Raw genomic sequence first — 144,179 nt, 5'->3', positions numbered from 1 at the left:
TTTTAGGGCAAAAATTGTAGGAGCAGTGTCCAAAAATGTGTTTTGCAAGAATCGGCCTCATGGTGGCGCTAGAAGAGGGCCATGTGAGAAATGAGGGGTGGGGTGTCCGCGTTGCTTTGGCAAACAAATAGGTACCAGCCCCGGCTCTCTCGGACGCTCCTAGCCCGAGTTACGGCATTTTATGTGAGCTGCAGTGGAGGGGGTCCTCCACTGGGGGCGTCACCACTTTTGCATCCGTTCTGGAGCACCAGGAGTGGGTGGTCCCCGGGAATTCCCTGTGAGCAGCCCCGTTGGGGTGGTCATTTGGTCATTTTTGCACATTTGGTCATTTTTTACACTTGGGGGTCCCCCAGGGACCTGGGGCAGGGACCTGGGGGTCCCTGGAGCTCCGGGAGTCCTTGGAGGTTGTAGTTTGGCAGGTAAGGAGTGTGTGTGCAAAATGTGGCATGGATGGGGGCAACGGTTGTGGAGATATGAGCAGGGCAAAAGTGTGACGTGGGACGTGTGACTCACAGAGGGCTTTTTTTTACACCTGGGGGTCCCCCAGGGACCTGGGGGTCTCTGGAGCTCCGGGGGTCCTTGGAGGTTGTAGTTTGGCAGGTAAGGAGTGTGTGTGCAAAATTTGGCATGGATGGGGGCAACGGTTGTGGATATATGAGCAGGGCAAAAGTGTGACGTGTGACTGACTGACGCACGGACAGCCGGTGGAGGTTTTGGTAGTAAATGCGACCTACGGTCGCAACAAGAAACGGAGGGAGAGAGAACTTTACTCCGTTTGGTCCGGTTTGACTCCCAGTACGTAACACTCCGGATGATTTATCTCCGTATACGGACGCTTATGGACAGCACCCAACTGGATGGACTGAACGGACTGAACGGACTGAAGATGTATCCGTAGCAAGAAGTACCCACGGCCACCGTTGTCAAACATAGGCGCAGTAGTGAGGAAAATTACTTTTCCTCTGCTCTATGACAGCGGTTCTCAAACTATGTGTCCCAAACGTCGCAACTCGCAACAGGACGGCTTGACACACGCGCACGCGCGCGCAGTCACACACACACCGCCTATCCTCTTCCAACAGATGCCAACAAGACAAATTATATGCGGGTGTGTTTTGTTATAAACACTCCGGGTCCTGATCCATATGTGGTTAAATCTGTACCCTCGCGGAGTTTTACATTCACCGCGAATCCGCGAAACAACTTTGCCGACAGACAGCAGAAGCTGCAGTCCAGACTGTTACCACTTATAACATCACGTCGTCGGGTCGCCTCTCCTCCAAAAGCGAGATGGGTGCAGTGCACTGTGTTTTGTTATTATCAGTCCGGGTGGTTAAATCTGTAACCTCGCGGAGTTGCATTTACCGCGATAATGTTGCCCAGACAGCAGCTGCAGAACCAGTCCAGACTGTTAAAAAACATCACGTCGGTCGTCGGGTCAAGAAATTCTGTGGTTCTACATATTTTGGCTAAAAATGCTTCGGTTTTTACACGTGTGTGCTGTGTAGAAGATCCCCTCCATGTGGCGCGTGGCCCCAACGGGAGCAGAATTGTCAATTGGAGAATTGGAGAGGAGAGCGCGTCGGCACGTAAATAACGCATAGAGGAACTATGTATGTCGACATAACTACCGCACGTACTGTCTCACCCAAAAACGTACACAAAATCAACCATACGTAACTATAAATGGCCCTTTAAACGTATTTGTTTCTTTTTTTTTCTTTTTAGATTTGGTTTTGGGCTTTTTATGCCTTTATTGGATAGTACAGTAGACTGACAGGAAACGGGGGGAGAGATGGGGAGAGACATGCGGCAAAGGTCGTCCAGATCGGGAATCGAATCGGCGACGCCGCCAGGCATCAATGCCTATATGGTATGCGTTTAGACCAGTAGGCCACCGGACGCCTCAAACGCATTTGTTTCTGATCTTTTTGGTCATGTCTTATGTGTCAGATTTTTCATATTCTATCATAGTTGGCTAAGGTTGACATCTAAAGTTTGCAGTCTGTTTTGAAAAAAAAAAAGCCTCAAATCTTTAACACTGTCAGCGTCCGATTGCAGTGAAACTTGCAAGCCCACTATCTTGAGGAACAAATGCAAACCTTTTTCATTGCGCAACATTCCTGACCTAGACCTGTGCTCCGAAGAGCTCTTTTCTATTTCTGTTTTGCTATAACAATAATCAAAATGTGTGTGGGTGATGTTTAAAACTAAATGTAACCTTGGAACCTCAATGTTTTTGAATTCAAACAAATACAACAACAGGAGCAGATCCAAAATGTAGCCAAGGCTATAAGTGGATCATCAAAGACACTAACCACACCAGCCACAATCTGTTCATGCTGTTCAAGCAAGCGATACCACAACATCAAATGTCAAACTAGAAGCAGTGCTCTTCCGAGCACAGGTCTCCACCAGGTCAGGCATGTAATGTGTTTTACATAAGTCGGCCTCCTGATGGCGCTATAAAAGGCTGATGTAAAAAATGCAGGGAAAAGGTTTTACCTTGGCCTCTAAGGAGTGCGCATACAAAGTTTGACACTAATCGGTGGAGTTATAGGTGAAAACATGAATCGGCCTGTTATAGCGCCACCATGAGGCTGATTTGATTTTTCTTAAGTGGCATTTATTCCTCTGCCTATTGGGAATGTGCATGCACAATTTCACCAAAATCGCACACTGCGTTCAGGATTTCAGGCATTTTATTCAAAACTGACCAATCCTGCAAACTTTGAAAGCCAGTTTTAGCCAATCAGGATGGAATATGGAAAATCTGACACATCCATGTCGATCACATGACTGTAGAGATACTGTCTACTGATTTACGTGATTTTTGGACAAAATCTGTAGGAGTACTGGCAAAAGTTAGTTTTGCAAAAGTCGGCCTCCTGGTGGCGCTAGAACAGGCCCATGTGAAATATTTGGGGCAGAGGTTCTGAATTGGTGTCGAGGGAGTGTGTGTGCACAGTTTGGCAGCGACCGGGCCAACGGCGCCGGAGATTAGCTGGTAACGGACAAACGGACGGACGGACGGACGGACGGACGGACGGACGGACGGAGGGGAAAACATACTCTCCCTCAGCCTTCGGCTGGTGGAGACAATGAACAGGGGACCATTTCTACAGCCAGACCATCAGGCTGCTGAATAGGAGCTGAGCTCTGTCGCAATGTCAGTCATAGCTATACAGGCAGTTACACCGGCAATATCACTTTATGGGCATTTGACTGGGGAAACAGTCCATTGCTGTCACACTGGAACTATCACGTTATGTTTGACTGTGAATATACTCCATTCCTACTACACATTTCACACTATATATCTATCCGCTGATAGGTTGTTTTGATATTAGATTTCTTTTTCTTTTTAAAAGAACAAAGAAAATACATTTTACATTTTACAATTGCCATTGCGACGCTTTTACATGTCTTCAAAATACAAGGCCAGAGTAAGGGCCATGAATGTTTGACAAACATTAGGACAAGTGACCTTGCCATCTCCATCTTCATCTTCAACCGCTTATCCGGAATCGGGTCGCGGGGGTAACAGTTCCAACTGAGACCTCCAGATTTCCTTATCCTGAGCAACTTCCTCCACTCCCTCAGGGAGTATACAGAGGCGTTCCCAAGCCAGTTTGGAGATATAATCCTGACCTTGCCATGAGAACAAATAACAATTTCATAGATAAAGTAAACAACATACCTATCATCTGAACTAGGCCATAAAAGGCAAGTGCAGACTTGCAGAACCCAAGGACTGTTCTCATTCTTGCCATTAGGTAGACAGGACAGCATCATCACAGCCAAAACACATTTTAAGGATCTTGTCTTTTACAACCAGCAAATAATTCAGTGGGACTTTATGACTTATCCACTGAGTGCTGTCATCAAATTAAGAAATGGGGCCATCTGCAAAACAAACAAAAAACTTTATTGAAAAATAAATGAAAAATATGTTTTTCTTATTTCCACATAATAACTCAAAGGTATAATAATGACATAGTTCAATGTTGAAAATGGGTGGTTCTCCCCTTAACACAAAGGACACATGATCCCAAAACACGTAAAACCTATCCTTTATTCCCTTAAAGTAGGCCTTGCAGCCTTGACGAAAAAGTATAGGAATTTATGCCAATAATAATAATACCACCATGTTGTTGCTGTCAGGCAGAAACATTGTATACCTGTATTTATGTGATTTTTCATAAATAAAGGAGTCATACTTTGTTGTATGACAGTGTCGTGCAAGGTAGCGACCTACAAGATTTTAAATCTGAGATTTTCAGTATAAAGAAGTACTAAAATTAACATTTTCGAAAATAAAAAATAAATGTCAAATAAAATAAAATAAAAATTAGGCGAACACCCATATTGCTTCTTTGTTTCATGTGTTCAATGTTGAGACTTAGGCTCTGGTTCAGTTAATGTTTGCACTGCAGAGGACGCACGTCCCCCAGAAATGGACAAAATCTGCCAATCTGCCAACAATACACAATAAACAGAGAGTGTCCCAATACAATCAGTATTAGTATTGTATTGTATTGTATTGTATTGTATTGTATTGTATTGTATTGTATTGTATTGGAATGTTAGGCCTACCAGTTTATATTTTAACCGGTGTAAAGTATTTACTATTTATAATAGCTTGTGGTGAGACTAAATGTAACATTTGATCTGCTGGAACGCAGATTATTTTCCCCATTTCGTAAGTAATAAGTAACAGTTTGAACTATAAGGTTTCTGCACAACAGTGATATTATTCTAAATAACTAAACAGCAGGTCCTTTGCCATATCAGTACTTTTGAAATTATCCTAATTATTGTTTAATTATTTGGGAGCTGTGCAGTAAATCCTTCATTCTAATTTAACGCTGAGAGTGTACAAATGCAACCAAATGAAGAGTTGCAGGTCCATTCGGTTCCATTTGCTCACTGGTTTTACTGTGTGATGTTTAGTGTTAATGAATTGGATATTTCTTCTGTTTGAACTCACATACCAGAGCCTCTGTGCACAAACTATTGAGATGCACATGCAAGACCATTGCAACCACAATGTAGGCGTGGAGCCAGTGGCATGTTCACTATACCATAATAATACATGGTTAGAGAATGCCTTTTAATTGAGAAAGATAAAACACTGAGAGAACAGTTTCATGCATGCTCAAGCGCAGCATTTAGATTTGGTTATTGCTTTGAGGTTTAGAACAGACAATGCAGTTGAAAGCCGTAGTGAAATCAGGGCACATGGTAGTCTTAATTATGGATTTAATTAACTAATAATTAACTCAGCCATGAATTAACTAATGGCATGCACTCTAGGGGGTAAATCTGTTCAGAAATAGTGACATGTAATTCTCATGGACATTACATTTAATGTTTGTGAACTTGAATAGTATTTGCCCAAAGGCAGCAACTGGAGAACTAAGGATGCTTTCACAACATGAACCTCATCAATACCCACATTTCAGGTACCAGTACCACCATAAGATGAGGTCCACTGCTAAAATAAATCAATGGCCACTTGACAGCATGGTATTAAATTTCAGTGGCCATAGAGGTTATGGGTGTCCCTGAGGCTGCCAGGATATGAAAAACAGGAATCTCTACTAGTAGTGTAATATTGAACTATTTATTTCATCAGTACACTTTCTGGTTCATGAATGTCAGTTTAAAGAAGTGTTTAACTTTTCAAGGATTAGCATAGATTTTCAACACAATCTCAAGAAGACAAGGGTGGTAAAGATAGACAACAACATGCAGAAGTGAATTCGTTCTCTGAATAATTTTCATTCAATATGTTTAGGCCTCCGAGAAGTGATAGTAAATCTCCCTCACCTTTATGTGCCCTTGATTGGATAGGCCTTTACTCTCGTGGATTTATTCATTGTATCCTTTAGTCGAGAAAGATAAAGCACTCTACATCTCTCAGTGGTGACAGAAGAATTTCTTATACAAACTCAAGACATTCAGTGCTTCCAGTCTGGTATTGGTGTTGCTTAAGAGATTAGCCTCAAAATGTTACACTATTGTAGTACAAACGATCAGAAAGGCATTCCGAGATTTAGTGTGAATTTAGTGTAAGTGATAGTCTGTTATTGTCTTTGTGAATTGGCATAGTCTTGCAGGAATGGAGTTCTTATTAAAATATTTTTGAATAGCCAGCTCTTATCAAATGAACGCAGTAATAGAGACATAACGTTTTTGCAGGCTATTGCCCATCAGAGGGCCTGTTTTACAAAGTATAATCATTGATTCAATACATGTCATTCTCTGCACTAAAGATAGAAGCGCTTCACCTATTTTAAACCTTATCTTCGTATAATTGGTCCTCACTAATTAACTGTTCATTATAACATGGTACTTTTCTTCTTTTTAATGTACAATAGCTTCTAATTCAGTGTACCATCTTCCCAGAAAGATATAGGCTAATTTCTTTTAGATTGGAATCTCAATTAATGATGTCATTGGGCTTCTAAACTGTCCATAGCCCACCTCGGAGACACAGCGCGAGTACATATTTTGCAGATGGTCATTTTTAAGGTGTTAAATGGGCTTGCTCCTCCTTCACTGAAACAGTTCATAGAGTGAAGGGAAAGTGGTGAGGGGACTGCACTGCACCCTTCAGACTTGATGTGTTTGGTACAGTCTGTTAGAGTCTGCCACTGGAAAATAGTCTCCTTATAGCAGTAAGAGAGACCACCAACTATTTGACCTTCAAATTCAACATTAAGAGATGGCTTAAAAGCAAACCAAACTTGGAATCATGGGTAATTGTCGGCGCTATTCATCACTGGTGTCATTTCTCATATTTAACTGTAATTGTTCTGTCTCCTATATTATGTTTTGTCTTGTACTGTATTGATATGTCTGTTTTTGAATGGATAGTTATATCACCACTTTTAACAGCCTGCTCAGGGACTATACAGATGGAACTCTGGCTCATTTGGATGTGAAAATGTACATGTTGATTATTTGTGCATAAATAAACATTGTGCCAATAATGAGCATCAATGACGACCAATAATACGAAGATATGGTTGAAAATGGTTGGTTGTGCTCCTTTCATGTAGGCCTAAACGTTATGCCCTCATATCTGCAATTGTTAACATATAATTTTATTTTAACATAATATGTTAACATATAGGTTAGATTGAATATATATTACCATATTCTATTTTTAACTAAACTTTGGATGCCCCTACAGCATCAAGTGTCTGGTGATGATAAATTAGGGTTAAAGCAGCACTATACAACAATGTAGCAAATTATGCCAGAAATGCCAGTCAAGGTGAAGACTCTCCAATCACAGCGTGTCCTCCTCGCCGGACATGCTTGCAGAGACTCTTGGGTAATGAAGTCAAAGATGTTGGCTGCCATGTTAGTTGTGGCCACTGATACCCCAAACTAGCACTGCATGCATTGGATTTTAAAGCTGAGTGATGCCGTACACCATATGATATACAGTACGTATGGCTATTATATATATTCAGAACATTAGTGTCATCGTCTCAATGTTTAAACGGGCCTGAATTGGATATTCATGCATGGGTCCCAGCATTGCTTCCAATGGCCCAATAAGAACTGTAATGAACTGAAACAATGCAAGCCAATTTATTCATTTTTTCATCCCAATTTCAATAATTTGTAGATATCTTTACATTGTTATCCAATTATCTTGTACTTAATATACATTCGCAATCAAATCTATATATAATTTAATATTTGTTCACAGGAGACAGCATGAATTTGAGTAGGTACTGGTATCTAGGTAATAAATATGTCATGGTAAGAGATGAGTCTGTAGGCTCATACTGACCTCTAGTGGAGAAAATATGAATCTATAGTAATCAGTAAAGATCACAAGGCACAATAAAGGCATGAATTGATTTTTCAGTGATGCTTAATTCAAAAATTCAAATCTTGACAAAATTATATTTTAAATAATAATAATAATAATGATTTGTATCCCCATTCCACCATACATATCAGCTGACTGGACTATTGTTTGACATCCGACTACCGGTTTTGCATTGACTTTACCAAATTAACTTAAATAACGTTTCCTTTGTGGTTATCTTTGATTGTCTAAGCCAGGCCGAAGGCCAGGCAGAGACTATGTTTTGCAGGGTGCAAAACACAGTCCCTGTCTGTCTGTTTGTCTGTCTGTCTGTCTCCCACTGAGCACGCCGTCTAAAAGTGGTCTAATAGACGTATAGATTTGGAAATGTATTAGTGGTCTAAACTTAGACTAGACGACTAATAGACTTCTAATAGTCGTCTAAATGTAGACGGTCTACATTTAGACGACTATTAGAAGTCTATTAGTCGTCTAGTCTAAGTTTAGACCACTAATACATTTCCAAATCTATACGTCTATTAGACCACTTTTAGACGGCGTGCTCAGTGGGCTGTCTGTCTGTCTGTCTGTCTGTCTGTCTGCCTGTGCGAACAGTTGTCCCGATCTGTGAAACTGTGCACACACTCCCTGGATGCCAGAGCAGAACCTCTGCCCCACCAAAATCACATGTTAGACCTGTTATAGATAGCGCCACCAGGAGAGCGCCACCAGGAGGCCGACTTTTGCAAAATAACTTTTTTGTTATTTCTCCTACCGATTTTGTCCAAACATCACGCAAATCGGTACACAGTATCTCTATAGTCATTAAACCAAACGGGTCTGTCAGATTTGTCATATTCCATCCTGATTGGCTTGGCTTCCAAGGTTTGCAGGACTCAATTCATGAACACAGTGTGCGATTGGCGTGAAACGCAAATTGCCACTAGGCCAAGAAATGCCACCCTACATTTGTGGCCTATAACAGGCCGATTTGCATTTTTTACCTATAACTGGACCCATCAGCGTGAAACGTTTGCAAGCAAAGATCTGTCCTGCATTTTTCACATCTGCCTTTTATAGCGCCACCAGGAGACCGATTTGTGCAAAATACATTTCTTGATATTACTCCTACAGATTTTATCCAATCATCACGCAAATCGTTACACATTATCTTGTCATGTGATCAACACAGAGCTGTCGAACATTCATTCCGAACATTGCTGGCCTACAATAACCTACCTGACCTGGTGGAGACCTGTGCTCCGAGGAGCACTTTTTCTAGTACTACTTAAAGGAAGCAAAATATTGACCTCTAAAAGATTGGATGTGTAGGCTGTTAATAGAACCATCTTACCCCTTGATTTCACGAAGCGTATAAGGTGGTGGTTAGCCTACTATACCCACTGCCGTAATATTAATATTGTAATTTAAGTTGGGAGCAGAGTCATTTCCCATAGCATAACTCCCCAAGCACAGCTGCTTTAAAGGTTTCATTTTCAGATTTGAATTTCTCTTCTGTTCTACATCTCATCTGTTGGTTTCTCACTAATCTCACTAACCTCTTTTATGTTTGCCATACATTGGTTTGTATGCATGCAATTGCAAACAATGACTTATTGTGACCCAACGACATAGTGCTGTAACAGAACAGAGCTTAATAGTTTCATTAGTTTTCCTCTATATAACTGAACTGGTTGTAATTTCATCACAGTTATCATGTGTGCTATTACCGTATATTGTATATATTGTGTTTATAATAGAATAAAGAGAATAAAGCCACCATGTTTCCAATTGCAAATTACCAAAGGGAATAAGAAAATAAGCTCTCCAGCAAACAACAGCTTAACATATTAGCATGTTTTGTTCAACAATATCATCTCTACAGATCAACACATTTGATGATTTCTGAGCCTCACCACATATGTTTGACAATTGAGACATTCATTGGTATGATTTATATCATAGAATAAACCATAAAGCTCTCTTATAGGTTTAGGTTAACAACAGACTATATTTCCTGCCTAAATCCTAAACCCTATATGTTAAAAAGCATTGAAATTAGGCAAGGGAACCCACTGCTATAAATTAACTGACCTCCGGGTTTTAGGACAGGCCTACAAACTGCACCACGTAGAAAACTGCTGCCCAAACGATGGGTCGGGACCCACATTTGTGGGTCGGGCAAACATCTAATTTCTCTTTTGGTACTAAAAGGTTTGGGAACCCCTGTTCTAGAAGGACTCCATCTCTCTTACCCCCCACAGCCCACACATGCACGAGTGAATGTGCATGCACGCACAAACACACACACGCACGCATGCCGTGCATCCCCCCCCTCACTCTCATCAATCATCGAGTATGTGTTTGCCATTATTTCCCTGGCCTCTTTTAAGATCATGCATGTCTAGAAAATCCGTAGAGATGGACAATACTATGAGGCAGCTCACTCTGAGGTGATTGTATGTTCTGTACAATGTTTTTCTTTGGTTTTGTTATTTTTCCCCAAAGTGAACATTAATTCATTATACAATGGCCTTGTTTTACACCATGTGTGCATGCACCAGTACAAAAAGATTCGGTACACAAAGATTCTGACACCACTGCCACCTGTGCTGGGTAGTCAGAGGGGCATTGCAAAAGTACCGTATGTGATAGATTGATGTTGGTGTAGGTACATTACATTATGACATTTATGAGACTAGTGTTTGAGGAGGGTTAGTCATGACATGCTGTTGCCTGAGGGGGTAATACTGCCACATTCACATGATTTATTGTTACAATGGTCATTCATTCTAGCTGGGGCTAAAGCAATAAATATTCATTTAAATTATATCATTTAGACATGTATTCCATGTGTTTGTTTGATGACAGATAAGGTGACATGATGAAGACAATCTAAAAATATCCTATTTTCAAGTCAAGTGACCTCATTTCATGAAAAAAAGTAAACTCCATTTATAGATTTCAGGGAACGCATTGCAGCTGCGACCTTCCATACTTTTGAACACACAATCTGGATAAAGTAGTGCATTCTCCTTCTGCAACATGACAATACAACTGTAAGAAAGATGAAAAGATATTGAAAAGACAGATAAATTGAGTAGCAACTTGTGTGTGTATGTATGTATGTATGTATGTATGTATGTATGTATGTATGTATGTATGTATGTACCGGTATGTATGTATGTATGTATGTATGTATGTATGTATGTATGTATATATGTATTATATGTATTATATGTAATGTATATATATATATATGTGTGTGTGTGTGTGTGTGTGTGTGTGTGTGTGTGTGTGTGTGTGTGTGTGTGTGTGCGTGCGTGCGTGCGTGCGTGCGTGCGTGCGTGCGTGCGTGCGTGCGTGCGTGCGTGCGTGCGTGTTTATGCATGTACTGTATGTACCGGTATATATTAAAATAACACATCCAAATACATAAAATACACCAGAAAACGTTAATGTGCATAATAACAATTATCTCATTATGCCTATTTAGTTTAAAGAGACATGCATTATTTTTATGGGCATTGCTTACATTATGACATGGGGGTGACCCATGTAAATGATTTGTAAGCAAACCCTCACATGAATCCCTGTCGAGTTCCCCTGGCACCCAAGCAACATACCATTAGTGAGATGGTTAACATTGTGACCACATGAGATAATAGGTGTGACTTAGTTGGGCACGCTACAGTGTGCATGCAAACCTCTTTGTCCGGCCTAAGCCACAGGTGGTGCAAACTCCTGTTTACATGCTTGATTAATAGGCCTGAGAGATAGACGAGTCAGCATTGGCAAACTATATTCATAAGCACTTCCCCTTGGCTTTTGCATATATTTCTTCCATTATCAGCTTGACCTGCTCCAAGAGTGCTGCAAAATTGGACAACCTTGCACTCTGACCTCCAGATTTGCATATTTGCTGTGCTTAATGTATGTATTTGCATTTATATTGAACTTTCGGCTTTGAGTACAATTTAAAATATTAAAATGTCAGAAAAGTAAAAAAAGGTATTTGATTGACGATTTAGAGCCTACTTTTCGGGCATCTTCCCCTCGTATTCCGTGTAAGGATAACATTGTAGAAACAAACCCTGTTTAAAAGGATGTTAAAGGACAGAAGACACTGTAAAAAACATAGCATGTAATGTTGGGGCCCTTTATGACAGCAAGATGTAGGTCCCTCTGTGGGACATATTCCTTCAGTCATGGCATAGCCATTCCTCTGCCGCATTTAGAAAACGTATCTCATGGTTACCTCATGCATCTTGTGACAGTATGACAGGGTTGTCCACTACCCATACATCATCTAAAGAACAGGTAGGCCAAAACGTAATGCTTCTAATACAGACACAAATGGTGTCTGTATTAGAAATAAAACCATATGGTAACTGCTTCATGTTTTCAAGTGGTGGTGATTAAGTTGTCTCCACTGACATAATGATGAGTGAAACTATTGATGAAACCACTGCAGAAGTCACAATGCACACTTGCAGGTTTGTCACACATGCAGGTTCCTTGTTTGGAAATATGAAGCAATCTACAATTAGATTAGATATCCAGTTGCAATGGAGACTGCTGCTGAACTATAGCAATATGCATGACAGGACTTTAACAATTAATCCAATGTAAGTGAATGCAGTACACATTTTTGCCATAATTGCAGAGAAATGTTGAGAACGTGATGGCACACTATGGTAACCGTTGATTCAGAGAGTAATATTTTAGACTCTCTAGGCCTAAATATCATTGGCCATAAGATGATGTTCTCTAGCCAATGGTAATTATGAATCCTAACTTTCCCTTTGAGTTGGCCCAATGGCCATTTCTTCGAGACCTTAGGCTGTATACGATATTTTAAGTCAACGACAATGTTATTGAATTGAAGTTCACAGAATTGTAGTGTCGTAGAAAAGTATTGTAGTGTGACAATTTCAAATCCCACCATTGAGTATGATGATTGAAAGGAATCAGTTAAAAAACAAGCGTGCCAGGAGCCCTGTTGTTCTCCTGGCCTTCACAAGGGGTAGGAAAGTGGGACTGAGTTACTAGGGCCCAAGGTGGTGGAGGGGCCTTAATTATGTTATACTTCAGCTATTGAAAAATAGCAGATATACAAGCTCACAGCGTGGCACTGAGTGCCGCGCTGCGAGCTTGTAGATCTGCTATTTTTGAAAAGTCTTGAAAATGTGTGCAAATCTTTGAATATATGTATTTTTTAAGCGAACATTTGTAACTCAAATTTTGCTTCTGGGGGGTCCCTGGAATGAAATATTTTGAGATGGGGGTCCGTGGCCAAATACATATCTTTTTCGGGGTCCTTCACATGAAAAGGTTTGAGCTCCACTGACATCGAAACATAGATTTTTCAAAAAACCTTAGAAGGATTTGAAATATTCAAAGATTTTCATGATTTATCAAAAATAGCAGATCTACAAGCTCGCAGCGCGGCACTCGGTGTCGTGCTGTGAGCTTGTATATCTGCTATTTTTCAATAGTTAAAGCACAGGGGCCCCACAGTGAATCCTTGTACCCGGGGCCCAGAATTTGGTGCGACAACACCTGCTCCTGGCTGAGGTGATGAAAGCTGAATTAGTCGTGAGTTGTGGTAGAGGTGCCGTCATGCACATGCCTGTCCCCATCGAAGCATTGAAAGGGTGACATCACCATCAATAAGTGGTTCATCGATGACCAGGGGAGGGCTATGCCATATAAAAAGGAAGAAGACTTTCTCAAAGTGCTCGCACAAAAGTCTGATCTACAAGACTGACTCCATTTCTACATCCAAGCGATATTATTCTCAACACAACCATCTGCAACTTTGTGGAAGTAAGGACTACCAGGTAATCTGGTAAGAATATACAGTAGTATATCCTATATATATATATATATATATATATATATATATATATATATATATATATATATATATATTGTTTTGTGTGTGGAAATCTTTGTAAATGAATATAGTTTGACAAGATGTACTGGATTATAAAAACACAGATTAGTTTCTAACATCCTCCTTTATTTTGCAGCTGATCAACATGTTTTGTGCAAGATACTGGAGAACCGCGGTCCTTGTTATAGTCTTGCTGTCCAGTTTTCAAACAGAGGCAAAACCAGTGAGGTAAATTCCCTTTTAAATTTGTGAAACATATCATACAGTACACTGCAAAATACTTTTGATGTATCCGTTCATTTATTGTACATTCTCATTGTTAAATTCATATGAATGATTTAAAATTTAAACTATCATAAATAATAGACGAGCTTCAGTTGTATAGTAGTATATTGAGAGTGAAATATTTTGTTTGTTTGTCCCAGTGCATTAAATGTTTTGTCTATTTGGCTTATAGGAAGAGGTCAATCAGTGAGGTGCAGCTGATGCACAATGTTCGGGAACACAAGCAAGTGGGGGAAAGACAAGAGTGGCTTCAAGAAAAGTTAAAGGACATAACTGTCTCACATGTAAAATCACAACACGAACAATCAAGGAAGATCAGAGACCTGTTTCCCTTTGATCGTTCAGGACCTGACATTTAGAGCTTGAACACAACCACGGTTATCTGCCATATATGTCTTACACACCAGAGAAGCTGCTAAACAAACCTGTGATGAGATAAGCTGTTTTTCTTTATTGAATATTTCTTTGTCTCATTTTTGTTAATGTATTTTATTTATTTATGTATTTATTAACATTTGTATTTACTTTTCTATTGACTTTTTAATTTGTAATTTATTTAATCTCTTTCTTATTGTTTTGTGTTTCTTTTATACATTTGGCAATTTATATTTTTTTACATTGTTGTTTGGTCATAAGCCAACACAAGCCAAAAGCAAGAAGTACCTTTTGCTCTTTTGCACTGACTACAGATAAGGCCCAGCAAAGTCATGTCATCATTGTCATGATGTCTGTGTCCATTTTTGTAAGTATCACCCATGTTGTACTGTGTAATGTTTTTAAATAGGGACCAATTTTATGAATGAATCATATCATTATTGTTTAATACCGCAATTTGAAAAGGAAAGGGGAACAAATAAACTCTTATTTTTTTAATTACAGCGTTGACGCATTATTTACCAATATTAATAGTTGTCAAAGGTATTTCTTTACTGAATAATCAATGTAATTAAATTAGTATTTATTATTATTATATAGGCAAACGTTTTCAAAATGCAAAAATTGATCTACAAGCTCACAGCAGTTATGGAGCTTGTAGATCAGCTATTTTTACTATTCGTTGTACGATTTGATTAATTATTGCTATAGCAATAATGTATACCTAGTATAATAATAATTCTTATTTTCATAATTATTATTATTAATAATAATAATCCCAAAAGAAGAAAGGATGCCGGTTCTAGCCCTGCATGAATATATGATGGCCATATACATGACCGTCATGTTTCCACCTTAACCTGGCTTCTAGCGAGGTGGACAAAGAGCAACGGTTTGAGCTACAAACTCAAACGTCAGATTTCAAAAATAAAGTTCTTACCCAAGTCTCATTTCGGTCAGAAATTATGCCGTTCAACCAGAATCAAAAGCCGCTCCCGGTTTAATAAAAAGCATTTTTATCCGACAGATTTATGCTTTCCATCCTGGTTTCCCAGAGCCCTCTAGTGGAGAGTCGGGAGATGACGGAGATGAAGCAACTGTCCCACTAGAGGGGGGAAATCAGGGAACAAGGGAATACAAGGGAAAACAGAAAACAAAAATCTGTCGGATAAAAATGCCTTTTATTAAACAATCCGGAAGCGGCATGTAATTCTGGTTGAACGGCATCATTTCTGACCGAAATGAGACTTGGGTAAGCACTTTATTTTTTTAAATCTGACGGTTGTAGCTCAAACAGTTGCTCTTTGTCCACCTCGCTATAAAGCCAGGTGAGGTGGACTGGAAACATGACGGTCATGTATATCATTATGTAGTGTAGCCCGGTTCATACTTCGTTGCACAACGGTGTCGCGCGCCAAAAATAGACGATCTACAAGCTCACAACGCGTCGCTAATGCGACCGATTGTGAGCTTGTAGATAGGCTATTTTCGACATCCGGGGATTCCGGAAAGAAGTTACTAGCCAGGTTAATACAACTATCTATCGCGAGATAAGCAGAGAACCAGCTGCAGCTACACACACAAACACTAATGTCCTTTTTTGGACAAAACTGAAAGGAAGCGTCCTGCCGCCCACAGACAAGTGCGTACACACTTTCTATTGCTCCAGTTTATTTTAGCCTATAAGTTATTGTAGTCATTTTTGTCTGTTTGCTTGAACGGTTGTTTTGTTGGACGTCAGCTGGGTAGTGAGTGGGCGTTTAGCTAGCCTAGCTAACATTAGCCGAGTGTTTAGCAAGTTGTTTTAACATCGGAGTGAGTCGTGTTTACGTGTTGAGTTTTGTGTTGGTCTATAATAAATAACGTTAAAGTAGATGAGAACAGACTGTTAACTTACTTCACGGTTTTGTACAAGGCTTCAGCAGTTAGCTAACATGACTCCGTAAGGCTGTGATGTTACTGTAGCTGGTTTGGCTTTACAACGAAGCTGATAGCACCACGTTAGTTAACTCTAAATGTATATTTTCTCTTTGGATGTTCTTTGTCATTAATGTTTGCTACCCAATCAAACCACCTGGTTGTGATCTATATTGAACTTGATAGTTGCCAATGCCATGAACTTTGCCACGAATGTAAGAGTGTTTTGATATGAAATAGTGCTTGAAAGGATTAAGTGACGTTGTTGACAGTGGTGAGTGGTGACAGATGTAGTAATTAAGAAAAAAGTAGCAATAATACCACAAATGTAATTTGATTTAATTAAAGAAGCAATTGTAAAAGTACTCATTATGCTGAATGCCCATTTCAGAAATCATGTTCTTATTGGACCATAATTATTGTTACCAATTCATAATCTAATTTATATTTATGCAATTCAATAATGGCTTTCAGATATACAAGCTCACAATTCTTAGACCGCGACACATTGTGAACTTTAATGTAGATCTGCCATTTTATTACAAATTTGATAAATCTACATCTGCAAAGTGTACTAGTGCAGTTACTGCAGTACTTGAGTAAAAGTAGGCTACTAGTTAGTTCACATCAGTCACTGCTTGTTGATGTTGGTGGTAGATGATGAAGGGTGAAAGATCCAGACTGGACTGATGGCAGCACGTCTACAGTCATATGACAGCAACTCCAGTGACACTGAGAACTGGACTGAACACAACACGACCAGCCGACCTCGCAAACTCTGCAAGCATTTGAGGTGAGCCAACTGAACATATGATCTCTGCATGCAGAAGGCTTGGACTAGTAGTAACTAGTCTGGGATCACTTCACTTTACGGGGTTTGATCCGGTCGGGAGCGGAAACCAATTTACGTCATGTTGTAGTCCTAGACGGACTACACTTTGGCCGGAACTATCAACCGGATTCAGTTTTAACCCAAAATATTCCCCTGCACCCAAGGACATAGTTTTAGGGCCTACCTAATAAACACCTTGATGCGGCGTAGTTCTTCTTTCGAAAAATTCGTTTGGTATGTGCATCTTTTAGTCCAACTCGTAGCGACTGGCAAGACTACACTAAGCTTCTCGAGCATTTTAATAGTGGAAACAAACGAGGGGAACTAAATCAAAGCGACCAGAATAAACATTATGAAAATAATTATTTGCAGAGCAATGTTTATTCATTCAGAACAGTAGTACTAGCCCCAGGAATAAGGCCAAAATCTGAATTTCAGTGTTGAACCTGTATCTTAACTAGGGATGGGGCTTGTTAATTTGTATTGATAATGAGCACCTTATCGGTCATGAGATGTTACATTCTGAACAGTGGTACACACAGTATATTTTTTTTATTGGCGAGTCATGAGTGACTGACTTTGTGGCTCTGCCTCTGGTCCATATAGCTTTAGGAGTTCTCCTTAGTGCTATGTCAGTAATGATCCAGTGCGCCCGTAGGAAACGCTGCGCGCCTTGTCTGTTGTAAAAATGAAAAAATACCGTTTCGCTACTCACCAAAACAAAGACAGCTTTTGGGAGTTGAAAGCCTACTTTCCTTAGTGAAAGTCAGAACCCCCCACCTCACGTCTAAAATACACTTTTTGGCCAGAAAAGAAAATATGCTATTTTTTATATTATATTTTTTATATTATATTATGAATAGTAGTGTAATAATGTATTGATTGCCTGTTCGCCTCTGGGCTCGACAAGCCAAAGCTTGATACTGGGATTCAATAAACTTATTATCGAGTTTTGAATGGGCTCAGGTTTCGAGCTCCATCCCTAGTCTTTACACCAACTATTTTTACTACTGAGTGGCAATTTTTGAAGCGGTGAAAGCCGCTTCCAATGAGTGGCTTTGTGCGTGTCACGCCCATATATGGTAATTTCAGTCCAGAATAAACATTTTTTTCAAAAACAAAATGTGTGTTTCATGTCCATATATGGTCATTTCAGTCCAGAATGAACAGGTTTTTTCAAAAACAAAATGTCTGTCACCTCATGTCCATATATGGTCATTTCAGTCCAGAATGAACAGGTTTTATCTGTCCCGTACGTCCAGAATATCAGTCCAGAATGAATAGGGTTTTTCAAAAACAAAATGTGTGTCCCATGTCCATATATGGTCATTTCAGTCCAGAGTGAACAGGTTTTATCTGTCCCGTACGTCCAGAATATATGTGTAGTGTCCGTCCCGGTCTGATGATTGGATACTTTGAGGATTGGTCAAGCTTCACATGACAATTCGGCCCTCCAGATAAAAATCATTCATTCATTCGATCAGAATATAAAGAATGTATAGATCACAGAGTTCATAACTCTAGAACACATAGAATAACAGTTCACCGCTTCACTTCGAACCGAGGTTTGATTTTTCAAGAACTGGGCTGATATCAATGCATGCTTATTTTAATTGTTAGGTTTGGCAGGCAGCTCAATGCATCAACACACAGCTCAATGCACCAACACACAGAATGCCTGATGAATACCTGTTGTGCTGAAATGGGTATGCTGTGCATATATAAAGGCACTATAAATTCTTAATACTTTTCTAACAATTTATGGTTGATTTGTGAAGGTAGTAAAAAACACGAAGAGTTTTCAGGTACAAGAACCCACATGCATTCTCACATAGTGCCGTATTTATTAGGAGCAAAAATAAACATTGTTTTGGGCCCCAGGGCCCTTTCTAGAAGTTGTTTTGAGCCCCTGGGGCCCAAAACAACTTATTTTTGGTGCTCCTAATAAATATACCTGACAAAAGTACCTCTGGCCCGAAACCCATATCTTTTGTGAGTATTCAAACTTGTAACGATTTTCTGAAGGTTCCACAATCATTTCAAGGAATAGTCTACCGTTTTCCTAATGAACAACAGATTGTATGCTTGGTGACAGTTATACCTAGTTGCGCACCTTGTCATGCACCAAAATTCACACCCATTGTGAAGTGAGCGGTGCTATTTATGAATTAGTTTCATTAAGCGTCCCACGAAGCTTGGCCAAAGTGACCCTGGGCGCCCGGACAGACACAGGACAAATGGACAAAGCAAGATGTAGGAGCGGTTAGCTCCTTACAGGAGCACCGCTCGAAAATGGCTGATCTACAAGCTCATGACATGAGAAAACATAAGCTTATGTGATTACAGTTACAGTACATATTCGTATACATAGAAGTACAAATAGAGAATAGACTGGAGCACAGTATAATGCCAACCCTCTCATCTGAAAGATACTCTCTCTTTTTGGAGCTGTGTGGAGCTCCCTATACGTGGCCGTGTGTGTGGGTCTGTCTGTCTGTCTGTCTGTTTGTCTGTTTGTCTGTCTGTCTGTCTCCGGGTATGTAGCCTGCAGTAACCTTTTGTGACCACACGAGGGCGCTGTTGTTCAGGCCAGGCCACACACACACACACACACACACACACACACACACACACACACACACACACACACAGCTCCACTTCGAACAGAGGTTCGATTTTTTTTTTTTAAATACCTATCTTATCCCACGGGGGAACTTCAGTGTTCAGCTTCACCCAGCTGAGTGCTGCCCACAGAGGAAAGCAGTTTGGGGTTAGGTGTCTTGCTCAGGAACATTTCGACACATGTCTGAGAGCTGTAATCGTACCTGGGACCTCCGTAGTCCTGCTCACTAACCATTCAGCTATGGCCGTTTGCATGATGTCCATCCCTGGATGGATATGTAGTACCTCTACAAAAGTGGGTGTGCCAATAGGGGTGACTTCATTGCTGTTGAGCAGAACAATGAAATGAAAATCGAAATGCTCAGTGGGGCTGGCTCTCAGTATGAATGTTAATTATATCCACAGTCAATATTGAGTATGTCCTGCACTGTGGTGCATTCTTCTCCTAAACAGTGCTCAGGCCCGTGCATCTCGAGTGGAGGAAGACCAGGGGAATATGAGCTTGCATGGTGCCAGCGGGGGCTGTGACCGCTCACGTGATCGCCGGCGCTCCAGTGACCGTTCTCGGGACTCCTCACACGAAAGAGAAGGCCAGCTCACTCCCTGCATTCGGAATGTCACCTCACCCACCCGCCAATACAACAGCGGTGAGAAAGTGTGCTGAATGAATGCTGGGAAAAACAACTACGATGATAAGATGATACTGTAGCTTATTGAGCAAGAACATGGACACATTAAAGGAATTTGGCTTGGTAGGATCCTCTCTCCATTTTCACAATGTCGCAGTCACACGGTAGTAAGAAATATGATGTTTTACATTGGAAGTTGTAGGTGAAATGTGTCCTCCTAAACAATATGGTTTTGCTTGTTTGTGTCCAGACCGTGACAGTGGCCCACCGTCCAGAGCTAGCAGCCCACGGCCTCAGAGACTCTCTCCCAGCGGTTCCAGCAGCAGTGGCGTGGTCAGCAGTCGGAACAGCAGCCTGTCCAGTTCAGAGGGCACTACCTTCAAGAGCTTAGCGGTTGGAGAGATGGTTTTTGTATACGATAATGCTAAGGACACAGTAGTAGGAGGGAGCGCTGCTGTTGGAACCCGAAGTATTAGGACCTCAGGCTCAGAGAGGATCACTCTCATTGTTGACAACACACGCTTTGTGGTAGACCCTTCCATCTTCACTGCGCAACCCAACACTATGCTGGGGAGGTACAGTGCACTTAAAAACCATCATTCTTCTTCTTCTTCTTCATTCATTGATATTGTAGGTACTATAGCAGAAAACATTGCAGAATAAAATGGCGTAACTTGTACTGTACCCTGCTACACCTTTAACAGAATGTTTGGATCTGGAAGAGAACATAATTTCACACGGCCCAATGAGAAAGGGGAATATGAGGTCGCCGAGGGCATCAGCTCCACAGTATTCCGTGCCATTTTGGTCAGTCCCACACAATACTGCCTTCTATCTTATTACCACTGATCATTATTTATTTGTTTACTAGGGGAACTCAAGATTAGAATGCATGTTGACAATCTTAGCCTTTGTGCATAAGAGATTAAATCACAAATAAGAGGCAAGGTGGCCCATTCTAAGATTATTTAATCACTTAAAGGAGTAGTTAACCCAAAAAATGACTTATCAATAACACCCCATGAAGCCTTGAATTCATGGATTTATTTTTTACACATTCCTAAGCCAATAATTTGATGACGGCTGAGTTTCCGGTAGGAGACTGAAAAGAGACTTGGTAGTTGTATTAACCACCGGCATACTCAATTTGTATGCTTTTTATTTTGCGAGTACAAAAATGCCCTGTTAAACATTGGCCATTCATCAACAAAAGAATATGTTAGTTTATCAAAATGTGAATGATTGATATGTCACAGTACTTAGAGATTTGAGTAACTCTTACAAGGATATAAGTACTGAAAATTATATTTTATATACAAAATTGATACCATTAAATTAGATTGAAAGATAATGCGCAAGTGTAGGTTTAAGCTAACAATTTCATGTGTATACTTTGAGTAATATTTGTAACTTTGTGCAATTGGTAGGATTACTACAAATCTGGAATGATCCGCTGCCCTGATGGAATCTCCATACCGGAATTGCGGGAGGCATGTGACTATCTGTGCATCTCATTTGACTACGGCACCATCAAGTGTAGAGACCTTAGTGAGTATCCCTTCTGCATCACTTTGTTTTCAATGAACGTCATTTTATTTAAAAAGACAAAATTGCTTATGAGACATAAGTCATTTTGTAGAATGGTTGCTTGTCCATGTTGCACTTAAGGCTCAAATATTGTGTTCCACCCAACAACTATTTTTAGTTGTCTTTCTACCCAGTCAAGTTTTATTTGCAGCCAACAGTTTAGGCCACTGAAAGTCCCTGTAGGTGCAGTCAGGTCTTAGAATGCAATGACAGTCGAGGTGTAGTGTAGACATCGTTGTTGCACAAACTTTACAGCAAATCTTCTTTACATGGCTTGTACATCATCATATTAAACAGGTGGGTGATTAAAAGACAGCCACAGTCGGTGAGCAGTGTTTACAAGTGTGTGATTAAAAGACAGTCACATTCAGTGAGCAATGTGTACAAATGTGTGAATAAGCCACATTCAGTGAACAATGTTTACTAAAGAGCCATCTTGGCATGAAAATGCACTAAACAAAACATGTAATGACAATGCAAATTTGGCAGCCTCCTGGCTATGGTTTAGATTTAGATCATTTTGCGGTCCTGATATAATCTGTTCTTTTATCAGGTGCCCTGATGCATGAGCTGTCTAATGATGGTGCACGTCAGCAATTTGAGTTTTACCTTGAAGAGATGGTTCTACCTCTGATGGTGGCTAGTGCCCAGAGTGGAGAAAGGGAGTGTCACATTGTAGTGCTTACTGATGATGATGTGGTGGACTGGGATGAAGAGTATCCACCACAGATGGGTGAAGAGTACTCACAGAGTAAGTATTCTTTTTTGTATTCTATGCCCTGAAGTGCTGAAGTTTTAATGTCCTGCTGCAACATTTTCTTTATCTCTTTTGCAGTCATATACAGCACAAAACTGTACAGGTTCTTCAAGTATATTGAAAATCGTGATGTTGCTAAATCAGTCTTGAAGGAGAGGGGACTGAAGAAAATAAGATTGGGCATTGAAGGTGAGTTGCACCATTCAATAACCATACTTTTATGGTCCCTGGACAGTCTACTTATGTAGTTCCTGTTTAAATGTTAAAGGCCTTAACCAACAATACTCAGTGGATTGATGAAAATGCACAACAAATCTCAGAATGTTCGATAAGTCACGCTGAACTTTAAATTATTTCCTGGTGGCTATTGCTATAGGCTACTGTAATGATCAGAATTATGTTTAAAGCTTGTTTACATCATCTTAACTATTCTCTAAACTAGACTGTGGTGGTCGCACAGTGGAATTATTGTTCCTCTCCCTGATCACACATCGTATGTCCTCTCTGCAGGCTACCCCACCTACAAAGAGAAAGTCAAAAAGCGTCCCGGAGGTCGTCCAGAGGTCATTTATAACTATGTCCAGAGGCCCTTCATTCGCATGTCTTGGGAGAAGGAAGAGGGCAAGAGTCGTCATGTGGACTTCCAGTGTGTCAAGTCCAAGTCTATCACCAACCTGGCGGCGGCAGCTGCTGACATCCCCCAAGATCAGCTGGTGGTGATGCACCCCGGCCCCCAGGTGGACGAACTGGACAACCTGCCCAACCAACCCCCCACTGGGAATCACTACAGCAACAATTATAGCAATGAGCCTGACCCTGACGCCCCCTCCCCTGCTCTTTGAGAACAGACTACAGCTTGATCCATACAAAGTTGAGCTTGGTGTCATGTGCAGAAGAATGGCAGATCTACACGTAACTACGTCTAGATCAGGCTTACTCTTCCAATGCCTCTGCCCATTTACTTTTCCCACTTATTCCCCACTCCCAGCATGCTGCAGCATGGAGCGCCAGGGGCAGCATAACCATATTGCCTTGACACCTCCTTTGCAGCCTTAGAGCCTCAACAACCTGGTCGACTATACAGTATAATAAAGGACACAAGACTGGTAAAGGAAGATTTCTCTCGGTTTTCCTTTTTTCTTCTTTTTTTACTTGACAAAAGGAATTTATTTTTCTGTTCGTTATTTGAATTAAGCTGAGAAAACACAATTTGTTATTAATATTATTATTATTATTATTAACAAAGAATGTTGTTCATATTTTGGTGAGATTTGGCTGTGCACTCTTTGTGGTGTTGCAGTGTCTTTTCTCCCTTGGTTTTTATTTACCGTAACTTGTAAGACTGGACATGATTCTGGTAGGCCTAACTAGTGAATTGTGATCCTTTGAGAGTAACATCAGATATTTCTGGCCATAGAGTAAAGCCTCTGCTATTGCATTTGCTATCAACATTCGGTGTCGTGATTTCCAATCAAACTCCCCTGAGATTCATTCGTAACGGGGGAGATAGTCATTTGCCGGGTCTGATGCAGTGTGTAGCTTTTCTCATAGCCAAGTACTTGAGGAGAAAACAGGATGTTGTGGTCAGAATTGCTTGACATCAGTTTGTAATGAAAAATCCTAAAATAAAGAGACATAAATGATGTCTTCTTGTGGTTTGTTTAATCATTAATCTAAAACCTCATATCAGTTAATTTACAGAAATGCTTGCAATAACTGCAGTTTTAAAGATGGGGTGATATTTATTTTGGTTAAACAACTTTTTTTGTTAAGGTTAAAGCACTATTTTCTGATGGTAGTCATTGCTATAGATTGATTGTTCAGTGACAGGAGTCCCCCCCATCTCTCGAGCACTTCAATAAACAGAAAATACATTTTTAGATGGGTGGCAAACTTCTACCAATAAGAAGAGGGTAGTACCCATTAATCATCTTAATTTTTATAATGTTCCAGTTCCAATTTTGTCTGCCCATTTCTTTGAGTCATCAATTTCACTTGTTTAATCTGTATCCTGTCTGACTTCTCTCTCCTGATGGGATAAAATTGGTATCCTGAAAATCTATTTTTCTATTGCTGGAGTATTATCGATAGAAATGAGTACTATCACAATACAGAGCTATTTGACATTTATTTTAACCAAAGAACATCACTTACTCTACCTTTAATGATCTTGTCTGTATACTATGTTAAAATTGCCATGTGTGTCGCTATCATAATGCAATAACATCCGGATTTGGACAAATCCGGTTACAAACATAACAGCCGGATTTCATTGGCCAAGCTTCGTGTGACACAGTGCTGTGATCTGGGCTACTAGATGTGAAGACTGCTTCATAGCCTGAACATAAGTGTACAGGTATCTATAATGCTATGTATGTTTCTGCTAAGTTGTAGTGCACACACGTTTTATTTTCCATTTAAATGACCAATACAACATTGTGACCTGTCATGAACTCATTATGACAATGACATGCTTTTCCAATGCTGGCTTTATTCAACTCCCATGAGAACTCCCATGAGGTCATGCTGCATTCAGCCCAGTAGGCGGCGGTGGTTCATCAGTCACACACAAAACTCCATAACACTACAGATAGAAGGTTCAAACTTCAACACACATTTATCGCAGAGATGGAAATGAGCTATCTCTTGAGTATGTGGGGATGGCTGATTTTTCCTGTGTCCATTTGGTCACACCCAGCTCATTTGTTTGACTCAGACCACATGTGACTGTTTGAATCAGCCATCACTCTGACCACAGTGTTGTTTTCACCTTTACCACTTGTACTCCACTGACTAATATAATCCACACCTCTCATATTCTCGTTCATAAAACCAAATAGAACAGTAAGTGTCCACTTGGTTCCATTTGAGTCACAGACCTGCAAGGGTCCATTTGGACCCGTCCCGTGGTGATTCCCAGACAACACATTTAAAAACTGGCGTTTACCCTGAGCAAGATCTAGACTCTCCCTAGCCCCTATCGGGACCCTGTTTACCTTTTTTGTATTTGGGATTCTTGGGAAGGCGCCTTCGAAAAGGGGCTAGGATGTCCCAAAGAAGTTTTTGCCAATGACCAGTGATAGGGGAGCAGTGGAGGTCACAAGTAAGACATGCCTTCAAGAAAGTGGCAGTGGAACCCTGTGCACTAGAAGGTAGGAGCAGTTGACTATGAGAAGATGGTATGTTGTATTGAAGTTTTTTTCCAATATTGTCCCATCATCCATTCCACATCAGTGGATATAAAAAATATATATATATGTCTAGGACCCTAGGCTCTAATTGATGTGTATTTTTGAACTCCCATAAGAGAAGATGTGTGTTGTTAATGAAGTCCAAAATTATTCCAAATCTTTTCACAATTCAAGATTTTCACATCTAAAAAAATAGCAGATCTACAAGCTGACAACTTATTGCGATAAGTACAAAACAGGGTTAAAGTGAGTACCTAATTCTCCACATATGCGCTTTGTTTCCACTCATCTTCTGAGGGGCCATCTGACAGTATTCCCCTGAATGAGCAGTAGTGCCCTGGCTTTCCTCAAAGCATGCTCTCAGACAGGGCCTACAATAAATACTGTCCAAATATAGATAATGCAGTGAATGCTCCACCAATACACTTATTGTATTATTAGGTTAGGCCTAGAAGGCTTCTGGCTTTGAATCCTCCATTGACCATGCTATGTCCCGCTTGAATGCAATATATTATTAGCTTGAATATCAGACATATTTGATGTAGATTTGGTGGGTTAGTGATAGCAAAACCCATATTCTCAGATGTATTCTTCAGTGGCTTCTATTGATGAGACTGCCTCTATCTTGTTAACCCTCATGAGCTCCTGTTTTCACTTGTTATCATACAGTAATAACTATCAAATACTGTAAATCCTCTCTATCATATTAATTATCTGTAAGAATAAAGAAAACTTGTCATTTTTCATCCAAGCGTATTTAATGAATGTTCAAAGCTGAACTGTTTTGTTTGATCCAGGATTAGCACTCCTCTGTTGAGAAAGTGCAATGCAAAAAACAAAGATGGTAAGTTAACTAACTCATTGCTGCACTTTCCTCCCAAATATTACTTTTCAAGCGCCTGTCACTTTTATTGGTTCCATCCATCCATCCATGCTGATGATCTGAGGCGTCCATGCAGTTATTATTTAATCACAAGCCCTTGTTAATACTTTTCATTGGTTAAAGGTACGGTTAGTGATATTCTTTAGTTAAACCAAATGCCTTTTGTTCAAAGGTTAATGCACTACATTCTGATGTAGCAACCATTGCTATATGTAGATAGTGTTTGTTCAGTAACAGGAGTCTCCCTGTCTCCCTGTCCCTACAAGAAAAAATACATTTTCATAGGAGACACATCAGGAGAGAGTACCCATTTATTAGCTTCATTTTGATTGATTGGTTGATTGATTGATTGATTGATTGATTGATCAATAGGCCTACATACGATGTGTGTGCATTGACAGGCTATGCAAAGGTCCTCCACTGTAGGAAGAAACGTAGGCATATGATCATAAGTCATAAGTTTGTTTGTTTTTAGACTTTTTACTTAAACACTGCTTCAATGTAGGCACGTATTAACATCTACTGTTCCCTGATTGACCAATGGCAACAACAATAATAATAGGTTTCAGAGAGGTCTCAATCTAACAAAAGTGTGAATCAGTAATCACTAATTTACACTAGTCTACTACCAAGACGCCTAAGGGCGACCTCGTGCAGAGGGCGAGGTCGCGTAGGAGGGAATTTGCACAGGATTGGAATTCATTATTAATTAATAAATATCGGACCAGTTACTCATATATGGAGATCTCTGATACCCATATATGGAGATCCATGTATATGGATATATGGGCATATTGGTTGGTTCTACAAAAATGTTTTGTTTTATACAACTGAACATTGTGCAAGTACAGTAACGGCAGGGGAAGCAGCTAAGAACATAGGCAAAAATCTGAGCTATCCGTGTGAAGTTGGAGTCTGTAGAACCAACCGTGTGCTGTGCAACCCCAGACATGCTTACTCGGTTACTCATTTTGTGAAATTCATATGTCTGACATCATACATACAATCCCTTTTATGCCCATATATGGAGATCCCTGTCTGTAGACAAGGGCAGAATGTGATGTCACGGATATCCAGGGTTTGATCTTTGATGAGGTGATGTCACAACGATGTGATGTTACAATGTCAACAATGTGACAACAGCTATAGACTATAGACATTGAGGAGTTACAGAAGGACGGAAGGACGTTTAGACAAGACGTGATGGTTTTCATAGTTAACTGCAACCCACGTTCGCAATAAATTAAGCCTCTGTTTTGAATTTATGCAAAAACAAACATTTTTGCATTTTTCTAGTTGATTTTAATATTCTTGTTTGTTTTTAAGATATGTTGTTACTGTATTGTTGCATATTGTACCGTATAGGGCAGGCTATATGTGTAGGCCTATAGAGTGACAACTGCCAGACATTTGCTGGATCAAAACAAAACAAAAATGTCTTCAACAATAATTGTACTTCTCATCACAGGCTGGCAGTAGAGTGCATCAGAAAGCAGTTGACATTGATTTTCCTGTTACAGAGTAGTTCATATTTGTGATTACTATGTGGTTTTAAACAAAAATAAACAAAATGTACAGAGTCATTCTGAATCTGAGTCGTTCCAAATGAGTCATGTGCACATAAGCATTTCTTAGGTATAGTCCGGTTAATTTGGTAAGATGACAGAGGTTTTATTATTATCATGAAACGGTTACGTTTATGAATGTTCTGTCGGAGAGATTCCAACACATTTATTTGATAGTTTGACTATCAATTAAACTACACTTACAGTATGCATTTTGATCTATACTTAGAAATCAATGATTTAAGTCTTTAGTCCATACACACGAACAAAAGGGTAAGCTGAAAGAAATATTGTGCTCATCTACCATGACCATTTAAGACTGTCTAATAAACTCATTAGACAGTTGGTTGGTGGATGATATTCTGAACTTTGAACGTGAATGTGACATCATTAGTCTAGCTTATGCCCCTGGTTCCTACCCTTTTCTGATTGACGGCCTCATAAGAGAGTTAGGCCAAATTGAGCTGTTCTTTTTGGCAAGCGACACTCTCGCACAACAGAGTATAAATTAATAGCTTTATCCATCATCAGCCATGATTCAGCATGCCTCTGAAGGCAAGGCAAAATTAGCTTTGAGGGCTTTCTTCCCAAATGGTTTAGGAAGACCCATGTTGATGGATTACCTGAAATGCCTTAATGTTAGAATGCATTCTCTATTTTAAGCTCCTCTCTACCGCTCTGTCCCATGTCCACACCCATACCCTAAACCACACACACTCACTTGCACGCGCACACAAACACAGACGGTGCATGTGTGAACGTGCAATATCTGGCAAGTGAAGCAGTAGGATGTGTTTACACTGTAGATGAAACGATAACGAAGTATGGATGCTGGATCCAAAAATACCTAGGAAAATGGAGACAGAAAAGTCTGTACACTAAATAGCACTCCTTAAAATAGTGACATTTTGAGCAGTGAAGCATTCTGAAGTCTGAGGAAGCTTGTAAACATTACAATTATTGTAGATTAAAATCCTTTTAATGGGAGGTATTTGACTTTTCTGTCTAACTTTTACACTTCAAAATCTGCATCAGTTCAACATCAGGAAAGGCATGAAAACATATCTATAATCTAAAAAGCTTTCGTATTTTATTGCATGCAGGCTTTATTCCAGACAGCACAGTGTTGTAGAGAGACAGAAGAGTGGGAGTTGATGTATGTTACTTATAATTCAATAATGTGCATACATGATGATGGGAAATTGTCTTTTTAAATTACCCTTAAAAGAAGACTCTCTCTCTCTCTCTCTCTCTCTCTCTCTCTTGCTATCTCAACAGCTGGGACATGACAGGCTCTTGTATCTTCTAATTTAATATTTTCTCAGCCATATTGGTGTGAACAGGGAACATAATACCATACCTAACTGTTGGCTATTTTACCCATCTGCTCTTTTTATGAGATAATGTTTCATTCTACCACTCTCCTGCAAGGGTGAAATCCAATTAAAATGTGGAGCTTCTGTCAATATAAGATTAGATATCCTAGAAATACCCTATTGAAATAACATTAGTACATTCCCTCACCCCAAAAGAAATGTGCAGATCACATCTACTAGCTCACTATTTACTATTTAGGCATTTAGCTGACTCTCATAATCCAGAGTGAGCTTGAGCTTGAAGATCTGCAATTGTTTAGATTGTTTAAAACAATCTTACCTAGAATGACATTTCCAAAATAGTCATGACAGGGTTAAAGTGGTTAAAGAAAGGTACATATGTTTCAGTCACTCAACAATCTTCATGTGATCCAAGAGTAGGCAAACTGTTGTTAGAGGCAGTCATTGTTGTCAATAAAATAATTGCAGCGCTGCACAACATGTAACCAGAGAAGAGACAGGAGCAGGGAAGGTCAAGTGTTAAATTTTGACAATGGTAATCTGAGACATACTCTCCTGTCTAGAATGGTCGTCTTTGCAGAGAATGAGTTGACAAGTCAAACATGTTGAGCATTCAGGATGTCCTTTCTCTTCTCTATAAGGTTGTTTTCATGAAAAGAAGAGAATGCCTTTTGGCCAAGCCTCTAGAGGGACAGACACAAAGATGTCTCTGTGTGCAAGTTTATTTGGTAACACCCAAATCTGAATAAAGGCTTGGCATAGTGTTGCATCAAATTAACCAAAAAATAATTCCCATAGTGTTGATGTAGTTGACGTCACTCTCGGCATCATGTTTCAAGTGGACCCAATTAAAATGCATTATTATTTAAATACAAAGCCTTTTTTTATTCCCTTGGCATTCAGAACGTCTCCTTTATTCCGTTTTGATTGAATTTCTGATATCCCTATCCCTAAGACCAGAAAATTATGACATTTCTCTTTTGTGTGTTTGTGTGTGCCTATAGTCTACATACAGTATACATGCACATGCATGCATGTATGTATGTATGTACGTGCATGCATGTGTGCGCTGAACAAGCAGGCTCCCAGCCAACAGGAATTTTCAAGGGGTTTCTCCAGAGCCCTGAGTTGGTATTGCGAGAGCATTTGCAGTGCTTGAGAGTTGGCCTGGTTCAGACCCTGAATCGCTACACCCCTTTAAAATGTTGTTTTAAGTGAAACGAAATGCAATTCAGGCTGAGTGTCAGGCTACTTGAGAGTGTCTCAAAGACTTAACCGTGTCATTTGTTACAAATAAATATTGTTGGCTTTTAAACCAGGCAGCAAGCATGTCGTCTTGAAAATTAAGCCATTGAGGAAGTTGATTAACTCTTTTAGTGCTAAAACCAAACAATTTCGGTTCTTTTTTTCAATCCAATCCAATATTTTTTTTGCTATTTTACTTACCCTGAGCTGCTAGTAGCGACGTGGGTGGTCCTGGCTCGTCCATCGCTTTCCAAAGAGCCATGCTACATGTTGCGACGATTTATTCCATTGAAAATGGTTTAGAATAAAGTTTAGAGCCCCCCCCAAAAAAACTCTATTTTTGCAAGACGTATCTGAGGTACCAAAACCAAAAAATGTCGGTTTCTATGAATTAAATAATCGGAGGCCTCAACGAAGCCCCGGTCTAAATCTTGATCCAAGCCGCCTACCGAGCTCTCTTTCCACCGGCCCGTAATCGGGTAACGCCGCCGAAACGCGCCGCCCAATCCAATACATAGTCACATCTTTAGAGCTCATTTTCTCTGAACTGTGTTCTTAGTGCAGCGGGAAAGTTTTTTTTGCGGCTAAATAGCCTCCGATCGGGCTTCTAAAAAAATAAATAGCCGATAGCTAACTGTTAGCTCTCGGCCTCCATTTCACGTTCATAACACTGTTTGCAGAAAAAACACAAGCCACTTCTTCGTGGTTAACCGTATGTTACTATGAAGCCTTATGGAGGAATGGCTGGCACTCTAGCGGCACCTTGTGGCCCCTGGCAGTCATCGTGTTAACATGCTGCAGTTCTCATTAATGCCTTGAGGGTGCTGCTATTTGCCCCCTGCTGACTGCAGAATTACCATGCCATTGATTACAATGGGGATTCGACTGGACACTTGATATTATTACCTTAGTGAACATCGTCATAAATACTTTATGCGTTCAGTCGCTATAGTTTAAAGTCTTCATTCAATTATTATGAAATGTGTTTTTGTAAATGATCCAATAAATGTTTAAATTGATGATGAAGTAGGGTATGCTTCTAGGGCTTCTGACTGTGTCTTGGGTGCAATTGTGGCATTGCAGAATTGTTTAAAATGTGCAATACAGCCATTTGCTTATCATATAGAATGACATTAAAAGTCAATCTCTTTTGTGATTTAGGAAAACCTTCAGTAACCTATTTACAGTAACTTTGCCCCATCTTCTGAGGTTGTTTGCACCTTTATGACACATTGATTGTATCTCATCAACCCAAAGACAAACATTCATTCAGGGGAACCCCCGCTTCAGTTTGTGAAAAGGTCATTGTTGAATTACTCCTGATATTATCTTTGCTTAATCTCTACTAGCATGGCTGCCAGGGCAGGTATTGTCTGGCTGCAGTGAGTCATCACCAGACTCTTATTTTGGGAATATCAAAGGACATGTTGGAATTTTAAGAGTCTGTAGATGAATCCAATGGAAGCACTTTAAAGCTGCACAATTTAACTTTCCTGTTCTACCCTGAATTTGAACCCCAGTCTCCTGCACAAGTGCTTAAAATGACTTAATAGAGCCTGCCTACTTGCCTTGACCTTAAGGTCAAAATGTGTGTTGAACCAGATTGTGTCCAATAGGATTGTGTCAAAGGCCGTGTCAAACCAGACACAGGATCTAAAAGTCTCAGTAGAAGAGCAGGGAGGCCACCCTAATTGTATGAATTATATTGTATTAACATATTCTACCATACGGAATCTGCAGCTCCAGCCTCTTGAAGATCCCATAATCAGGGATTAATCTCTCTCTTTGATTGACATATATACAGGTATATACCTGTAAAGTACGGGGTGTCACTTCCACTCTATAGTGTATAACCATGAGACAACCTGTTGCTGCCGACAACCTCAGCTGGAGTGAGGCTTTTCTTTTGACAATCAATTGATGATGAAATTAATCTCACGGTTAGATGTGTTAACAGCGTACAGCTTTCAGATACATACACACAGTGTAATATTCCTTATTTTATTTTGGTGCCTGAATTTCATGGATGAGGAAAAGGAATGGTCATAACTGGTGGGATACACTCCTTACACCCCTTTGGCAAAATGTGAAAACCACAAGTATGCAGCAATGAATGAGTAAGATTTGTCTCAATTATTATGTCTAGTTTCAGATCAGATAAGACATACACTTCATCAGGTTTCCTAAAGTAGACAATAACATAGCTTATGGATAATGTATACATAACCTACTGTACGATGTGAACCATGTGCAGCAATGAATGAGTACGATTTGTTTCAATTATTATGACTAGTTTCAAAAGAGATGATACTGTACAATTAACAGTTTTTCATCATAGCCACGATGGTTTCCTAAGAGATGATACTGTACAATTAATAGTTTTTCATCATAGCCACGATGGTTTCCTAAAGTAGACAATAACATAGCTTATGGTAATTGTCTCCAACAGCTGAAGGCAGGGGGAGAGTATGTTTTCGCCCTTGCCCGTCCGTGCGTGCGTGCGTGCGTGCGTCCGTCCGTCCTTCGAGTTTGTTAACAGCTAATCTCCGGCGCCGTTGGCCCGGTCGCTGCCAAAATGAGCACACACACTCCCTGGATGCCAATTCAGAACCTCTGCCCCACATTTTTCAAATGGCCCTGTTCTAGCGCTACCATGAGGCCGATGTTTGCAAAACACATTTCTGTACACTACTCTTAGAGATTTTGTCTAAAAATCCTACAAATCGGTTGGCAGTATCTCGACAGTCATGTGATCAACACGGATCTGTCTGATTTTCCATATTCCATCCTGATTGGCTAAGATTGTCTTCCAAATTTTGTAGGATTGGGCCGTTTTAAACAAAATGCCTCAAATCACAAACGCAGAGTGCAATTATCACGAAATCGCGCGCACACTTTCCCACTAGGCCGAGGAAGAAATGCCACTTCAAAGTTTTTAAATGAGCCTCATGGTGGCGCTATTACAGGCCGTTTTGTGGTTTTACCTTTAAGTCCACCGATAAGTTTCAAACTTTGTAAGCGCAGTCCCTAGAGGCTAAGGAAAAACCCTTTCCTTGCATTTTTCACATCAGCCTTTTATAGCGCCACCAGAAGGCCGACTTATGTAAGACACATTTTTGGATATTACTCCTTCAGATTTTACCCAAATTTAACACAAATCAGTACCCAGTATCTCTACAGTCATATGATCAAGACAGATCTGTCCCATATTAAATATTCCATCCTGATTGGCTAAGAACACAGTGTGCAATTGTAATGAAATTGTGCACGCACATTCGCAAAAGGCCAAGGAAGAAATGACACTACAAAATGTTCAAATCAGCCTCATGGTGGCGCCATGAAAGGTCTAAGATTGGTGAAGAACTCATGCCACCCTTTTTACATTGGCCTATTATAGCACCACCAGGACGACTGGCCTGGTGGAGACCTGTGCTCGGAAGAGCACTGCTTCTAGTTTATACTTTGTTGTAAAATGATTATTTGTCTACAATAGTCCTTAAATGTAATCGGAAATCACTTGTGTCAGTGAGGTTTTTAACTGAAGCAAAGAATAAAGTAAAGGTCCAGTGTTGATTCCGAGAAGCTATAGAAAACAGTAAACTTAGCCTATAACCTTACCTCCCCCTGACCCTTCTATTGTAAATACCATCTATCTGTCTGTCATTCAATGATATATGAGTTAAAAAAGGACCTCAATGTAAATAAGCCATGTGCTTTCATAATGTGTATCCTTTTAGTTGAACCAGTGAACTGTACTGTCATGAAACTGTACCTTTTCCTATACAAACTTCTAATAAATACTTCAGTCAATCAAATCAATCAGCAAACATGCACATTTAATTTAGGTTGCCAGGTAAAGCAAGAGCAGAATTTGTTATTTGAACTTGAAGATTTTCAACCAACAGCAAATCAAATTCAAAACCTTTTTTCTTTTCTTTTTTTAAAGCTTGTAGACTGTCTATTTCAGATATTTGTCATATGACAAATACAACAGGTAGTACCGATGAAGCAATCTGATTGGTTGAAATAGCTCTCTACCTGTGCAAATAATGAGCACTACTGCACGGTCTCATCAAACAAAGATATCAGCTGTGCTGGTTGCGAAAGAGCTGATGCTCCCTCTCCCCACACTATGCTAGGCGGCTAGTCTAGCAGTTTTCATGTGAAGTTCAGGGACATAGTAGCTAAATGTGGCATTACAAAATTACAAATTCCTATTGAATATCTTAATTACAATGAAATGAAGTTGACGTGTTTTTTTTAAAGGGCAACAGTTGTATAATCGCAATATTACATTTACACGAGAGGGTCTGCCTTATCGTGGTTATTTGCACTTCAGCCCTGCCTATGGAACTCACCTTCGGCTTCCTGCAGCAAGGCTGGCATGCAAATAACCACGATAATGAACACCCTCTCTTGTTATATTGCTTAAGTATAAAGGGCTTAGTGATAATAGTTCTGCTCTCTGGTTTTTGGCATTAAAACATTGTAGCTCCTACACAAATTGTTTTAATTATGCAATGCGATGTCTTCTTTTGTATTTGCTCAGTGGATGGCCCTGATGGCAGCTCATATATTTCTTAACCATACAAGATAGATTCAGAACATGAGCACTAGAATGGGAATTAAATAATGTAACCTTTTCTCTATTAAGTAATACCGTATGTACATACCATAACGTAGCCATCCATCAACATTGTTTGGTTTGAAAGAGCTTCCTCGTCAGATTTTGCAACAGGTAGCCTACTGTAGATTGTGTCGAGTCCATCAAAGAACAGGTGTGTAATTACAGTCATATACTGCCAAAGGGCTTAAATTCAACCTTTCTTTTTTAACGTCTATTTGCTTTATGTTTTTTCTCTTACTCTCATGGGCATATAAGTATTCACTGGCTACAGTATACGTCATTGCTTTTGAATTGCTATCCCCTTTGTCTTTCTGAAAATGCAGGATTTGGGTCAAGATGGCTGTCATTAATCAACTTCCATTGCCAAATACAATACATCCTATACCATTTTATTCAGTTGTTAATAACCAAGTGTAATTTGACATGTAACAGTTCCAGTTTGCTATACATCCCTCCCTTTAGCTATAATTGCTGAATGCCACAAGCTTAAGCATGGTTAAAATTACACCCCCGCGCGTGCCCACGCGCGCGCGCGCGCGCGCACACACACACAGTCACACACACACACACACACACACACACACAGTCACACACACACACACACAGTCACACACACACACACACACACACACACAAACACACACACACACACACACACACACACACACACACACGCATGCACGCAGATCACTCTGCCTATTAATGCAAGCAATAAGGAACTAACATTAATCTAGACTTCGTTCCTAGGCCTTATTTGTTTGACAACTTCAATGTGTGCAATGGATGTGTTGTTTAATTTCAAGGGACCCCAGTTTGATATGCAATAGGTCACAGACCTGCACGCATTTTATTACAAGTTTTGTCTCTGGGACCACATGGTCCACATGGTAATATCCTCAGTGTTAATTGTAGGCCTACTCAGTTTACAAATGGAACCAAATGGTTTGTTTCCATTTGTACACTCTCAGAGCTACACACCCGTAATAGCCCTTTTGGTTCCTAACTATCAATCATTTAGATGGGGTCTCCTGGGGGTCCCCAGACACCTTGTTGAGAGTCAGTGTTTTAAGGAAAGATCACTGGGTGAAACTTTGGATGTCAAAGGTCTCAAAAACATCAGCCATCCTGCATACCTGCAAGACGGCTGGTACAAGTGAAGTATAAACCACTGTGCTCCGCTATCGCCTCCTTTTCTCTTCCCGTTAAAATGAGAAAATCTAAATATTTATATTTTAATGATGAATATGTTTTGATGTTAGCTCACTGCTCTATGTAGGGAGTATCATTCCAACATGGTGATATCAGATAACTAAAGAACACAGTATTACTAGCCTGACAACATGGTAGAATGTTTACTTTAATGCAATCTTTGTTGCCTTTATAGTTTATAGTTATAGTATAGTTTCGTTTTAGGAAGCTATGTTTTGAAGGTGATTAATTAATCTAGTCTAACCTTATAAAATAAATTACCGGAATCCTTTCCAATCAACAACTATGAAGGATCCCCAAAATGATATGTATTTGGCCGCGGACTCCCCATCTCAATAGTTCCAGGGACCCCCCAGAAGCAACATTTTAGTTACAAATGTTCGCTTAAAAAATACATATTCAAAGATTTGCACAAACTTTCACTGCTGTGAGCTTGTATATCTGCTATTTTTCAATAGCTAAAGTATAAAATAATTAAGGCCCCTCCACCGTGGGCCCTAGTAACTCAGTCCCCCCCCCCCCCCCCCCCCTTGTGATGCCCCTGCTAGCCGCTGTTGTAGTCTGGCGGCTGGCCTTCAAACATGCCCAGTGCAGCCGTGTTTACATGGCTGTGAAAGAGCCTTCAGTCCCCAACAGTGATCGTGCCCTTAACACTTTCAGTGCCAGGGCGTCATATGACGTCCGACACGACCTTGGCAATGATGCCAGAAAATAATATTGGCGTCATATGACGCCAGATGCTTTTTTTTCATATTACAGTAGTACAGTGTTGGATCTATGCGGTAACCAAGATACAGCCCTTTTGGACGATGGGACGGTCGTCATGCATGACAATTCAGTGGCGTCAGTTCAGAACAAGCTAAGGTATGGCAACATGACTGGTGTCTGGTGAAGACACCAGTCATGTTGCCATACCTTAGCAACAGGCACGATGAAAAGTACATTTTTATTATTTCCCCCTGTCAAGGTATGGCAGCTGCATACCCCTGCCATACCCAATTGACGCCCCTGCATGACATCACACGCTTATGTGACCAAATTCAAGCATGCTGATTGGCCGGTTCCCCCCAGAAACAAGGGTCTCAAAGACGAGTTCAGTGACTTTTACCGTCCGGACACACAGCAATCAGAGGGAGAGAGAGATATATTGAGAGAATGAGCTAGAATTAGTTATAAAATCATTAGATGTAGTATTATTTAGAGAGATAGAGATAGAGAGAGAGATCGGAAGGTAGAGGTTTTACCTCCGCTGATCAGAGAGCAAGTCATGGCCGCACATGGAGACCAAGCAGGCAGCCGAACCATGCCCCGTGGCCGTGGACACCACCAAGCCCGCAGCCTGCTGCTGCCCAGCGCCGCCACCGACCATAATCAAAACCCGAAGCACCAGTTGGACTTTCGTTTGTTGCTGCGCGGCTGCGTTTGGGACTTGACTGAGGCGACGCGTGAGGATGAACGGTGATGCCGTTGAACGCTGATGCCGGCGATTTGAAGAGAATTCTGTGTTTTTGCTGCTGTGTCGGGGGAGCCAAGGAACGTCGCCAGCCATCCACAGTGGACGGAGGAGCTACGGCGGTGATCCGGACCGGAGGCAGGCTGTTTGGAGCAGTGTATCATCTTACGGCGCCCACCGGCTGCACCGATAGGTATGGCCCCGGAGAGCGGAGTTGCAGCGGGCGCTAATACACCCAAATGAGGCCGTGCGTGGACTTAGCCAAGGAGGACGACCCGGTCGCTGAGGTGTGCTGCGATCAGCGAACCGGGTAAGCATTATAAAGCTATGCTTTTTACGTTTCAATATGTTCTATACGTCTGTCTGTCTTTCAATGTTATATGAGATCAGTGCTGTGTTCTGGGGACTCACCGGGGACTACCCTCCACACCTCGCCCGACTTGAGACACCCTCGCAGGCACGGCGCCGCCAGGCGCCGGCCTCTATACCTCCGTGATGGAGGAACAATAAAATATGAACGGCGTCTGCCCTCGTGAACCTTTCAAAGTAGCGTATTTGATAGGGATTATGTACTATAGCGTCTGCCCTGGCCAAACGAATAGTAGCTGATCGTATGCCCTCAAAAAAAGTCTAGAACACACCACTGTATGATATGCATAAAGTGTGTTCCTGTGGAAATGAGCCATGAATCTGTAGGTCTACTCTAATGCAAGCTTGTAATACATTCTTCAATCAATCAATAACCGATGTCAATAAGCCTGACCTGCTATTGTTTTTTTTTCCACGTAGGGTGCATTTGGTAATATACAATTCAATTCAAAGGAGCGTTATTGGCATGAGAAAACATACGTTTACATTGCCAAAGCAAGTATCACACATACAATAAAACTAGACCAGGTCAACCTGGTTGTGCCAGACCCCCTGTCTGTCATCATCATTTATGACATCATGCCTTTTGTAGGCATGTCATCATCATATATACCCTTTATATAGAAAACCAGGACAGACAGACCGACATTTGCTTATGTAGGCCTACCCATTTCATGGGTCTGGCAAAAAACAGTTGAAAATATACAGTTGGAGGGGGTACAGCATTGTTCAAACAGAGCTATGTCGCATTGTCATTGCCAGACCCATGAAATGGGTAGGCCTACATAAGCAAATGTCGGTCTGTCCGGTTTTTCTCCATAGATGGTCATGATGATGACATGATGATGACATGAGGGAGGGATAGACCGACAGACAAAGCCTTCATGTCATCACAATGTCACAAATGATGATGACATGAGGGAGGGACAGACAGCCTATAAAGGGACAGACAGCCTATAAATGTACCATTAAAATTTATAGGCCCAGAGGGTTGGCAGAACCGGGGTCTGGCACAACCAGGTTGACCTGGTCTAGTTTTATATATATACAGGGTACAAATAGCAGCATTATTTTCCTCATAGTACATAAAGGTATCAGCTCTGTTTCATACTGTATGTGCAGTAGGTCTAGATGTCAATCCATGGTTTGTAGTAGGTGTATGAAGTTCCTCCAACTTCTTCCAGTAAGAATACATTTCTTTATAGTTTAGTTTTTTATTGTGTGTGTATACCTAGATAGATAGTTTAGTAATACAATCAGTGTGTGTGTGTGTGTGTGTGTGTGTGTGTGTGTGTGTGTGTGTGTGTGTGTGTGTGTGTGTGTGTGTGTGTGTGTGTGTGTGTGTGTGTGTGTGTGTGACATAATAATCTATCAAATCGATCTCAAATCTGTATCAAATTTGTATCAAAGCAGAGCCTATAGAATTCAGTGGCCACGTATATATACATATATACATTTGAAATTATTTAGACTAGTGAAAACAGCCGATCTACAAGCACACAACGCCTCGCTTGTAGATCTGCTGTTTTCACTACTTTTGTGCGACAGCCTTTGCTAAAGAACATACAAATTATACAGAAGCACGTTCATTTAGTATTTTGTATTTATTTCTATCATATACAGGGCCCGTGGAGTCTGACTGGATGGAGGAAGGATGGGAGCCCGATCTGCAACCAGACCAATGACAACGCAGAGGACAGTATGATGGCGGAGATAGCGAGAGCGGAGGAGTCAGGCATAGGTCATACACACTGTAGGTTCGCTGCCTGGACCAATGTCACTCTAGGGGAGCTGAAGAACTTTCTGGGACTTCTCTTCCTCACAGCTATCGTTCACAAGCCGGAGATTGCCATGCATTGGTCAAAAAAACATTGCCATGCCGTACTTTCCCAGAACAATGGCAAGGAACAGGTACCAGGCCATTTTGAGGCACCTGAGGTACACACACACACACACACACACACACACACACACACACACACACACACACACACACACACACACACACACACACACACACACACACACACACACACACACACACACACACACGGTGAACAGTACCATCTTTGACCTTTATTTGTGGTGCCTTTGACTCCTGAATGTTGGCTTGTTGAATGCCTTTTTTTGAGAATACAGTACAGTACAGTACTGACTTTTATATTATTTTATTTATTCTTTACTTGCTGCACATTTATTTTATTTTACTTTTATCCAGTTATATTTTATTTTTGTGAAGTCATATTTGTGATTTCTTTTTTTTTGGAAATATTTGTAAATATTGTTGAACATAAATATGTTCATGCTGGATGTGTGAGGTACTCACCAGGGTTAGGGTTCGATGTTGCCATAAAATAAAAGGTTGACATCGCTTTTCTGACTTTTTGTCTTCCTGACCTTCTAGACCAGGTAAAAACACAGTGAATTCACAGTGCATAGTTCTATCAAAATGTAAGGCAATTTCTACCTTCTGAGTCATTTCATACTTTTTCACTTTGCCCCCTTGAAACTAGACGATGGTACAATATTTTTTTAACTTTTTCTGCACATAATGAAAGTAGGCATGTCATTCTTTCTGTCAAGGGTACTTGTGTTCCGTTACCATTTACCAATTTGTTGCTATGGCTTCCTAAAGTTTTTTTTCTTTGAACTCAAATATCTCAGAATCTAGATTTCTGAGGTTATTGACTGGTTTGCGCAGTGCGCACTCTCGAGCACCTATCTCCAAAACCGCTCACCGAAATCACTCCAAAATTTTTTTGGTAAAAAAAAAAATCCTCTTTTACCAAACCTCCCATTTTTGTTCCGATGTGAATATCGGATCATTTCCAATTTATTCCCTGGAATTGGGGCAGAAATGAATGGGACCTAATGGTGGCACTGGTAAGGGACGGGGGGCAGGGGGGGCTGGCACTCAAAGTGTTAATATAAATACAGTTGTTGAAAAGGAACAGCCCATCTCTGCAAGACAGAAGGCCTTGGTTTGTCATTTCTCTTTTCACACTGCAGAGGCCGTAGCTGTAGTTGGTAGAGAGGCTGTCTGGTAAGTGGTAAACGGAAGTTTCACCTCCCAACCCATGTTTACTTGTCAAAGTGTCCTTGAGCAAGACACTTTAGTCTATGTTTATATTGTTTTTTGTTTCCTTACTATTTATATTTCTTTAGTATTGCTTTGTTGTCTCTTGTCTTTTGGAAAGCACTTTGGGTCAACTGCTGTTGTTTTTAAATGTGCTATATAAATACATTTGACTTGGCTTAAAGGGATATTTCACTTTCAAACGTTTGGCATATATATATACTGTATATTGTTTCAATTAGCCTACCATTTTAATTTATTAAAAAAACAAAAATTGGAAAATGAAAAATATTATCATTAGAAGGACAATATCAGTCACCAGAACTCACCAGAACCAAGGGCAGGTGTTTTTCGATTAATCTATTGTGCTATCTATTTTTGTTTCCCCCCAAGTAAATGGCTGAAGCTTAGTAGAGTAAAAGTACATTTGTTGGATACAACATGTCTCGCAACACCCTGGTTGACTGACTAGAGAATAGTATTGCCATTGAGACTTGCCATTAAAAGATAAAGCTGGCGCCTTTAGTCTGGTCGACGGGAATCTGTGCCCTGGCCCCTGCCCTGAGTAACACCAAGGACAAGGATGACCAGATAAGAAAAGTAATGATGTGGCCTATGACTCATCCACACAGTCACGACTCTTTAACATCTGAGTCTTCTCTTGTTTTCTTTTAAAGGGGCCCATCCATGAAATTCTAATTTTATTTTTTTTTTCTTGTTTTTTGTTCTTATATTATGGACCAATATTTATATAAAATACATATTTTGGTGGGGCCCCTTTAATGAAATATACCGACGTATTGAAGTGCAAGGCACTCTTACGGTGAGGTTTTGTGTTTTGTGTTCCTAATATATTTATGGACATAAAATATATAAATAATATAATAATAAAACAAAACAACAACATCAACCATGTGGTGAATGTTGAATACTGATTTGGGTAAGACATAGCCTAATCTTTCTATAATATCACTAATCCACAACTGTGGCACACAAAAGATTGATATAGTGATTTGCAAATTAGTCTCTATAAATTAGTAGCATAATGGATAATGTTGCTTCTCATGCCAAGAACTTGATTTTGCCTCCTTATCTGTGGAAACACTTGCCCCAAGCCATTCTTAGTACTTTATTACATGTTGCATACACACATACTGTACTTGAGTGCACAAACCAAGTTATGTTTTACTTCTGCATACTTCTATTGTGACTACTGACTAAACACATTAACAGATTCTACTGATCATTCTTTTTTCTTTATTGCAGTTAATGAGCAGTTCAACATAATAATATTATGACATTTGCTACAAGCACATTGTCTTGCCCCTAGATCATCCTCTGCTGCACATTGTGTGTGTGTTCAGATCAGAAAAGAGAGTGACCCACAAACTCCTGCAACATGATCTATGTCTATTGTATGTGAAAGCAAACATTCCCATTAAGTGATAAGCAATGTGCACTACGGCAATTGTTAAGAAGCAAGATCTTGTGAGTTTGGCCTCAGGCAGAATCCATTCACTTTTATGGAGAGGAAGATAATTCTATGAGATTCAGAAACACCCAGACATTTTCATGGTGTTTTGTAACTGATCCACCCATTAAATCCTCTGTTATGCATGATAAGAAGAATACCTCAGCGTTGTTGGAGGAGATAACTGAGACGCCATGTGCAGCTGTAAAATACTACAGCCATGCCTCTTTTCTACACGTGGGTGTGGTACCTTGGTGTCGCGTGCATCGCTCAACTAATTACACCCCATCTACATAATAGTTTGTAACGTGCATACCTTCAATAAAGCTTCATAGTTTTCTGTTAATGTTCTCACACTAACTAGAAGATTAAGCAGATTCAGACCCATGATGCAGAATGCGTCTCACACACGGTAGCGCTAGAGGAAGAAGCTATTGGGTCACCAAAATCAGTTGGCTTCATCCTTGCTGAGCGCATTTCATGAGACTCTGCCAATTAACCGCATGAACCCTAGCATCCCTATTCTAGGGTCTAAGGCAGGGGTAGGCAACCTTAGGCACGGGTGCCAACATTGGCACAGGGGAGGGTGATCACTGGCACACTGGCAGAGGTGTGAGAGAGAGGATTTCTTATTTTAAAATCAAATCTTTTTTTAAAACGTGGTCAGTTAAATGAAGTAACCTAATACAGCATATTATATCCTGCTCATAATTCTACATTCATTCAAATTCTGAACTCTGACCGGGGAGGGAGTCTGGGAGATTGGTGGATTATTGCTCTGAGTCTGTGGATTATTGCTCTGATCGTTATAACAATCAACATATGTCAGAATGTTTGATGGCGTGTCATTAAAATGTATGTTGACATGGCTACACTGACTATTTAGAAAATAAAAATCACACCCGTGTGAACTGAGCGGTGGTTTACCCACCTCATAGATCATGTGTACCGATTTTTGTGACATTTGAAGAAAATATGTAGGAAAAGGAGCAAAAAGTGTGTTTTGGAGAAAATTCAAGATGGCGGAAAATCTATCCTGGCGCAAATGGGAAAAAAGAATTTTAATTTTCCGATCTACGGTTCAAGAGTTACGGGGCAAAACGCAAAGTGGGCCGTTATAGCGCCACCATGAGGCCGAGTGATGTAATTATTTTTGGATTCATTCTTAAAATCATTATGAATCTCCTCTCCGAGGTTTGAAACTGTAGCTCCTATGGTTTACGAGAGAAAAATACTTGAAAGTGATGTCTTGCATTGTCCCATTATAAGTCAATGGGGACAATTAAGCGTTGTTTTTTGCCGATTACGTCGGCATGGTAAGGCGGATCGGAACGAAAGGTAATAGCACACCATTCCCGGCCGAGCCGCACATTTTGATGTATATATTGCGCGAGTGGCGTAAATGGTGCGGCACTAGTTACGCGCCGAAGTTTAGGCTACATACAGACAGACACGGACGGACGGACGGAGACCCACACACACGGCCACGTATAGGAGCGTTGTGACCACCGCTCAAAAACATGGCACTTCATTTCAAAAAGGTCGCTGACCCCTGGTCTAAGGTCTGGTCAGTTAGCCTATGAATATAGGGTTTAAGTAGATTTAGAAATATTGTGTGTGCAATTGAAAATTGTGGCCTAAGGGTGGCGCTACAGTAAGGCAATTGGGTCACCAGAGTGAGTAAGGGCCATCCTCTGGGGACCATGAATGCACTCTGCAAGTTGTTTCATGTCCATCTAGATTTTGGGACCTTAGCTTTGACTGAGAGTCAGAGAACATATCTTTACTGCTATAACCATAGGGTTTGTGATAAACGCCTTAGTTTCTTAATTCTTAATGAAACCTGTTTGCTAAAACGAAGACGACTGAATTTCCATCTCTGAAATCAAGATATGAGTGTTTGGTAAAGACAATCTCTCTTTTCTCAACTTTTCTCTCTGGCATTAATCCTCTCACAACACAGCAGAGACATGTCTGTGAACAGAGACTAAACATTCAGAGAGTGGTCTTTTTCTTTCTTTTCTTTTTTGGTAACAGGGCAACATTCCTGACATGCTCACCCATCCCCATGTCAATGTTTGGGTAGCAGAAATATCCCAAATGGGATCAGGGGTCAGGGTCAGACGATAATTGCAATTCAACATGAAGATAACAAAGATTTAGCTCCTGTCCAGTTTAATGGTTTGAGTGACTATTCACTAGTATTCCCTCAAAATGGGAGAGGACCTGTGATGTTCTGCCGCACTTTTTATTTCTGTTTTATCTATTAGTTTGGTCATTAAGGTCCACAGAATGAGAGGCCTGCTCTGCCAGAAACATCGTGAAAATGGCCATTTGTATATTCACTGTCCCATAGACTCCATACACAGGAAAATAAATATATTTAAACTAGAAGCAGTGCTCTTCCGAGCACAGGTCTCCACCAGGTCAGGTAGGTCCTGGTGGCGCTAAATGCATGTGAAAAGTGTGCCATGTCTTCTTTGGCCTTTAACGGCAATGTGACGCTGCATGCATGATTTGAGGCATTTTGTTCCAAAAATTTGTTTGGCAAAAGTCGATCTGCTGGTGGCGCTATAACAGGCTAATGTGAAAAGAGTGGCATTTGTTCCTTGACCTAGTGGGAATGTGGGTGCAGAATTTATCTCAAAAGCTGGGTTCATGATTTAAGTCATTTTGTTCAAAATGGACCAATCCTGCAAACTTTGGAAGCCAATGTTAGCCAATTAGGATGGAATATGAAATATTCCAACAGATCCCTCTTGATCACATGACTATAGAGTACGGTGTACTGATTTGCATGATTTTTGAATAAAATCTCAAGTAATAATAGGAAAAAATGTGTTTTACATAAGTCGGCCTCCTGGTGGCACTATAAAAGGCAGATATGAAACATGCAGGGCAAAGGTTTTTCCTTGGCCTCTAGGGAGTGCACATATAAAGTTGTACACTGATCAGTGGAGTTATAGGTAAAAACATGAATCGGCCTGATATAGCACCACCATGAGGCTGATTTGATTTTTTTTAAGTGGCATTTATTCCTCGGCCTATTGGGAATGGGCATGCACAATTTCACCAAAATCGTACACTGCGTTCATGATTTCAGGCATTTTATTCAAAACGGACCAATCCTGCAAACTTTGGAAGCCAGTTTTAGCCAATCAGGATGGAATATGGAAAATCGGACAGATCCATGTTGATCACATGACTGTAGAGATACTTTCTACTGATTTGCGTGATTTTTGGACGAAATCTGTTCTGGCCAAAGGTTAGTTTTGCAAAAATCGGCCTCCTGGTGGTGCTAGAACAGGCCCATGTGAAAAAATTGGGGCAGAGGTTCTGAATTGGTATCCAGGGAGTGCGTGTGCAAAGTTTGGCAACGACTGGGCCAACGGCGCCGGAGATTAGCTGGTAACGGACGCACACACGCAAGCACGCACGCACGCACGCACGCACGCACGCACGCAATGACGGACGGACGCACAGACGGAGTGGAAAACATACTCTCCCCATGCCTTTCGGCTGGTGGAGACAAAAAAGAAATAATCTGCTTTAAGTAGCATGTGAGGGGTCAAACTGGGGGGTTTTCATGATTCTGAATCCATTGCAAGCATTTGTTTTGCATGAAAAACATTCCTTGAGCTAGAAAAGGGACCAACAAAACTGTGAAAAGTGATGACTCAACGTGATGACTGTGAAAAGTGATGACTCATCACTTTTCACAGATTTGTTGGTCCGTTTTCTAGCCCAAGAAATGTTTTTCGTGCAAAACAAATGCTTGCAATGGATTTAGAATCATGGAAACCCCCCAGTTTGACCCCTCACATCGTCACATGCTACTTAAAGCAGATTATTATTATTATTTATTTTTTTATTTCCTGTATAGTGAAGTCGATGGGACAGTGAATATACAAATGGCCATAACTTTTTTTCGGGAGGTTTCCGGCAGAGCAGGCCTCTCATTCTGTGGACATTAATGACCAAACTAATAGATAAAACAGAAATAAAAAGTGCAGCAGAACATCACAGGTTCAACCTTATTCCTTGAGCTTTTGGGCTTGTGGGTCCCCGACTATAAGGATAAGACATGGTCAGATGAACTGTTGGAGTGTAACCATACATTGTTGTAGTGATCCTGAGGGAAATGCAGGTGTCTCAACCGCACCCCAGTAGGCATGGAAACACATATACATAAGATAAGAGTACAAAGATAAGTGTAGAGATGCAATACATTAGTAAGGTAATGAATAATTAAAAAATACGCTAAAAATATAAAATGGAAGACAACGTCTGGCATGGGCATCTACACTTGAACTGATGAGGTTAGCATAATCTAATACATGATAGATTAAATCCAAACAAATCAGAGGAAATTGCTGCAGAAAGAGTCATGATGTTTTAGTTCAAATCTACACAGTGATGAACATTTGCGTTTCTCACAGTACCCTGGGCCAGGCCATACCCTGAACTGGCATAATGATGTGCATGGCTTATCTTATAGGCCTATCCCTGTTCTATCTATCATAGTAGACACTGTAGACCCAAAGTATGAATAAATGAATAAAATAGAATAGAATAAAGTAAAATTATATATGTGTGTGTGTGTGTGTGTGTGTGTGTGTGTGTGTGTGTGTGTGTGTGTGTTAGGTTTACTGAGGTGACAAAATAGTTAATATCAATATGATTGGGTCTTTGGGTACTTTGGAGGGGGAAAAGACAAAAAAGTATCCCCAGAATGTGTACAGAGAAATGGAGTGTTTATGGGTAATTATTGAAATTCCCATCTTCTAAAGACTGTCGTTAGATATCTGCAGCATAATGATCTCATTTTATCAGGTACACTGTACAGTAGCTATTTGAGGCTAGCCCATACACTGTCCATCTCTTGTAATTACAAGAAAAACAACCTCCTCCAGTGGGGCCCATGCAAGGGTGTTAAGCCTTTTGGTGGCAGGTCTGGGCAGTGCCTGTTAATGAATGTGACAGCTGCTGTAGTGGCTGGAAGAGGGGCAGTACAGTACCCCACAGGCAAGGGTCAGGGGTCGCAACCCGGCCGTGAAAGATTAACACACCTGCTGCAAGCACAACAATGTCTAATGAGAGCAATCTACTGGTCCCAGTCTGTTACTGGCAGACTAAGTGCTTTATGAGTGGCTCACACCTCAGCCCTGTTATTGAACCTGAACTGAAGGTCCGGCTCTCAATCCAAAACCTTCATTAGTGACTTCAGAATTCTTACTGATTCCTGACAAAAGCACCCAAGAGTGCAAGTGACACATTCCCGGGAGGCAGATTGACATACAAAGAGCTTGCTTCAACAATAGAAAAGTTCTATATTTTGATTAATTTGAGGAGACAGCATTTCCCCTTTCTACTGCAGTTTGACAAGGTTACAGCACACTATTGAAATATCAAGTCTTTATGCATACAGTGGAAAACTAGTTTACTGTAACTTTCAAAGCGCTGTCAAGGAGTTTATGAATGTTCTTGCCCTTGTTTGTCTGTCTATTTGTGAAGGATTTATCTCAACACAAAGAAATTATTTATTTTTGATGGTAATTCCTTCCTCACAACATTATGAGAACGTCATGATATGTTTTATGAATGGATCCTTTTCAGAACACATGTTGTGCTGTCTTGACAGAGTTCTGTGCAACTGAGTGACTAGTGTAAAAGTGTACGCATGCTTTCTGTATCTTCAGTCCTGTCCAGCAGGGTGCAGGAACACAGGAAACCTGTCAGATTAGGGTGTGGTGTGTCAGGTTTACCTCTCCCTCACCTTTGTGTATAGCATCTTGACAAAACAATAGGCTAAGTGATAAATTGCCACTTTCATAGATTCTGAACAGTGAAAGTCTACTCTGAAGAGGATATTCTTTAACCACTTAAGTCACATATACTTGACGAATAGCGAAGATAGCTGATTTAAAGGCACACAACATGTCACAAGTCGAGGGCTTAAATAACTTTTATTTCTGAAATATTTAAAATGATGGAATTCTTTGAAATACTTTTGGAGGGGTTTACTTTTTAAGACTTCGCCTATAGTGGGTTTAAAGTAATTAAGTTGAACTTTACGCCTTAAACAGAGTAGAGGTGCATAATGGTACAGCTCTTATTGATGGAGTTGATTATGGCGACATAATGATGTAGTGGCCATGTGGAGACCTGTGGTCCCCAGAGGCGTCAGTGTCCATGCATCGCCACAGGACATCATATGCCCAGACCACAAATAGCCAGGGTGAGGGAGAACTGCCCCTGCATCCCAACTGCGAGGAAGCTATTCGCAAGCTTGTCTATGAAGGGAGCGCTCGTTTCATGGTTAGATGTCACAGTTATTGTCCACGACGCTCAGTTATTGTCCACGACATTGCAAGCGGCGCGAAGGCCAGCGGACCTTGGTCCTGCTCTTCGCCCCTGAGCGCCGCAGGCGCGAGTGGCTGCGAAGAGCGGGCCAGGGCCGCGCGGCCGGCGGAGCGCCGCGCGAGTTACGAAGCCGTGGTGAATGCAATCGTTATATTTATGCCCAGGCCGTAAGGCCTGGGCAAGCGCACGATAAACGCAATGATAATTGGGTTTTGGTGCACCTCGTGCGGTCCAAGTGACTACAACCGAGCGCTCCCTACGTCCGGTTCAGCCAATCACAGGGGGCTTGGGGGAGACCGGAACCAGACCGGAACAGGGACAGCCTTGCGTATACGCCAGACGCATCCCAACTGTTGGCCTCTGTAACCACTCTGCATAATGAGCCAGAAGGAAGTAATACATCAGTAGCATTAACATGTGCTAATATGACCCCTGAACCAGTCAATGACCCCAAGAACAAAAGCCTGGGTCATTTCCTTTGTTAATGTCTTCCATGTGTTTGTTTGTGCGATGCGCGCTGTGCATGTGTATTTACTTGTAAATGGAAAGTTGGGTAATGTGAGTTGGTAGATTTTTCCACTTCCCCTTTCCACTCACAACACACCCTAACCTTTGTAGATCTTCTATTTTGGAACATTTTGAAATCTCTGTGAGATGTTTTGAAACTTTTTGCCTATATATAATGCCCAAAATAGGGAGAGAGAAATCCTTTACTAAAACCTCCCACATTTGGTTTTCACTGACAGTTCCTGTGAATAGAGATATGTGAAAGACACTAATACAGAGAGTCACACACTGTAAAATGCTGAGTGTTCATTTAACTCTGGGAATGTGTGTAAATGGACCCAGAATGAGCCTGTAACCGGGGTGCCTGCCATACTCTTTTATCAGCACAAAGAAGACATTTGCCCCCAGGCTTTCTGAAAGCCCTGGGGTTCAGGTTGCTGCCTTTTATCACCTCTGGGTGCACCTACATTCTGCTGGGTCTAGGGTCCCACCATCTATACCACAGACAGGGAAAACCTGCGATTCAAAGCATATGTGCAGTGCAGTACTTCCCATTGTCTGTGTGTGTGTGTGTGTGTGTGTGTGTGTGTGTGTGTGTGTGTGTGTGTGTGTGTGCGTGCGTGCGTGCGTGCGTGCGTGCGTGCGTGCGTGCGTGCGTGCGTGCGTGCGTGCGTGTGTTGTGGTAAGTTATGTAATTTCTTATATCTGTGTCCAGTACACTCAGTTTAACCCTTAACCCATGGGTGCAGTTTCAGTCCAGTATTGAGGGGGCAGTAAACTTGTGCACCATAGAAATGTAAATAGATAGATAGACCTTCATTGATCCCGTGGGGGACATTCCCTTGTCAATGGCAGTAGCAGTACAGAAAAGACCAAACAAACACAGGACAGATACAGAAAAAGGAGGTACAGCTAAGGTTAGCAGCACATATAGTTCTTTTTTTATATTCTCTTTATTAGGGGCACAAGTTTACATAACAAAAAACAGACAAAAACAAAACAAAACAAACAAAAAACAAAAAAACGAAAAATACAGTAACAGTACCTCAACAACAACAACAACAACAACATCAGCAAATGCACGACTCATATCTTACAGTTCATGTCAAACAGTAGACCCAGCTCTCAGCTGGGAAAACAATGGGGACCAAAGGTCCTGGAACACCCGTCCTCGATTATGTATTTCAAAAGTCAGTTTCTCCAATGGTAGTAGTGTTGAGCTAATTGCTCTTGGAACATCCCAAAGGTGGGTGACAATTCATCTTTCCAAAACAAAAGAATCAATTTTTTAGCAAAATATGTTATGGTAATTAACAGTCTATATTTTTTTATGTCCATCCTGATCTCCGATAAATCGTTCAATAGAGGGTATGCGAATGCATAAAGTGAATGAAAAAATCGAGTGGCAATCGAGTGGCAAAGTGAGTGGAAAAGTGAGTTTAACATCATTTAATGCAATCAGAAAGGACTTTTCTGTGTGGATGTATGGGCTGTCAAGGCCAGAAAGTAGTGTTTTGCCACTCAGTAGGCGTTCCCGCATAGCTTCCTGGTATGATGATGATGTCACACGCATACCCTCTATAGGTAGACACATGGGGACAAATCAAATTCTGTTTCCAGTACAGACCTTATAGCACAGCACATATAGTTCTAATGATAAATGATAAAGATGGGGGGGGGGGGGGGGGGGGGGGGAGGGTCAGCTGGTAGCAATACACTGGGACTATGAATGGGGTACCAGACAAGGTACAGTAAAGACTTGCCTGCACCTTTAGCACTTGCACTGTATATGTACAGTAAATACTGTAAATGTAAACATTTAACAGGAGAGTAAAAGAAGGACTGACAGTTTAACCAACAATACGACCAATAGCAAAAGCACCAGATTTATGGCCATGAGTGTGAGTCCACAGACAGAATGGAGCAACCTTCTGCATTGAATAGCCTCATCGGGCCGGCACAAAGGACTGACCATGCAGCTACTAACAAAGTATGCCATCAATGCCTATGTGTGGTTCCTGATGTGGGTGTAGGGCTGGGCAATATATCAATATTATATCAATGTTCAATGTCACATAATATTGTCATGGGATTTTCAATACTGTAATATTGTAATAGGTAATAGCCTATATGCAGTAACGTATGTCCTTTCAAAGGTTTTAATCACTTAAGCCCTATTTTATAGAAATGTCCAAAATAGCAGATCTACAAGTTCACATGCAAATCTTTGTGAGTAAAACTATGTTAGCTATTTTGGAGAAGGAAAAATAAATATTACAATATTATGGTCACAATATTGAGTATTTGGTTAAAAAAAATCACTCACAATGTGCAGGTTTGGCTAAAGCTTCAGCGCCCATAATGGACAACGCTGCAAACAACTGTCTCGCTACTGTGCATCTGACAATTGGCTGCTATGCAGGCGATGTTATGGTCTATGTAAAAAAAACAACACAGACTTGTACCAAATGATTGCTGTCAACATTATTACAGAGCTTACAGATGGTCAATGAAGAAACTCAGCTTTAGACTGTTTGGAAGGTGTCTTGCCTCACTAAGGGTTAAGAGAACAAGCAAGAACATGTTTAAGTCCATGATGCAGTGGTGTTGCCATTCAGCATCTGCGCATGCAACTTTGCAGTTTGTCCTCGACTGTCAACTGAATTGGCATGTTCCCGGCCAGCCAGCTAGCATGCCACTGAGGGAAAACAGAGCCACCACATTCACTCGGAAGGCTAGAGTAAACAACCTTTTCATAATTAAACACTTCCCCCATTGACACAAAAGGTGTCCATCATCACTGGGAGTCTTGTGTTTGTTCCCAAAAGGTGGGGTGCCTTGGTATGTTCATAGTTAGCCTATATAAATCATGTTTGAGACAAGCAGTTGGCTTCATGAAAGTAAACTCTAAGTCTCCCATGCAAGTGGATGTGAATTCAGTCATGTTTACAAGTTTGACTGAACTCAAGTGTAATTGATTTGTCCAGCAGACAGTAATTCTAAGTCTGATTCCATGAAAGGCAGAGCATCTGTCATGTTAAATCTGTCATGTTGCTTGTGAAAAGTGATTACTGTAGCTCTTGTATTATAACTTTTACCTTCCTTTTAATGATTTGTTTTCTGTCTTTTCAAATCAATACAACTTTTACTGTGGTTGCAGGTTGTTAGAGTATTTGCTGTTGCTGTTCATTGACTGGAAACTGATGAGCAACATGGGCTTTTCATAGAGAGAAGAGATTATTGTGCCCTGGCTTGAAGGCAGCCATGTGATCCTCCCTGTGTACGCTGTACGGCTATAGTAATTGGGCCCTGACAAAGTGGACTGGAGCTGCTATGATGATGTAATTGCCTTTGTGCTGTTGCCATGAACTACAGTTTTGTATGCTGGTTTTTCATATGCCTTTCTTTGAACATCTCAGCTGACTCAGAGAGATGCACAGAGCATCTTGGTGGCACCGCTAAAAGCCTCTGTTTACTCTCCAGCTCCCTCCACCTTGTACTTGCTCTGCCTTGGCTTTCATAAAGAAAGAGCTGAGAAATGTTTGGAGACTCCATAGGGAACAAAGCAGGCTCTCATATCCATGAATTCAAGTATCCATGGGGTGAGTAATCTATAGAAACTATAGGTGAACTATCCCTTTAACATAGTTTGCAGTCCTAAAACATGAAGTGAGTTAGAAATGGGTTCCCTTGCCAGATGTCCAATGTCGCTTTGCACGGTCAGTGGCACAATTATGCTTCAGGCTGAGTGGTTCTGAATTTAAATGCAGCTGATACCCAATCACATCTGTCTCAGACTTCTATAAAGCTTTTGAAATAGTAAGTCCATTACTACTTGCGGACTCTTATTTTCTTTTTACCACATGCAATTAAAGCCACTTTGGCTTTAGAGCGGAGGTTATTAATAGCAAAGTACTGAAGACTGACAAGCGAATCAGCACACCAAGGTAATACTAGATTAGCAATAATAATAATAATATGGGTAAGAATAAAGGGGACACTTTCACAAATGTCAACATTATCTCTTTACATCTGGGCTAATGTTGAATTAACAACCATAAAACTGATCAGTCTTCTGTGTGGTTCTGAAACACTGCTGAAGTTGTTGTTCTTGTTCGGTCTTGATATCAGAAAACGTGAACCAGGTTGAAATAATGGCAGCCATAGACAATGGGTGTGCCAGGCCAACAAAACGCATTGTGGAATGTTAGGAAGTAGGAACACGTGCTCAGTCAATTATGGATTGCATCGCACATATTGTTGTTTCTACAGACTACGATAATAAAGTATAATTAACTGAAATGCACATCAAAAGTGTCTGGTGTCTCTTTAAGGGACTGTTCTTACATCTGGTTTTGCCTTTCTGCCTGTTCTCAGTATTCACTTGCGCTGAAAGTATCAGATCTCGTATATCGCTACATCTTTTTATGTTTTACAACTGGAAGGTCATGTTATATGAGAAGGAAACATAAAACTGTTCTGATGTCCCCATCCTTTGATATCTATACATTTGAATACTGTGGTAAATTTACCACAGTGAAAAGGTGAGACCAAGGAAAACACATTAAGATTTTATGAAATTCATTGAATAAACAGGCAACACCTCAGCCTTTGCGTAATATGGTCCGCATGGGACAGAGTATATGCCCTAAAGCTACTTTTCTATTAATACAGTATGTATCTACACGTCACAGAAATACCCTCAGCTATTATGTTAAGTTGTCTCCAACTAAAGTAAAGTGTCCCTTCGTTTTAATTTGTCCACACATCTAGGTGAAATGACAAACTATTGATCATTTCTATTGTCTCCTGCTGTACATGCCTACAAACACAGATTCATCAATGGTGGTTCTCAGTGGTGGAAAGTAACAAAGTACTCAAGTACTACAATGTTCAGGTACTTTTACTTCACTGGAGTATTTCCATTTTTCAGTACTTTTACTTCTACTCCACTACATCTCAGAGGCAAATGTTGTACATTTTACTCCACTACAATTATTTGAAAACTTACTTTGAAGATTTTGATTATTATTGCAAAACATTCATTAGCCACATCAGCCCTATTTAAACTTTGGCTTTTTGAAAATAGCTGATCTACAAGCTCACAACGCACCACAATGCGCAGCATTGTGAGCTTGTAGATCTGCTTGTGAGACATTCTGAGTATGTTTACTTTTGCACTTTTACTCAAGTACATTTTGATTACCAGACTTTACAAAGTTTCTACATTGCAGTATGGATACTTGTGAGTGCTTTGTTCCACCACTGGGCCGGTGCTACATTGCCATTATAGTCCTAAAACCTAGAAGTGAGTTCACATAGGGTTCCCTTGACAGATTTCCAATACTTCTCTTTATTTTGAATACGTTTCAGGTTTTATACATGAATTACACCAATTAATATCTCAATCTTGGTTTTAAAAATACATTATTTCTGTTTCAAAAAGTATTTTTTTTTTTTTTTGGGGCTTTTTATGCCTTTATTGATAGGACAGCAGGCTGACAGGAAATGGGGAGAGAGATGGGGAATGATATGCGGCAAAGGTCGTCTGGATCGGGAATCAAACCGGCGACGCCAGCAGGCATCATAGCCTAGTATGTGGTATGCGCCTTGACCACCAGGCCAGCGGGCGCCCTCTGTTTCAAAAAGTCTATTTGATTTGTGAAAATGATCTTGTGAATCAAAACATTTCAGTAATTTTTAGTATTTGTTTGCCTTATTTTTGTCTAAAACCCAAAGTACCGTAAATGACATTGGAAATATATCTGGGTTGGCCTACAACAAAATTCTCTCTCACAATCCTGCAGCACAATTATTTTCTGTTTCCTGTTTATATGTATGTTATGTTCAAACCCCATACAGCAGCAACAGTGTGAGATGGAATGTTGAAATAATGGCCCATGCAATCTCCTCTGGAGAGATTTCAGAGCCCCCCCCCCCCCCCTTCCAATAGCCTTGTTTAAGGTCACTATAGAAAACCTATTAGAGGGTGGGTGGATGGTGCTCAGAGAGATCAGAGAGAGATTCAAGAGCAATCAAAAATATGGAATTAATTGTAAGATTTATTGAAGATGAATGACTGTCACTTTGACCCAGTTTTCAGAGTAAGACATGCAATGTCCTCAGGTGAAGAAAAGTAAAAGAATGTAAACTAAAATGTTGAAAAAACAAAACAAAACTATGAAACATTTTTCATAGTGTAAAAAGGACCATACCAGCCTTTTTGACATGTGAGTGACCTCTTTGTCACTTTTATTTTAATAGAATTACATTCTTCGAAACCTTTTTCTATTATAGGTTTCTGTTATTGATATATACTGTAACAGCCTATTCATGATTGTTATTGTAGTGAGATGCCCCTCAAGACCTTAAATCTTAAGCCGCTCAAATTGAAATCAAATGAAACTTACCACACTTAATCACTATTCTGATGTTGGTGTTCTCACTTGGATTTAATAATTCAAGTCCATTGTGCTATAGGCTAATCCCCCCTCCCCCAATCCTATACAGTACATGCATATAGGATTGCACGTGATATTGCTTGTATATGGATTACATAATGTTGTTTATGATTTAAGATACTGTATATTTTGACAGGCATCAGATTTCAATAACACTCATGAATAGAGTGATATACGATATCCAAGAGTGACAAAGGACCCATACATGAAAAGGTCTGGTATAATCATTTTTTTTAAATAATAATAACAATAATAATAATATTAATAATAATACGAAGAATTACAGTAATAATTTGGTCCATACTCCTTTGCCATATTTGTCATTGTATATTTGCATACACTAAAACGTGTTTTCTGCATTTAACACATCCTAAGTATCAGGAGGAATACCAGAAGAATCGCCGGAAAGAAACTCGCCCGGGCTGATGGTTTATGCCTTTTGATTGATTGAGGTATTTATTAGATGTTTTGGATAGGAAAAGGTACAGTTTCATGACAGTACAGTTCACTAATACAATGTCAACTAAAAGTAAACTCGGGTAAGGCAAGGCTTATTTGTTTTTTTCCATTGAGATCCTTAATATCCTTATATACCTCTGTAAACTATGCCTAAACGGTTAAACATAACCTTATTCCCAACCTTAACCTCAGTAAAACGGTGCAAAAAATCTAACCCTATATCTAATCATCTTAACCTCAGAAAGATATGCGTAATACTAAAGTTATTTCTAACCTTATTCTCAGTAAAATAAAAATCTCTGCAAATTTCTTTCCTGGCGACTCTTCCCACCAGGAGTAGTGGGTGCTACAGGGGAGCAGGGGTTAAGTGTCTTGCTCAGGGACACTTTCTGTTTACCAGACACCTTCCATTCAGGAATGAATGAAGGGTGTGTCCATTAAAAACCCACGTTATCACAACAACCAGGTGATATACATATCATATAGATACTGTTACTCATAAAAAACTTTCAAGTATATTTATTTTTAAAATATCAAAAACCTTTATACCATATACACTTTCTCCTTTTCTGACTTCCTCCTCAGTCAACAGTACTAACATGATAGAAAGGTCACCTCATTTTGTTGTGCCATGTAATTTCAAACAAACAAAATTGCAGGTAACTATGTCTAGAAGTGCAACTTAATATTGATTAAACCCTTGCATTTAACCTGCTAAATGCCCATTATCCAATGCATAAAGAAAACATAACCTATTCCAAATAGCCTATAAACCCTATACACCAGATCCTGAAAGTAAAGTTAGAAATTCTGCAAACCTAAACAATTATATTTCATCAATATAAAATTAATATATTTTTGCTAGTGAAATGCTATTAGGCTCCACTAGACAGTGTAGGGATGAGCGATATAGACAAAATATAGCTCTATTGATATTATGATAATATTATCAATTTTCTTAGAAATAGTGGAAATAGCCAATCTACATGTCCTGAGCTTGAATACTGGCTATTGAAAGTATAAAATAAGGCTTAAGGGGCAAAACCAGGGAAAGACAACACATGTGCCATATCACGTTATATCTAAAATCCCAGACAATATCCAGTTTCATGTTACAATATAGATTGCTATAATTTTCCAGCCTTAAGGCTACACTAGTGACTCGCAAATGGGGAGGTTATCTGAATCCTGACTGTGCAGGGAACTCAAGCCTGTGTCCGATGAGTCGTCATCATTAACATTACAAGTCTTTGAGAGACCTCTGGCTTGCTCTACCCATTCAGTTTTGGTGTCTAAAGTGCACATGACTTCTGTCTCAGCAGCCAGCAGGTTGCCTTTCTCATTCCTCCCTTCCTGCATATCCAAAGTGGTGACTTTCTCCAGCAACTCGCTTATCTCCCTTTCCTTTGCCCCCCAGATCTCCTGGATCAGGTTCAGATCGTTCCTAATAGCTTCCAAGTCTGTATTCAAGCGAAGGCCGATGTATAAGCTTGTATCTAGTTGTGTTTTGACCCTCTCCTCTTCCAAAAGCAACTCGTTTTCTGGTGGTGTATCTAAACAGTCAGTGTCTGTGCTTTGGACTGATGATGATGATGATGATGATGATGATGATACCCTCTCATAAGTCTTTCTGCCAGAGAGCTCATTTTGCCTCCTCTTCATCCACCTTTGGTTCAACTCCTCTTGGATCTCCACAGTCATTTTTTCCATGAGCTCTTCATGTTCAGTTAGCTGCTCTTGTAGCTGGACCACCTCCTCACATCTCTGGACATATTCTTCAAATCTGGCCAGACCCCCCACCGGGCACATCAGCTCCTCGCCCCCCTCACGAGTACAGAGCTGGTCAGTGGCGACGTCCACACACAAATATGTGTCTTGCACATAATTAACACCGTGTCGCTTTATTCTGTCCAAGTGAACTTTTGCCTCGCACCTCTCGATCTCCGCATCCAGCTCCTGAATTCGCTGCATCTGTTGTCGAATATCGTGGTCTTGGGAAATCACAAGGTGAACCAAACTTTCCATCTTTTCGCCAGATGACGTGTCTCTGGATGTAGCCTTGGCCCTCTTTTTGTTGATCTTATCCAACTTTCTGAAAGCTTTCCTGACAATCCGACGTTGCTTCTCCTGTGTGAAGCCACCCATGGTGGCCCTCGCTGTCCCCTTGACAGCACACGGGCTCTCTTTGCTGAGCACCACGCGCGCCTCTGCGCTCCGAGGTCCATGGTTCGGCAAAGGCGCTTCGTTTTTAACCAGGACAAACCTCACGTTCTCCTGCTCCTCTCCCCATGCGCTCCAAAGGCGCAGGATTTTCGTTTTGTGTGGCAAAATCCTCTCGAACCCTCTCCATTTCTCCACGATGCAACACGAAAGTGGCGATCCAGAAAGCGCGGAGGCTGAGACTAGGTTCTGTTGCGCGTTCTGGTCCTCCAGGAGCACTCGCATCACATCGGCACAGGTGGTGCGTTTTGACAAACCGGAGACAAGTTTTTCTTCTCGGCAAACCCACACCGATATCTTACTTTCTTCCGATTCCATCTGGAGTTGAAGTCAAATCGTAGCCTACTTCTTATGAGTTATGGTGAGAAACGTACGCAGACATTCTTAAGATAACGTCACGTGTCTTTGAGGCTGAGACTGTTGTTTTTACGCACGGACATGTGTGACCAAAGTATCCTATAACCATCACCCTATTGGATGCTGAGACTGCATTTACTGTGGTCACATGACCAGTAGTAACTCAAGTACGCCTACTGTAGCCCCAGGAGTACAATTTTGAGATATTTGTACTTTACTTGCTTGAGTATTTCCAATATAGGTCTACTTCAACTCCACTAGGCCTACATCTCGGTCTGATCCAAATATTGAACTCCACTACATGTATTTGAAAACTTTAGTTACGAGTTAGGCTACTTTGCATAATAGCCTAAATTATAATATTATAAAACATAGATAAACCACTTTAGCCCTATTTTATGCCTAGACTATTTGAAAATAGCTGATCAGCTTGTAGATCTGCTATTTTCAAACATTTTGTACTTTTACCTTTGGTACTTTAAGTACATTTTGATGCCAAAACTTTCATACTTTTACTCAAGTACATTTTGAATTCCGGACTTTTCAATACTTGTAGCCACTACTGCTACATCTGCATAATAGTCTAATGGGACAACCTACTGGTTGAAGCTTCTTTGAATTGAGAGAGAGAGAGAAAGAAAATGGTTGATCTTATCATGTTTCTTTCAGCTGTGTGTTGTGTTGTCAGTGAGGCCCTAATCCATAAATTAGATCAATCTGGAGATGGAATCCATCAATGAAATACCTAAACTGAGTTTTGACACCTCCTCAAATAGCCTATAGTCCTGACTAGATTTGGGGATTCCCCCAAAATAGAAGCCACTGAAGGTTAAATAGGCCAAAGATAGTAATGTTTAATTGTGTAAGTTGATTATTGTCAAAGAACAAAGTGCACGGGTCTAGTGCACCAGTAAATGTCGTTATTTATTTAGCACTGACTATTTGGCTCCCTCTGCTGTTGAAGTCCAGCACTTCAACACTGTTCATTAAAATAGGCCAAGATGAGTGAATGGCTCCACCTGCTGTTTATATAGTGTTTACACAATCTCTCTCTCTCTCTCCCCACACACACACACACACGCACGCACGCACGCACGCACGCACACACACACACACACACACACACACACACACATACACACACACACACACACACACACTCTTCATTGTCCATTTTGTATTGTTGATAGCTTTCCTTTTTTATCATGAAAATATCACAAAAAAGGAAACAGTATTTTCCAGATTTAATAAACTTCAATATTGCATACCTACAAAGAATCTAGAAAGCTACAAAATACCTACTATTATCAAGAAGGCATCATCATGTTACGAAGCCAAAACAATATGCAGTAACACATACACATAGAAGAGCTTCTTTTTTCTCCCTTACTCCCAGACTTCTTATGGATATGAAAAGATATCACACCTCTGTACCAAAAAAAAAAAAGAGCTAGGATATAACTTTGTTTTTACAAAAGCACCTTTTTACATGATAAAAAGAAATCTGAACACAAAACTCAATAGCATGACACTGTCTGAGCTATGTGAAAGGTCTCTTTAAAGCCAACATCTGAAAATTGTAACAAAAACAAAATATGCTTAATTTATACTCTGTCGTATACAACAAAGTATAATTCAGGCTTTAAGGTACCAGTACCTACATTTAGACAAAATTACAAATAACAAAAAGAGCTAAACTGCTGGTATATTTCTGTCACGATTCCTTGACTGGAAATGTTTTTTATTCAAACAGTCCCAGTCAAGATTTCAGTCGATTTGTCCCAGCATTGTGGGCTTTACAGATGAGGACATTTTACATTTTCAAATGTAGGCTACCAGCAGTCTAGCAGTAACATCGTTTCCATCCTATTGGACTTGCAATACACAGACAATGTCATCACAGAACAAAGTACAATTGTATACAAATACAATAATAAAACAGGAACATTTCACTAAGTAATCAATAAATGTGAACAGGTACACAGGGCAAACATTACAAAACATACACGAAAACTACAAAATATATATATGGTAATGGTATGCCTAAAGTACTGAGTAGCCATGGCCTTGAAGGTGACACATATACATCAAGCCTCCATGCACAGTAAAGTCCTCAGTATTAATTTAACTGCAAGCCAACCCGTTAAAACCGGGAAAGCATCTGTCATTTTAGATTTTTGCCTTGGCTATTAAAAAAATAGCAGATATACAAGCTTACAGCGCAGCAAGCTTGTAAATCTGCCATTTCTTTACATTTTTGAAAAATCTCGAAAGTGTGAGAACTACTGATTTAATGAAAACTGATGATTTTACTGTGGGGCCCGGTACAGTCTAGCAGCTTTTCAAGCTCTGAGAAACCTGGAAATCTAAAGGGCTTGATATACTTTGCGTGCGGTGTCAAAAATAGATGATCTAGAAGCTTACAATGTATCACAACGTGACACATTGTGAGCTTGTAGATCAGCTGTTTTCGCCATGTGCAACTGCAACTAAATCCAGCTTAAGGGGGGGATGGTAAATTGTACTTTCACAAAAGTAGGGTCTATTTTCATAAAGTATGTTGTAGTAAAAAAAAAAGAAAGAAAAAAATGTATATTTGCCGTGAGAAACAAAATAGGCAGATTAAGTTAATGTGATTATTGATGTCTTATCAGGTCTACATTTTAGGCAAAACTTGTAGTAGTAGTGTTTTCAGCTCAGGAACCAATGAGGAAAGCTTTAAAATGCTGAACCATCTATGAATTAAAAACCTCACTGGCGACAGAGCTATATATTGTCAATGGCAAGTATGAACGAAAAAATTACAATATATATATACTGTATATAAGATGAATTTGCTTCAAACGTTTGAACAAAACATGATTTCTTATAGCCCAGTTTAAGTCAACATCTTGCTTGTAGTCAGTGTGGCTGTAGCCTACCTACATGCCAACAGGTCTTTCAGACTTTGATGTTTAAATACTGTCGATTCATTTTCAACATTAAATTATACTGCAGTAAAAAGCAACATATATAATTATTTGACCATTCACCAGATATCCCCTGCCAACATTACAGACCTTCATAAAAGGCAATGTGGTGATTAGTTTCACGTATGTCAACTTTTTTGGTCTAGCAACATGCAATTTATAATTCTTTCTGTTTTGAAGCTGGAAATTTAAACCCAAAGGCACTTTCTTGCTACAGTGCAGGACATGACAAGAGATGCAGCGAATCTCTGTATTTTTGGTCTTTTATGATAAAGGCAAAGTCAGTTCTTGTACTGTTGTATATACTCTTTAGAAAAACAGATTAGAGCTGTCAAGAGTTAGGGCTAAAAACATTAGTCTGTATGAATAAATGTATTACGTCCCTTAGAGGTGTTTAGGAGTTCTGTGGTTGATTATCTAGTTCAGTAGAATCCCATATTTCTAAGTGTGCACCACGTAAAAGCAAAAGGTAATTCATACTTTGTCACACAACCCCTTTGACAATGATGACCCGACTTGGAACACTTGTCGAAAGGATTAAGTCTCACAGATATGGTCAAATGTAGCAAGTCATACATTGGTGAGTTGGTTTTTCTTATTTTTCTGTTCTCTCAATGCAAATGATTTTAGACTTGGAAAAGAAAACATGGGTTAATGTTACATTATACTCTAAGGCACTGTACACTTTGGCAGATTGTGTTTCGAACTTCTTACACAATGCAAACATATCAAGGGTCTTCCCAGCAAGGAGATCACAGCTTTAGTGGCAGCTTTTGTTATTCACACAAACTATAAAAACAATATATAATGCTTAAGGCTTGGAACTGGTGTAGGCCACAGAAAGACGGGGCAGTGTTAAGCCGGATTTATCCATAGTTGCTGTCCAGAGTCGCGCACCGGGAATAGCAGATCTACATCTACAGCGTTGCAAGCTTGTAGATCAGTTATTTTCGGCTCACGACACTCACACGCAACTAAGTATAAAGGTCCTTACACACCACCGAATGTTTTTTTCCTCTGAGTAATTCATCTGAAAATATATAATTGTTGTTTTTCCCCAAACTGTTGTTTGTGTCAATGATTAGACACACACAGAAAAAATATTATACAGCAATAGAAATGCATTTTACATTTGGAACAAGGTCAAATTTTCACCACAAATATAGGCTACATTTGCATCAACCTGTATGAATGAGGGATCAACTAAATGAAAAGTTCTGATGCGACTTTTGTCATTAGTTATTTGCCATTCCCCAGTGTGTAAAGACCTTAACTCAGGCTTTAACATAAAGGCAGAAAAAACTCTGGCTTGGACCTTTTACAAAGTACGCTGCAATGGTGGTGGTGGGGGGGGGGGGGGTCTGAGATTGAAAAATGCATCATTCAGAGACAATGCCACTGCATACTGAGCAAGGCCTGCTGTACAAGTGATGTATTGTCTCATGATTTATGTATTATATTCTAAAAACCACAGATCTAAAAGGGGGAAAAAAGTTATCATCACCAAGGCATGTCCAAGGAAAGGAAAACAAAGTGCTTTGGACAAGCTGACAGTCCAATCAGAGTAGTTTAAATAGTGCTTTCATTATAAAAATCTAAACGTTCTAATCCAGTGGTTCCCAACCTTTGCTGGATCAGGGCCCAATTGTAAATCTGGAAAGCGTTTTGTGGCCCTAGCCTGGGTGCCAGCCTGCTCACTCCGTTCCGCGATTTGTTTTGTCTCTCCGCATCACAGTCTGGAAAGCCTTGTATCTCCAAGGGGAGGTGGGAGTGGGACATAGAAAGTGGCTGGAACACCAACGCAGCTTCCGATTGGTCTGTGGTGCGGGGCGGGACAAATACACCAGTGTGTATTGGCTGGCTGATGACGTAGCTACCCTAACCCTACTTTGATTTGTTTGAACAACATCCAATCAGCAAGGACGTCGCCTATGTCACTCACCACTGACAGAAATACGAGTCAACTGAATCATTTCCAGACTGTGATACGGAGAGACAAAACAAATCGCGGAACGGAGCGAGCAGGCTGGCACCCAGGCTATTGTGGCCCACCCATCTGACCACTTAGGTGTTAAAGGGATATTACACTTTCAAAAAACTTTTGGTCATTGTATGGTCTAATCAGGCTTGTATGAACACCCTGAACAGTTTTTAATTTGCTTCATTCAGTATTTAGATATTTGATGTAAATGTTACCAGCTCCAACACGCCCAGGCCCTCTCCACATACACACCCATTGTAACTTCAAACTCCATTTTAACCATGATAGATTCATTAAAAACACCCATTATTTTTTCTGGTGACTCATAATACCCTCCTAATACGTGAGCAGACCGTGTTTTTTCAATAACTTTTTTCATTTATTTTCAATAAAATATTATTGTATTTAATGTTTTCCATTTTCCCAAAGAATTATTAAAAATAAAAGAAAAAGGTTATTGAAAAAACACGGTCTGCTCACGTATTAGGAGGGTATTATGAGTCACCAGAAAAAATAATGGGTGTTTTTAATGAATCTATCATGGTTAAAATGGAGTTTGAAGTTACAATGGGTGTGTGTGTGGAGAGGGCCTGGGCGTGTTGGAGCTGGTAACATTTACATCAAATATCTAAATACTGAATGAAGCAAATTAAAAATTGTTCAGGGTGTTCATACAAGCCTGATTAGACCATACAATGACCAAAAGTTTTTTTGAAAGTGGAATATCCCTTTAAGTGGTTATGTGGTCACATTAAACGATTAATCCATCTTATGTTTTTCTGGCTTGGATCAATGGAACTATGATTGTATGCTTATCCTATTTATCAGTATTACAGTGAAAACTCATTTTTCCATGGTTTTGAAGAATAAATATATATATTTTTTATATTAATGCTATATTGTCGGTAAAATCTTCTGCCATTTGGGGGCCCTGGTCCACAGGTTTGGAATCGCTGTTCTAATCATTTGTCACAGGAGAAAGACTCATTTTGCAGCGCAGGGACGTGTAACAGGTGTTCCCATAATGCAACATGATTCTTTCTGAAAAGATGCAAGTAAAACTACTGTACAATCTGTAGTACTTTCACAGTGCAATCCTTCTGTTGTTAGTGTTCAATGGCTAATTTATACGACTGTGTCACTCACACAAAACAGCTATAGTGAGTGACCCTGTATAAATTAGGCTGAAGACGTGGAGTGCTTCAACAGGGCTTGGTATTCTTTCCTGAACTTTTTTTTTTATATGAATCTTTTTGCAATCGTGATGATCACTATAACTGTGTCATATTTTTTTTGTTTCTTTGGAAAGTCCATTGGCTGTGTGTGTGTGTGTGTGTGTGTGTGTGTGTGTGTGTGTGTGTGTGTGTGTGTGTGTGTGTGTGTGTGTGTGTGTGTGTGTGTGTGTGTGTGTGTGTGTGTGTGTTGTATATCTACAGCATGTATACTCACAAATTATCCACTACATACAAATTACACTCATACACATTATATAGACCATGTCGGCCAACGGGGAAAAGGGTCAACATCATTTTTTTTCCTCTTACATAAAGCAGAAAACGTCAACACATATATATTTATGTTCACCAAATTAATCTTCACCAATGTACAGCCACATTTACTGTATATCCTACAGAGATCGACTCTACATATTTTAAATGAGAAATTACTCCTGTATTAAAACATAAAACAACTGTACCGCAATTCACAGCTGCAGTCAAATAACATACTGTACACATTCATTATAACAAAAACACAAAATAATCCATAACAACTGACTTCAGCAAAAAAACAAAAAGATGATGAAAAAGCATCGCATACGTGATTTTAAGCTAGAGGCACTGCCACTTGTTTTGAGGTTGGTAAGTCTATGAAAAGGGGGGAAGGGGGTCTCAGGAGTTCATTCCTTTACGAGTCGGTAGATATGATGCTGGGCGCCGTGCTCACTGTTTGACACTTCAAAGACACACGCCATACATAGCAACGTCTCCTGGGTGTCCCTGTTTGTCACCACCTGGAAGGTAAAGAGACAAGACTGCGTGTCAACTAGGGCCGGGCAGTTATAGCCTGGCTTAGCCAGACTGTAGTGTAGACTGCCAACAATAACATGGGTGGATTGTTTAGTTGTGCTAGGCTAGGGCAGGTAACAGTTAACAGAACATGTATTGTATCAAAAACGATATTTAGAACTAATAACCGCGATAACTTAATCTTGCACATGTAGGGTATTTCCAATATTTGAGAAGCAGGTTTATATGTTTGACACGCACGCACGCACGCGCGCGCGCACACACACACACACACACACACACACACACACACACACACACACACACACACACACACACACACACACACACACACACACACACTGTATTCTTTCTTCTTATACCAGCAAAACAATACGAAAAAGATTTAATATAAATATATAATTTATAATGACTACATTGATTAGTCTGATTGACCACTTAAGCCATGTATTAAACTTTGTTGTAGAATGCTAGTGTGCAAAAATAGCAAAGATAGCGGATCTACAAGCTCACAACTCGTGGCATTGCGCCGCATTGTTAACATTTTTTGTTAACCGTAATCGAGGCAAAGGTTTGAAATAATCGTGATTATTGATATGAAGAAATATCACACAGCCCTAGTGTCAACAATGTTGCACTAAAGAAGTTGTAACGTCTGATTTATATGTAGTTGTTATATATAATACTGGTGCGCACAGAAAATAGCTGATCTATAAGCTCACAACACAGACACAAGTGTTGTGAGTTTTGTGGATATTTTCAGTGTTAGTAATAGTATGAGTGCAATGTGGCTCAGGATTAACAGGCGTCGCTATGCGTTACACACATCTTGTCAATCAGAGAGCAGTGCAACATGACTGATTGGAAAAATCTGAAGAATCTCGAGGGGCAAAGAAAAAAAAAAGACAAAGCAACTGAACAAAAGCCTAGGCACTATTTTGAGAGCACACATACCCACATATGATTTAGAGAAAAGGGACATTCTGCTTCTCCCTGCCGCCCTTTCTGCACCAAAGAATGAGACTTTGAGCCCCCATGTGATGGCTAATAACAGGGGTTCCCGCCCCCTCTTACCCTCCCTCTATGCCTGCCTCCTCCCCTGTAGATAATGAGGCTCCTCGCACTGACTTCCATCCCCTGTGGAATGTAAGGAATGCAGGACCAAGGAGAGGAACTCATCTCCCCGCCAGTCTCCCCCCCCCCTGCTTCTTTAAAGCAGCTACAGCCACCAAGGCCCAGCAATCCACCCTGGAGAAGAAGTAGACAGAAATAATGATGGTTCTGGAGAGGGTCCTGGCCCACTTAGTAGACAAGTGAGGTGCGGCGCAGGAGGCTGCTGGAGGGAAGAGTATGGATTGTGAGTGTGAGGGACCACACAAGTGCAGCGATTACCAATAAGATAGTGAAGTTCTCCAGCACACTGTTCATCATGTATTTCTCTGGCAGGTGTTTGAGTTTATGGATGAAGTTGATCATATATTCGCACATAGGTGACCGGCTTATCCTGTAGACAAAACGGCCATTCTCGAACCGTGCATATTCAGTCTACAGAAAGGGAAAGAATGGAGACAAAACAGAAAATGTAATGAAAAAACAAAGCAAAAAACTCAAATTACCAGGTGACATTGCAAATTATAATGGTTGTTATTGTGTTGGCAGTTATTGACCCTATTCACATGGCGGTCATTTTTGCTCTAACCTCATACTCAGACCAGGGGTTCTCAGTTCTCACCACCCCAAGTATGAAGTAAGAGCAAGATGGCTGCCGTGTGAATATGGTCTGTTCACGGACCAGAAACATCTCAACAGGTAAACATGAAGTCCTTACTTCCACTTTTTCGACCACCTGCTTGCCAAAGGAGCACACTTTAGTAGAGCAGGTTATGGTCATGTTCTCTGAGCTCTCATACTGGCTGGTCACTCCATAGAACGCTCCTGTGTCATCCTGGATGTTGCAATTCAAGTCCGCCTATGAACCAAATGAAATGGTTATAAAATATGGTTCATTGAGATTAAGATATTGTTGCTGTCTGGCAGAAACCTCATATAAAATGCCTAAATTGTAAATTGTCAAATGCGACGAGTATATCTGCTGTTTTTGCTGTAAAAAAAGACAATATTTGGTTACGTTTGTCTGTGGGTTTTATAATATTGAACTAAGAAAAATTATTAACAAGAGCTTGTGGATAGGAACATATTTTTTACATGTTCTGTTAAGTTTTCAACAAACAAGGATTCCACCAGACAGTGTTAAATATGACATTTTGCTTCCATGCTTATCGCAGTATTAAAGCTATAGCAGTGCTGGAACATTACTTATTTTAATAAAATGGCCATGTGGCCACACTGCCCTCTAGTGACAGGAAATATTTCCTAGTCAAATGGAGCAGGTGTAGTAAAAAATGGCATCAACTGCTTTGACATAATAACTTTTATTAATATCCCTCCAAAATAAATTGTAAATCCACATCTGGTGCCATTATTGGTGCATATATTCAGGGGAGAAATGCTGTCAATTACAAAAATGTATTATTAGGTACAAGTCTAAGCCATCCATGTAGCTCTAATACTCAATTAGAATATCCCTGACACATTCAAATTAGCATGTAAATGTATCCATTTTTGCAAACGAGATTCTGAGGAGGATAAAATGAAGTTATGTTAAAAGGCTGATTTGTGCTCATGAAAAGTGTCTCCCAGAGGGCAGCCTTTTTATGCCCAGAACATGGTGTTCATTATGGATACAAAAGGGGAGACATCCTTCTACAACATTCTCCTCCTTCATTAAGCAAAGCAGTTGTACTTTCATTATTGTGCAGATTCTGCCTTCTATTTGAAATTTAGATTGGTCGGTCACTTCAAAAGGAATTTAAAGGGACTTGGTCCAAGTGCATACAGCCCCACTTTGTTGACTGCCGCTAGTTAGCATTTTGCATCAGGGAGAAAATACATGCAATGTTTAAACAGCCAATGGGACTGCAACCGGGTCAATCTATTGTTTCGAGATATTACATTGAATTAGAGAGTGCTTTGATCACAAGTTCTCTAGAAATTCTTCTCTCTAAAAATAGCAGTGCAGTGTTCTTTCTTTGTTTAGACCAGTGATTCTCAACCTGTGGGCCAGGGGCCACTGGTGGGCCGTTAGGATATTGCAAATGTGCCCTCAAAAACAACTGACAAAACGCAAAGATTTTAATGATAATATGACATTATAAAAAATGAACATAGAAAAACTTTCATGGTATTTTGTGAAGAAAATTTGTTTTAATTATTACCGATAAATATGAGCTTAAAGTATACTATGTGAGTTCCATTCATACTAGCCGGAACACAATGGAAATGCAGGTGGGAGGGCTTTATAGACTTTCAAATGGGCCCTGATCCAGAAAATCTGGTTTAGACCAAAAATTGTTTTGGGAATGTTTTTTGAAAATGTTTTGAAATAATAATAATTAAAAACAAAATGTACGAAACAAAAAGTTAAGGGACCCATAAAAATGTGTCCGCGACCCACAAATGGGTCCTGACCCAGTGCTTGGGAACCAGTGGTTTAGACCATGATAACATTCATTCTCTGATGATAAACCTGAACAAGGTTAATTATTTCTATGCTTCTGTAACAAAATGTCTTTGGGTTTAATAATATAGAATAGAATAAGTACATCGATCAAATATCTGTACAAATGATGACGTTTTAGCTTCAGACCCAGAAGAGAACTCCTTCTATGGACCTACAGTAGCTCTGGTCCATAGAAGGAGTTCACCTTAACGCTATGTGACTCTTCGCAGTCTTCGGGCATTCGTTTCATATCGCCGGTAGTGCAGTCTCTCGACTTTAGTAAAAATGAAGAATACACTTTTGCTACTCACCAAAACAACAGTTTTAATGTGTGGAAAGCCTCCTCTCCTTGTTGGACAGACTCTCATCCCCCAGCACCTGTGTCGCCTACATATTATGTTGTCAATAGAAAACTTCCATTGACCAGATCTGTAGGTGGTGCAGTGGAATAACAAGAAAAGAAAAAAATCTGTCCGGTGGAATATTTTCTTTTCTGGACAAAAAGTACCATTAAGTACTTGTATTTTACACGGAAGGTGGGGGGCTGAGAGTCTTTCCACCAAGGAGCGTAACATATTAGAACTGTCTTTGTTTTGGTGAGTACTGTAGCGAAAGTGTATTTTTTATTTGTACTAAAGATATTCGGAAAAGTCACATAGCGTTAAGGAGAACTCCTTCTAACACAATGGACGAGAGCTACCTGGGACCTAAAATAATGAAAATAGGCAATCTAGTAGCTCATAACGTGTTGTTATATGACACACTGTGACTATGAGCCTGCAGTTTGGCTATTTTCAATACTTCTTAACGCTTCCAGTGCCAGCCCCTAGAGGGCACCAAAGAATGCCAGACTTTCTCCCATAGGGGACTGCATTAGCATCCGGGGGCTCACGTTGCAGTGACGCGCGTGCTCACGTTCGTGCACGTCATGGAAAGGTCCCGGATGATAATGCTAACAGAATAGCTATTCCCATTTTGTCATTTTAAAGATCATTTTTCGGCGATTTCGCCGTAAATAAACCTTGCGCCACATCCCTAAAAACACAATCCAAAGATGTGGTTTTTCATTGGATTCGGCGGCGATTCGCGGCTACGTTCGCGGCTCACGGCCGGCATGGCTTCCCCAGGATTTGGACCACTGGATTTTAAATTTAGGCTCAGGCTTCAGAAGGCCTCGGATCATTTTATTCATTTCATTAAAAATCCCGAACATGTTCGGGATAGGCACACTGGACTACGTTCCGGAAGCGGCGCTGAACATTCGGTGAACATTGGGGGTCTCAAAAATGTATTTTAAACCATTTTTAATGGAATATATCGTCGGACCATGTAAAATGGATAGCTGGCTAGCGTAGGACGAGCCAGGACCACCCACGGCTCTACAAGCAGCTCAGGGTAAGTCAATTAATAAAAAAAAAATTGTTTTGGATTGAACATATCCCGATAGGCACAGAATGAGTTAAAAATGTTTTTTTTTTCTTTTTCTTTTTTACATTTATGGAATTGCTTTGATTTTGAATTGCTTTTGAAAAATGTTTGGCTTTTTTATTTTCGAAAACATTTTGAATTGCCACATTCCCCTTTTTCTTACAAAGAAATTAGGAAATTAAAATCATTGATTTACTCGCGACCCATACACATGGGTGCCGACTCCCAACCCACTGTTTGGGAAACACTGCTGTACAGTACATGGCAGGTACAATGATACTCACCCAGAATTTTATGAGGAAGAAGGAATTCTGGGGACCCTTGCCAAAGAGCTCTTTCAATCCTCCTTTCTTTTCAGGGAATTTGTCATAAATCTGACGAATGTCCACCGCCTCCAACAAGGCATCACTGTAGGAATGGTTTGTCTGCCCAATATGCACAAAGAGGTGCTTGTTGTACTGGAAGAACAAGTACAATTTTAGAAACAGTTTTATAAAAAGGTAAACATACAGTAAGCTGACTACTGAGTTATTATGCATATGCATCTTACTGTAGGTGTTGATATTACAACTATTACACTTATCCTTTATTTGTTTGGCAGTAGTGCAAAAATATTTTGACAAAACAATGAGTTATGGTGTGATTCAAGTTCAAAAGTTAAAAATTCCTTTTGCGGAATATGTGCCCTTGAAAGATAATGGAATAAGTCTAAATCTAGTGGTGTACTTTGACCTCAAGATATTTTGATGTATTAATGATGAGAGATCACATGAATGTCAGATAGCCTACATATAGGCAATGGCATCAGAACAGGTCCCTTATGACTGTGAGAGTAGCTGTATTTCTGTTTCAATTAACACATTGTTTATTATCTGCATTCACTGAAGATGTCTATAGCTCTTTTTTAACACCAAGCTATTCCTGTTCCCTTCTCAAGCCCAATGGAAATTGACCAAAAAGATTAACCTCTCAGTTTTAATAAGAGTTCTTGAAATATTCAATTATATTCATGAAAACAAGCATGGGTCAAAACCCAGTGTATGGGCGATGTGAGGATGCACTCTCCATAATAGGCAATAGTTCTAGCATACAAGTATAAGTTATCTCAAGGCACTATTTCAAAGGCATACTCATTAACAGAGGACATATACTGTAATGTTAAACTGAGGAGGGACGTCCCAATCAATCAAAACACGTTATTTCCAAATCTAACATACTCATTCAAAACTCTACACAACCCGAGTATTGGTGCAACCTTTCAGCACTGCAATATCTGATTAGAGTTTGGTCAAAACATAGAAGAAAGAAAGAACATTTTAGCCACGCTGATGAACTGAAAACACATTTCTACCTCACCGTCTCACCTCACTATACAAGTATAGTGTATAATGTTCATGTACAGTATATGAAAGACGGAATGCAATAGGGTAATGATAGATAGATAGATAAATATAAGCCATGACCAGATCCATACAGTAGTTGTGCATTGGAGGTGCATTGCTTAGGGACGATCCATGTTTGTGTTTACCCAAAACCAATTAAATATTGTGGACGAACTAAACTGAACATGCATCACTCAACTAGAGGTCCCAAAATGCAATGCATGATTTCCAACATTAGTATTATCTGATCGACTAAGTAAGTTATGTTGTGATTCAGCGCTGAGCAAGAGCAACATAACTAAATAAAAAAGCTGTACACCAGGCAGAAAACTGACCTGCACTTTCACAGGCCAGAGCACAAAGACCTGCACTCTGTTCACTACATCCCATAGCCTGGAGAGACGATTGCTCTGCAATTGGCTAGTCAGTTATTGGGCCAACCAGCCAACCAATGGTATAACGTAATAATTCAGTGAACTTCATCAGTGATTGAGTCAGACAGTCAGTCAAAGACATACTGTGTGCATCTATAGGGTTGATCCTGCTGGTCCAGCCAAAAATAGATACATATAGATCCATTATCTTTTATGTGATCATTTTGATGATCGAAAAAAATAGAAAAAATACATTAACTGGAGCCAGCTTTTCTAGTAGTAGTCTTACAAGTTGCAACCAAAGGTATTGTGATACAGTAGAGACTAATGTAAACCATCCTCTTCATAAAAGAGGATTATTAAAATACATTATATTGAAAGATGACAGTAAATATTTATTCTTTCTTATTATTGCAGTGTTTCTGCAGAAATGTAATACCTTCTATCACTAGGGTTATTTCAAAGTCACTTCTACTCTTTGGTGCAAGAGCAGTTTAAGAGCAGCTTGTTTGTTCTGTGGATGTGGCCTTTGGGGCTCAACATATTCAGCTAAATGTAAGATTAATGGCTCTTGTCAAGTGGTATCAATAGCAAAATAAAATTCTCGGGGGAATGTAGACAAACATAGACAGATTACTCCCATCAAAGCAAGTAAGCAATAAAAGAAATGTGTGGTATGGGTTTAGAGTTGCTGATTTGTGTGACTTTTCACATGACATTCAAGGGGTCTGTGGATTGTCTCATTGGCGATATCTCAGTCTACAGTGTAAATTTAGTAAGGAATGTCCTTTGGGATACCAGCACTATTTAGTCATGTGTTATTGTTTCAGGGTTTCAAGGTTATTGTGAACATCACAGGTCAAGCATTTAACAGATACATCAACTGAGAACTGTCTTGTTGTGTACTTATAGCTGACTCTACAGTACACCTGGAAACTGTGCAACTGTGTACCTGGTGTATTCAAAGATGCAGAGATTGTATGATTAGAGATGGGGATTCTATGGCGTAGCGATTTTGTTTTTGGTGTGGAGCTTTCTACTTACTGAGTCTGGATCTCTCTGTTGCTCTAGGAAGGCTGAGAATTCCACCAATCGGAGTTTGGATGTACCTATGGAACGGCCCTGCCATGCTGGTACTGTGGGGGTTGGGGCTGCTGTGGACTCATAGCCTGCAGTTACATCAAAATAAACTGACCATCAAACAGCTGCATCTGACTTGTATTGTTTTATTGCAAAAACGTGATTGTTTTAACTACTTAAAGGGGAGAACCACCCATTTTCAACATTGAACTACAGTATGTCACTAAAATACCTTGGAGTTGTTATGTGGAGCCCCCCCCCCCCCCCCCCCCCATTCTGTGTTGCCTAGAACTGGAGGATTTATTGTGGGGTTTGGCTTGCAAAATACACTTTGATGATGTCATTACAGAGTACTTTGCAAGCCAAACCCCACACTCAATCCTCCAGTTCAACTCAAAGGTATATTAATGACATAGTTCAATGTTGAAAATGGGTGGTTCTCCCCTTTAAGCCCTATAACCACAAAATAAAAAGCTTGGGTGTAAGAACGTGCATTCTTTTCCATCAATGGTTAAATATGGTAATAATCTCACTTGAAATGGCTGTTGTGACTGCTGGCTGGATAGGATATGCTTGCTGTGCGAAAGGCTTAATACTGAAACAGAGAAGTATAGAGGATCATCAGTAAAAACCCAAAGCTCATAATGTACCACACAGATTAGTTTTGACCTACAGTACTGAAAAATAAGACTTCTTAAAGTACGTTTTATTGAGCCTAATTATTCAACTACTCCCATTATATATATATATATATATATATATATATATATACCTGTATGTATATATATATATATATATATATATATATATATATATATATATATATATATATATATATATATATATACACATAACCAAACCAGTAAGTAATTAATGACAGTGACTAATAAGACAGAGGTATTGACTCTTTGTCTTATTAGTTTTTTTTTTTTTTTTTTTTTTGTATTGAGGACAGTATTATACTCACTCTTGATGTGATGATCCTGGCTGACCGGTCGAGATCATACCCTGCCAAAACTAGAGAATTTTATACGTAAATACACAAACAAATAAACGATGCGTCCAATTATTCTGCACAGCTGTTACGAATCAGAGATCAAAATGGGTCTTGGTTATATATTATGTACGGTAGTTATCATGACAACCATTCCTTTTGATCTTGCTTATCTGATAGGTGCAGTTGTGCAAAGCTGTGGTGTGTAATGCGATTTGGCCAGGGTGTACAATGCTGTTGGCCCAGTGGCAGCCGGTCAGGGTGGATCAGAGACGTGCTGGCCATTGGGAAAAGCGGGACAACTCCCGAACGGCCGGCCATTAGGAAAATAATTAAAATAAAATGTCGGCCTTCGTTCCATTTTGGGGGCTGTGCGGCCAACAAAGTAAATCGTCACTGTCGGGCGGAAACCTCTCATATCTCCAAATTTCAAATTTATACATTTTTTCGCAAAGCAAAGCCCTGCTTTATCATACAAGGCTGTTGCACAAAAGTAGTGAAAACAGCAGATCTACAAGCACACAACGCCTCGCGGTGCGAGGCGTTGTGTGCTTGTAGATCGGCTGTTTTCACTAGTTTAAATCATTTTTAAAATGATAAATAAAAACAAACGGTTTTGGACAACGAAAAATAACTTAAAAAAAATGAGGGCCTCTCCAACTCTTTTTCCCGGGCTGAATCAGGGGCCCAGCACGTCCCTGGGGTGGATCAATAATAGGTTTGCCGGTGGGGCTCTTACCCCTGCTCCAGGAAAGGCCGAGCGCGGGATGCCTGGCAAGCCCAGTTTGTTGTGAATTGCTGTGGCAGAGACGATCTGAGCTGAGGACATGGAGGCCATGCTCTGGAGGGCTTTGTCCTTCACGGTCTGATCCTTTAACAGCACAGTCACAAAAGGCTCGGCACTCAGAAAGGAGATATGGGGTGGGGCGGGGTGGAATGATGCACAAGTAACACCGCCACACTCTTAACAACACATTCAAAGCCCTGCCGACCTCTCTCCCATGACAATTAACAGCAAGCAGTTTAAAAGAGACATTGTTGCCAAAGCAATTTAAGTGTATTTTCAAAGAAGGAATGTGCCGAACAATGAATATTGAATTTCAATACACAATGGTTAGTGCAGGTATGCACTTAAAATAAAGTTATTTCTTGTTGACTATTGCACCACCAACACCAGCTCCCACGTATATTGGAACAGTGACATGTTTCTGGAAGTTGCTTTCAATAAAAGCTCCTTCAGCAGCTCTTAGATCAAGGCTGTGAGCGTTTTTGCAGCGCTCATTCATCCTTGGATGAGAGGAGCTTTTCAATTAAGTACATATGTTTGAATGTGTTCTGTCAAAATAGTCCAACATGAGTTTCATTATATGGAATAGTTGTATGGTTGCTGTGGAGCGGAATACCTTGTATGTCCAAAACTATTACTTTTCAGAAATTAAAAAAAAAAAAAAAAAGAGGAAAGAAGGGGGGGGGGGGGGGGGGGGGGGGGTTCATTGGTTAAAAATGTAGAAAACCCACAGACAGACTTATAACCAATTTCCAAACTGGTGTCCATATTTTGGGCATGTCGTCATAAGTGAAGACTTTCTTTTTTTAAATGTTTTATAGAGAAAATAGAGTAAATCATCTATTTTCTCTACATGTACAATCATAATGACAAAGTATAAAATAAGGAATTAATTTATGAAAAATATAAAAAGGTAAAATATGGAGTACAAGGTTTCTGCCCGACAGCGACAATGTATTTGAACCACAGTCATGCCTTCTTGGACGTGTGTGTAAATGTAATAATAAAAAGTCGAACAAGCCGCTGCTCAATACAATGCATGTAGAGGTCATGTGCTCACTTGGACCATCCCTATTGCAATGGTGACCCTGAGGCAGATTGGCGGCAGAAGCGAAGGCAAGCATGCTAGCAACAGTCACTGGTAAGTGGGATTAAGTTACAGTATGACGACAGTATGATGACACACAGAGATGGTCACAAACTGGGCACATAATGGGCAGCAGCTGGGTGTCTGTCACTATGGCAGAAGCATGACGCTAAACCAGAAACAGTGCTGTCTGGTTAAAGCAGAGCCAGGAGCACAAGCAAAATAAATGTATAGATAGATAAATACTTACCATGCTGGTAACCTAAATACAAAGAAAGAAGGTTTTAGTCTAAATGTGCTGTCTCTCGATTTTAGTTTCAGCCCTATAATATTCTGGGCTGTACACAACAAACAATATTGTCTCAGAAACTTAATAACAATCATTAGTGGACTTGCCAAGCCCAGCAATGTTATTCTTGCTCTTTACTATCCCACTGAGCAATTTGAGGTATAAATCGCATTCAGATCACATTCTAGCCTAAACCGGACATTCAGGCTAAAACCGGTCTTTTCTAGGTTTAAAATTTAATGTTTTTTCAACATCAAGACATAAACCAGGCGTTGTTTCAACGTCATTTAAACGGCTACATTTAGCCATTAGCGGCTGGCGAAAGTAGTGAAAAATGATGGCAGCCAGCAGGGTTTAAAATCACAATTTCTTGGTTCTGGGAACAGTACCCTACCTGGACCACAGCAACTAATTGAATTTGTAATGCATTCAAACGCTGTTAGTATTTGACATAGAGAGCCGACAGGGTTTGAACTCACGACGTTTTGGTGATGAAGCATACACTCTAACCGCTGGACCACAGAAACTGCTCTATCAAACTCTTCAGGGTTTACAATACTCTCAGTCTCTAATTGCCAGACAGAATGAGAAAACCTTTCACACCTTTTTGTTAACTGTTTGGACCCAACATTTTTACACTACACATTTTATCACAATCTTAATGGCCTGGTGATTCATACAGTGTAATTGTCTCAGCTATGGGGTTCAGCTCCCTTTATGTTTTACAACTCAACTTCTTTATGCTATTGGTATGCTGGTTCTATCAACATGTACCCAAAGTTTTTACAACATATCATTGTTTCCTTCCTTTAGGCTATTTCCTTCTCGCTTTTTCATCCTTCCTTCTTCCTTATCTATATATTCCTTCCATCCTTCTTTCTTGCTCCCTTCTTTGCCCTTTCCTGATCACCTTAATTTACTGTATATTGTATAGCTTGTTTGTTCTTTCATCATATTGTTGTTTTATCAGTTACTACACTGGTACAATCTTAGCCTCACCCCTTTCCTAATTGGATGATAGATAATTACTTTTGAACCACTTATTATACAGTTAGATACCCCCTTGTCCTTCACTGGTGTTGTCCTAGCAACTGCCTGATGCACCACACCAGCCACCTGTTTTGCCCTATCAATGCCCTGGCAACCACTACCTATTACACCACAGCAACCGCCTACCAACACCCAATGTGACTGAATGCTAAACTAGTTTTAGTTTGACCAGTAACTGTACACAATTTAACTCATCATCTTTTGCTGCTATATTTCAAGTTCAACCTCTCACAATTTAAAAGCCCAATCAAATGAATTAATGCTTTTTAAAAGGTACAATTCGTTCCACTCAACACTTACAGTAAATGATATCTACTAGACATTCTCTTAAATTTATTTTCCACACAATAACTATTAATATTATACAATTTGTACTTTTAAGGTCCTATTTAAATGAACTATGGCACAAGGTATAAAGTACATAGCACAAGCACATATGGGACGTGTTCAATTCAAATTGTGTTAGTTACAGTGTTTTTTAATTGCTTGAATGCATTTATTGAACCTCTAAAATAATGTTCTTAGGAGTAAGTAACTTCCCTTCACACAACTGAAGAGAAATGAAGAACTGAACTCCATCCCACATGAGAGGATTGTGAACAAATTACTCAAAAACATATATAAAAGCTAAAGCTAAAGGGAAACACACACCTGATGCGGAGGCGGCATGTCAAAACATACACCCCCATTATTTTCAATAAACTAACCCACACCGGCGTCGGCTGCCGCCTCGCCTGCTGCGCCGATATATTTCTAAGCGGTGCCGCACAGTGAAAATGTTTTTCTCCACCAGGGGAAATGGATGCGCCGCACGGCACCACGCCGCATCCTGTTGGTGTTAACGCTCGCCACTTCACGGGCGTCAATACTGCGACGCGCCACTGCGCAGCCGCCCGCGTCCGGTGTGTGTTCACCTTTAGGCAGGGAGGAAAGAATGTACTATGCCCAATGACAGTCAAGCTGAACCTGTCTGTACTGGGTGGTTGGTTGTGCAGCAGTGAAAATAACTAAATAAATAGACAAATAAAGAAATAATATTATAGATTAAAGAGTATAAAATGATGATACCTTTATTAATAATTGAATTACATCGACAGCAACAGTATGTCCACAGTCCAGTTTTTATGCAAATAATCAGCATTTTGAGCGTCAGGGTTTAAGCCATGATAAGAACGTGCAACACTGACTGACTTGGTTATAATTTTGATTGCTATAGATTCTTTTGCACAGGTGGTATAGTGTTGTGAGGAAGGATTTTACTGTCCTGGGATTCCTTAGAGTTTTGGGAAAGAGATTAAAGTTTCAGGAAATGCATCCAAGTGATTGCAAAAAAAAAAACTGTAAACAGCACTTAATCTGGGCGCAAAGTAGGGCACAAGTCACAAAAGGGTTGGAATTAGTCTCCAAATTAGTCATGGGTGTGTTTGGGGCTTAACATGGATTAAACAAATCAGAGTGCCATCTCTCATTCCCTTTAACCACATGAACCCTAGCATACCTATTCTGGAGCAACCATTCAGCAAAAACATTGTGAGTTTGTAGAATTTTCTGGTAATATATTTAGTGTAGAGGGGAAAAATACCACAGATGCATGAGTACAGATCCATGGATTACTCTGGTCAACGAAGTTTACTGTATGTGATTAAGAGCGAGGTGCATCTGCATCTGGAACATTGCCATATACAGGATGGCAACTTAAGTTGAAGAAGCAAACACATATGCTGAAGAAACTGGTATGAAGGTGTGTATTCCCACTTCTGGCATCAAAAGAACGGCCGCACAATGCAGAAAGTGATAGAATAATGTCAGAAGATGGCAGAAACAATAGCTTGCAGCCCACAAAATACATCAAGTGCAAACAGTAGGTGCACCACCCCTCAATTGCACATGCATATTTGGGCATGCAGTTCAGAATCACAGCTTTCCTGAAATGAGTCCTCATCTATGTGAGATCTTGACATATCAAGTTAATAATCACATGATCATTCTCTTAGTGAGGTTCTTTATTTTGACTAGCTATGCCAGGGATGCTGCAGGCTCCAGCGGAGTCCCTAAATGGATACTGATGGCCTGTTACTGTATGTTGAGCAGAGAAAGAAAACCAGAAGTGTTCACAGTATTATTCTAAGATGAAAGGTCCTTTAGCATAAATTATTTACTAGCATCTGCAAACAAGTATTATATTACCTAACCCTTTTTTTAAGATATTTTTTGAGTATGTTCTGCCTTTATTTATAGTGTATAGTGGTGATGGACAGGAAACAGGGAGAGAGAGATGACAAAGACGACAACTTCATTGGTTGTCTAGCAATGACACTTGTGCTGTGCTTTGCACCGTTTTGTGCCAGGTGAAAGTTTGTGCCTTTAAAGTTATCTTCTACTCAAAAACCATTGCTACGTCAACTTTTTGTACTTTTGAAACACTATGCTATGAGCTAATCTTTAATAAATCATGTATCCATTAAACCTTAAAGGAGAATTCCGTGGTAAATCACTTTTTTACCTTGTTTAATTGTTATTCTCCAAATAAATGGTCGAGCTGTTTTTTTTTTATTCAAGAAAGCATTATTGTCCATTTCGGCTGAGCTGCGACAACCTTACAACGGCAGCAGTGGACATTACGCAAAACTGCTTATTTCCATTTCCATCGCTTTAAAATCCACCTTTTCAACCCCTTAAATACACACACTAGAGCCGTGGCAATAACATTGCACTCCAGGCTTACGTCATCCTTGTGAATTGGACATAAAATGAGTCTCGCGTGACTTCCGAATCGCTCTGTTGCTGCCGTTGTGGGCTGTATAAGCTTGTCGCGGCTCGGCTGAAATGGACAATAATGCTTTTTTGGATAAAAAAAACACCTTGACCAGTTTTTTGGAGACTGATTAACAAGTATACAAGGTAAAAAAACGATTTACCACGGAATTGTCCTTGCTTTAGATGAGAATAGACCATTTATCTCATCTGTTTTCACTCAAACAGCTGCTTGTGAGTCGTGACATTGAAAGCATTCATGGACGCACGCACGCACGCACGCACGCACAAACACATAAACACATACAAGAAATCCCCACTGATACTGGGAGTAAAAGGAAAGTGTTCAAGTCAAAACGTACTGTATAGTTGTTTCCTTGTAAATGCCATATGGACATGTGACCTCCTTAGTACAAGCTTTACCTGCTTTAAATGCCTTAACTACATCTCAATGTAGAGTACTTTCTTTGCAATAGTTTTGTCTCATTCATATCATTCTGGTGAGATTTAAACATATTTTTCTAGCAGTCAAACGATCATTGACAGGAGAATGTTGGGAGATGACTGCATCTGAAAGAGGAGGAATGAATGCAACTGACAGCCAAGTCAATGTGTCAACCGATTACAAAGCAAGACTAGAACAACAGAGCAGAGACACAGCCTTTCAGAAACAGCCAGCTTCGCAGCCACCCTCCCCATTTGGAACTCTAAATGCTGTTGATAGGGCGGACGGAGAGAGGATGAAGCAGAGGCATAAAACTCCACTTATTTTAATATTGACCCATTCGGCATGCGTCTTGACACCACCTTTACGATATAGCTTGATAAGAGGTGTAAGCAAACTGCTGAACTCTGAACTAGCTTTTAGCCATTCACCCACAGCCAATGCATGTTGCCAGCATGCTTCCCCACATAACATACAGTACCAACCTTTGATTAAGACATTTAGTAACGCGTAAAAATGACTGAAATCACCATTTGCTTTGAAATATTAGATACAAAACATTATTATTTTTATGACGAAATTGCATCAGGTTCAAATCATGAATGTAATGACACCATATATATATATATATATATATAGCAAAGGAATTTTTTGGAAGGCTGCATGTAAATAAAAACAAGAAACAAGGTCACAAGCTTTTGACTGTGCAGTAAAAAAGGGAGGTTAGACATTAGAAGCCAACTACGACTAGCAGTGGGTCTCGGACTGGGTTAAGGGAATCAGAGCACCAGGCATTCACTCTGTCACCATGGGAAACAGGAAGTAAGACGCACAGCAACCACAAGCCCAAAAGCAGAAAAGCGCATACCTTTAGCTTGGAATGAAACTCACGAGATTTCCTTCTGGCAAGAACCTGAATGTGACTAGACACCTGCGGGGTAGGGGAGGGGAGGAAAACAAAGGAACAGCCTGTAACCATGGCAATGAAAACCCCCCTGCAACTGGGCAAAGCCAAACGTACCTTAATGGCTGCTTGGATTTCTCGAACTTTCTTTCTTGCTAAGACCTGTATGTGACTAGACACCTTCATTACGAAAAAGAAAAGAAAAGGAAAAAACAAGAAAACCAAAGAGCACAAAGTGGATTACACATCGGTGTTGAAAACACTTGCGGGAGATAAGCCCTACTATTGAAGCATCTCTCCAAGCCACACATCAAGCTTACAGCCAACAAAGCATTACACTGTCTGTTGTTGTCACTTAAGTGAACTGATTAAGGAGGATGCAGGCCCCTTTAGCACACATTAACAGAGCGCAGATGTGATCTGCTGTGTACTGAATGAAAATTGGCCAGTCTAGTATTCTTTGGGGGATCTGGGTAAGGCATTTCACTGGCCAAGTTTGCCTTGAACATCCATATAGTCCAAAAACATTTCATGTTCTTGTATGAAATATTAATCAGTGCAAATGGCAGAAGGGAAGTAATGTGTGTGTTCCTTCGCCCTACATGATGGGATATTGTGTATTTTCATTTCTTTGGAGTGGATTCATTATCTGTAGTGGTATCAATCAACCAAATCACACCCATGTTGTGAAGAAGCTTGAGTGCGCGTGCGTGTGTGTGTGTACAGTACATATGTATGTGTGAGTAAAGTGGGTAATTGGCAAAGACCCGTGCAGATCACCACAATCCAATGGCCTCTGCAGCTAAGGTCTTTGAAAGTAGTGAAATTGTCTTTAAAATCTCTATTATTGTCCTTACATAAATAGCTATATTTAAATGTCATTGTCACATATCCTTGCATAAATGGCTGATGTTGTTGTTCTTTTGTGTGATTTTGTGCTGTTCTGTCATGTCATTGTTTTCTTTGTTTTTGTCTTTTGTATAATAAAAAAAGTAATGTAATGTTAACTGTTGCAATAAAATCTAATAGATATATTGTTAAAAGAAAATGTCATGGTCACATACCTGTACACGTCAACCAACTACAATAGCACTCTGTTGAATGTATGTGGGAAAACAGCTGTGACTATTCTGTATTGAGAGGGAGAATCACAGAGACATGTCCTTTCTGGTAGGTGCACACAAAGTTATCAAATGTCACTTTGTTTCGCGTTTATCATTGCCATGAGTCTGCAGCCGTATTGGGAATTAATCGTCACAGCTGCTCAATGATAAGTAAGAAGAAGGTAATGCTTTGATTATATTGCAACTCTCAGTTTTGGAAGGGGTCATGGGTGTTGGATAAGCTCATTTTCCCAGCTACCCCACGCAGATTATTTCTGTGTGTGTGTGTGTGTGTGTGTGTGTGTGTGTGTGTGTGTGCGCGCGCACGCTCGTGCGTGTGTGCGCGCGCGCGCGTGTGTGCAGTGTTTCCCCTAAGATAGAGTTGTAACTGTGGTGGGTTGGGCTCCTCATTTTGCTCACAACACAATCAAGAACGATACTTTCCCTTTACCTTCACGCGCTGTGGAGACAAATCAAATAGCCTAAACCATAACATAGGCACACACACACAGTGGCCACGCCACAGAAACACACCAGAACAAATAGGCATATAGGCTACACACAGTGTATGGCAAGGTGCCGATTATCAAAAACATTACTGTAGCTAATGGCTATTTACAACCACAACAGCTGAAGTCCTTGTTTATGTCTGTCTATCAGATATTGTTTCAGTAACACAACACTGATCGCTTTCTTTTTCTCCCAAATGAAGTCAGCGACAGAGTGGGTCAGTTTCTCCTCATTGTAGGCAACAGGTGATTTGGACGAAGAATCGGACATTCCTACAGGGTGGTATTCACTGCGCACGTTGAAAACGCTATGACAAAACTAGAAAGATGCAATTGGAAATGGCAAGTGTGGTTGCCTTGAGGCGAGTCACACTTGCATATATATGTCTCTGTATCTGTCAGCCTTGTCCCTATTCGAGCGGTGCTAACCATTCCGTCCTTGTACTTTTATGCCCATATATGGAGATCCATGATGTCATCAATATTAAGTGGTCTATGACACCTATAACATCTATGATGTCAGTCATCTCCATATTTGGGAAAAGTTTATTTTTGAATTTGTCAGCGGTGTTAACCATTCCGTCCTTGTCCCTTTTATGCCCATATGGAGATCCATGATGTCATCAATATTAAGCCCATATCTTGGAATGCCCATATATAGACATACAATGTCAGTCTCATGTGGTCTATGATGTCAGACATCTATGATGTCAGTCATCTCCATATTTGGGAAAAGTTTATAATTTTTAATTAAAGTCAATGGAGAAAATGTATTCACAAATACATTTATATAAATTAAACTATATAACGTATCTCTTAGCAAAATGCAAAGAATCGATTCCCTATGAAGCGGTCGATTTGACATATGGCCCAAGTGCGTGCCGTAAAAACTGTGGGAGGAGTAGCGCCGCAAAAAAAAGTTTATCTAGGAGGCCCTGGAAGATGGATGGATGGATGGATGGAATAAAGTCGGACAAGTACCACACTAGCAAAACACATTCTAGCGATCCGGCGCCGCAGGCTCGCTAAGACCAAGCACCCAGAACCCAGGGCTAGGTGGCCAAAGCTGGAACTGCAGGCGTGGTGAAAAATACATGCATGAGCAAAAGAGCGCGCCGCTGGGGTCTGCTGGGTCTGCTATGGGGTTCAACGGACGTCGTTTGACGTTCGTGATGGTCGTGACATAAGACGTTCGTCGACCTAAGAAAAATTGGATCATCCAGATGATCCAATTCCCCCACAATGCACCTGGATTCAGCTACTTCCGCATGCTTCAAAACGCCAATGAGCACTTGCATTGAGATGAATAGCTGGGGGCGGGGCTAGCCACTCTCTTACAGGCCTCTTTGTGTATACTGTGACCTGACGGTCGCTTATCTCCCGATTAGGGAGTCTTACTGGTATATATATATACTCTATGGCTAAGACCTGCAGTGTTCTAGTTACTGACATCTTTGTGACCCTTTGAAAGCTGTTACTCTAGGGGGAGCCGTTTCACAGGAGACCCATAGACCCAGGAGAGCAGGAGAACACGGGTGGCCCAATTCATTCGTCGCACGCCGGTCGCACCCACAAGCTCACAAAGCAATATACATTTCCTAAAAATCAAGGGGCCACGGCCGCCACAGGGAAATGCATGTAGGGGAAACACTGCAGTGTGTGTGTGTGTGTGTGTGTGTGTGTGTGTGTGTGTGTGTGTGTGTGTGTGTGTGTGTGTGTGTGTGACCTTGACTTTCATGTACTACAGTACATAGCAGCAATTGTTGTGTTGCCGCTTACATGATTGCATCCAACATTTTATTTTATTGTTTCGTACCATTTTAGTACCTTTATTTCACAAATAACAGACCAAAGGTAATCTAAGGTAATCTAAAGTGCAGGTGTGTGCGTGCGGCCGTGCATGTGTGCGTGCGTGCGTGCGTGTGTGTGTGTGTGTGTGTGTATGCGCATGCTCACAGTATAAGCATGTTCTCTAAATAGTGTCGCTTGACTTTTGCAGCAGTATAAGCAGCAGTCATAATATACAGTATTCAGCTTTCAATATGATATTCATGTAACTTATCGTCACTGTCGGACAGAAACCTTGTATCGACATATTTCTTCTTTTTATGTTCATTTTTTATTTTTCTCATAAATGAAAGCCCTATTTTATACAGCATTGTATGACAGTGTCAAGCTAAAGAAGCAAAAATAGCTGTACTGGTCTACAAGATCAAAACGCATTGTGAGATTGTAGTCAAACCCAAAATAGGGAAGCCAGGTTGAAAGTGGTTCGTTCTCTCTGGTGGGTTTTATACATATTGAACCAAAGAAAAGTATTAACAAAAGCTTGTAACCACATACTAATAATAGCTACACTGGATCCTTTGGAACAAACATATTTTTTCCATTTCCTTAAAAGTAATACTTTTATACTTTATACAAGGGTTCTGTCCGACAGCGGCGATATTCAAGTCAAAAACATTCAGATTTTAACATATTCATGTAACTTTTCTTTAGTTTTTGTTTTGTTTTACACGATAGGCTGTTCATGTCATTTAGACCAAGGGACTTCAACAGAGGGTCCGGGACCCCTCGGGGGTCCTCAAAGTTACTACAGGGGGGCCACCAAATATTTGTGTGATAGGATAATTCTTTTAAATTGACAATTCAGGAGAACTTTTAACCAAAAACAGCAGATCTACAAGCTCTCAACGACTCGCAGCTATGGTTTGGCGTAGAGGTAAAAAAGAGCAGACCATGTACAAAGTGAAAGCTCAAGTTTACTAACTATCGACAATTGAAGTTGTTAAATGTCTGAAAAAATTAATTAACACAAATCCAACATAGACTGATGACAGTGCTGTCAAACAAGTCTATGAGTCTATCTATGAAATCGATACAAATCTGCATCACACATTTATACAATATGTAGAGGGGGTCCCTATCTCTCTCTCAGCTAAGGGGTCCTTGGCCTGAAAACGTTGAAGACCCCTGATTTAGACATTCCTCCTATTGCCTTACCTGCTTTCGAGTCCTCGTCTTCCCTGTCCGAAGTTTGATGTATCTGGCTATCAGCTCATTTCGACCTGCATGAACAGAAAAACGTATTAATTATTATTATCTTCCTCATACCATGCCACATGCATATTCATAATGGAATGCTGTTCATACTCACTGTAGGCTCCCCAACAATCATTAATAAAACTGACGGGATAGCAAGTCCTAGACACTAATGAATGATCAAAAAAGTAGGGTCTAAAGTACTTGCATAGATCAGGAATCAGGAATCAACACTTGCTATTTTATTAACAATGTATCATTATATTTTATTATACTATATGAAGTTCGATTTTCACAATTCATGTTACAAGTTCATGCATATCATAGCAGGCTGGTGCATCTTAACAAATGAGCACACCAGATTAATGTTCTTGTGAGAACACCATGTTACATTAGCATGAAAAAGCCTCGCATCAATACAGCCTTTCAAATTAATTTAATTTAGTCCCATTCTCTTCAAAGACTATGCTATGAAAGGAAACAGACCTAGACCTTCATACTGTTACAGAAACTAATGGCGACGGAAATATATTCGTTTTAAAACAGTGCTGCTCTCACTAATTTATAATTAAAGCATAGCTTTGTCGAAATTTCTAATTAACAGCGGCTCCAAACATTCTTCTGCCCACTGCTCTGCTCTAATTGATGCAGCAATGCACAATGACCCCTGCTTAGCCTTTTCATATGGTAATAACATGCCGCCAACCCCAAACTATTACACAAATTATAGGTAAAGACGCACTCTAATTATGAGTCCAGCTGTATCCAACCACTGCCATGGATCTGCTTTAAGCCTCAATGTAATGCACCTCAACATAATGAAAGGTTTTTTCCTTTCCTTTTTTTCTACTTTCACATCATAATCAATTAAAGGGCCACTACTCTTACATTTTAGTCAGGAAACAAAGTACACTGTATGAGGGTTTACACAGGCTATTAGCAGTGCTTCCAGCATTATGTACGTAATGTAATGACACAGTACATATCAGTAAACTGAACAATAAGCATAGCAGAGGTGGCTGTCTCGATGACGGATCCGCTGGCCCTATAACAAGGCCAGCGGTGTCGCACCAAATTTTTGGCCTTGGGTACAAGGATTCACTGCGGGGCCCCCCCCCTGAATGTTCTTCATAGGGGGAGGGGGTTTAACCTATTTAGACTGGGAACGCATTATTACACGCTATTATGTGCTTTAACCATTGACAAATAGCAGATATACAAGCTCACTGCGAGATTGTAGATCTGCTATTTTTGGAGAAAAAAAAAACATGAACATTTGTGCAAATCTTTCAAATCCTTCTAAGGTTTTTTGAAGGACCCCCAAAATTATATGTATTGGGCCACAGACCCCCCATCTCAAAATATTTAGTTCCAGGGACCCCCCAGAAGCAACATTTGAGTTACAAATGTGCTTAAAAATACATATACTCAAAGATTTGCACACATTTTCCACGACTTTTCAAAAATAGCAGATCTACAAGCTCGCAGCGCGGCACTCGTGAGCTTGTATATCTGCTATTTTTCAATAGCTAAAGTATCGTCCCCCCCCCCCCCCCCCCCCCCTTGTGACGCCCCTGAACAAGGCAGAGTGATGTGCAGCCTTCCTGTTGTTTGTGTAATGGTCACACGAAGGCAGACAGGCTGAAGCCTCCGCCTGCTGTGCGGCCGGGGATTGCACTCTGGTCAGGTGTGCCAAATTAAAGGCTGGGCCGGTCGGAGTAAATGCAGCTTGAATTACTGCCACTTAACACTTGTCAAAGGGGAGGGAGGGAGGGAGAGACCGGGGTCTCCGCTTCTCTCCAAATCTCCCCCTCCTCGCTCCATCCATCCCCACTCTCCGCTTCTCACTTCCTCTCTCTGCTGAAGCAAAACGTTATCTGGAAGCCATGATGGGACTTTCCAAAATATGTATTCCACTAAAAAGGGCAATTATTTAAATAAGGGGGAAAAAAATCAATGTCCATAGAAAAAAGATTGTGGTGACACATCCATTTATCTACAGTTCTTGCTTGACCAAGAAATGCATGTCATGTTAATCACTTAAGACCTATTTTACACTTTTCAAAGATAGTAGAAAATAGCATTCATCAGAAGTAGGTGTTTTCAATGGGCATGGTTAAAATGGAATTTGAAGTTCAATGGACTAATATGGGAGGGGGGCGTGTCTGATCAAGTGAATATCAAAAATCTATATACTGGATGTTTGTCTGGGTTGCACACAAAAGCCATATATATGTTAAAATTACCCTAGTTTTAAAGTGAAATACCCCTTTAATCTACATATTGGGCACACGCAAGTCACACGGGAACACGAGACCTGTTTTGTCCCTGTAAACACCTGGCTGTATGCATGCATCTGCCACACCTAGACATCTGTTGTTCAGCGTGTGCGTGTGTGTGTGTGTGTGTGTGTGTGTGTGTGTGTGTGTGTGTGTGTGTGTGTGTGTGTGTGTGTGTGTGTGTGTGCGCGCGCGCAGCTGCCTGTGTGTGTGTGCGTGTGTCTGTGCGTGCGTGCGTGTGTGCGTTCGGCTGTAAGACCTCATGGTTGACCCCGCAGCTCTTTTCTCCTGCAGAGCGTTTAGGTGAGGCCAGCCCGTGTGAACCCGGTCATGTGACCTCTTTGGACAAATAAACAACATCTGGGGATTTACAGTTGCGGCCTGGACGTCCAGTACGCCCGCAGAGTACATTTTACCAGATGAAGCTACGGCCCGCACTATTTTCAATAATTCACACGCTGTGTACACATAACATGACAATAAAGGCATTCATGCAAACGCCTGAGTCCAAGATCAAAGCACACAAATGGCCAGCTCAAAGCTTGCTTACTGTTGAATAATTCATTCTTTTCACCAGGCTGCGGAAAAAAGCCCAGCGGGTCGCGGCCAGCCTGTATTGTTTTTTTCTTTCCTGTGTTTGCACAGAACACTTCTTTTTGTGACTGTTCACTTTCAGGTCCGATTTATACTTAGGTGCACACTAGTGTCTCGCAATGAAAATAGCACGTGTCACTTTTTTTTACATTTAAAAGATTTTTATATTGGGTAATAAAGGTACAGTATAGGAAAACCATTTTCAATTAAGAATGTAAAAAGAAATTTGTTTGAAATGGAGTCAGGAAAAGGCTGGCTGCAGATCAATGTCTTTAGAATTATTGTAGCTTTATATTCTTAACTTTATTTCAGAATGATCCACTCTGTGTACTGTAGTAATATCATGATATGATTTCACTGTTGTATGAGCAGTTGTTTTTCATGTTCTTAATTCTTGTAGAAAATGTTTTGTTCAGAGGAATGTTGTTTAACTGAAAACGGGTTAGTGATTTAGAGCTGGTTCAAAAACAGAAATTGGGGTTTCTTATTTATGTTGTATGTATAGTACACTACAGTCACCCCAGTGCATACATTTTCTGCTCACATACCGGTATTTCCTGGAATATTCTCTGAAACAGGTTAACAAGTTGGTCTTTTAAGCTTTTAATGTAGGCCAACTACATGGAATAAAACATAGTAAATAAAATGATTTAGCCAGTTATAGAAAATTAATTGAGGCTGAAATAAATAGTACAATTAGTATCTGTTATATTATTAATAACTAACAGCAAGATAATTGGAGCAGTAGGAGTGGTATTGCAGTCGTTGTACTGCAGACTACTGCACTATTTCGACAAAAAGAGAGCTGAGCCAGAAGGCAAAGCTCTGTCTACCGTGCAATCTTCGTTCCTACTCTCACCTATTGTCATGAAGTGTGGGTCATGACCGAAAGAATAAGATTGCGAATATAGTGGCTGAAATGAGTTTTATCAGGCGGTGGCTGGCATCTCCCTTAGAGATAGGGTGAGAAGTTCAGTCATCCGTGAGAGACTTGGAGTAGAACCGCTGCTCCTTCTCTTGGAAAGGAGCCAACTTAGGTGGTTCGGGCATCTAGTACGGATGCCTCCCGAGTGTCTCCCTAGGGAGGTCCTCGCTGCATGTCCCACTGGGAAGAGACTCCGGGGCAGACCGAGGGCCAGATGGAGGGATTACATCTCCAAACTGGCCTGGGTATGCCTCGGGATCCCCCAGGAAGTTGCTAACCCCCCGGCTCCACCGGGCGTGTCGAGCGTCGCGTCAACGTCAACGCTGGGAACGCTCCCGTTTTAATCAATGAAGGGTGCTCCACTGCCGACGGCAACGTCAACGTCGGACGCTCGGTGACGGCGTCAAAACTCGAAAATCGCCCCGGTTAAATTCTTTGACGGCGTCCACAACGTCCAGTCATGTATAAAACATGATTAAATGCATTGTATATTTAAATGTAGGCTATATACGTGCTTTTCTGCTGTTGGCTATCCATTCACGACATTCACAAGGGTGACTAGATGTCCCAAAAATCCTAGCATATTTTCTTATGTAATTACAGCGGCCTTCTTTGATAAAATTATGTATAAACACAACAGGCTATATATCATGACAAAACAAAATGGTCAGTGGTGCAAAATTGCTGCTCTCTGCTGTGAACATAGTGTGCTCTATGCGTTCACATTCAGGTCACAAATAGTTTTATTCCTGTTTGAAAGTGATTTTCATGTTGTTTTGGAAATGGGCTCTATTGGCCATGATGAATACCTCACAGTCACAGCCGCTGCGCTGCGGTGGAGCCGGTCGGACGTCAATGTGACGGCATCAATGAAGCCGTCACGACGTGGAGCCCTGGAGTAATGTTGCTCGGGAGAGGGAGGTTTGGAGCTCTCAGCTGGAGCTGCTGCCCCCTTGACCCGACTCCGGATAAGCGGTTGAAGATGGATGGATGGAACTATTAAGGAACGTTGTTTTTATTAAATTTGTTAGCCTTTTTCCCCTCCCCAATGTAATCATTATGCCAATTGATTCCACCCCACACACTGTGTTGTCACTGCTGTTGTATCCTACTGACTCATCTGCCAGTGAGGAGCCCCCACTGGGAGAACGTAGCGCCTCTGTCCTACTCCTCCCGCCCAACACTCCCTGCTGACAGGTGCCGCCCCAGGCCATAGGAGTATATTGGGCAGTGACAAATATCACCCTCCCCAATTGTGTCTGTAAGCATATGTATGCTCGACAAAGCTGGATGCACCGAGGTGGATTCGAGCCCCTAGGTGGTGGGCAATGGTGCACCACCAGAGCGCCCCCTATTAAGGAGTGTTCTATTAATATTAGTGGTGGTAGTAGCTGACAGAGTACAGCATCTTACAATGGGCTGGTGTACAAGATACATTACACCAAGATACCCATGTACCTGACAAACTACTTCCCAAACGTCAAGGATGTCCACGATCAAAACACCAGAGGCAGCTCCGCTAATCATGTTCAACCTAGATTTAAGGCTCTAATTTGTTCTCCAGCTATACCATGAAAATGTGGAATGCCCTTCCGCAAGCCTTAAAGTAGTGCAAATCCCTAGCCTCCTTCAAAATTGGTATGAAAAGTCACCTTCAGGTGGCTGCTACTCAAGACTTGTAAATAGACTACTAAGCCCCCATGTTTCCACTCCCCCCCCCCCTTTTTTCTCCCCATTTTCTGCTTTTGTAATTGATGTTATCCTAGGTAAAGTGCTATGTTCTATCCGTCTGTCTTTCAATGTAATATGAGATACATAAAGTGGTTCCTGTGTAAATAAGCCGTAAACCTTACTAGGATCTACGTTTAGTTAACCTTGTACCAGTGATTTGTGCTGTCATGAAACTGTACCCTTTTCTATTGCAAACTGCTAATAAACTCTTCAATCAATCAGTAGTAGTAAGTAGGAGGAGTAAGGAGGTGGAGTAGAAGTAATAATAGTGCAATAAAGCAGTGAAGCTTTGACACCCACATGGTAAATGATTTAACATCAAGGTTATACACTTGGTGAGTGAAATGAACACTGAGGATTGTACTGTGCACAGTGATGTGAGAGCCACAGAGCAGGTACAAGCCAGATGCCAGGAGTTGTTAATCACTCTGGCAAGGTGCAGAAGTAGGATGAATTACTGTCACAAAGTGTGTGAGGCAACGGCCAGTGACCTCTCATTCCATCACAGCCTCTGACAACATACTGACTCGCACTTTCTCCCTGGCAAGACTGGGTTGTGTCACAAATGGTTCCCTGTATTCTTACAACCCTGCCTGAAATAGCTGGCTTAACCACCTTTGGGTTGAAGGTAATCCTGTCGTTTATTTTTCAGTAATAACTTTACAAATAGCGAATGGTGTTGCTCCAATGTAGATGTGTCGTACTGTGGCCAGCCTGTGATGTCAGTCATCTATCTTGCCCAATCTTAGCCCCACTGACTTCCATTATAAGATTATTAAAGTTAAATATTTTGAATAATATAAAACTTATGAAGAGAAGGCTTTCGAAAACCCAGTTCCTCTCAAGCAGGTGCGTGGTTAACAAAACAGTAGGAAGGAATCTGAGACAGATCACAGATGAACCCGCACACTGCCACTTGTACGTTCCAGAGGGTAATGTATTGAAAGAGCAACGTTTTGGTGCATGAGACCTGAAGAATAATATAAAACAAAATGTGAAAAATAAATAAATAATAATAATAAATGAGTGCATGTACTGCATGATTGCTGATTGGTCCAACAGTTCAAGAGATTAGAGCGGGACAAACACTCACAGAACAACGGTCTTAAAGGACAATTCCAGGATAAAACATATCACCCCCCCTTATTTTACCTTTTATCATTAATGTTCCTACCTGGTTTGGTCGATTTCTATATAGTCGTCCCTCTTCATAGATCTCAGGAGTCGTCCCGACCCCATCCGCTTTTGTCTGTGTATATTTAGCTGCATTTTCGCTGTGAAGATGGGGTCGGGACGACTCCTGAGATCTATGAAGAGGGGCGACTATAACAGAAATCGACCAAACCAGGTAGGAACATTCATGATAAAAGGCAAATTAAGGTGGGGATATGTTTTATCCTGGAATTGTCCTTTAAGACGGCTGATACTGTAAAGAAAAAAGAAAAAGAAAAAAGGAAAAAAGCACTCCACTCCACTGCTACAGTTGAGGTAGAGACCTCTGGAGTTTTGACAAGGGATACAGAAGTGAGAGTGTTAACTCTTTAAGGGGCATTCCTGTTGTCACTCAAAGCAGCAGGAAAAGGATTAGATATTTATAACATGATGACCCCAAGAGGAGTCCTGCTGCTTGGCAGCTGGAGGGGTGTGTGTTCCTTTCCCCACCCAACCACACTGAACTCTCCCTTGAATCCCAATGACCCTGGAGGTTCTGGGGACATATGAATGGCACTCCAACAGCAGCCCCACAATGAGATGGTGGCTCAACTCTTCCCCCCGGATTGTCCCCCAAGCAGCTGATTCCTCATTCAGTCAGAAATCCAATTTGGCTCTTAGCATCCTTTCTCCAAGGATCCCTGGCTCCCTCCATCCCTGTTTTGTAACTAACAATAGCCCCTCCACAGCAGCAGAGCCCACCACAACAGTCCACCACAGACCAACCACTGAGGTAAGGAAGACTCTTTCCTAACCAGCACTATACTTTAACCACTTTCAACCTGGCATCCCTATGTTAGGCATAAGAATAAATAAATACAGTATCGCACGCACGCACGCACGCACACACACACACACACACACACACACACACACACACACACACACACACACACACACACACACACACACACACACACACACACACACACACACACACACACACACACACACACACACACATATATACCTACAAAATCTTAGTTGGAACTGTTACCCCCACGACCCGATGCCGGATAAGCGGTTGAAGATGGATGGATGGATGGATGCAACAATAGGCTTGTCATTCATTCAGGATGGAAATACATTTTGGGGAGAAGTGGAACTTAAAAGTCAGTTTAGCATGAGGGGGAGAGGATAACTAGATATCTGGCTGGGCTACAAATAATTCATTCAGTTGACACATGCTGCACAACACAAGCCTGTGCTGATTGCCTATGTCAAATCCCGGTCAAATCAGGGTCAACGAGCCTCATTAACCTATGTTACACAGCCTAGGATAGCTGGCAAATATGCGCAGTGTTGAAGACGCATGATCCATCGCGACCATTTCTCTGGATCTAATGTAAGCAGTTGGAGATTTGAGTGTCAGTGTGTGGAGGGGGGAAGGGGGAGGGGGGAGCATGCTGCGTTTCAGGGCAGGCAGTGTTCTCGGCTGCAGTGAATGGGCCGGTTATGCTGCGCATGCGTTAATTGCGTTAAATCCTAAAAATTCATTACCGCCGTTAACGCGATCATTTTGACAGCTATTATATATATATATATATATATATATATATATATATATATATATATATATACACGAGTTTCCAACGCCCCATAGTGCATTGCGCAGACGCTGTACCGAGCTTCCGGCGCCGCCGGAGTGTGATTTACAAGCTCACAACAGGCTGCATCTGCGACGCGACGTGAGCTTGTATGTCTGCTGTTAAACCGGAAGTGTGGTGCAAACAGGTCCAAATAATCTCCAGTAAACTCCCGCGGAAACAGGTGGATATATATATATATATATATATATATATATATATATATATATATATAGAGAGAGAGAGAGAGAGAGAGAGAGAGAGAGAGAGAGAGAGAGAGATCTCTGTAGGTCTACATATGTCTGTCCTACGCATGTCCATCCGTCTGTAGTTCACGTATTTTGAGAACGTTTGACTGACAGACAGACTTCAAACTCGCCACGTGAGTATCCGATGACCCGAGGTAGAGTAGTTGAGAATCCTGGTGTCGAATTGGTCGGATAGGCGGTTGTTCTGAACCTAGTTGGTAACCTATATATGATTGAAAAAGTAACATAGTATGACTTTAAGATACAAATTGGTTCTAAAGAAAGCCTTAAGTTTTTCTATATATCATCACCTTAAAATCTTTTTCAGTTTACAATCAGAGCCATCACATCTTGTCCGTATCTGTCCGTACGGGTTACGCCTGACACTGTGGTTCCCCTGACACATCAATGTGACATCACAGGTGACATCACAGTGATGTCAGATACTCAGGGCAGGGATCTCCATATATGGGCATAAACAGGTGACATCACAGTGATGTCAGATACTCAGAGCAGGGATCTCCATATATGGGCATAAAAGGGATTCTGTTAGGGATCTCCATATATGGGCATAAAAGGGATCGTCGCTTTTCGCCCTTAGGCGTCTTACTGGTACTGTATATTGTTATTAACTTTTTGGGTGAAATGATTGAGAAATATCACGTTTTGTTTTGGATACGTAATTTTCTGTGACAAATCTGACGATATGTCAATGTATGTCCAATTGTCCATAATCTTTACACTTGTAAACCTGTGATGTGACAAATAAAGTTGATTCTGATAAGCAGCAGCTTTTTTGATTTGGGGAGCATGGTTTCAGAGGAAGGTAGGAGATGCTGTAATATTGCCTGGCATGCCAGGCAATATAGGAAAGGTTGAGAAACATGATTAGCATTCCCATTCAAAGCATTCCACCAACACTAATGTGGAACTATTTAGGACAACAGAAAAAGAAAGTTTTTGATCCAAACAACTTATTCATCAATACTGACACAATAGCAATTAGCTCCACTAACAAAAAGGTTCCTTATGAACGCAGCACCAAGGCTTTATGCATCCACATATGATAAACACCAGGGCTAATTTAACTAATGGCATATTAAACATTTTAACTGCCTTGGCTGTGTCTTCTGACTGGCAAGAACGATATTCTCCTGCTTTGCTCCAGTATTTTTTTTTTTCCTTTTTCTTTTTAAAAGCACTCATTTCCTGTAACAGCACTTTTGTTTAAAGCAGACCCGACCACAGTCACATCTGGTGGAGCGGTCTGCCATGATGTCAGTGAATGGGAGACAGAAGCAGTGGGCCTGGCTTGGAAGGCAACGGCAGTTGGCCTGGTCATACACGCAAACAAGCTCTTCATGTGGTTCTCCCTGCTCTGCTCTCTGTAGCACACAGGACGGCATTACCAGGGGTGTAAAGCAACTAAGTACAATTACTTAAAGGATCTATAGTCAACTTTTTCTTGAAAAACGGATGCTAAATTAAAAATAATGTTCGGAAATATTTTATAAAAGAAATATGCTTCATATTATGTGTTTCTGCTCAGAAATGTCCACAAAAAGCATAACATAATGATAAAATTTTGGCAATTGTCAGGCTGACACTTTGTTTACATCCTATCAATCCATATAAAAGAATAGACTAGGATGTAAACAAAGTGTCGGTCTGACAAAAGCCAAAATGATTATTTTATCATTATTTTACGCTTTTTGTAGACATGTTTGAACAGAAACACATCTATGAATATGTATGTTTTATAAAATATTTTCGAAACATTATTTTTATTTTAGCATCCGTTTTTCAAGAAAACGTTGACTATAGCTCCTTTAAGTACTGTACTTAAGTACAATGTTGAGGTATTTTTACTTTACTTGAGTATTTCCGACATTTACTTACTCCACTACATCTTGGATCCAAATATTGTTAAAAAAAACATACATTAACGACTTTAGCCCTATTTCACACCTGGGCTATTTGAAAATAGCCGATCTACAATATTGCGATGCAATGTGTGTGTGTGTGTGTGTGTGTGTGTGTGTGCGCGTGCGTGCGTGCGCGTGCGTGCGTGCGTGCGTGCATGTGCGTGCATGTTCGGAGTAGTGAATCCAAACAATGGCCCTGGATTTCCTGGATTTCCTGTCAACCGTGATAGATGACTCAAGGGTCTGAGGCAGGTATTAGCATGACAATAGACTAAACCAACAATATGAAGGCATTCATCAGGACAGTCCTTCGTCTCTGGTATTGGGAATAGCATACAGGTGCAGGAAGCCAACTCACAATATTGCAGAGGAGTTGCTGCTTGCCAGGAGCATGAGAATCTATTTCCTAGCACTAACGTCAACTTGTTGCTGTGATTAGGAACAATAGTAAATCTCATTTGGGATGGAGGATGCTGTCATCAGTCTAATCTATCAGCCTATGCTGAGTGCCTACGTTGACTCAACAGAGTTCTGCGTTACTAATAGGCTACATTCATTCATGTCTAACTGCCAAGTTGGGGGGAAAAGTTAAAATTGTTTGGACCTTTAATCGTCTGAAACAATGTCAGCTATAAATAAATAAAGTACAGCGGCTGCTGTGATACTGCAGGTGTTTCCCATGTAAGGTGTGGCTAAAAGCTCCATGCCATAACCTCAAATCCCTGTTCTCTCATTGGTAATAAGGGTCATGGCTAGTTGGAGCTCACAGCCGTATGCCACTAAAATCCATTTGGAAAAACAGAGGATAAAGTCTGCTGTTCCCAATATCTCCAGCCAACCAGCATCCTATTGTGAGTGGCTTAATTGCCCCCCACTACACACACACACACACACACACACACACACACACACACACACACACACACGCACACACGCACACACGCACACACGCACACACGCACACACGCACACACGCACACACAATGGAAGTGTGAGTCCCTACTCCCTACGAAAGACTTCTCTGCCAAAGTTGCATGCCTGCAGACTTAATGTTCACTCACTCTAGTGCTATTCTGAGAGGCACAATATCAAACACCCCCCCCATACAGGCCAGTGCATGCACAATGCACATACACAGACTTGCTGCTTGCTATGCTGATATTTCCTTAAACAACTGTCTGCGTCATATGTCTGTCACACATTAACAAACAATTCTTAGGTGGCGGTCCTTAACCACAGACATTAGTATCCAATTGTCTGGCTAATTAACTGTACATGCCCCCATACAAATACATGTACTGTACATGCAAACACAACACACACGCACGCACACACCTTTCATTGAGTATTGTGATGGATGGCATTTGTACTTACAGTAGCTCAGTATGCAGACTATGCACTAGTACGGTATGTCTGAAGGAAGTCAGAGGTTCTTTACTCTGGAATACACACATACTTATTGACAAATTCTCATCTTCAATCAGTAACATAGATTGAAAGCCAGCCGGATGAATCAAGCCTCTACATTTGCTTCTACCAAATAAAGTGGTCTTACCTTCTGCGTTAACTCACTGTGCCACAATAAAGCACGCACGCGCGCACGCACACACACACACACACACACACACACACACACACACACACACACACACACACACACACACACACACACACACACACACACACACACACACACACACACACACACACACACACTATACTGTATGTATAATATTCCCTAGTGTTAATTTACCAGTGGTTCTGACCTTCACAAAGTGGCCAGTTATTAGGCTTTGCAAAGTCTACTGATGCACTTCCATAACTCAATTGAATGGAAGTTAAGGAACAGACCTCCCTGTTGTTTAGACTTGGAAGTTGATTAATGAATACAAGATTCATTAAATGACCTGCCTCCGCCCATAAAAACCCCACTATTGATAAATTAATTAACTGCTATTTAAAAATCCATCATTTTTTTCTGTCTCTGGACACTAAAAGAAATCAATACTTAACTTGAAATGACCGTATTGAGCTGGATAAAAGGCTTTATTGCAGCCGCTTGGGTCAGAAGTGGTTGAGATAATGTATTAGCAGAACAATGGGGGATTAAAGGTGACATGTTCTCTCAAAACCTTACAACACATCAGAAAGTATCAGGTCACTAACCTGACCCCTTCCTGGAGACAGAGAGCATTACAGCAGCCAACCTCTGTTGAACTGTGCCCACGTTCAGACAAGGGTTAGGGGGTAAAGGCAGCCTCTTTATCACTCAGCAGGTCCCACTTTGTCCCCGGTCTACCTTTGTCAGGGAAGACTGCGGCCGAAACCGGCTGCTCCTTCCAGCTAGGGATGGGACGATATGAACATTTCATATCACGATTATTATGACCAAAGAAATCGTGATCTGCTATTTTTTGGCAAATGTTCCACCCCAGGATAATGGATGTTGGGGATATTTTGATCATCGCGATAATATCGTAAATCGCGATTTCTTTGGTCACGTGATATGAAAGAGATTTGGTAGAGAGTGCAAAAAAGACACGTATCAAGTGCGTATTATAATAAGTACTTTTTACCAATAGAGGGTTTAAATGGTACTGGATATGCAGCTCGGCAAATAAAAGGTGAACTGATTCCAGTGCATCACGGAGGACAATTTCACGATAAACTAAATCTCCACGATACAATTATCGTGAGTGTTTTTTATCACGATAAACGATAATATCGCTTATCGTCCCATCCCTACTTCCAGCTCTATGCAACACATTCACAGGGGACCAATTTACGCAGCCAGCTCTTGTCTGAATCACTCTATCAATTAGGAGCCACTGAGTTTATCATCACTACATTACTGCCTAAGCTGGCCTGGTCATTGTGCTGAGGTGTGTCTCTCAGGAGAGAGTGGGTGGGAGGGGGGGGGGGGGGGGGGGGGGGGACTAAAACGACAAAACAAACGACCGTGGTGTTGAGCTACAGTTGGACAGGCCGGCGTACTAATCTGAGAGGATGGCTGTAATTATGAGTCCCCTGAGGAACTGGCTGTGGAGCGAGACCATGTGTGAACATGGCGGTGACAGGCGGCGAGGTACAGCCCCCTCCTTTCCCCACAACAAGGTAAGGCACAGAGTCAAATCAATATTTTCAATCTCTCAGGATCAATTTGGCATCTGGGAACAAGGGAAGAAGTGTTAGCGCTGACCAATGTGTATAAATGAGAAGTCAAACTTTGTGATCGTGATGTGCTCACTTTGTCTAGAATGAGAGTTACACTATAGTGTCTTGCCCAGAAGAATGGAATTCAGCCTTGGCCAGTTTAACAATCCAAAATAGTAATGTCCCTTCCAGTCTATAGTGAAAGCAACTATGTTGCAGTAACAGCATGATAACCAATGTGCTCTGCTACAGATGTGCCATTTAAAAACTTCACATGTCCTGCCATTGGCAAGACAGTAGATTTTCAGGGGATTTGTAGAATATTAAGCTTGTAGATCAGCTATTTCTGCTATTTTATGAACATCTCTGACTTCTAAAATGTACCTAGGTGGATTCTGCTTTTCAATGTGAATGGAGTGGTTTCTTTACATTTGTGAGTTTCTGTCATCATATGCTTCATTCTCCATAGATATTAGAAAGGAAAAACAGGGAAAGAAACCTGTGAAAAAAAAATGCTTTTGCAGGACATTTTCAGGAAAAGACTAGTAAATACTGAAGAGTTGAACCGGCACATCTGTATATGAACTTAAAGGACCCTTGGGCCAGACTACAATGTTGGGTTGCGTATTCATGTTGAAGTAATAATCTTCATAATGGCTTTATACCTGCCTCCTATCTATCTATATTCTGAGTTTGAGAGCCAGTCTCTTTTCCATGACTGGTAGAGGAATAGAAGACATCAACACTTAAACTGCAGTGTAGTATCAGAAGAGCACTAGATGACAGAATAATGCAGTCATTCAGAAACCATTCTCACGTTGATTATACAAAATGGTTCCATCAGTGTAAAATGATCTCATCAGTGTAAAAGTGTTTCATCAATAGATGATGTCCTCGGTACGAAACAGATGATTTCTCGAACAGAGCACATAAGTGACACTGCATCTTTAAGAAGCCCAGAGTTCCACTGTGTTTTAGTCAAACAAAAGCAGCCAATTGGGACAGTGCAACCTGAAACCAGAAGCTGTGCACTGAGGGCCTCACACAGACCTCAGAGCTGGGACACACCCCATAAACCCCTGATTCAGGCAGAGAATTATGCCCTTCTATCCAACCAGCGCATGCAAACAGCCCCGCAAAACAAAACAAAAAGCGTTTATAGAGTGTGGTCAAATCACGAAGGCATAGATTGATTCACAGGTTCATTTTGTAGCCTCCTATTCTACAAGGCTATGCTAGAGATAGATACATTAATGATACATTAATTTATTAGACACCCAGTAAGGCGCATTACAGTTGAATTTTAAACCCAACATTTGGAAAACAGCAGACAGTCAAAGAATAAAATAATCTGTAAAAGTCATGTTTACAATGCATGTTTTAGCTTATTATTATTACACTAATTATAATGTTTCAAATTGTCAGTGAACATACAGTATGTGGACGGTTTTAATCAAAACAATGTTTTCCCCATTTAAAGGGATATAGTCTTGATTCTGCATGAACTCTAACTTGTACCCCTGACAGAAATGCATTAATTATTATTAACTAGAAGCTGGGCCGCCCTTCCAGCGTCTAGTCGGCGACCTGGCCAACTCGGAACAATGTAAATAGGGAATGAATGCCCCGCCCTTTAGGACCCGTTTTGACCATCTGTCTGCCTGTGTCCATTTATGCCCATATATGGAGATATCTGTATCTGTCTGTCTGTCTGTCGGCGTCCATTTTATGTCCATATATGGAGATCACTGCAGTTATAGTTCTGGGTCCATTTTATGCCCATATATGGAGATATCTGTCTATCTGCGTCCATTTTATGCCCATATATGGAGTATCTGTCTGTGCCTCCAACTGTGTTGCAGACACAGTGCCGGTTCCCCCTTTAATGCAAACCTCATTATACCTGTTGTCATAGGACCCGTTTTGAACATCTGTTTGCCTGTGTCCATTTATGCCCATATATGGAGATATCTGTATCTGTCTGTCTGCGTCCATTTTATGCCCATATATGGAGATCTTTGACCATCTGTTTGCCTCTGTCCATTTATGTCCATATATGGAGATATCTGTATCTGTCTGTCTGCAATCCATTTTATGCCCATATATGGGGGCATTCATTTTATGCCCATATATGGAGAACGCGCGTGCCCGTGGGACGAACGGTTCTCGAGATACGCGGATTACATACATACTAGGGATGCGAAGATATACCGGTACGGATCGTAATCGCGATACAAACGTCCGCAATACGGTCGAATCGGTTCATTCAGTGTGTACCGGTACAATAGACGACCGAAATCGTGATGGATCGTGCCGTGAGTGTCTGGATCGGTACATTCCGCGATTGTATCGGTTCTTCCATAATAGTATTTCATTCTTTCCTGTGTTTCCGAGGCGCCATGAATGCACCATCATCAGCCGTTCGGTTCAGCCCCCTCCCCAAAAGCCAGTCTTTAACTCGAGCTGCTCTCGGACAGACGGACATCTGCACTCTGCATGCTTGCAACCAGGGAGACAGACAGCGAAATGCGAGTGAATCAACACAGACGAACTAGCAGCCCCACGGGTTAAAAAGATGATAGATTAGTACAGTACTTAGCTTTATAACATCCAAGTCCGCTGCGCTGATTGTTGTCACAGAGTAGCACAGGCTGATCGAGTGATATGTAATCAACAGCCGTTTCTTAGCGAATCTTCGACGGACAATTGATTGAGATCATCTTCTCTCTGCGCTATATTAACTGCACACACACAACAACAACAATGTTGCTGGGTGTTGTAGGACTACTGCTTGCGTTTAAAACAAAGTATTTGTCACTGTTCTACAACTTTCCTGTTGATGCAAGCAACTCTCTCACTTTCTCTGCTGCTAGTTCTGCTCTGGAAAAGAAGCCTAATTTATACATCGCAGTACAAAGGTGTTGCACCTAAAATAGCATTGATTGATTGATTGATTGAAGGCTTTATTAGAAGTTTGCATAGGAAAATGTACAGATTCATGACGGTACAGTTCACTGGTACAAGGTCTACTAAAAGGAGATCCATGAAAAGACTAAGCTTATTTCAACAGGAAACCATTAAAGTATCTCATATAACATTGAATGACAGACAAATAGAACACAGTACTATGCAGTAGATATGTAAAGAAAAAAAAAAAAAAAAACAGTAGGTCTATACAATCAGTAAGTACAGTATATACAATATATACAAGGAAGGGGCAGGTAACAGTAAGTCTAAAACAATCAGTATGTACAGTATATACAAGGAAGGGGCAGGGAGGGTAGGGTTGGGCTAGGTTTTTACCAGTTGTGAACGGCTGCTGCCTGTAAGTGGTTTTTTAGGGCAATTTTAAAGGATGCTAGTGATCCACACTCCTTTATGGCCTTCGGTAAGGCATTCCACATTTTTGTGGTGTAGCAGAAGAACGAGTTCGACCCTTTCTTTGAGTTGACTCTGGGTTGAACGTGATCTGTGGCACTGCCTCTGGTGTTGTAATTATGGACATCCTTAACGTTTTTAAAGTATTTTGACAGGTACTTGGGTATCATAGTGGTGTAGTGTATCTTGTACACCAGGCCCATTGCAAGTTGCTGTACTCTGTCATCTACTCTGAGCCACCCCACTCTTAACTGGTGAGTAGCGGTGAGGTGAGTCTGATTGGGAAGGTTAAGCAGGACCCTAATTAGTTTATTTTGGGCTGTTTGGAGTTTAGTTTTTAGGGCTTGTGGGGCGTCACGATACCATACGTGGACTCCATAGTCAAAGAGGGGCTGGATTATTGCACCAGCTATGGTCTTCAGTGTGTTGAAGTTGACCATTGGGGCGATCCTCTGTAGGAAACGAGTTCGTTGGTTGATTTTTTGTATTACTTTTGAAGTCATCTTTTCGCTGGAAAGATTAGCTTCAAGGATACATCCTAAGTAGGAGATTTCGTTTTTTCGTGTTATGACCTTGTCACCCACTTTGATTGTGAAGTTCTCTACCTTTTTGAGGTTATGATTTGATCCAAAGAGGATGGACTCGGTTTGAGCAGACCTACAAGCTCACAATGCGTCGTGGATGCGACGCGCTGTGAGCTTGTAGGTCTGTTTTAAAACATTTTGGCTATAAAAATTGCATAATCCTGGATTAAATATAATATTATATTATATTATATTATATTATATTATATTATATTATATTATATAAATACAAACCAGGGAGGGACTTTATTGTTTTTCAGGTCAAGGACCCCTTAGCTCAGACAGAGATCAAGCAGGGACCCTCGCTGTAGGCTATACTGTATCACACAAATATTTGGCAGGCCCCCTGTAATAACCCTGGATTGGGGTCCCTGACTCCCAGTTGAAGACATATAGGCCTACTAATAATGACATAGGCCTGGCTTCTATATGATTAGTTATCAAACACTTCTACAATAGCCAGCAGCTTTGTGTTCTCCCAGAATACTATATGTTGGGTTGTTAGACAGAGCCTAGTACTACAGTGAAACAATAAATTGCCTTGAATTTAAATTTCATAAATTTTTAGTCGCTATGTTTTGTAAATTTTGGGATTTGGGCTTGAATCGTGGTGAATCGTGAATCGTATCGCATCGTATCGGGAACAGGGGTGGATCGTGATGTATCGTATCGTCAGGATTTCAATGTATCGCAATTATATCGTATCGCTGGCTGTGTATCGAGGTCCGTATCGTATCGCCTCAGTGGTCGAGATTCGCATCCCTAATACATACATACACACTCACAGAGATTTTTTGTTGACTCATGTGGCGTACGTGATGTCAGAGCCTTTTATGAAGTGATGTCACAATGAGTCAGAGCTTTCGCCGATTTCCTCCGGAACAGCCTGATGTCAACAATCAACCCCGCATAAGGAGATTCCGAACGTTTCGCGCCGGTTCGGGAAAACCGTGCGTCGGGTCGGGTCGAGACCCGGCACTGCACTCCGTGCCGCGGCGGGGAACGCGCGTGCCGAATCTGAAGCCGGTGGGACGAACGGTTCTCGAGATACGCGGATTACAGACACACAGACAGACACGCAGAGACTTCTCGCATTTATAGATAGATTATACTTGATATGATATGATGTATTATTTTCTCATCTAATGTGGTGACAGCAGTAAGCCAGCCAATGCCAATGGCATTTCATCACAGCCTGGTCAACAAGTAACAACAAAATGAGCAGCCATGCGTGGCATGAGCCCCCTGACAGCCTTGGGCTGTGGCTAAAGCAGTGTGCAAGCTGGACATGGAGTCTCAGACAACCAAATGACAGCATGCCAAGCTTGGTCATATTACCTAGATTGACCATATTCCAGGGGTCTTCAACAGGGGGTCCGGGACCCCTAGGGGGTCCTCAGAGTTACTACAGGGGGCCACCAAACCTTTGTGATAGGATCATTCTTTTAAGTTAACAACTTGAACCCTCACATCCCTATTCTGAGAAGAACTTTGGCCAAAAATAGCAGATCTACAAGCGTAGATCGCTATTTTCGGCAAATAGGTTTGGTGTAGAGGTTAAAAAAAAAGAGCAGACCAAGTACAGAGTGAAAGGTCAACTTAACTAAAAACACGAATCCAACATAGACTGATGACAGTGCTGTCAAACAAGTCGATGAAAATCTGCATCACACATTTATACAATATGTAGAGGGGGTCCCTGCTTCATCTCTCTCTCAGTAATACAGTATCTGGCTTAAAGTCCTGTTCGCAATTTGGTGTTAGGGGAGTTTCTCACCTGAACTGAGTCAGTAGGTCCCTAGACATGAAAAATCACCGAGGTGCTCGTCCGCCATAGTGCCACGAATGGCGCAATGGCCACATCAAATATGGCTGCCATCGGCTATGATGAAAATCCAACTTTTCTGTTTCTGGGTGTATATGCACATGTAATACCTCTATTTGGACTAATTGTGGTGTGGGGAATTCATTTCTGATATTGTTTTGACCATTTCGGGTGATTTGGACCTCAAAAGGTCATGGTCAAGGTCATTTTGCTATTCCGAAGACCGTGGGCCATAACTTGGCCATTGTTAGGAGTAAAAACAGGTGCAGTAGGTCTAAATCAACTAATGCTGACATGTATAATTCATTTCTGACATTGTTTTGACCATTAAGGATCATCTTGTCTTTGAAATATCAATGTCAATGCCATTTTTCAAAAACGATTTTGTTCATTACTTGCACTTTTATAGTATTTTTTTAAGTTTGTTACTATTTTATAGTAAGTTTGTTTTGTTTATAACAAAAGACATACTAGTGAGAAATACAACAAGTAAACATCCACATTTAACTTTAAAGGGGGGTTTTAAATGGGTGTTTAAATGAGCAAATATAATACCATTTACGAATAAAAGTGACAAATAAAATCACACAACAAAAGCACACACAAAATTAAATAACAATTTCCCTCAAAGTGCACCATATTGTGATTGTGTGCATCCAAGTTAGTATGATGTATTTTTACAGGATGTAATTTGTTCCATGGCAAAATATCATATGATGCACCGATATCCATCAGCAAGGCAGCCATATCCTCGAGAGTCGAAGTGTTCCTTGCATCCATCCATGTTCCATTGGTTCTAGTCTTTCCTCAGGTTCCTTGGCTGTTGTAAGTAGGTGGCAAGACATGCACTAGAAAGGTGCCTTGCTGGTCTCAGAAGTTGTACTTCTCTGCTACCAATGCTGTGTCTTGTTCTGTCAAGGTCTTTGCCTCTCCAAAGTTTGTTAGATATTGTATTCGGTCAGAAGCCATAGCTGCATGCTTAGTCCCCACCTGGCCCATGCAGTCATTTCCAGTTTCCAAGGCATATGTCCCCTGATCACTGTCTTGGCAAGATGAGAGACTGCTTGATGCTGTAGAAGCAGGTGCCGCTGCACGCCTAGTGCCATACTGCTACCAGATCTACTTATTCCCCAGTGCTTGGAAGTATCACTACGACAACTCATAATCCTGGCGACCCATTATTCCCTCCATTAGGTTAGGGTTATGGGTAGGTTTAGTTATAATAGGGCCAGTTGACTCCACATGTACCAGCAGCTTGGTGACAGCCTCCTCAATCTAGTTCAATCTTTGGGATCTCTTCACCTCCAGCCCCTTTTGCAGGGAGCCACTCATCATCATCAGAGATAACAGAGTCGACAGACTCATCATCAACTTTACAAATTCTGGGTGTCTGAGGAGAACAGACAGCTCTCCAGCTGTGTGTTCAGAATATGGTGTCCATTTAAGCTTGTGGCAATGTAGGTAGAACGGCTGCCTTGGAATCTGAAGGTTTCAGGGTAGATTTCTGGCTCCTCCTGCTTATTTGTTGAAGTGTCCTTAAGCAAGACACTGAACCCCTAACTGCTCCCGATGAGCACCTTGCATGGTTTCATGGTGTGAATGTATGTGTGAATGTGTGTGTTAATGGGCGAATGTGAAATACATTGTACAGCGCTTTGGAGAAGAGCGCTATATACTGTAAATGCAGTCCATTTACCATTATCAGCTCTGTTGTCTCTGTTGATGATGTCGCTAGTGGAGAAGAGATCCAAGACATCTTGAATAGGATTGAGGAGGCTGACACCTGGTGCATGTACAACCTCCATTATAACTAAGCCTATCCCTAACCTTCACTAACCTAATGGTCAGAATAATGGGATGTCGGAACTATGAGCGGACCCCAGAGAGTTGTTGTCTCCTTCACATTACTGCTATACTACACCCCATATCTCCAAGCACTGGGGATGAAGGAGATCTGGCAGCAGTATGGCACTGGTGAGACTCACTTCCACTGCATCAAGCAGTCTCATCTTGGAGCACCACTAGCCAAGACAGTGATCAAGGCACATATGCCTTGGAGACAGGAGATGACTTCATGGGCCAGGTGAGGATTAAACATGTAGTTATGGCTTCTGACCGAGTACAATATCTAACAAACTTTGGAGAGGCAAAGACCTTGACAGAACAAGACACAGTATTGGTAGCAGACAAGTACAACTGCTGAGACCAACAAGGCACCTTTCTAGCGCATTTCTTGCCACCTGCTTGCAACAGCCAAGGAACCTGAGGAAAGACTAGAACCAATGGAACATGGAACAGGGCATGACATAAAGGCTTGTCCTGTTGTCCGGGACAAGTGCCCATACTATGGAGTGGAGGGAGCCATCCTTTTGTTATTATTTCAATGTATGACATTTTTATCCGGACAAGTGACTTTTGTCCCCGGACAAGTGAATGGGAAATATACTTGTCCAAAGGACAACTGCCTCAAAAAGTCAATGTCAAGCTCTGATGGATGGAAGGAGCACTTTGACTTTAGTACAATCCTGCCATGTCTGAAGCAAGACACTCGACACTGATGGAGTTCTGTGCATCATATTTTGCCATGGAACAATGACAAATCCATCCTGTAAAAACACCTCCTAACACCTACTAACTTGCATGCACACAATCACAATATGGTGCACTTTGAGGGAAATTGTTATTTAATTTTGTGTGTGATTTTGTTGTGTAATTTTATTTGTCACTTTTATTCGTAAATAGTCTTATTTGCTCATTTAAAGACCTATCTAAAACCCCCCTTTAAAGTTAAATGAGGATGTTTACTTGTTGTATGTCTCACTAGTATGTCTTTTGTTAAAACAAAACAAACTTACTATAAAATAGTAACAAACTTACAAAAAATACTATAAAAGTGCAAGTAATGAACAAAATCGTTTTTGAAAAATGGCATTGACATTGATATTTCAAAGACAAGATGATCCTTAATGGTCAAAACAATGTCAGAAATGAATTATACATGTCAGCATTAGTTGATTTAGACCTACTGCACCTGTTTTTACTCCTAACAATGGCCAAGTTATGGCCCACGGTCTTCAGAATAGCAAAATTACCTTGACCATGACCTTTTGAGGTCCAAATCACCCAAAATGGTCAAAACAATATCAGAAATGAATTCCCCACACCACAATTAGTCCAAATAGAGGTATTACATGTGCATATACACCCAGAAACAGAAAAGTTGGATTTTCATCATAGCCGATGGCAGCCATATTTGATGTGGCCATTGCGCCATTCGTGGCACTATGGCGGACGAGCACCTCGGTGATTTTTCATGTCTAGGGACCCACTGACTCAGATCAGGTGAGAAACTCCCCTAACACCAAATTGCGAACAGGACTTTAAGCCAGATACTGTATTACAGTTAAGGGGTCCCTGGCCTGAAAACGTTGAAGACCCCTGCCATATTCACTTCACACGGCAGCCATTTGCCGGACAAATTTAAAATTCATGCAGAGTGTCATTTGTGCAACAATCACAGCTGTTAAGACACTGTTATGGAGGGGTAGAATCGAGATCTCAAATTGTTTACTGTGCCACCTGGATGATTTTGTCACCTGTACTCCACGCTCCTTGACTATAGGCTTATTAGACACATGTTCCTCGTCTCTGTGTATTGCCCGGGGTACAAAACAACAGGTGCTGACAAGCCCCAGTAGGACTGTCAGCAAAGAGCTTTGTTTAAGGTGACAGCAAAAAGACCACATGAAATACGTGCCCTCCTCGAATTTTACACACTGAGCTGTCATGTGCCTTTAAGCCCTTAATAATGCATCAGTGCAGTGTCTTTGAAAGGCAACCTCAATTAAAAAGAAGCAAGTAAGGCTTTGTCTTCAACACGAAATAAAGCATTCTGGAAGTTTGGGAAGAAGAAGGAAAAAAAAACTATTTGAGACTAGAACATGAGAGGGAAGTATCATTTCAATAGTGACCCATGATGACACAATTACTATATTATCACAGCAACAAGTTTGAGGCCATATTCAGCGTCCCAACATTCCAGCACCAATCCTGTTTATGGAGTGAAGTTGTGAGTTCCTCTAAGTGAAAAGAAAAGACAAAAAACAGTGGAAACATGGCTGTTAGCCTGTTACACTACCTGTGTAACACAGGCACAATGACATAATGGCCAAGGAACAAATAAGGGATTATTCTGGAGGAGTGCAATGTGTCTCCTACACTGAAGTTCCTCACTCCATTCTGAGTGAATGCAGGTAACTCGGGGAGCCTGAGCTGATCCCAGAATTCCTCATTATCGACCCAGCGGGGAGGCTCAAGTCCGCTCGCTCTGTCTCAGAGCATACTCTGCCCAACGAGATGAGCCCAGAGCTGGGCCACCGAGGGCAAGCCAGGTCTCCTCATTATAACTAACTCATCCTTGGCATCTCTGCAAACCAAGTGCCACTTAGTTCCCACAGGAGGGGTCTAGCCAGGATCACTGATGAGATGGCAGAGCAAACAGCAGAGTAGTAATAGGAAAGCTTTACATAAATGCATGGCTTCCCCTGTGTAATCTGTAGCTATGGATAGCATTTTGGTGCGCACTTTGTGAACCAACCAACAATGTTGTGTTAATGTGTAATGTGCTAACACGAGCTTAGCAGCTTGAGATGAGCTGTGATTGGTGTAGCAGTATCAGCTGAGCTGTATGATTCGCTGTGATAGGTCAACTTTTGTGGGGACACGCAGATGGTTGACTTTTGTAGGCGGCTGCCCCTTCGCTACTACACCGGCTGACCCTTCGACACCGCACCAGACACGTGATGAGATTGAAATACACAGACACACAGCAGCACCCTGTCTCCTGCAGGCATCCTATGAAGTGGATGGCACAGCCAACTGGGCATAGTATGTTTCAGGATGTGCAATTCATATTTTTTGTATCCTGGATGCATTGTGGTTATTGTTGACAGGAATGAAAGCAGAGCCAGTCACAGAAATCACCACCATATTCGTCCTCAATACTTGACATTGTATATGATGATGGATATTTAGAATGCTTTGTGACTGCCTTAATGCTTTATCCATATCAGTGTAAACTTTAAGTGTAAGCCTGTATACTTGGCAGTGGTTCAGGTTGAGGCACAAGCGTAATTTGATAGGGTTTTTGGGTTTTAAAAACCCAAGGGCCCCCCCTAGTGGCGAAAATAAAATGTGTTTTTAATAGGCCTAAATAAAAATATATGCCCAATGCGCCCATATCTACATAAATTCATACTAGGATATTATATGTATTTAGTAATTTCCAATATATTAGGGGTAATCATTGTAGTTTGCGCTTAAATCGCGCAAAGACAACAGACCCGGGCCCCTTTGATCAGGGCCCCTTTGATCCGAAAACCCATGGGGAATAAGGTCTAATTTCGCCACTGGGTTGAGGGGAGTTTCCCCCTCATTATATAGCAATAAGTGCTATATAATTGTAATCCATAAATATTAATATTAGTATTATTATTAAATATACGCTTCAGTGAGCGCCCCCTTCGAGTGTATAAAACAAGCCATTAAAGCACATTTAGTAAATATAACTACAGCGCTGAATTCATTAGAATAAAATGCAATGAAGAGAAATACAATTACATGAAAAGGAAAAAGAAAAAGGACAAAAACTGCATTTTTGGATTTGGAAATGTCCAGAAAACCTGTCTGGGCTTAATGTGTTAGTCTGCAGAACAAAGAAGATGACAACAAAGGTGGGGGCAAAAATGTCACCCAGCCTGCAGGCCAGGTGCAAATACACAACACACTGAATAAACATACAATTTGAATAAAGCGTGTCATTCCACATATCAACCCCATTTCTGGGATAAATGAATACAGCCTTGCACAGCAGGTGAATTCTGTAAGTGCAGACAGAGTCTTAAGGCCCTCGGCCAGGGGGTCTCTACGTTTCCCCTGTGCATTATGATACACTGATTGTAGCCTCAGTAAACCCAAGGGCCCTGGCAAAGCCTGGGTAGAGCATGCTATGCAGCTGTTGTGTTTTCCATCCCAGTTACAATTAAGTCTCTGAAAATGGGCACGGTGCCAGCCACCACCTCAGTCTCAGTAGGTCCAGAAAATACTTCAGGTAAACACCACAATAAGCTAATAACCAGAAATTAGACATTGTTTTGTACCTCCAGACAGTTGCTATAGTGACTGTTGCTAATTAACTGCGCTCTGCCCCAGGGTAACAAAGGGCTTAAGGGCACTCAGGATAGCTTCTCTATGGATGGAACACTGTGCTCTCCAGAGGGTCTCTCGGCTACAAAAAAATACCTCCGTCTCCATCCAGCCTCCTTTCATCTCAGATGCCATGAGAGGTTTTTGTGTGTTGTCTATCTGTGACAGTAATAATCCCTACGGAGCTTCAGCATGGTCAGACAACCCTCTTAAAAGACAAATCACTGCCATGTTTTAGACAAATCAATGCCTTGTATCAGCATCAAGGACCACTTCATGCGTTTCAAATTATCCCTGATTTTTTTAGTATGTGTACAGCACTCCCTTCTAGCTCTCTAAGATGGCAATCTAAGGCATGCCGCAAAGGACACAAATATTCACATGGTTTAAGGAAAAACATTGCATTTGATGGAAAATGCACAATGGAAAACAAACATGTATTATTATTATTATTATTATTGTTACCCTTATTAGTGTAATTATAATTATATTACTATTATTACTATTGTTGCTTTGTAACAATGCAACAGGCATCCTATACAGTGGAAGCCCCACTAGGGAGGCAGGTGTGAGATTCCTGAGGGAGATGAAGATGCCTGCTTGTGAGATTCCTCTTGGCTCTCCTGTCAGACATGGTGTCTCCTATGAGGCAATATCAGCAGCACTGTTTACCTGGCCACAGGTCCCCAACACCTGCCACACCACTGGTTATACACATACACGTGTGGCTAGGTGGTTTAACACAAATGTTATGTTTCTTGAATACACTACCATATTTTCACACAGGATCTATTCACACTTCTTGCTCTGATACATAAAATGAGACAATAACTGAATTGTAAATTTAGTTCAAAACAAAACAAAAAAGCATCCCAAGATCAATTAATTCAAATGAAATACAGCCCAATTTGTGTTTAAGAAAGCCTCACATCGCGTTTAATGCTTCAGTGGCTTTGGAGAGTGTGTCACAGTTCACGCTATGATGAGTTTGGCACTAGGACCCAGCGACAGCTGCAGGGCTGAGCAACAAGCCTTGCCCAACAGAAAATATAAATAAATATATAAATACATAAATAAATACTTTTTTTTTTTTTTTAAGATTTGGTTTTGGGCTTTTTATGCCTTTATTTGACAGGACAGTAGACTGACAGGAAATGGGGAGAGAGATGGGGAATGACACGTGGCAAAGGTCGTCCGGATCGGGAATCGAACCGGCGATGCCAGCAGGCATCATAGCCTAGTATGTGGTATGCGCCTTGACCACTAGGCCAGCAGGCACCCCAATAAATACTTATTTACTAGACTAATTTCAATCTGTTCCCAACCTCACAGTCCCACCAAACTTTCTACGGTATTACTTAGCACAAATAGGACTGCAGCTAAATAATGTATCTTCTCCAAAATCATCATCGTCTTTAAAAAGGTTTAGCACAGACATTGCTCAACTCTGTTTAACTAGGAGGAAATGAAAAGCAATCACACTTTGTCGTGCCATTATGTTTATAGATCAGATTTCACCCTCAAAATGGTCTTCTCTGCTGGCACTAATAATTTATTTCCCTGCTAGTGGACAACGGGAAACACCAGTGTTGAGTACTGTGCTTCTGGTGGGTAAATATGCAACTGGATACCCAGCACATCTGGTAGGACAGACCTCTGCTCAATCCCTCTGCTCTGCACATTCAAAATCCCCAAACAACAAAAACTGAGCAGGATAGCAGCAAACACTGACCTAGCCACTCATATTGTTGATAGGTACTTGGAATGTTACTAAGAAGGTTTTTTTTGTTATACAGCCTTAAAATATGTTCTCAAGAAATAAATACATGGCTCCCGTCAGCACTGCATTCTTTGGCATGAGCACTGTAAGGGGCTTTCTTTTGGTACTGCAGATCCCTTGCTTATCCTTGAAGAGTGTATTCCTTCTGTTAATGCATCATTTTCATTCTAGCTAACATTGGTGTTTTTGTGCTCACACACACAGACTGATAGATTGTTCCTAATGAATCATGATGCAGCTTGTTGCTGCAATAATTCCTACCCATGATAGTTTGCTTTCTTACAATAATTATATCCATTGGGATATTTCATTTGATGGGGACAGTAAGGACAAACTATTTTTTCAGTGCCTTGCTGTGTGTCTGGAATCACACTACAGCATTGTGTAGCACAGATTACAGTGCTCAGAATTCGTTTAACTTATAAATTACACTCTAAAGTGAAACTGTAGGTTGTTTTTTTGAGCAGTGCTAACCGCTCCTACGTCTGGCTTTGTGTGTCCATATAGTACGAGACTAAAGTCATAGAAAGTACCACAGCTGAGAGTCACGGACAGAACGGCCCATACAAGGAGATATGCAGGTGTGACGTGTTTGATACCATGTGAAGGGAGCACCTCTCAATTCGCACAGGTGCGATTAATGTTTTTGCTGCGACACCGTCATATACGCTCATATAACGGAGCAGACATTTACACTTCAGAACTTTGTGGTTAAAAAATCACAGCGATCTGAATGACCCTTTTGACAGACTAAACACTCTATCCTGTAGTATTCGAGGATGTCCGGCACTTCAAAAGTGAGTCTTGCACTGCAAAAAAAAAGGGGGAAAAAAAGAAACTCTCCAGGAAAACCTATTTGTCATGCCCTAATCCAGAGCAGAGGGGCTGTGACTCAGTTGCTTTGGCGCTCACAGCCTGTATTGAGAGGAGAGGAAGGCAAGGAGATTAGGAGGAAAGCAAAGGAGACGAAGAGGCAGCGGGGAGTGGTCTGTGCGGCTGGCTGGTCACCTCTTTGTAGTGGCAGCTGAGGGGCTTCGCTGCAACTCTTCACAATTTACATTTTGTTTGGCTGGAGGGGGGTCACATGACAGCTGCGAGTGAACACCCTGAGGGGGGCTTTCTGCTTTCACTTGACACTGACAGGCTGTGAGAGAGTCCAACACGGCAGAAAGAAAATATTCCCTCTTTCCATGACATCACCCAGCCAGGAATGGGGGAAGTGGAGGAAGGGGCGGGGGCACAGCTGGTGGCAGCCGCAGTACCATCTGCTACTGGCTAATAGTTGACAACGCTTTACTTATAGACTCTTACTACTGCAGAGTAAGGGGTCTGGAAGTAATGACCCCGGACCACAGAGAAAAGAGTGTCTGGCTGGCCACTTCCTGATGGGCAGACAGTCTCACATGTGTGTTGGTTGACAACCATTAATTAATGAATCACATTAATTAATTCATCTTTTTTCCCTCTTTTTTTGCCCCATTAACCCTGCCGTCCCTAATGTGGGCATGTCATTATACTTTTTTTTGCAGAACAATAAAATAAATAAAAATAGTAGATCTACTGTACAAGCCTACAGTCACCATGATGTGCCACATTGCAAGCTTGTAGATCGGCTATTTTCAAATAGCTGATGTACTGTATAAAATGGGGCTTAAGTGGTTAAGCACATTATGGCTGGTGGGCACACAAATAAAGATAAAAAATAGCGATGAACAACACACCAGGCCTTAACACTTACCATACATCTTCCCCTCGTCAGACAGGATGATCTTCCTGCGGCCACAAGGAGGGTAGATGGCCAAGGCCTCTTGGAAGCTCTGCTCAATGTCAGGGCTCCACACCCCTTCTGCATCATTGTCCATAGGCTTGTCGGCAGAGTCACTCATCCTCTCCATGTCCTCGGCAGGGCTCTCGCTACCACTCCAGCTGCTAGGATCCATGGTGGCGGCTGGGCTCTCCAAGCCGAAGCCTGGAGCAGGCTAGGGGGAGACCTGGAATTCCCAGTAAACAAACACGAGCCACCAGTCACTCTCCAACGCCAGAGCTGCACACACATCTGCCTCCAAGTAAACAACACATACACACAGCTGCTGCTACACACCCAACTGACAGCACAATATGAACGGTGCAAAGCCAAAAAAATGTTGCTGAGCTGATTTACCAAGATGTTTTAGCTTCAAACAATGGTAATCAAACTAGCCACCTTCATGGATGAGAGCATCTTCTTTACAGCAGTGGTTCTCAACCTTTTCAGGCCGCGACCCCCAAAATAATCATATTTCAACTGGGGACCCCACCTCACCCTGACGAGCTCTAAGAGTTAAGACATTACATTTTGTATAACACAGTTCTATTGTGAAAATAGCCGATCTACATGCTTACAACGCCTCGCGTTGCGAGGCATTGTGAGCATGTAGATCGGCTATTTTCACAATGTATGTCCCTAATATTTGACAGTTTGGCCACGGTTAAATTTGTCATTTAAGAGGTATTAAAAAGTCCTCAAATTGTCATTTTAGGATGGGGAGACACCCTCACTTTATGTTGGTTTGTTTACTGATGAGTGAGAAAACAATGTTACACATTAAGTTAATCATCTGGGGACCCCCCAAAATAATTTGGGTCCCGACCCACAGGTTGAGAACCACTGCTTTACAGAACTGCAGTAAGAAACTAATATATTCACGCAAAGTGTCATTCATAGACGCAACGACTTAATTCGAGATTTCTTCACATCTCATATTATAAATTGTCCCTTCTTTTAAATAAATAATAAAAGTCTACAAACTAACAAGACAAAAATAACATGTGTACACATTAAAAATAGCAGATCTATGCTCCTTGTGACACATTGTGAGCTTGTAGATTGGCTATTTTTGGTGCGCAAAACCAAGTATGAATTAGACATAATGATGACCTTCACAAAGATGAAAACACAATGGTACAACTAGGCTACTATGTATTGTACAGTACATAATGTGGTCATCATTGGTAGCCTATTTGTCTGTTTTTTCGCTGTCATTATGCTGGCAAATCTGTTACAGTTATTTGCCTGAATTGTCATGTGGGAAATGTTCTTCTTTCTCCATAGCTCTTATTTTTCCTTTTCGTTTTGAAGTTATTTTCTGGCAGACAAAAAGCTCCACAATGCCAAAAGGATTTGTTCAAGGAACAGGACTGTTTCGTTTTATTTGCTTTTCTGTCATTAAGGCCAGACCAAAACAGCTTTGCTTTGGTCAGCCCTCTTGGAGCTACAAACTACAAACGTAATTACAAACTATTTTATTATGGTGATGATTATTATTATTACTACATATTCCTTTTCTCAAGATTCTGTAGAGCAAGAATAATATGACACCACCAAATTATATGCTGGTCAAAACTATTCTAAATACTGCAAATCGCACAAGTGTGTGTGGGCCTGTGGGGGGGGACATACAGTAATGCACAGTATACACTAATTACAGGATCCCTGATTTTTGTCTTTAACTGAAATCTCCTATTGAAATTTCACTTTTTAGGTTTTGTTGACAGTTTTGTCTCTGTCCACACACTCCAGATCCAAACAGCACAAGTTAGTGAGAAGTGGGACTAGTAGCATATGTTTCTTCTAGCATGTCGGTTCATGAGGGGGAAAAGGGGGGATGGGACCAAGCTGTTGAAAAAAAAAGAAGAAAAAAGCTCCCAGAGAGAGGAGAGCGCTTTTACTGAATTCCGTTTTTGTGTGCTGACTGCTGACGCTGCAGAACTAACTCACAAACTGATGAGGCGGGGGAAAAAATTCTCATTTCAACCACTAAATGGCTGGGACTCTCTCTTTTCTAGATGTGCTCCCCTCGTCCCAACTGAATAATGAACTACACTGGTAATCACTTCCAGCTTGCACTTCACTACCATGCTGTGAGAATGATTTCTAAAGACAAAAATTGTTCCTTCTCTAAGTCAAAATATTTGAATTTGTATGAGGGCTCCTAAAAGTGGTTTATGTAAGTTACAGTGATAAACAAAAACAATGTCTCCCACGTCCCAAAAGTTAACTCATAATCTATTCGTTCAAAGAGGGATTTCCCCCCAAACTAAAACTAAAACGTTACTCATATTATGGATGGTCCATGCACTATCAGAGTTAAAGTAATTATCATTCTGGTAGTGTGTAGTGTACCCAGGGGCATGACAGTGTGATGTCATTTTCATACAATCCTTTTTGGCACATTCTTTCAGATATCACACGTCCGTTATCACTTCATGCATCACCAGCACACCATTTAAAGATTAATCCATGTTGTGGACATTTTCAGAAAGCTATACATTAGCCATGGAATAATACATGTTTTTAAACTTTTATCAAGAGCACAGTGTACCTTGAACTGGTTTCTTGTACACTGATATTTTGCCTTCTCTTTTACAGGTGGACTCCTAACACGTCACACCAGGAAATGAATACTGTTACTGTGATGCATGTAATAAATTATTGAGCCCTTCGCTCCACCCCTGTCCTATCTGAGAGGAAAACAGCCTCTGCCACTGCCACTGCCACTTAACTAGTTACAGATAAATCATTTCCTTACAGTATTGTAACAGTCATTATGTTAATAAGGGCTAAAAGTAAGGGACAATTTATACTAATACCAGTAAGACTCCCACATCGGGAGATAAATGACCGCCAGGTCGCATGTATGCACAACCTCATGGTGGTGTTAGAAGAGGGGCATGTGAGAAATCAGGGGCGGAAGTTGTGGTTTGCCAGCTAAGGAGTGTGTGTGCAAAGTTTGGCATGGATAGGGGCAACGGTAGGTTGAGAAAGTCAATGGAGTCTGCATGTCTGAGAGGACACAGAACCCCTGACTGGACACAGAACCCCTGACTGATTCATCAAGTCATCAAAACCCAAATTATCTTCTCTCTTTCCTCAACACTCATTAATCTGAGGGAGAGGAACAGTGACATTCACACCCAATGTAATCACAGAGACAGAAGAAGGGTGTTAGTAGAGACATTGGGATGCGACGTTGGTGTAGTGGTTAGTGCATATGCCCTTCATGCGGAAGGTTGAGTGGTTTAAACCCTGCCTAGGCCGACGTCAGCAAGGGGGAGAAGGGGGAGAAAGACAGACATATTTAGAGGAAATATCTACTGTACACTACAGTACAGTAAGACAACTGTAGTGTAGGATACCTTAAATATCCATATGCATGACAGATCTCTTACTGTCATTCACAATAGTATAGTGAGTAAATAAAGTTCTTGTTACTGTACTGTAAGTACTATTTCCATATGAAAGGTTTAAGAAATGTAATGGACATAATCTCACACTAGCTGATATGACAGTAAACCTCAACATGAAATAAAGAACAACAAAATACAATCATTTTTCAAGTAACTTAATTGATCAACTTCACGTTCCATTATTGGCCTACTCAGGAACAATGCAAGTTAGGAATGCATGGCCCACCCGGTTATGCAATACCCGTTGTTGTACCCGTTGTCAGAGTACCCGTTGTACCCATCTGTCTGTCTGTGTCCCTTTTATGCCCATGGAGATATTTGAATCCATCTAATCTCTCAAGGCAGATTCTTCTAACAGCTGAATCTGTCAGCACTACTGCCTTAAGGCCCATTCCCACTGGGCGCGATAAAGATAAAGATAAAGATGACAAAGATATTGTTCTCAACCACAACAATAAAGGCAACGATAGCCGATTAGCCGTATACGATATCACGTGACATGTCATGACATCAGATAATTATTGTTATCTTTATCTTTATGGCGCCCAGTGGGAATGGGCCTTTAAACCTGTAATGTTGTTGTTAGAAGGAATAAACACAGAAGCACCCTGGAATAAGTGGACTAAGAAAAGGGAGGAGCCAAACCTGAGTTGCTGTTTTACACATAAAAGGAGGCGGTGCCCCCAGAGGCAACTAGTGTGGTTGCTATAGGCAAAAGATTGGTATCTGTGTGTCTGTCTGTCCCTGTTATTGTTTTAAAATGAAAAAGTCCACTCCGATCAAACATTTACTAAGCAAAAAATATTACAGTACATGAAAGCAAAATTATTTGGCCAAAACAGATTTTTATACACAAAAATGTGAAGTGCCCCGATAGAGCGCCACCAAGTTGAGAAAATGGGGTGTGGAGCTTCTCCCTGGCCTACTGGGAGTATGCGTGCAAAGTTTCAGTCCAGCAGTGCCAGAGATTAGCTGCTCATAGACACACAGACAGACAGGGACAAAAACGCAATATCCACCTTCCGGAAATTTCAGCCTGGTGTTGATAATTATGGTACTAGTATAATAGCAAAGGACAGTCAAGTAGTATGGGTTTCATTCCTGAACGAGATTACACATTTACTAAAGGCCATAGAACAACAACATAATAATGCAGCAACAAATTGGATGAACTATGCCTATTGAGTATTGACAAATGACATTGACATAATGACATGACATCTACACAACCCAATACGGTGATTTGAAAGACTTTTATTATACTACTGTTTAAAATGTTGGTTATACTACTAAAATATTTACACACAGACACACTCTATGAATGTGCATAAGGAAGGTCACACATTTTAAAGACACAATGCCTGCACCAATTTGCTCTACTGTATGTGGGTCATGGGTGTTTTCTCCTCCAGGGGTAGACGGGTCCGTAGAGAGAATCATTATCACCCCATCATAGAAGCTGCCACTAAGCACCAGTGCCTACCTTCTTAATTCCTTTCACTTATTTTCCCAGATTCCACACTCTCAAAACTACAATGTTGTTCATAAAATAAAACAAATTATCACTAGTCCAATGTGGGACATTTTGTGATAACAAAATATGTTTGTAAGTGTGTGTACGTGCCTGCCTGCCTGCCTGTGTGTGTGTGTGCGCACGTGTGAACGTGGAAGCAGTGCATGTGTGCTTCTGTGCATTCTCCGTTACCGATACTTACCAATGTGTGTAATTGACTTTATTGAAACTATTAACAACTTTCAACCTGGCATCCCTATTTTGTGAATGTTATTACAGGCGAAAACAATAAAAAAAGATATACATAAAAACATTTTTGTCTACAACGTCTACAAGCTCAAAATGCATTACGTAGCAACATGGTGTGAGCTTGTAGATCAGCTATTTTTTGCTATTAATTGTATGATGAAGTATATAGGGCGGTTAAAACCTCTTGAACCCCATTGCCCCCGCCGGCGGGGGCAAAAGGTGTTGACCCCTGAACAGCTGTCAATAAATCAATAGAGACCAAATCAAACTACAATTTCTTTGTTGATTATTGTTACAGTGGTCCTACAGCATAGTAATCAGCTGCCATTGTACTTTTCATCCTTACAGTATTATTACTACTTATTGTTACTCGTTTTTATCATTTTTCACCCTATACTTTAACATTACTAATATTACAGCACTACTCTCACTAAAGCATGTGTAGAGTTTACATAGTTTGGAATATATTCATACAATTTTGCCTATCAATTGATGACACCTTGGTGAACAATTTCTCTATTCACTATATATGTTTTCAATGAGGTCTTGAGGCTCATTCACTATTCAGAAGGCAACATTTCCATAGGCGGAGGTCTTTTTCAATCATCTTTTCCTAGCTAAATGATCACAGCAGGACAATTTGGTAAGACAAGTGTGATGTTTTACACTGCATTTGTGGATTTTCAGGGGTTAGCTGACATTTGGTGGGTCAAGAGTAGCCACAATCATGGTAGTTTTGTGTCCACAACTGTTCCAATTTGGGCATACATTTTAGGCGGATTTTTCCCCTGGACCCCCCTGGGGCTTGTAGCCACGTGAATGTTTTTTTGTTTTCCTTTTCTCTGGTTTAGTCAAGAAAGACATAACAGGCATGAGTAGTACAGTCACAATGACACCTCCAACTCTCTCGGACACATTGTTTCCTTTGCATGGCATGGCATCAACCAGATGCTGTTGTGTGAGGTGTAAAGAACCCAGCAGAGTTTCCTATTGAGTCTCCGTCTCTCGGTGCCTCAGAATCTGAAGACTAATTATGACTGCCAGACGAAACTCTATGAATGTCACCTGTAGATACACTAGCTGCCGACAGATAATTGCATACTCCTATATTTGCAGTGTGTGCACCGTGGAAATGGCCCTATTTGTGCGATTCGGGGGGGGGCTTGCGCTGCAACAAGTGAATGTAGCAGCCGGGAAGGGTGGTACACAACAAAAATGAGAGCATACAAAAGTAACATTACATGGCTACATCTGTACAATCTAGAGTCTCTGAGTTACAAAGGATAAAATAACACTGTGAATTCTACTGTGTACAGTAGCTGTAACACAGACATTATGGGAGATAACACTTATGGTAAGATTACATAAACCGCACACCAAGCTGGAATGGAGCTCCTTAATTTAAGGAAACCCATTTCACTGACTGAGCAAGGTAATGAAAGAGCAGATGAGATGTCTCAAATGTAATTTTCCGTGTGGAGTTCTTTTGTGCTGTTATCTCAGATAATGATTCTGTGAATGACTTTTCGGGGCTTATTGTACTTAAGACCTATAATACTTAAGGCCATGTTGTGGAAAACTGTAATTACTATGTGATTACAAAAGTGTTTTGTGTTGTGAAGACGTACTGCATTCTGGCCTTTTCTTAATTACTGCATTCCACTTAATACGTAACCAAATTATGCACACTGACAATGGCAGACATTTCATTTAGGCCTACAGTTTTTGGTTATTAAAAGTTTTAATTATGTCTCAAATACCATGCCCATCAAAATATGATGAGCAGGACACATCTTTATCGTTGGGATACAAGGAATATTCCAAAATGCATGATGTAAAATGTATACAGTAGCAGTTTTCACAGCATAGTTCAGGACATCCTGCCACCATCAACCGACATAAAAAGGTAAAATCCAAAAGGAAGTGGTTGGTGTCTTAAAAAGAAGTGGGGTGTGAAAAGAATTATTACCAGAGAAATTATTACCAGAATCAAAAAGGGAAGCATTTCCACACGTGCCAAACCTGTCTCACAACTAATTGATCTACAATACTTCATAGCAACTATGGATTATCTTCTTAGCAATTATTCTATCAATTACTTTTCCAATTAATCGCATAATCATGAACATAGTACATAAACATGTACTAGCTTCTTTTTTTATTATGAACTAAATTGATGAACCCCTTAATGCTATTTGATACTTCTGTTCAAACAACGATGTAGTGCAAAAATAGCGGAAATAGCTTAATTGTGATTTTCCTTATTTTTGGTACTGTATTTACAAAACAACAAAAATCGTCAGATTCCTTGAATGATATGATACTTTCAATTCAATGGTCAAAGGCCCAATGGACTAGCTACCTTAGGAAGCTTGCTAATTCCCCCCCATGTTATTGTGTCTGATATCATCGCACTCAAACCTGAGGCCTGGATCCCCCCATATGGCAACAGGCCACACATGCATCAATCTCTGTTTGCCAGTGAACAGGATTGATTTACAGACGCTGTCAAACTAACTCTTTCTACCCGCCTCAGACTCAGAAACATGTGGAAGAAAGTGAGTGAGTGAGTGAGTGAGTATATATGTGTGTGCGTGTGTGTGTGTGTGTGTGTGTGTGTGTGCGTGCGTGCGTGCGTGCGTGCGTGCGTGCGTGCGTGCGTGCGTAAAGTTGTGCTCTAATCCAGGGGGCTTCAACATTTTCAGGCCAGGGACCACCAAACTGATGGGGAGATGGAGCAGGCACCCCCTACCTCGTAGGGTGGGGGTGGGGCTACAACTGTATTGTATATGTATGTATAAAATTGTGTTCCATGTGTATAAACATACCATGTTATTGTGCATTCAATACTATGCTATTAAAATAATAGATTAATATATTCATGCTTTTATTTTAAACATGCATGTACAAGTGTCCGTACCACTGCCATTTATAACTGAGAACCAATGTCAATACTATCAATCTATCACTAACAATCTGTCAATTGCACAATAATCATGTGCTATACAAGCTATTCAAAAGAGACAGAATCATGTTTTTTTAATTTTAAAGACAAATTAATTAATTTTTCTTTCTTTTATGTTTTTCAACAATTTCGGGTACCCCCTACAGTATCCCTGCGGACCCCCTAGGGGTCGCGGACCCCCTGTTGAAGACCCCTGCTCTAATCCGTAACTATGTGTATTAATATTTACAGAATGAATCTCATTGAGTGGGTGAGTGAGTGATTGAGTGATCAAGTTTAAATATCATACATATTGTTATGTTCTAATTCATAGCTATGTTTATTAATATTAACAGATGTGTATTGAGAGTACTATAGGTTCGCGGCCCGAATTTCTAACACATATTGGGTGAGCTCAGATTGACTGGACAAGGAACTGTTATACTGGTTGACCAGTTTCAGGTCGGAAGGATTCAGAGTGTGGCACACAGAGACATGGTATAGTGCAGTGCACAGTAGGGCACTATACCATGGGAAGGTGGCACGCCAGTGGGAGGGTTTTCTGGGAATACTCGCTGGTCACGCAGGCAATAATGTCCCTTTCTCTCCTAACCAGCTTAGTTTAGTTGTTTGTCCATGTGAGCACTCAAACAAGAGCTAACTGAAGGCAACAGCGTAGGGCTTGGCAATATGTCGATATTGTCAAGGATTTTAGATATTGTAATATCGTCATATGGCAAGTGTTGTCTTGTCCTGGTCTTAAAGGCTGCATTACAGTAGAGTGAATTTGTTTTCTGAACGTAAATATTTTGTGAAAGCACCAGTAGTCATCCCCACCGTATCGATAGAGGTATCACAATGTAATGCTATATGATTTTGTCCTCATCACTCAAACCAACAACAGACCAGAGCCATCCAGGCCGATGGAGTGTCGCGCCAGGAGAATGCCGTTCCGAGTTCGGAGAGACAAAAGCCCTAGACAACAAGAGCTAAATCGTTAAATAATCGAAGCACCTGTGGTTCTGAATTGACCCCTAACAGTATACACGTCATTTTCTATCAACATGAAAACACAAAATAATTGCTCCCAAGAAGCAGGTGTCACCAACGTGACCAAGTGGCATTTTAAAAGGGCTTCCTCTATGGATGTCAGTCGTAAAAACAGATGTCAATTCTTAAGATAGGAAGTCCCCATTATTCTCTTCTGTTCTCACACCTCATCCTGTCATGCAATGATGCGAGCGAGAAAAAGTCATTAAAAGGCATGTGCTTCAATCACACTGTCCTGCTCTGCCGCAAGTAACAGCACACTGAGCAGCGATGGCATCCACCCCTCAAATATTCACTTGTTGTCTCTATTTGGGCAGGTTCACAGCCATGTCCTTAGGCTCATCCCAAACAAATTCTATTGTTGGAGATCTATTCTGCATAATTCCTTCCTCCTAAGTCATTACCTTTATTAAAGAGTGAAATAAATTCATATTCAAATGGACCAACAACAACACAGCTTCTCAGACTTTGACGATTGTATAAATCATCATCAAACGGTATTGTGAGACCCTTGTTACTTCATGTTTATATTTCAGGATGGTTCAAACAGTATATTGAGACCCTCATCTATTGGTTGTTTTTGGAGCTGTGTGAAGCACAGGCTCCCTATACGTGGCTGTGTGGGTCTGTGTGTGTGTGTGTGTGTGTCTGTGTGTGTGTCTGTGTGTATGTAGCCTGAACTTCCTAAATTTCGGCACGCCACTAGTCCCACAGTTTTGCCACCACACACTCGCGCCATATGTCAAATCGACCGCCTTACTCGGGAATCGTGGGCTATTACTTTTCTAAGAGAAAGGTTCTATAGTTTAATTGATATTAATTTATTAGTGAATTAATTTTCCCCATTGACTTATAATGGGAATCGCAAAAACTCACATTCAATTATTTGTCTCTCGCAAACCATAGGGGCTAGAGTTGCAAGACTTGGAGAGGAGGTTCATAATGATTTCAAGGATTAAATAAAAAATAATTGTGTCATTTGGCCGCATGGTGGCGCCATAACACCCCACTTTACGTTTTGGCCTGTAACTCTTGAACCGTAGGTCGGAAAATTAAAAATATTTTTTCCCTGGATTCCTTGGGTCATGACGCATCTCCCCATATAGGCCACGCCCATTTGCGCCATGATAGATTTTCCGCCATCTTGAATTTTCTCCAAAACACACTTTTTGCTCCTATTCCTACATATTTTCTTCAAATGTCACAAAAATCGGTACACATGATCCACACACACACACACACACACACACACACACACACACACACACACACACACACACACACACACACACACACACACACACACACACACACACACACACACACACACACACACACACACAGCTCCACTTCACACGGGTGTGATTTTTACTGAAGGAAGGGGCTATTAAGGTCTCATATTTAAGGCATGTCTATGCACACTGTGAATTTGTGCATGCGTATGAACGAAAAATGTAAGGGTGTGTGTGTGTGTGTGTGTGTGTGTGTGTGTGTGTGTGTGTGTGTGTCTCATGACAAGCAACACAACATAATCTGAACAGTTTCACATACTATTTTGTCAGAACGAGTGTGGTGTTCAACAACAGAATTAAATACAATAAAAAAGAGGGTGGCCACTGGCCATATACTGTACATTAAATATCTGAGGAAAGCTTAAAAAATATCTGCCTTTCAGAAATATGCAGTGCATTCCAGTCTGACTGCATACACCCATGTCACCGTGGTCGGCAGAGAAAGCGGCACACATAAAGCTCAGGAAATTAAAGCTGTAAATAAAGGTCCGTCAGATAAAAGATCTCCTGACAGTTATGAGAGCAGAGCCGGCTGAGAGCTGGCCGCTGGCTCAGGCAGGACACGTGCGGATGAGCATGAAAAAAAAAAGAATCACAGGGATGAGCATGAAGGCCACCATTTCATCACTGTCTGGCAGAAACCTTGTATCTCTATAGTGCATCTTTTATATATATATATATATATATATATATATATATATATATATATAATGTATGTATGTAATTGAGCTTGTAGGTCTGCTATTTGCACCATTTCAAAATATTTTGAAAACTTTGAAGATTCTCGCTTAAAACAGGGAGGCCAAATGGTTAAAGCCTCACTACGTAACTTTTCTTCTTAATGAATACAATGTCATTTGGTCCAATCTGTATGGTAGTGTGTTAAAATATAACTTATACAATTGGGGTGGTATTTTGTCTCCCTGCTCTTCTACTGAGACCTTTAGATTGTGTCAAAGGTCATGTCTCATGTACTGTAGACACTAGACAAAGGATCTGACACAGATTTTGACATACAAGGTTTCTACACAACTGCAACGATTTGCATTTGGCTCTGCCAATCCACACTACTCCTCTTCACTCCTCTCCTGCCCTCTGGTCTTCCACAATGCACTTCTACACTCCTTTCTCTCTCCTCTCTGATCTTCTATATTTACGGTCACTTTGGCCGTCTTTTGTAAGACTCCTACATGCCTGATATAGGATTTCCATCAGCAGCTGCTACTGAGTCAGTAGCCTTAATGTCAAATGCATTTCTTTAGAAAACATTTTGTGCCTGATGGAGGGGAAAAGAACTGGTTGTTCCTTCCACGTGCTAAAGTCCAACCGGGGAAACTTCCCCCTGTCAGGTGAAAAGAAGCAGCTTGGACTCCTCATGCATAGAAGGAAGCATGCAGTCAGTCCGTTGCTCTCCCCAGGTTGGCAGAGGGAGTGTAGCACCCAGGATTACATTAGACAATTGACATTGTGTGAAAGAAAAAATGGGTTACAAAATTTGTTGGATAGAAAAAAAAGGGGAAAAAAAACATTTTGTAGGGTTTACAGAGTTTAGCTGACCGGATAGTGCGTCACTGTGTCAACCACACAAATTGGAACGTCCCCAGTTCAATTCCTGCTGTGGACACCTGTGTCTTACGTCTTTCCCATTTTCTGCCCTCACTTATTTTATTTATTTGTTTGTTTGTTTATTTATTTATTTATTTAAGACCAGCTGTGACACTTTGTATTGCCTGTACCTAAGAAGCTACAAGGTTGAAAACTATTTGGGCATCTGTGTCATTTTAGATTTTTGCGTTGGCTATTCACAAATACTGTAGCAGATATACAAGCTGAACATTTTCGAAAAATCTGAGACTGAGAACTACTGCTTTAGAAGGCATTTGTCGATTCAGCCTAAGGTCCTAATGGGTTAAGTCACAGACAGTAAAACATCATGACCTGCGACGCTACTGTAACTCTAGAAGGCTTGTTTATTGAACAGACGGGGTGATATGAAAATGTCCTTAATTATTTGTGAGTGATTGCTGGACTCATCAGTTCTAGCAGATATTCCATTTAACTACAATTAATAATGGAACTATTTGACATACATCATAGACTAGCAGCGGAGATCATTCACACAGTAGGCTGAATCAGTTCCTTGCTCTAATCATTTTACAGGGAATAGGGAGGGTCAGTCTATCTATCTATTTGTATTGTACCGTATATCTATAATAATTTTGAAGTTGGCCGTTTGATAATGATATTACAAGGTCACTAAAAGATATATTTCAATTAATTGAAACCATCAGTGGCTACTTGCACATGACACGACTCACACGAGACCTTCAAATTTGAGTCGTTAGCCAGATCCAGACTTCCAAAATAAACAGACCATTGAGACCAAATGTGTTTTGCACACAGTTGGAGCAACTAAACGGAGATAGAAGATGTAATTAGTTTACACATTACCTGTAAAACAAACTATTTATATACATAGAACTAAGTTAGGGAAAAGAGCACTGTATTGTTGTACCCCAGCTAGTGTCAAACCCAATTCACTGGGCACAGTAGTCTGCATACTAATGTTTGGAGCTAACCTTCAGTCTATTAGTGCCTCAGCTGAATCCAGGGCAGCTTCAGGGCAAAGAGAAGCTGTGTGATCTGTGTCGACCATGATAACAATACAGCAGCCATTGATGAAAAGCCTTGTGGGGATTTATTACAGGCAAGCAATAGGGAATACGGTGCCAGAGAGCCTGGATAGCCCACATTTGAATACAGGCCACAAATTATAAACAGTTTCAGTAAATGAAGTGACTGAATGTCTTTGTTCCATGGGCGTACATCTTCCCTTCGCTAGTGGGAAGCTGCACACTCTAAACCACTGCCGCTACCACGCTAGCACTGGGAAAGGAAGTTGTTGGAGCCTGGATTTCCTGCTCCGACTGTGGCCAAGAGTGCAAATGTTTATAGTGGTTTCAGAGACTGACTCATGTAATGATTCAAGGATTAGATGTTGCTTTTCATAAATGTCTGATCATTTTAATAGTGTCTTTGTCCACTGCATTGCTGCAATAACCCACATCTTGACACGTAAATACTGGTTGATAGTAACATTTTCTGTGTATATTATTTTAGTTTCTCGACTGAGGTTGCCTTCTGTTATGAATTATAAGCCTATAATTGTGAAGCTGAATCAGGGGTTTTCATTACTGTATGCTTTCAAATGATCCAACAACCACTGACATATTCTGCTTTCTATAAATCTTAGCAACAGCTGAATGACTTCAATCAATGTGGTAGGACCACTGGCCTCTTTAAAAGGAAGAGATAAAAGTTGATAGTAGTAGTAGTAGTAGTAGTTTAAGCAAAAATGTAATATACTTATACCAAGTCTATTTACTATTATTATACATATACAGAGAAAAGTGGTATCGCACTTGTTAAGCTGGTTGACAAGGCCAAAGTGCACTCAGTTGCTGGCACTCATTTTATGGCTGCAGCACTGAAGCAGATTTACTTAGATGACGTCAGTGGCTTTGAGCCAGCTTTTCCTTTTTGGTGGCATTCTACACTGGCCTCACCGGGGCCTTACTCAAACTGCTGATCAGCAGGCCATACTCAAAAATTCCCTTTCTAGACTAGAGTTTACCTCAGGGCACGCACGGCCTGCAAGCCTGCAGGAGTCTCCTCCTTTGAGCATGCTTTGACCGTGAAAACCGCCGTTGTCGTTTTGTTCTGCTTGTGCCACTGCACAATGTCTCATCTAATTAAAGAAATGATGACCCTGTGTGCACGCCAAATGACAGAACACAGATCTTTTATGAATACCTCAATTTTGTCTGTTCGATTACATCATGGAATACATTATGCATTAATATATTCCCACAGGGAATTTCACAGACACTTACCACACAGGAAATAGAATATATTCATGCAAGTATAATTGTACTTTAATCAGTCAAAGCTTTTATTTCTAACATCTGTTTCACATCCATAAAGAATGCAACAAATCTGAACATGGAGAACAATTATAGAATATTTGAACCACAAATACATTTGCTAACTCTAAAGAAGGAAAACCTGCCACTCAAGACAATAAAACACATAGATGTCTTGATACGGGATAAAACTAGGATAGAACTAAAGTGCAACATTCTAGGGTAGGAAATATCCTACGACAACAATAAAGCCAAAGACCAGTCTATTTATGGAGTCAGTTCCTTCAACTGTTGCAGTTTTTAGGCTGGTAAATTACTATGAAAACCTCCACCGCCACGTCACACTTCTGGCCCTACTCTTATCTCCAGCACAGTTGCCCCTATCCATGCCAAATTTTGCAGACACACTCCTTGGCTGGCAAACCACAACCTCCGCCCCTGATTTCTCACATGCCCCTCTTCTAGCGCCACCATGAGGTTGCTTAGGCCCAACTCTTATCTCCGGCACAGTTGCCCCTATCCATGCCAAACTTTGCACACTCACTCCTTGGCTGGCAAACCACAACCTCCAACCCTGATTTCTCACATGCCCCTCTTCTAGCGCCACCATGAGGTTGCCGACCTGATGGTCGCTTATCTCCCAATTAGGGAGTCTTACTGGTATAATAGGTCCTCATTGACGTTCATGATAAAATGGTACAATTTTGTTCTACTCGGCCTGTGTCTCATAGGAGGGCTGTGGGCGGTTCAGAAACCCGTCTGCCAGTGACATCATCGATGGGGAATCAAAGCTAATAGAAACAGCAGGCTTTCTATTCCTGAAATGTTACAATGTTATAATGGAAGCCATTGTTCTCGTGATAATAGAAATCTAAATATTTTTTTTAAAGAATCTTGTTTAAAAAAAAATCAGCCTAACGATGATGTCACTGGCTGACAGGTTTACTGCCTAGTACAGCTCTCCCAAAAAACACAGACAGATTAGATATATATATATTCTTTTTTTTTTTTTTTTTTTTTGCTATTTAATATTTAACATTAGTGAGGACCAATTATATAAAGATAGGTCGAAAAGTGGTGAAGTCGTCCTTTAAGTCTACCTGTGAGTGAGTTTTATAAATATTTAACCCATGTAAAAAGTATTAACAAGAGCTTGTGACTAAACAATAACTACACTGAATCCATTGTAATACAGGTTCTTTTTTCCATTTCCGGAAAAGTAATGGTTTTGGACACCCTACTACAGCTATGTTGTTCTTCAAAAGTAAGGCCAATGTGGCACTGGCACACACAAACTATATCTTTATCTCTCCTTCTCTTTCCTCTCACACTCTAATCTGTGTGCTATGTATAGAAAATCTAAAGTATACTACTTAACGTCATGATCATTTTATGATTGGCTGTAGGCTTGTACGTTGTCATGTTAAGCAATAGTTTGGACTTTTTTGACAGAACTAATGTATATTCATTTATAAGTCTGTGACACATTTTAGAAGCAGAGCATATTCTAACATAGAAAAAGGTTTAGTGCCCTGATATTGCTGGTAAATGTAATAATGACACTGAAATAAAACAGTAATTGCATAGACAATTTCACAAAAGCAACCAAGGACACACACGAACACCTGTTAATGCAAGGATCTCCTAAGCCGAAAACGTAATAATTCATATTATGCTAGTCTGTCAGTTTATAATGTCATCATCAGACATAGATCTGATCTGAAGAAAACAAGCGCAATATGGTGCTATGGTCACAACAGCCCGTTTCTTACAAAAACATAGTGTAGATTGTGCAAGTACTATGTGTGTGCAGCTGATAAGCATAGTTTGATCTGGGTGTAATAAAATCAGAAGAAAACCCTTATAGTTTTCTCTATAAAGTATATACACAGTCATGTGTATATTAGTCACATGTTTGAAAACAGCAAAGTTTTTTACAAGTAAGCAAAACTAGTGCATAATTGATGCTCTGGTGTACGATGATATCGTAGGCTACATTGAAAATAGCATATCTAAAAGCTCACAACACTTTGCATCCCTGAAGCGTTGTGAGCTTGTACATCTATCTTTGGTACACAACACTGTTGCATGACAAAGTATAAATCAGATTTAAATGTGGACAGTTGAAGGAATGACAATGGTTCTCGCTTTGCTCCCAGAAGTAACCCAATCCACTGAGTGCCTCAACGATGCACATTATTCTGATCGGATTTCTCAAACTAGACATTTTTCTATACCCATACTCCCCAAGAAGGGACACAAAATGTCAACTACAAACATGCGTACATATATGCACTTGAATATTTAGTATTGTAAAGAATCTTTAAAATAATCATGCTTTGACTAGGCAAAAGACTACTACTGTACTGTTTATCATAATTAATTATCATATATACAGTAGGTATAGTTGGGGGCAGGGTTATGAAAATCTTAACTTATTTTTAAAATGACCTAATAAAGAAACAATGTTATTAACAATTATATGATCAGTGAATCTAATAGCTAATGTATATGTTTAGTAGTTTAGTAGTGTATGTATTTTGCAGTGGTTGGCCATAAAAACACATAAAAAGCCAGTCGTTTAGAATAACACATGCAGAACATGGTGACATTTAGCAAGATTAGGAAAACTGCACATGTGAGTAGCGAATATACTGTATAATCCCTGTTGCTGTAATAACATAAGTAGAGTGGATTAATTGGGCCAAGCAAAGACATTCTATACATGAAAATGTTCTGCAGGCCAGCAGTCCAACAGGTCCACTACTGTAGTCGCATAATCTAAGACAAAGCAATTATTGCTACCCCTAATTTAGTTTCACTCCAGCAAGCAGATTTAATTCACAATATAGTGTGATATGTCTGGGGTAAAGTGTGACTAGAGTCTATATCATGTAAATAATAATAATACCTGTGTTTGAGGAAACACTGAAAGGTGCTGTCTTGTTCTGATAAATCATATTCAATTTTGCCACAGTGAAATTCAAGACGATAATTAACTGCAGCCAGGAAGCAGTGAGCTACTGTATATTAGAGGAACAATATTACTGAGTACTGTTATACTAGTCTACCTCGGAGCAGAGAGCTTACCCTGACATATCTCTTTCCCAACAAGATGGAAAGAGTGGGAAACCCTATTGATATAGCAACCACCAACCGGCAACCTGTATTTAGTAATGGTGAGTGGGTTTCATAGAAGTATCCAGCTGGAATAAAGTATTTCCACATCATTTTATATCACTCAGCTGTGCCTGGCCAGTTAGAGTGTGAGACTGAACACTGTCACTTTTTCAAATATTTACTTTAATAGTCAAATGTCTTGAACTCTTATTTCAATTCAATTCAATTCCATCTTTATTTCAGAGACCCAAGGGAAAACACAACATAACTATTGAAAACGACCTACAGGCTATAGCTCAATAAGGGGGTCTAATTTGCTGGGCTACAGATGTAAAGTTAATGAACTGCAACAGATTGCTATGAAATCCAGAAGCAACTTGAAATAACACAGACATCAACTAATTCACAGGTGTCAAAGACGCGACAGTCTAGAGTAGCCAGCCACACATGCACGCATGTAAGAAGTCAATAATCGGGGTAACTGTGAAAGTCTTTGTGACAGCGATGACTTCCTGCGTGTTCAGGATCCAGGATCCTTCAGTTTTAGCTGAGCAGGCAGATCCAGAGAAAAGGCGGATATGGGAAACATGAAAGGAAGCTCAAGCTAAATACTGTAAAAATAAATAAATAATATTAAATAAATAGGCGCGTCAATATAATAGCCTATACTGGACTAATAGACAAGATCATCTTCAACTAGTCGAAGCTGCCTGATTCCAAGTGCATTTTAGTTGCAATATTGTAACGACACGTTTAGTTCTGTTGTTTTTAAACCACTCCATGAGCACTCCAAACAAATGTAGCTGCTGGTTTGTTTTGTTAAATCTGACTTTGCTTATAGATGACCAGACTTTAGCACTCTGCTGTGTTGTGTAAAACGAACGCCACCCATTTTAATGTAAAGCATAAACATAAATAAATAACAAGGAATTTGGGTTAATAAACCCTTTCTTGGTTGCATGGGAATCGATTTTGTAGCGAGAAAAACAAAAAAAACAATTGGCATTCCAGTACCTAAATGCGATGAGACAATTTAACAACAACAACAAAAATTGTATACTCACACAAAGTTCGACGACGATTTGAAAAAAATGCACCGTGTCAAACGTGGTGGTGGCGGTGGAGCAACAAGTCTTTCAACACAGTGTTTTTGCAGGAAAATGCTCCAGTGAAAGCTCCAACTCCCGGTTGATCCAACAACTACGGAGAAGAAAACACGACCACGGTGTTTATCCGGCATCTTGTCCAAAAAGTGTAATTCAGTATATAATAGTTTAGGTTTGAATATCTCCTGAATCCTAACGGGGGGGTTGTAACAGCTCCTGCACAGGACTTACTGCATTATAACAGGGCGGGTGAGATCTGGCTTCTTCTAAAAAATGTCAAAAATGTCAAAGATTTTCGTAGCTATGTCAATGCAACAGGCTGCATAGCACTGAGTGGACAAAGTGCACCCGCAAGTGGAAAATAGCCGATCTACAAGCCCACAACGCGGCGCGATGCGACGCGTTGTGAGCTTGTAGATCTGCTGTTTTCACTGTTGCAACGGCGACAAGAATCGCCCCAGCCATCCATCTCACCGCCACCGCTAGATTCTAGAAACAACTGACAAATGTCACATAGTGGGTTAAACTGCACACACAACACACATTTTGTATTGTAATGATCACAATTCTCCAGTTTTCCGAAAGAATAAACAATAAACACCTCACTGAGAGAAGTCTGCTATAATTTTTTTGCATATCATTAACTACATAGAAACTTACCTCAAAACACCTCCCGTTATTGATATTTATGGGGGGGAAATCTCCCCCTTTGTTTTATTTCTGATGTGTTATTATTATTAATAATTGTATCATTATTATTGTTATTTTTTTGTAAACTGTGTAAAGTTATTCTATAGTGTTTTCTGGGCCAGCCAGAGGAATTAAGGTAGGTGTACGTGAAGCGCTGACAGAGATGCGAAGAATGCTCGGAATGAGGAGCAGGAATGAAATGAACGCAGGCAGCGAGTTTGCATCGGGGCGGAGCGAGAGTGGCGTCATCCCGGACCCAGCACACAAGCCTCGATTCATCCTAGCCTGTGGTGGAAAATAAAGTAGGCCTACTCAAAAAAAGTATCAATACTGCAATGTAGAAATATAAGGAGTAAAAGTCCGGAATTAAAAATGTACTTGAGTAAAGGATCGGCTATAAAATGGCTGAAATGTAGCCTATATAGGGCTGTTATGACTCTACCCTGAGAGTCATAACTACTACTAGGCCTACTACAAAGTAGCCTAACTTAGGCTACTAAAGTGTTCAAATAAATGTAGTGGAGTAAAAGCACAGTATTTGGATTTGAGATAGTGGAGTATAAGTAGGCCTACAAGTAAAGTACAAATACCTCAAAATTGTACTGGAGTATACAGTAGGCCTACAAGTAAAGTACAAATACCTCAAAATTGTACTGGAGTATACAGTAGGCCTACAAGTAAATCTTACTTTCCACCACTGGCAGGGCACAGGGGGAGGAGGGCCTACCACCACACACAAAAATAAATCTCCAATATGACCTCAGAGGACATGATGAATTTAACTTTGATCAGGAAAACCTCACTTTACTTTCAAGAAACATATTGTAAGACACCTCAGGGCGACAAGTGACCTTGTCGCGCCACAGTGATGTGGACATCAGGGATGTGGACATCAGGGATCTCCATATATGGGCATAAAAGGGATTTATTCCCCTGGCATCAGGGATCTCTCTAACAAGGCATCATTAATATTGATGACATCAGGGAACTATATGGGCATAAAAGGGATTCTGTTAGTGTGACATCACAGTGAAGCCAGAGTGTGATGTCAGAGCAAGTCAATTAAATGTGTGCGTGCGTGCAGTGGCGGCTCCAGGGAATAATCAGCAGGGTGCCTTCAATTTTCCAAATGGGGCACTTTATATTTCAACACACCCCTATATATTTTAAGCCAATTTTTTGCGGCGTTTTGAGCCAAAGTAATGTCCATTACGTTTTGTGAGTGTTGGGGGGGTAAAAAAAAAAGAAAAACAAAGCATCTATTTAGATTTCACACATAAACAAATAAATACATGTGGCAACAAACAAGCCCAGTTATGAGAAGAGTTCACATTGAGGTCAAGTGAAGACTTCATTTTATTGTAACGAAAATGTTATGCAGGCCACAATGTAAAAGGTGCACTACTGCATATCTGAAAACAAAACACAGCGCTATTTTAGTATCACAGTAAGCATGTTTTACTTCAACAGTGTGATAATGTCTGGGGTGAACTAGAGTCAATCAGTTTGTAAAGTAAATAATAATAGTAAGTGATAATAGCCGTGTTTGAGGAGTCACTGAAAGGTGTCTCATTCTGATTGATTGTTTTCAGTAATAATAAGGTGCTCGGGTGGCGCAGTGATAAAGTAGCTGCCCACCACCATATAGAGTCTGGGGGTTCAAATCCAGGGGTGTCACACCAAATTCTGGGCTCTGGTTACAAGGATTCACTGCGGGCCCCCCAAGAATGTTCTTCATAGTGGGAGGGGGTTTAACCCATTTAGACTGGGAGCGCATTATTTTGTGCTTTAACTATTGAGAACTAGCAGATGTAAAGCTCACATTGTGGCACCGAGTGCCATGCTGCAAGCCAGTAGCTCTGCTATTTTTGAAAAATAGTGAACATTTTGTGCAAGTCTTTGAATATTTCAAATCCTTCAAAGGTTTTTGAAAACCTATGTCAGTGGTGCTCAAACCTTTTCATGTGAAGGACCCCAAAATGATATGTATTTAGTTCCAGGGACCCTGCAGAAGCAAAATTTGAGTTACAAATGTTCGCTTAACATTACATATATTCAAAGATTTGTACACATTTTCACGACCCTTCAAAAATAGCTAAAGTATAAAATAATTAAGGCCCCTCCACCTTGGGCCCTAGTAACTCCCCCCCCCCCCCCCCCCCCCCCCCATTGTGACACCCCTGCCACCGTGGTGCATCCGGCTTTGTCGAGTGTCTATACGAACACAATTGGCCTGTGTTCGGGGGAGGGAAGTCTCGCGCGGGGAGAGTGATTGTTATGTCACATAATCCCCATGGACTGAGGCTGCACATGTCAGCAGGGACTCTTGGGCGGGAGGAGTAGGATGGAGGCTTCACATCCTCCCGGCGGGGGCTCCTCACTGGCAGGTGAGTCAGTAGGATACAACAGCAGTGACAACACATGCAGAAATGTGTGGGGAGGAATTAATTGACCGAATGACTGAATTGGGGAGAAAAAAAGGGGTAACAAAATCCTCACTTTAATTGTATTCAATAATACCACACTGAAATGTAAGACAATAATGAACAGTAGGGAGTTTATTGTGACACTACTGTATATAAGAGGTACTTATTTAGACTATAAATGCTGTCGTTTGAACCTGTCACGACCATGTCACCTGTCTGAACATGCCATCCATTAGAACATGAACGTGATCCTGTCTGAACTTGCCATCCATTAGAAGCCAGTGTTGTGTTCAAAAGAAAGGGATCTATGAAGATGAATGACTGCCCTGCTGAACACATCCATCAACACCTGTAACACCTGTCTGCGCATGTTTAGCAGAGAGAGAAATAGAGAGAGGTGCATGATTCGAGGGCTCTTTCTTTTCATAGCACCAGTGACTTTCCCCTTTGCGGTTGTTTTAATTGTTTCTAGACAATGTGCACCAAAGGTCAAAAGCTCATTGCTTCCATAATGTCTATAGGTCTAGGACATTCTTTGACATGTTAGATCTCATAGCTGCTTTAGTGCTTTGAAAGAAACTGTTATGACCTTCAGTTTTTCCTGGGTATAGTGTCAGTTACCTCAAGAACAAATTATTAACCATCAAAAGGTAACATTGGCCACTGCAGCAAATACAGGGCTACAGGGCTGTATGTAACACCAGCTCCACATACCTATAGCCCCGTTTTCACTGAGTCAAACATCTGCTGACAGCAAGTCCACATTTATGCAGAAAGCACCAACAGATCTCAGCATAATAGTAAAGTAGAAATATTCAGGGCCTCACAACAGATTTCCCACTCATCGCCTTGTAATGTGTCAGGAAATACAGTAGGCCTATGAAAGGCTCTGTTTGAGTGCACCCAAGTGGGATTGCATTTTGTAGGTTACTGAGCCAAATGATTAAAGCTAAATTTATTATGGATACGAATATATTGCCTCTTATCTTGGTGTGCACTGTGCAGTTATAGCATTCCTTCAGTCCTCCATGTGACAGTGTTGAAAACCTCGCATCCACTGAACTGTTTACCCCAAAACAAATAGTTCACCCACCCACTAAACCCTATTAAACAGCCTCCAAACTCTTTTATGGATGGGTGTGGTCACATCACTATAAGCTGCAGGGACAGCAGCTGAGAGAAGGGAAGGCTGAACAACAATGTCAGCAGGGAAAGAAGTCCCACATGCCTGACACAGCAGGAACATCTCCATAGAAAGTGCCATGCCCCGGGGGCACAGTGAGGTGGGTAAGATCCACATGTCTGTAAATACACTGTATGTACCTTTACATACTGTACAGTAGCATTCAGAGTAAAGGTTTCTTAAGGGTTTTCAGTGATTCAGCATTTTACCAAGAACCTTTTAAAACATAATTTTATTTTTATTTCGTTTTTAAGATATAAATCACCAACACATTTTCACATTTGTTTTTACAGTTTTTTATGTAGCTACTGTATAAATATTTCACAATGAAACTGCACCCAGCGGAGGGGCAGACTTTTTATGTTCACATTTCTTTATTAGGATAAACCCCTTGAGATTTCGCTTTCGAGGTGGTCCCAAAATAAATACATATCACAATCACTACATGCATACAGAACAAGACGAAACCAAACAAAAACAGAACATAATATGCGCATACATCATAGACAAAAATAACAAACCACTTACAGTAACCAATGAGAACCTTGAAAAACATCACAGCCATAGGATGTCCAGAATGTCAGATAATAGGTGCAGTCGGTTGAGATCGGATCAACAAATAACACTGTTTAGTGAGTTTTATACTTTTTTACTACTTGCAGGGGCCGTCCTCCTCCATGGTAACTGGTTGGTGTTGCTCCATGACTGGACCTCACTTCTCTGAGCTCTGCAATATAGGCCTACAGTATAGATAGATAAAAGACGTATCTGTGTATGAATTCATTCAGCAGATACCTGATGAAGGTCATTTGACCGAAACTCCTATGCACCTGTCCTACTTAGTATATGCAAAAGGACTTCATTATACCAATGGATAACAAGAACAGTCCATCTCAAAGTAAAAAAGACAGGATATGCTTAAATATGAAGAATGATGAGGTTATGCATAAGGTGCTAGATAGCGCCTTTTTAGTCTAGTAGGAAAGGGGGGTTCACGTGCATAGGGTTGATTTCTTTAGGATTAATAGGTGGTGAAAAAAATCCACCCTAAAAATCCACCCTATGCGCGTCAGCGCGTGGACCCCCCTTTCCTACTAGACTAATATGCTCAGCATCTACAATACCAGTGACAGGTCCAGAGGTAGATTCTGGTTCCTCATAGAGGTATCTAATTCATGCTCAGATTTTCAACAGAAAGCTGTGCACATTTTATTACTGTGCACAATTATAAATGTTTGATGTTTAAATTATATTATTTTATATTATGTATTACTTATTGCAATTGTGTTCATTGTTTGTCTTTGTTTTATTGTATTGTATATATCTTTTGACCTCGAACATCATTCCTTAAGGGGAGAACTACACATTTTCAATATTGAACTATGGCTTGCAAAGTACACCGTGATGACATCATCAACACAGAAGGAGGAGGGGGGGGGGGGGGGGTATTTCCACATAACAACTCAAAGGTATATTAATGACATAGTTCAATGTTGAAATGGGTGGTTCTCTCCCCTTTAAGTTTGGACATCAATCATCATCTGTCAGGACTCTAGAAGCTGGACTCATTTCTGCTTACCAATCTCTAGCCTCCCCTAGCTGCCCTAATGTGTGCCTGCTGCCTTAGTAATGGTTCCCTGTCTCACATCATACTGAGGCATACCATTATCTCTCCAAGCAGGTAAATAATTAATTTATATGTGTTAACAACTACTATTATGATGGCCACTACTTTGGAATATGACAGATTTCAGGACATAAGTGTTACTTGCAGTACTGGGTCTAAGCACAGAGCGTATATCAACATCAACATCTACAGTATATTTTCTTAAATGAAATACATAGAATCCTATTCACTATTCCTTGAGTTTCTGCCTCTCTACTTTAGTCATCTAAAGTAGTTAAAATATAAGATTAACAAAGGGGAATTGAATTACAGTATGGTGAAGGTAAGGCATCAGATATCAGATTTTGAATTTGTAAAATATAACTACAGAAGTGAAATAAAAAAAGGTTCTCATCTCAGTCGTTCCTATTGGTTATGGATGCTATTCATTATTATGAAAAGCTTATCACCAAATCCTTAGGGAACCCTCTTTTCTAAACAGGTTTTTCTGAGGGGTAAGAAAAAGCCTCTACGATGATCTACATCTGGTATACAGTATATAGGCTACCATTTCATTCAATTTAATTATTTTGTGAATTTCTATTCTTGAGTAATAGGACCACTTTGTCCCATTTCACGCCTCTTCTGCATCCTTGTGAACTACTGGTGTGGTGACAAAGTTTTATCCAATGCTGTTTGAAAGTGTGTGTGTGTGTGTGTGTGTGTGTGTGTGTGTGTGTGTGTGTGTGTGTGTGTGTGTGTGCGCGCGTGTGTGTGCGTGTGTGTGTGTGCGTATGTGTGCGCGTGTGTGTGTGTGCGTGCGTGCGTGTGTGTGCGTGCGCGTGTGTGAGTGTTTATGAATTAGGCAGGCTTAAGTGGACACTCTTTAGTAAGACTATATAATTATGGTCTTGAGACAACATACTGTATCGTAGATACCTTCAACTTCTCTTGCCAAAAACATGCTTCACATAAATCAAATACTGAGATTTATTTAGATTTATGTCACAGCAACTGAAGCTATTGTTTGTCTACAGCACAGGTTACCAAACAGATGTGTCCTCATTCCTGACTTAAAGGCATTATTGGTCTACCATGGCAATGCTTTGAATTGGAGCATGCTGTTTCTCTGATCTAAGCCACTAAAGGGAGGCCAGAAAGTGATAGAATCAGTCTGCTTTAGTTCATTCTACTCCAGATCTCTTGTGTCTCTGCCACTGCCTGGCCTGCTCTGGTTTAGCCTGGCCTGCGACCTCGCTTAATCAGATAGCCCTGTAAGGCCAGGTGCAGGCCATTTTCCAGGGTCTCCACTTTGACTGCTCAGCCAGCCACACTGATTGGCTTTATTCAAAGATAAGAGACAGGCAAGTGAATACTACTTACTAGCAGGGACGTGCTGGGCCCCTGATTCAGCCCGGGAAAAAGAGTTGGAGAGGCCCTCATTGCGCGCTATAGAGAGAGATCTCTCTCTATAGCGCTGCTGCTGCTGCTACTCAAAGATTTGTGACAAAGTGACAAGCCAGTGGGCCAAATACATGAGTTATATTTCGTCGTTGTCGGGTGGAAACCTTGTATGTCTGTATGTTCGTATTATCATTTTAAAAATGATTTAAACTAGTGAAAATAGCCGATCTACAAGCACACAACGCCTCGCTGAAACTTGGAGATACAAGGTTTCTGCCCGACAGTGACGATTTACTTTGTTGGCCGCCCAGCCCCCAAAATGGAACAAAGGCCGACATTTTATTTTCATTTTTTCCCTAATGGCCGGCCTGGACCGGCCGGGAATGAACCGGCCGTTCGGGAGTTGTCCCGCTTTTCCCAATGGCCAGCATGTCCCTGCTTACTAGCCTACTATGAATGGAAGAGGGGGAGACCTTGTTTTCACTCATAAGAGATTATGTTTACAAAATGCTTATTTTTGGGGATATATATATATATATATATATATATTTTTTTTTTTTTTTTTTTCCCAGTTTGTACTCCAATAAACCAAACATGATGACTAATGGTATGGACTTATGATCAATAAGAATTTGAGGACCTTTCCTTCACGTTTTACATCAATATGTTTTTGTTCCATGAATAGTAATTCAGTTGCAGCGCAATTAATTAATTGTTCTCCTGACCTATAGCTTATGTAGAAAATAAATCCTCTTATGAAGCACATCAACCTATTCATACTTCCTTCAATTAAACGTATTGTTGTTGGCAGGGTTACACATGGATAGATGGGCTACATACCATTGAAATGTCTCAATCCACGGCGTTAGTAAATGCCCCCTTGTGGCTACTTAGTAACAGCAAACTATTTGTCACATATGCTTCTGGTTGTGAGGTTTGATAGAAGAAACTAAAGGTTTCAACATACTGTGACTAATTATAAACATGTTAACAGTCAAGAATAATTAAAGGGGCACTCCACCACTTTTCAACCTATGTTCATATAATTGGTCCTCACTCAAAAATAGCTTTTTTTTCTTTTCTTTTTTTTCTCAGAGGAGGGCTGTGGGCAGGTCAGAAACCCATCGTCTTGTGACATCATCGATTGCCAATCCAGCTTATAGAAACTGCAAGCTTTCTATTCCTGAAAAGTTGCAATTTTAAAGTGGAAGCCATTGTTCTCGCGATAATAAAAATCAAAATATTTTTTTCAAAAATATTGATTAATTTTTTTTTGTGGAAAATGATGATGTCACAAGACGATGGATTCTGAACTTCCCACAGCTCTCCTAGGAGACTTGGACTGAGTAGAAAAAAATGGTGATATTTTATCATGAACATTAGTGAGGACCTATTATATGAAGACAGGTTGAAAAGTGGTGAACTACTCCTTTAATTGATCATTTTTTAATTCAGTCAGTTGAATTGATAAAGATTCTTCAGGCTTCACCTACACTTACAATACATGACAAATATTGTATTACTATATCCCTGCTGTGCACATAATATACAGTAAGTTATGCATTCTTTTTAGATGTATAATACTTTTTGTCTGCATGTTCAAAAAAATGTGAAGCACAGCAAATAATTTGTAAAATCTAGCTCCACACAGACACCACTGGGCCTATAAAAGAATACCAGTAGAGTCGCCGAAATGAAGGTCGCCCGGAATGGTCGCCGACAAGTGTCG

General features: G+C 40.7%; 3 protein-coding genes across 8 annotated transcripts; 1 reads left to right on the top strand and 2 right to left on the bottom strand.

Moving 5' to 3' along the window:
- Window positions 1-15,949: 15,949 nt before the first annotated feature.
- On the top strand, window positions 15,950-24,362 carry btbd10b (BTB (POZ) domain containing 10b). 3 transcript variants are annotated; one of them, XM_080729671.1, is made up of 9 exons: window positions 15,950-16,035; window positions 16,968-17,103; window positions 20,218-20,411; window positions 20,644-20,968; window positions 21,098-21,200; window positions 21,821-21,941; window positions 22,534-22,731; window positions 22,816-22,926; window positions 23,248-24,362. In XM_080729671.1, the coding sequence occupies exons 2-9, from the start codon at window positions 17,000-17,002 to the stop codon at window positions 23,577-23,579; spliced, it is 1,488 nt and encodes a 495-aa protein (XP_080585797.1). In that variant the 5' UTR covers window positions 15,950-16,035; window positions 16,968-16,999; the 3' UTR covers window positions 23,580-24,362. The 3 variants fall into 3 exon arrangements, with proteins under 3 accessions (XP_080585797.1, XP_080585798.1, XP_080585796.1); XM_080729672.1 differs by lacking the exon at window positions 15,950-16,035 and adding an exon at window positions 16,100-16,393; XM_080729670.1 differs by lacking the exon at window positions 15,950-16,035 and adding an exon at window positions 16,100-16,584.
- Window positions 24,363-58,102: 33,740 nt separating this feature from the next.
- On the bottom strand, window positions 58,103-59,491 carry rassf10b (Ras association domain family member 10b; the record flags this gene model as incomplete). Its single annotated transcript, XM_080729284.1, has 1 exon — window positions 58,103-59,491. One exon carries the CDS (start codon window positions 59,489-59,491, stop codon window positions 58,103-58,105), a length of 1,389 nt encoding a protein of 462 aa, XP_080585410.1.
- Window positions 59,492-65,090: 5,599 nt separating this feature from the next.
- Window positions 65,091-135,993, bottom strand: tead1b (TEA domain family member 1b). 4 transcript variants are annotated; one of them, XM_080730666.1, is made up of 14 exons: window positions 135,802-135,993; window positions 135,100-135,235; window positions 116,457-116,709; window positions 87,256-87,320; window positions 82,605-82,820; window positions 77,449-77,460; window positions 76,064-76,195; window positions 75,298-75,347; window positions 74,864-74,925; window positions 74,295-74,419; window positions 71,779-71,952; window positions 68,336-68,476; window positions 67,900-68,052; window positions 65,091-66,491 (listed from the first exon to the last, which is right to left on the bottom strand). In XM_080730666.1, the coding sequence occupies exons 3-14, from the start codon at window positions 116,656-116,658 to the stop codon at window positions 66,378-66,380; spliced, it is 1,446 nt and encodes a 481-aa protein (XP_080586792.1). In that variant the 5' UTR covers window positions 116,659-116,709; window positions 135,100-135,235; window positions 135,802-135,993; the 3' UTR covers window positions 65,091-66,377. The 4 variants fall into 4 exon arrangements, 3 of the variants coding, with proteins under 3 accessions (XP_080586792.1, XP_080586794.1, XP_080586793.1); XM_080730668.1 differs by having other exon boundaries at window positions 82,758-82,820; XM_080730667.1 differs by having other exon boundaries at window positions 82,605-82,667.
- Between the last annotated feature and the right edge of the window lie 8,186 nt (window positions 135,994-144,179).

Source organism: Nannobrachium achirus, assembly GCF_963921795.1.
Source record: "Nannobrachium achirus genome assembly, chromosome: 7".
NCBI classification, from domain to species: Eukaryota; Metazoa; Chordata; class Actinopteri; order Myctophiformes; family Myctophidae; genus Nannobrachium; species Nannobrachium achirus.
This window is presented reverse-complemented; position numbering and strand designations above follow the sequence as displayed.

Excerpts from the sequence above, each read along its gene's own strand:
- btbd10b (XM_080729671.1), top strand. The coding sequence starts at position 17,000 with ATGGCAGCACGTCTACAGTCATATGACAGCAACTCCAGTGACACTGAG. Across the intron at positions 17,104-20,217 it reads AAACTCTGCAAGCATTTGAG|TGCTCAGGCCCGTGCATCTC; the intron begins GTGAGCCAACTG and ends TCTCCTAAACAG. Across the intron at positions 22,732-22,815 it reads GGGTGAAGAGTACTCACAGA|TCATATACAGCACAAAACTG; the intron begins GTAAGTATTCTT and ends TCTCTTTTGCAG.
- tead1b (XM_080730666.1), bottom strand. The coding sequence starts at position 116,658 with ATGGATCCTAGCAGCTGGAGTGGTAGCGAGAGCCCTGCCGAGGACATG. Across the intron at positions 87,321-116,456 it reads TGACGAGGGGAAGATGTATG|GTCGAAATGAGCTGATAGCC; the intron begins GTAAGTGTTAAG and ends CTGTTCATGCAG. Across the intron at positions 68,053-68,335 it reads AGGTGGTCGAAAAAGTGGAA|ACTGAATATGCACGGTTCGA; the intron begins GTAAGGACTTCA and ends CCCTTTCTGTAG.